General features: G+C 40.4%; 4 protein-coding genes across 5 annotated transcripts; 1 reads left to right on the top strand and 3 right to left on the bottom strand.

Moving 5' to 3' along the window:
- The first annotated feature begins 420 nt into the window (after positions 1 to 420).
- On the top strand, positions 421 to 4,264 carry rnf214 (ring finger protein 214). 2 transcript variants are annotated; one of them, XM_063489733.1, is made up of 7 exons: positions 453 to 514; positions 603 to 742; positions 1,223 to 1,452; positions 1,554 to 1,687; positions 2,166 to 2,394; positions 2,500 to 2,709; positions 3,064 to 4,264. In XM_063489733.1, exons 2-7 carry the CDS (start codon positions 613 to 615, stop codon positions 3,868 to 3,870), a joined length of 1,740 nt encoding a protein of 579 aa, XP_063345803.1. In that variant the 5' UTR covers positions 453 to 514; positions 603 to 612; the 3' UTR covers positions 3,871 to 4,264. The 2 variants fall into 2 exon arrangements, with proteins under 2 accessions (XP_063345802.1, XP_063345803.1); XM_063489732.1 differs by having other exon boundaries at positions 421 to 742.
- Positions 4,265 to 19,108: 14,844 nt separating this feature from the next.
- sncaip (synuclein, alpha interacting protein) lies at positions 19,109 to 38,321 on the bottom strand. Its single transcript, XM_063490153.1, has 12 exons — positions 38,097 to 38,321; positions 31,568 to 31,655; positions 29,923 to 29,995; positions 29,291 to 29,844; positions 25,316 to 25,484; positions 24,934 to 25,205; positions 24,653 to 24,832; positions 23,339 to 23,452; positions 22,639 to 22,764; positions 21,755 to 21,924; positions 21,038 to 21,127; positions 19,109 to 20,305 (listed from the first exon to the last, which is right to left on the bottom strand). The coding sequence occupies exons 2-12, from the start codon at positions 31,622 to 31,624 to the stop codon at positions 19,315 to 19,317; spliced, it is 2,796 nt and encodes a 931-aa protein (XP_063346223.1). The 5' UTR covers positions 31,625 to 31,655; positions 38,097 to 38,321; the 3' UTR covers positions 19,109 to 19,314.
- A 6,155-nt stretch (positions 38,322 to 44,476) lies between these two features.
- LOC134639069 (protein-lysine 6-oxidase-like) lies at positions 44,477 to 48,331 on the bottom strand. The gene is made up of 6 exons (XM_063490103.1): positions 47,830 to 48,331; positions 47,088 to 47,196; positions 45,986 to 46,117; positions 45,685 to 45,841; positions 44,775 to 44,870; positions 44,477 to 44,596 (listed from the first exon to the last, which is right to left on the bottom strand). The coding sequence occupies exons 1-6, from the start codon at positions 48,329 to 48,331 to the stop codon at positions 44,477 to 44,479; spliced, it is 1,116 nt and encodes a 371-aa protein (XP_063346173.1).
- Positions 48,332 to 59,610: 11,279 nt separating this feature from the next.
- On the bottom strand, positions 59,611 to 105,083 carry ddr2l (discoidin domain receptor family, member 2, like). Its single transcript, XM_063489335.1, has 19 exons — positions 104,804 to 105,083; positions 80,218 to 80,316; positions 79,937 to 80,039; positions 79,640 to 79,706; positions 78,318 to 78,470; positions 75,962 to 76,109; positions 75,490 to 75,595; positions 75,230 to 75,410; positions 74,233 to 74,473; positions 74,071 to 74,148; positions 73,680 to 73,822; positions 73,206 to 73,317; positions 72,915 to 73,031; positions 71,621 to 71,865; positions 71,409 to 71,536; positions 70,699 to 70,896; positions 70,338 to 70,572; positions 64,079 to 64,228; positions 59,611 to 63,810 (listed from the first exon to the last, which is right to left on the bottom strand). Exons 2-19 carry the CDS (start codon positions 80,276 to 80,278, stop codon positions 63,676 to 63,678), a joined length of 2,601 nt encoding a protein of 866 aa, XP_063345405.1. The 5' UTR covers positions 80,279 to 80,316; positions 104,804 to 105,083; the 3' UTR covers positions 59,611 to 63,675.
- Between the last annotated feature and the right edge of the window lie 898 nt (positions 105,084 to 105,981).

The following is a 105,981-nucleotide window of genomic DNA, read 5'->3' as shown; positions in this document are numbered from 1 at the left end:
ACAGATAAATACTTAATTACATCAACTAGTCAGGGGAAAAATAAAGAAATAATTTGCGACTTTATTCTTTAAAAATACATCCAAATTGAGCATCTAGTGATTTATTCCTTTTTTAAAAGTATTTTTGTTACTTAAACAATATTATATTTTCTTATATTTTAAAAATAACAATGTAGCAAATAACAGTTCTAATTATTATGAATTTATTCCTTACAAAGTCACCAGCTTTTACATTTCAATTCTGCCACTCCTGTCGCATCTATGTAGTTGTAGTTTTATATCTATATGTCCCTGTGCAAATAAATAAATAGATAAATAAATATTTCTACCTAATTATCTACCTACATAGAAGATCTTTGTTTTGGAGCCCCTGGACAGATGAAGCGTTTCAGCCGGATTACATTTAGGGGTGCACACATTCGTAGCTGGCGGCAGGTGTAAACAGGATCCTAACGGCAGCTGATATCGCTGAAGTTTTATTTTAAAGAGCCTTTTTGGAGCTCACTACGTTGTTGTAAGTTCGCTCGGTGTTTACAGAACACGTAACGTTTGTGTCAAGTTAGAAAAGCGAATCCAAAAGACTTTAAGTTTCGTTTTTGTAGTTCTTTTAGCATGGATGCTAGCGCGGAAACGGCTATTGAGGGTTCAGACGATAAAGCGGAAGACCATCATGTAATACAGGATGGAGACCCGGACTTGGACCTGGACCTTGAACTGGATTTCGCCAAAATGGGAGTGACAGGTAAAGCGCCGGAATTTTACAATGACAGCTGAACAGTGAAGAATACCCGGTGGAGCTTAACAACATCTGGTGTCGTGTTTTCTAGATGAAAGGGGAATTTGAGAAGTCTGCACATAGTGGTCTTTGATAGACTCAAATAATGTGGTCCAGATAAGAGGAAATGCAGTGAACTCGCCGTTAAAGAGTTTTTGTAGCTAGAAATGGTTATTTATGAATGTGAAATTGAGTTTGAAGCTCTATAAAGCTGTAAATTCACTGTGTTTTTACTTGTAGACAAAACATTTTATTAAATAGAAACTGTATTTCACAGGCTGTTTAGTTGCTGTACCAGGTTTGTTAAGTGTGGTGTGGCAGTTTGGCAATTTACAAAAATGCAATAGATTTTAGAAACCATAAACTACTTTTTAAACTCCTTAAAGTCTCACTGTTACCATAACTACTTCTGTACCTAATAAGTTGTTTCCTTGTTGTCTTTTGTAGATCTGAAACACAGGGCCCAGGCTGTGCAGACAGACAGCATGACAGCAGAGTCCAGTGTCAGCACAGAGCCCGACTGGGAGAGTCACGTGGAGGCCGTGTTTCAGTACAGCTCCACCCTGATGGAGCAGTACGACAAACTATTGAAAAAACAGGATCAAGAAGAGGTGGAACATGAGAAGTACAAACAACAGCTGCAGAAAAGAAAGGAGGAGGCCACTCGGCAACACCAGGTGAGACACCACACACACACACAGCTATGCAATGCATGCATGTGTTTATGGTTCTGAATCTTTTGTGGGATTGACCACTGTGTGTGTGTGTGTGTGTTCAGGGTCTACTGGACAAACTGGAGTCTCTGCGAGTGAAACTGCAGCTGAACAACTCCAAGGCCACCAGGAAGAACTTCTTAGCCAAGAAAGCAGAGATGACCACTGAGAAAAACAGAGCAGAGGAGGAGAAGAACAGGCAAGACTTAAACCATATTCCCACCATATTCCCAACAAAACAAACTCTGTTCACTTTGTATCGCTGCATTGTGATCATAGACTGTACATTAACGATGCCTGTAGTTAAGATGATGTTAGACCTGAACACCTAAGTTTGCCTCGAGAACAAGGTAACATACAAGCTTAAAATTGATACCATAGGTGCATCTATTTAAAATGTTGGACCAGTTGGAGTGACCTCGACCTCAAGGTTGAGAGGGCAACATATGATTACAGTGATATATCTGTGATATGGCAATATGGGTAGGCTGAAATGAGGTTCTAAAATCGCTGTTAAAGTCACACTTTTATAAAACATAAGATAATGCCTTAATTCTTTTTGACAGAAAATTAAAGAAACTACAATATATTTAAATTTTAAAAAGAGGAATTTGTTACAAAATAATTTTCTGCTTGCTAACTCTGCTCTTCTCTGTTCATCTTCCTCTGGCAATCAGGCTGGCCAAAGAGCTGGAGGAGGGTGAAAAAAAGATGACAGCGCTTACAGAAGAGCAAAGTGAGGAACAACGGAGGTGGCAGGAGGAGCTGGAGGAGCTGAGGCAGGAGATGGAGCGAGTGAGGAAGGAAGCACAGGAAGCTCAGCTTCAGGCCTTGCAGGACGAGATCGCAGCTGTGGAGAAGCAGAGAGACGTAGCCATGGCTCGCATTGAGGCCTGGCTGAAAGAGGTTTAGACCCCAGAATGTTTCTGAAGTTCTAGATAAACAAATCATAATCTGTCAGGCACCTTATTTATATAAGTAATGATAATCATGAGACTGATTATGTCCTAGGTGGGGCAATACCTGAACGCACTCAGGGTGGAGTTTCCACAGCAGTATTCTCATGAGAGACAGAAGTGGGAGAAGAAAGAAGTGTTGGTCAGGAGGAACCAGGCTGAGCTCCAAAGTCGCTTCCAGGAGGTTCTGCAGCAGCTTCACCAGGGGCGAGAGTTAGAGTCCCTCCCTAGGATCAATGTGCCTTCTTTACCGCAGGTTCCCATGGTGAGAGACTCAAGCGAATTCAATGAAATAAATATACTACTAAATGTACCACATTGTATCAACTTGAGGCTTTAATTTCCCTCTTTATTTACTTTACATTGTATTAGTTCCCATATTTGTTCACCTTTTTAAATCTTTATTTCTGTTTCGTCATGATAGAAAGGGTTTAGAGACTTATTTTCACCTTGTGTTTTCATGTCCATCCCACTCTCCCATCTATGTTATCAGATTTCTCTATTTCTATTTCTCTATCTCTATTCCTTTGTGAAAGATACTGATAAATACTACATATGCTCCTCCATAGACGACTGCTTGTCATCAGCTCTGTTAGTAATTACGCGTTTTCTCGACCAGGCTGAGCTGCGATTCGATCAGGTGATGCAGTCACTGGTTCAGCCACACATCATGGCCCCGCCTCTTTCAAACCCAGCTCATCGACCCCTCCAACAGCAGAGGCACCCACAGTATTACCAACAGCAGCAGCAGCACCATCACCCTCACCCGCACCATCCCCAGTACCGTGCCCCTTACCACCACCACCCACCCCAGCAATACTTCCAACCCTCCCCATCATTGCAGGACCAGCCTCCCCCTCAGCTTCTGCCTCACATCAGAGGCCCAGTGAGGGTGACTCCCCCTCCTAGTCTGTCCCCCTCTCCCCCCTTTCAGGCCACCCACCCTGTAGCTCCTTCCCCACCACCCCACGCTGTAGCTACTACTGCAGCTTCCTCTGCACCGGCAGGCAAACTGGACAAAGTCCTGGAGAAGCTCGGTGCGAGGTTCCCACAATGCAACAGGGCTCAGCTGACGTCTCTGCTCCAGCAGGTGAAAAGCTCTCGTGGTACCTTGGCCGGCATGTCCATGGAGGAAGTCATCGAGCAGGTTGGCTTCAGGCTGGCCCAAAACGAGAGGTCAGCCCTGGGGCCCATTAGCCGGCCCACTCCCCCAGGCCCCATCCAGAGGCCAACGAATCCCATTCAGAGAGCAGCACCAAGTGGACACGCTGCCGGGCCCCGTAAACTCTGCCTGATGTGCCAGAACCATGTGGACCCAGAAAGCCGCCACCCACTGAGCTGCTCTCACACCATCCACAAAGACTGTATCCAGGTGTGGCTGCAGTCCAGCAAGAATAACTCCTGCCCCTTCTGTCCAGCAAAGTGACAGAGATGACAGTCAGCTGTGACTCTCATCAGCGTCGTTCCAAATATTAGTTATATGTTATTATAGTGTTATGATATATTCAGTGTTTAATTAGTCGTCTGGATTTTTTGAACTGTCTGTTCACAGCAAACTGAAATGTCAAGGTACTTTTAGAGCATGTGTTAGCTACATGCTAAACATTGCTGAGTAATCTGTAGTGTTTTGAATGCTAATACACTGGATTTAACTGGGTGAATTTTTAAATACTGAAGTTTGGGTTACAGAAACGAGTTTGACTACAAAGCCTTAAAAATCAAGTTAGTCTTCTCAATGTCTGTAATGTTATTCTGCCACAGGATGAAAAATACAAATGCCTACAACTCCGAATCACACTGATCTGTAGGTCTTAATAAAAAAAAAGGAAGGAAGAAGTAATTTGAGATCTTTTTGCTTTTCATCACACCATCATCAACATTGGGTCAGCACAAGGTTAATGTAACAAAAATCTCTGTGGATTGGGCAGCTGTCAATAATTTGCCCCACTTATAATTTTAGAATATTTTAACTCCGTTACTTTTTTTGAAGAAGTAACTATAACTAATTACTTTTTCAAAGTAACTTGTCCAACACTGATCACAAACATAAATAAACAAACAGTAATAAATTAAGAAATTATTATTATCACTAGTATCACTATTTTAAATGGTCTCTTTGTGGGTCTGCAGTTCATAGTCATAACTCCAGAGGCTCCTATTAAAGATGGTCTGTATCAGTTTAAAGCTACTTTTATCTCCTCTGCAGGCTGGTTTTAGTGTGTGCGTGCGTTTCATTTCGGTGTTATAGATCGCGCGAGTGTCTCCACGGTACAGAGGTATTAGTGATGGTCTGCTGTGTCTCCAGTGAATCATGTGACAACTCTAATTTTGGTGTGATTTACAGACCGCTGGACAAACAAGCATCATTACCGCAGCCTGTAAACTCGGACCCGACCGACTGCTCCCAAACTTTGGTCTGGGGACTTTTGAGGGTCCTTAAGAGGCTCCCGGAGGACCCCTCAGCAAAATGAGAGAGTTTTATTTGACTATTATTTCATTACGGAGGAGATAACGGAATGAGTGAGAATGAGCGATCAGAGGTTTGGGTCTGAGTACGTGACAGACTGAATCCTCTCGGATTGAAGTTTTTACAGTGTGAGAGTCCACACTGTGATCCACGGCGAGTATTTAAAGGAAAACTGAGCCATAAAACACACTACTAAAATCCAGCTGCTGGAGGTTTTTTTTATTGGATCCATTTTACAAAAAAAATCATTTATATCAAGTCAAGCTTTTCTATAATTGAGCCCTTAGAGTGTTATTTTCTTAAAAGAGGTGAACTTGTTTTGAGGAAAGCTTATTGTTGTTGACTCCAGTGTAGCTAACCAACATTATTTTATGTTACTTTTTGAAACAACTGATTTAAGTCTTGATAGAACGACTTCATGAGGGGATTTTTGTTGCAGCGTTGGGATGATGAAAGGTTTAGTCCCATGATTCGAATCACATGAATGAACAGCAGGCTCTTGAAGTTCATGTTTTACTCTCACAACATGCCACATAAAGTAAAATAGATAAATGATACAGACATTCGTTTTCATATCTTAGTGAGGACACCTCATTGATAATGCTTTCCCTAGCCGCTTACCCTAACCATCAAACATGAATGCCTAATCCTAACCCTCAGCCTAAACCTAACCATAACCTAATTGTAACTCTGACACTAAAACCATATTTTGAACCTCAAAAATGCCTTCAAACTCGTGGGGACGGACATTTTTTAAGTGGCTGTTGGTCCCCACAAGTATAGTAGCATCCCAATTTTCTTTCCTTGCAAAGACGTCTAAACATGTACACACACACCCTGCTACTACTATTATGACTGGATCAGTTGTGGGTCAATGACACCCATGAATGTCCAAGGAGACAAACCCCCACTCGGGGTTAAACATCTGGAACTCTCCACATTCTGTTTTTAGAACCAAAGAAGCATCTCAGATGAGAGCAATGACTGTCTGAGAGGTGAAACGTCATCAAGAACCTAAAGAAGTCCAGTTGACTCTTTTCTGTCAAGATCTCAAGAAAACAAAAGGAACTATCAGTTCCAGCCAGCTGACCCAACATTAATAAAGCATTATACAAGCGCTTACCTCCTAGGAGTAACAGAAAACAAATGGCAGCTCGCCTCCACTTACTCTTTCTAGACCCAGATCAAAGCAAAGTTTACAACAACCAGTGGTGTGGCTGGTTGGATAAAGAGCTACAAATAAACCTCTATAGATAGGACCCTTCTTGTCTCCTTGAAGCCAGTCATTTATATGCTGTAGTCCTGAAATGCCAGGCCAGCCTGGCTCCTGCACAGTCCAGTTAGTATGCCTTTGCCCCATGCACTACAGACGTCATCATGGTAGGAAACAGCAGTTATGTAAAATGAAACAATAGGACAGCCATAACTCTTCTGTTTATGTTAATTATACGCTCTACTAGGATTCATGCAGTCAAATGCTGAAAAATTGAATGAATGGAGGTTCACAGTGCCATTAGATAATGAGGCAAATCATACTATAAAAGCAAGCCAAGATATTCCCAAGGAAAATAAATGGCAAAAGATTTCACAGTAGAGCTTAAGTTTCAGTGACTGAAGACAAAACTGAAAGCACACCTCAAATCAACCAGCTGCTGAAGGTCCTGCAGTAAAGGTAGTAAAAAATAAATAAATAAATATTTTTAAAAAAAAAAACAAAACAGGGCCATGTCCAAATACTTAGAGACTCAACTGCATCTGTTACTGTAAAAAGGATAACGACGTGACTGTTGTAAATGCTTGGATCATGTAAATTAATTATCCTAATCTTAATAATGAAAAATTAGTATTAAGGTTCATATTTGGAGTTTCCATCGCGTTTTATTCTAGAAACATCAGGGAAAGGTGTATTTTTAGTTGTGCACATACAATTTTAAAGCTCTGAGATTTTTATCACACAGTTCTCGTGTGTGTCTGTGCGCGCGCACGCGATGCTGATGTGACATTTGAGATTCTGTCTTCAGAGAAAAGAAATACTCGGATGCTCTCTCGTGTTGAAACAGATAAATGTTAACGAGATGTTCCCTCTGTGGCTATTTCACGGGAAAAGCAGCTGTTTATTAAAGAACCAGCTGAAAGCCTCCCGCTTCCACAACATTTTAGAAACTGGGGGGGGAATCAATCATCTCTTTGGGTGTAACACTCGCGTGTTTCTGACATTTTACAGAACATCATCAACGATCGCCTCGTCGTCTCCGGGGTCACAAACTGTTTGTGCACAGGGAAGGAAACTGAGCCCACTGTCAATTATAGAGTCAAAAAAAGATTAAAATAAGACACCGGTTTACTGCAGGTTATTCGGGATACGTGCTCCCAGCGAGCCGGTTCTCCGGGGACAAACAGTCTGCAGGCCGAACAAACACTTTAACAAGGTGCCGCTGCTGTTTTCATGCTCAGAATCAACAAAATCGACTGCGTGAGAGAGGAGGTAAATGCCAAACGGCTGCTGAAGAGCGAAACTGCTGCTGGGGGTCAGTTTGCTTCTGCAGCGGCTTAAACACTGCAATGCTGCCCCCAGCTGGCCCTGCAGGGGGACTGCAGGTCAGCTGACCCGAGCCTCGGTTCACTCGTTTTCCAGATAAAATATAAGATTAAAAAACGATGAGTAATATACAGAAGAAGAAAAAAAAAAAAAAAAAAAAAAAAAAAAAAATATATATATATATATATATATATATATATATATATATATATATATATATAAATGAAATATAATCAAAGATGTGTTGGAGTTAAAAATTGAAATTGAAATTAAAATTTAAATAATAACTTGCCCACTATTTTTTCTTCCTGGTAGTTTCTTTTGTTTGCTGTAATTCGCGTCCATCTTTGAGCCAGGGTAATCATAATCACTGGAAAAATATCTGAACTGGTTCACAGGCTTTCAGCACTTCATCACATTCATCCTTAAACATTAGCCACTGACACCAGTAAACATTATTTATGTGTTGATATCAGTCAAAAAGGCTGATATCCGTGAACATCAGCAGTGATAACTACAATTAGAATTTCAAGGCTGAAAAAAAAAGTTTTCCTTCTAAAATCATTTTTAAGAGAGCTCAAGACTTAAATAAAGGAACAGAAAAAGGTCTACACCACCTGTTTTGGTTTCCTTAACCTTTTAAACTCAGATTGTTTAATTTTTATATTAAATTGCATTAAAACAATGTAATAGATCCCATGATTAATAAAAAGCACATAAAAATGCAAACAATGAGGCAAAAAAACAACAACAAAAAACTGATAGACCTGCAAGAATCATTTTCTCCTGTCCTTTTGTGATGAAGACTGCTGTCTTTTCTTTCTTTGAGCTCTTGTAGCTTCCTCAGTTTAAAGCCTTGTTGTAATTTAACTATAACATATGGCAGCTCTCAGCTGGGAGTCCCGTTATCTCTCTGAGTGATGATGTTTTCTTTGCATCTGCCAATATCAAAGCTGAATCATAAATGCTGTGCTCACAATATAAACCCTGAACTTCACTAACAGGCTGAACTATCACACTGTAGATCACATGTCCAAAAACATAAAGGTGACAGTAAAATGATTTGAGGAACATAAATAAGTGAAACGCAATAAAGCTTGACCAAATACTAAAACTAAGCAGGTCACTATTTACATTTTTTAAAAGTGAATTTAATCTTTTTTATTTTTACTTTAGGTACACAGATTTGTTTCTGGTTGTGTGTCTGCAGCTTGTACCAAGCTGACTAATCCACCACACACCCGACCTTGTGTATGTCATCAATATTATCATATTCTAATAACACTACTCAGATGAAACAACGTGTTATTAAAAGGCAAAATCTAAGTAAAAGCTCTGTCTGTGTCCATGCAGACCTAGAACAATGAAAGTTTGACCTGAACTAAATGCACCTGTTGTTGAACCACTTCCTGTCACACCAAGCTTCAGTCTCATCTCTGGTTTGGGTCCTGTCATTCATCTGTCTGTGCATTTCATGTGTTTCAGTGTGATGCATTAAGACTGAAACATGTTTTTCTGCCCTACATGCAAAGATTCATTTGGTTGCTCGTTCCACTTTTAGATAAAAGCCTGAAGCAACTCTAATGGGCGTCATAACAGTGTAAGATCACACTTAATACAAAATACATGGACGGAAAGCACAGAGTGCATATACAAGATAGACTAGCATTGTGAGCCATTGGTTTGGCATTTTGGATGCTTCCATGTTGGATTTTGTGCAACCATATGTGGATGAGAGTTAATCAGCTAATGCTAACAAGCTTACTTAGCAAACTGCTACCATAAACAAGTGCATTAGCCACATTTCTAGTAATCAGTGAAGAAAAATAAATAAAATAGTAGCATTTACCTCACTAAAAGTAAATCATAAGCTTTTTGAAATCTTTTTACTGCCTGAAAAGGCATATTTTATGTCAGCATAATGTGATTAAAATGCTTGAAAAGGCAGCAAGAGCACAAATTCTGTCTGTGTTAGATTGTTGTACCAGGAGCTAAGCACGCTTTGTAATGCTGTGCTAATGCTGTGAAGATTAACTCCCTTTTGAGGCTATTATTGGAACTCTAGTGTTTGGCACGTCCATGCTGGCTTAATCTTTCAACTCCTAAAGTTGCCAGTTGATGAAAAGGCATTTGAGTTGTTTGAGGTTGGATGGTGAATGGAAGGCTATAGTCCTGACAGGGGTGAAGTGTCAACCAGCCTCTAAAAAGCCTTATAAGGACACGCAGATAAAGACAAGGGGAAAAAAGGACCTGAGAACACCGGGGAACACTTGAGCTCCATATATTGATGGAAAACCTTTGAAGAAAAGGCAACAAACATGAGCTAAATATACACATATGAATAACTTTGTTGTGGTCATGAGAAAAGACCACCTGCAAACAGAAAAGTAGCTCAGAATTCCTGGGAGTGTGAAAAACTAACTCAAAATAAATACCACACAATGAAGGCAGAGGGGAAAAAAACTCAAAAATGGGAAAATATGACAAATCCAAGCAAAAAGAACCAGCAACATAAAAACACTGCATTAAAAAAAGAATTGAGTGCATGCACAGTGACTAAATATGCACGAGGAGGTAGGAACAGGTGAACTAAATCAGGTATAACAGAGGGTGGGAAAAGAACAAAGGGGGGAAATCAAATCAAACCACAGAAAGGCACAAAAGGGTCTAGCCTTCAAAGTAAAACAGGAAGTAAACTGAAAGAGGGCCCAAGCCTAGAGAGACAGACAACACAGTGAAAAAAGGAAAACACAAGAAGAACCCAAGAATCAATAAATCTTCTCTCTGCCTTTTATCCACACATGTAAAATCAGCTGTCAGAAACCCTGGCGGTGATTTTGGATCCTAATCTCATCTCACCCAGCTGTGCTTCTACCATCTCAGGAATATTGTAAGAATCCTTTCAAAATTAAGTTTTAATGACACTCAGGCCATCATTCATGCTTTCATGTCCTCTCATTTAGATTACTCTAATGGCTATCTAAAGAAATATAAATCAGAAAACATTAAATTGACTTTAGAGTGTACAAAATGCTGCAGCAAGGCTTATTACAAGAGCCAAGACACTAGTTTTAATGCCTTTACACTGGCAGGTCATAATCGATTTTAAGATTTCACTTATGACTCTTAAAGCCTTTTAATAGTCACGTCTCAGGACATATACTAGAACTGCTTCTCCTGTACCGACCAATTCACAGCCTCAGATCCTCAGGCAGAAACCTGTTAACTGGTCTCACATCACACTTAAGGACAAAAGATGATCGAGTGTTTAGGACCTGCCAAAAAAAGAAGCTCACGTCATTATTGTCTGATTTACAATTTCCTCTTTTAGTCATTGTTTCTGTGAAGCACTTTGTAATGCAGGTTCTGAAATGTGGTATACAGATGGACCTTATTATTATATTATATAACACGAAGCAACGGAAAAACTAAGGCTAACAGCAACATTAATCATAGCTATAATGCAATATAAAAAACATGACATCAGATCTCCTGCCCAGCACCTTTTGGGTTAACTGGGTCATGTCTAGGCCACTTTCAGGCTTATGCAGAACTCTTTGTCACTTGTAATCTAACATGAGAAACATCAAATCTGCACTTTTTGATACCAACAGTTTCACATTTGTTAAGGATTGAAGGACACTGAAAATCTGAAGACAGCTTAAGGCCAAGTTTGGCTGTTGGTAAGGTTACAAAGCGACACGATGCTCTGTTGTGTTCTCATTTAAGCTAAAATGCAAATGCTGAGTTTGATCTGCATGTAAATGATGCCTCGTGTCCGTCTGAAGGCCTCTGTGGAAGACGAATGGTGTTTATCAGCCAGTCTGGAATCAGCGCTTGGCACTTTGCACAGGACGCCATCTAATTACCTTTTTTCTTAAAGGTTGTATTTATTAGAATCCATCATCGCTGTCGTTACATCAATTAATGCTGTTGATGGGCTGAGGAATTGTCACCCTCTGCCCTCGTCTTCCTCACCCTCACCCCCTCACATTCCCTCCATCCTTCACAGGCAGAAGAACCTCCTCTCTTCTCTTTGGCATTAAAGGCCTGTCATCCCAGCATGCCGCGGGGCCCCCGACCATAGCCCAGCGGTGTCAATTAAATTTGATTGACTGAGTAAAAGAAGCACACAAATAAGCCAAAACAACAGACACAAAAATCTATACATGACTCCTGCAGCCCCCCACCCTCTCCGGCCCTCCGCCCCGGCTGTCAAATCAAGCGCTTGTCTCGTCTGTTTTCGTGGCGTGTGCCGTGGACGTCCACCGCAAGACAACTGCTACTTTGTGTGTGTGTGTGTGTGTGAAGGCGTCAGTGTTGGCCAAATGCACCGCCTGTCCCGCCCGCCCCCTTAAACCCCAAACACCCCCAGCCCCTCCCCTTCCATCCACACAGAGTGATCCAATTAGTGGTTTTGGAGCCTCGTCCACACTGCACAGTGGAGGCCCCTGGGTATTGACTCAAACTGTTGTCCAATAAATGAGGTCTAATTTATCAGTTTAACTTCATCCCCCCACCCCACTCCAACCCCTCGAAGAAAAGGAGTGAAGAGAAAGAGTAGAGGGTGGGGGAAAAAAAGGAAAACAAATAGCTTTCATTTTTTGTTGCATGAGCAGGCGAGGAGTGTTTGGGAAAAAAAATCCCAATAAATCCTGCATTCCTCACATATCACGCCCTCACATCTCTCCTTGTTGTTTTGCTAATTGTCAGCCGGTGAGCTCATGTTTCATATTCACTGCGATGATTGAGGGACGCTATTAGAGCAAACCCCATTAGGCTCCGTGGGGAAGCGGCTGACCCTGCGTGGGAACCATCAAAGACCAATTTGCTACCCAAACACCATAAATCCTGCCCTGTTAAGTGACTGTTTTTGATGCTGCTGAAGCGCGCAGAAATAAATATACGCTTTGTTATGTATTGTCCATTAAATTACCAGTGAGCACAATTCACACATGACATCCATCTTGGTCAGCCGTGGTCAAAAGTGGGGTCCTGGGACCTGCAGAGGACCTCTGACGGTGCTGGAGGACGGCTCAGTGACTGCTTCATTTATTGTTCAAGAAGACGAAGAGGGCTGCAAAACTTTGGACGTTTTATTTGTTAGATTAACAGAGACCATCAAATTCTCAGGCTGAACAAAGTTTATTCTCCAGAACCTTAAAGTCAGGACTTCTCAGCAAAGCTCTGAAGTACAATCATGTTAATCGTGTCACAGAGTGTCCTCCTCTGCAGGACATGCATAAAGCATCTCAGGGTTCTACCCTGAGCCCCTTTCAAATAACCAAACTCTTCAGCCTATTTCTAAGGTTTGAGTCCAGGTTCCCCTAAATAGAATCCCAGTTCCAAAAAAGTTGGGATATAAAATGTAAAAACAGAATGCAATAGTTTGCAAATCTCAAACAGGTATATTGTATATTGTACATGGTAAACATATCAAATGCTTAAATTGAGAAAAAAAACCAAGTTTGAATTGATGGAAATACGATATCACAAAATTGGGCCAGGGTTATGTTTACCACTGCTTTCTGACCTCAACGCTTTTAACAACAGTCAGTAAATGTCTGGAGCAAATATTCCTCTAAAACCTTTGTATACCTTTCAGCATTGCCTTTCAGATGTGCAAACAGCTAACTCTATAGGCACTAATGTACCTCCATACCATCAGAGATACAGGCTTTTGAACTGAGAGTGTTGAGAACAAGCCAGATGGTCTTTCTCCTTTTTGTCTTGAGGACACGGCAACCGTGTTTTCCAAAAACAATTTCAGATTTCGATCCACCTGACCACAGAACAGTTTGCTGGTTTTTCTCACTCCATTTTAAATGAGCTTTGGCCCAGAGTAGAAGCAGCATTTTCACATTTACACTGAAGGGCACAGCAAACTGTGTCCACAGACAATCATTTCTAGAAGCTTTCCTGAGCCCATGGAACGATTTTATGACAGAACCACGCTCATTTTTAATGCAGCGCCTCCAATATAGAGTTTTGGTCCTGTCTCTTTCACACGGTGAATTCCAGATTGGTGAAACTCTTCCTGTTGAAGACGCTCTTTTTATTCCCAATCACCTTACTAACCTGTTGCCAATTAACCTAAGTAGAAATAAAACGTTCCTTCAGCTGTTTTGTTTTAGCACCACTTACTTTTCCAGGCATTTGTTGCCCTATTTCAACTTTTTAAAGATGTGCTGCTGCCATCAAATCCAAAATGAGCTAATATTTTTCATGAAACAGTAAAATGTCTCAGTTTGAACATCTGATATGTTTTCTGTGTTCTATTGTGAATAAAGTTTAGTTTACAAGATTTGCACATCTATTACGCAGCACCCCAGCTATGTGGAACTGGGGTTCTACACTTATTAGAAAACAGAATCAGTGATATGAAAGACAGGAAGTGATTTTAGTTTTAAGTAGATCTACAGTGTAAGAGAAGCGACTAAAGGAATTGAAAAAGGTTTCTGGCATAAACGTATCCCTTTTCTTTAGTCATTTGATAAAACATGAAAAAAACAAAACACTTGTACAGCCAGTTAATGACTGTTAAATGAAGCAGTAAGCTAATATCTACATAAGAGTTCAGGTGTCACTATGATACAGGGAAGGTAATATTTATGAAATATTGCTCTGATAACGGGGATCAAAAAAGAGGAACATTATTCATCCCACCATTGTGAACAATTAGACCCGACACCACCTGGAAGTCCAGAAATAAAGTTTATTTCAGTTTGTCTTCAGCCTTCACAACAATTTAAATAGCAGGACAGAAGACGTCCGTCTCTGTACACATTGGTTAGTAAAAAAAAAAAAATCTAAACTCAGGTCAGACACTTCAACATTCACTGATACTGCGTCTCATTTTATTGTTTTTCTTTCTTTGCATTGAGAGGAAGCATCCAAGTCGATGCAGCAACAGTAACCGTGCTTTTAAAGAGTTCATTAGAAGCACAAAAGTTCAGTTTGTCTCCCTTCTCTTGTCCTGAGGGAGTGCCTACAAAGAAAATGCTCCAGATAAAAAGAACTTCATTTCAAAGACAATCTTTTTAACACAGCCGGCTCCGCCAAGAGAACACTGATTGTTTGGCAACGAGCAATATTTTGAGGCAATGGAAGCTGAAACATTTCCCTGCAACCTGCTCCAGGTATAACCGTCCTAAAGGCCTGCAGCGTGTTCATATTTTCCCAGGAAATTTTTGTTAAAGGAAATTGATTTTTGTTTGTAATTTTAAAAGTCTGAAATTCAAAATGACCTTAAAAAAAATTCATATTCTGAGTATTTAATCTGGTAATTCCACATAAAAAAAAAAGTTCTCATCGGATCATGCCAGAATCAGCTTAGTTTATATACAATAACTTTGGCATTTCACAATGAAGACATGATTCATTCACTGCGCCTTCATACTATGATTTTTTTCTCCCAAGTCACAGACCTTCTAAGTAGACATTACAGATGACTCTCAGGTTCAGCAGCTGGCTGCACAAAATTTCAGATGAAAAATTAATTAAAATTAAAACAATTCATATCCTCACAGAAAAAAAACTGTGACACTTCAAGTTGGTTTAAAACCGATTTTAAATTTGGTTGCAGTTTTTAACAAATTTCAAGATTGTGTTTTCAGTCCTGAAAATTTCATGTGTCCATCTGCTGTACTCCTGAAGTGATGAAGGAAAAATAAGGCAATTTAAAAAGCACCAACCCTATATGCGTTAGAGGCCTGTAATTCAGAGTTTTCACAGTATTATGGCAAAATTTTGCATGACCTCAGTTATGCTAAAGTTACTGTATAAAAACAAAAGATTAAAAAATTATTTTCTTATAATTAGTATCAAATTACTAATTATAATTTGGCAGAAAAGCATGAACGTTATGTTGAATCTTTGAGAATGATTACAGACCTTTAAATACAACAGGCCATATTTTCCCCAGCTGCTTTAGCTCCTTTGAGGCAACTTTCTGAAAACCTGAAGGTATGATCAACAGGTTGGTGTGGCTGTTGAAATGACTGAATTAGGGATCTGCTGTGTCTGACGTCCCAACAATAGGAAAAAAATCCCTGTAGGACAATGGGGTGTTTAGGGGAGTCTAAAGCCTGGGCTTCAGGGATTACTTGTACATACACTGACCTCATTACTTGAAACTAGGTTTTATGTGAGCATCGACCACTGTAACAGTATGTATACGACAGAAAAGAAGTAAATGCATAACAGGTCCCATTTAAAGCCAAATCTGACTGTTTTTTTTAAGCCAAATGACACCTTGTGTTTTCCAGTGTGCTCACTGGAAGGGGTGTGAAGCAACCATGGGAACCTTTATGGCCTGAGTAACGGTAAAGTTTTAACCTTGTCATACCACCTTTACACTTAACTGTCTAAATTTAGCAATTAAACAGTGAAGAGTGAGATATTTGGGAAATATCAGTTCAGATAAATATTAAATGGGGAAAAAAATAAAAACATGAAGTGAAGAGACTCTGTACACATAGTCCCCAGACTTAATCATCCAATCAGAGGCAAAGTGCACAGAGATGACAAACTAAAATGTTGGACTGTTCCTTTAACAGATCAGGACTAGATGCAGGTAAATCCTCCTGAGCCCCACTGCCTCAGATATCCACCAACTACCGCAGCCCACCACACACAGCGAGTGTGCAAAGCCAGAGGAATAGAAAACTGCAAAAAGGTGACTGTAAACCATCTGAAACTGCAGTGCAGAATGATACTGACTCAAACTGCAAAAAATATACAGGAATGTGAATTAAAAACTAGAGAATAAAGTCCAACCACGGTGAAACATCAGTAACAGTAATTGAATGAACATAAACATGCATTTAAAACCTAACAGACGTGATCCAGTTTTTCCCACAGCTTTTAAAAAACTGGGGCTGTAATCTGTTCCGCTTTTCATCCAATCGGAGAGACAGTAAAACAAAAGCCTTTAGAGGGCGCTAGTGAGGCTCTAGAGGCTGTGTCAAACATTAAAGGTTTAGAAAATTACAAATCATTTTTGGATTACAAGAAAGCGTCACAAAACGTTCCACCACTTAGGAATGCCTCATTTACTGAGTTCATTTAGTCCTGCTTCATATTGTTACCTCTGATATATGCTGCGACTTAGAGCTGGGCAGCATAGTTGGAGCCATTTATGCTGATGATAATTCTTCTATGCAATAAAATCATTTGATCTATAAAACACCAAACAGAAAAAAAACAAAAAACCCCAGCAACATCTTGCATTTGCATTTATACCAATATAAAGCAACATTTTTAATGCTGTAATGTTCCTGGGAGCTAAACACCTTGTCAGTTATTCTACAAAATGTAGTTTCAGGGAGACCATTTAAAACTTAAAAACAAAGCTGAGGTTTCTGCAGAACACAAATGGACGTTTCTCAACTAAAGAGCACAATCTGTAATTGCATAAGGGATTAGAGAGTTAGAGTACATGGTCAGTGGTTCCAGCCAGCTACATCTAACCACTGAGAATCGTCTACAGTGTTTTCTGCAGGCGCGTGTATGGCGAGGTGGAAGCAGAAGTGGGCAGGGCTTAATCTTTTAAGGTGGGGTTACAGTCCTGAGCGTTGTTGGTTGTTCGACTATACGCTCACTTTTTAATCTATATATTGTTATGTTTTAGATTTTTTAAAATATTAACCCGACAATGTGGGTCTGCTAATAGTAAGTCAATGATTTTATAAATGACTGGCTTGTATTTGCCAAGTATTTCCAGAGTGTGGTGGAAACTTGAACAGTTTAGACATATAAGCAAGAGTTCTGATAAATTTAGGTGGAAATGTGACTCGTGATAAATAAAGTCTCCCATTTTAAACACTGAACCAGAAAATGTTGCAGTATTGAAATAAAAAAAAAAAATGGATAGGAGTATCAGATTACAGCCCCAGTCTTCGCGTTTCAAGCTTTGAGAAAGTTTGTAAAACTTCAATCTCACAAAAGATGTAAAAAGAAAAAAAAAAGAATAAAAAAAAGGAAGGAAAAAGCCTAAACGTTTTCTTTTCCCACTTCATCGTTCATATGCTCAGCCAGTTCATCAGCTGCTGTAGAAGGTGCATCTTTAAACCTCCCAGTCTCAAAAACACATCAAACTACTAATTTCTACTTCATGCCAAAAATACTGCATAGACGATAAAATCAAAAATTAAAAAGTTGAATATAATGTAAAAAAAACAAAACAAAACCACATAATTAAATACTAATATATACAGTGGTTTTTAAAAATTTGTTGTTGTGCTCCTGCACATTACAAATGTGCATGATTATAACCACATAAAAAAATTTAATCATATATAACTGTGTGTAAACATAAATACTAATATTCATAAGTTCATCTTTAGTGTTGATCAGAGCACAGTAACAGCGGCAGAGAAACAGGAACTACAAATCTCCATTTAGAAAATGTTGACACTTTTTGTGCAACAAAATAAAACAAACAAAAAAAGTAAAAATGCATGAAAAGCTGAAATATGGAGACGTGAGGTTTCCGTAGGACATCAGCTACCACAGCATCATCATCATCATCATCATCATAATCAGCCCATCAAATAAAACAAATCCTTCAGAATTTAAGACATGAAACAGTTTGTTTTAGTCAAATCACAAGCCAAACATCTGAGACAATGAACATGAGAAACTTCAGTTACATTCTAGCTAGTTGTTGTTTTTATAAGTTGTTTATATCTTTATACAGTGTCTGTTCAAAACAACAGTCATCTAAAGGCGCTTTTTATTGTAAGTTACATACTACATTATTAGAGAGAGAACTGCAACAATCACACAATCACCTATAAGGAGTACTTGGTGACAACGGGGAGAATGAACTCCTTTTTAACAGGAAGAGACCTCCAGCTGAACCAGTGTTAGGGTTGGGCTGCATTTAGTGTGACTGGGTGGAGGGTGGAGCAAAAGGGAAGAGAAAAAAGATGGACACAGACTACAAACAACAAGAGAGCAACAGTTGCACATATAAGAATTAAAAAGAAGTGAAGTAGAAGAGCTCAGTGCATCATGGGAAGTGCAGCCTGAACCTATAGCAGCATAAAAGGATGTTTCAGGTTCACCTCATCCAACCATAAGTAAAAGCTTTATTACAAAGGAAATTTTAGAAGTGGACAGTTCAGTTCAGGGTGTCTGTGTTCTGAATCCAAACTGGGAGCTAATTCTTTAGCCCGATAGCTGAATTCTCCAGCTTTCATTCTACTTTTTGAAACTTTTACTATGAGGTCTTTAAGGTATGATGGCACCTGACCATTCTGGACTTTCTGTGTAAGGATGAAGATTTAAAAAATACATTCTGGATTTAACAGGGAGCCCATGAAGTTGAGCCAATTTGGGAGAAATAGGCTCTCTCTTTTTAGTCCCCTTAATCCTCTTACTGTTGCGTGGTGGTCACTTGGGATCATCTGAAGGCTTTTCAGGGACCTCTTAAGACACAGGTGTCGAACTCCAGGCCTCGAGGGCCAGTGTCCTGCAGGTTTTAGATGTGTCCTTGATCCAACACAGCTGATTTAAATGTCTAAATCAGCTGTGTTGAAGTTCTCCAGAGGCCTGGTAATGAACTACTCATTTGATTCAGGTGTGTTGACCCAGGGTGAGATCTAAAACCTGCAGGACACCGGCCCTCAAGGCCTGGAGTTCGACACCCCTGTCTTAAGACATTACCACTGGAACATGTAAGGTCTGCCTATCAAGAAGCATTTTTATGTCCCCTGTCACTATTTGTGGTCAGTTTTCTGTAATGTCTCACACAAATTATGTGAATTAATTTAAGTTTCTCATGTTCTGTCTCGCACTGTTTGCTCTTGATTGCTTTCTGTTCATTATGCGCTTTCTGCCCTTCAGTAGGCACTAGCTGGTTAAACGTTACTGGTTTTGCTCTTGCCCTTGGCTCCGCCTCCTGGGCTGCTTTTACTTTCCGACTTCCTGCCAGATGAGTTCTGCATGGTGGACACTTTAACCGCAGAACCCGACTGACCACCACTGTTGTTGTTATTATGGTTTGAGTTTCCGCTCAGTGTCTCCATGATGGAGCGGAACGTCCCGAAAGGCCGCTTGCTTTCAGAACTTCCTGTTGGAGTCCTCTCCTTCCCTTGATGCACTTTTGTTGGCTCTGCCTCCTGACTGGAGCTCTTGTGCACCTGCTCATCGAATGTAACCCTCAGTTTGAGGTTCTGGGATGTCTTCCTGCGAGATGAGGGAGACTTCAGGGCACTCTTGGGGCTGGTTGCGACTTTCTGGCCGTTGGTGGCATCCTGGTCCCCTGGAATGTCTGGGGTTTTGCCATCTGTAGCTTCAGGGTCACTGGAGGTGGGGGACGGGTTGTAGCCAATGCTATCTACTGACTTTGATCCACTGAGAGAAAATGCCAGCTTCCTCTCAACTGTGGAAGATGATGATGAAGGGAGGTGCTTTTTCATCATTAGTTGGAGGTGGTTTGACACCGGCTCCTCCTCTGTGATTGGCAAGTGGGATGGCCTATCAGGTCGGAGTGTGTTTGAGGGTGGAGCTCCCTGATTCTTGCCCTCTTCTGGTGGATAACCATCTGAATCGGATTCGCTTAAGGAACGCTGCATGATCTGTTTGAGTCTTGCTAGTTTGAGCTCTCTCCTCTCCACCAGCCCAATTCTGCGGCCCCCAGGAGCCCCAGGGCCTTCTCTGCTCAGACCACCTGCAGGAGGCAGTCTCTCTCTAGGACAGAGTGTCTCCGACATGTCCTTCCCCAGGAGCTGCCGCAGCACCGAGTCTGGACCCACCCCTCCCTGACGAACCAACCAGTGACCGTCACCAGGAGTCCCCTCAGCAGTCAACATCATCTCTTGCCACGCCTCCACAGAGGGTTGATGGGAGCTGCAGTGCAGACAGGGAGACAGAGACCATGCTCCATGTTCATTTTTTTTTCCCCCCATGCGGACTTACTATTTCTACTACCACCATTTCCTTTAATAAACATTAATCAATACATGTTTTGCTACCAAAGTAACAGATAAACTTTAACACTGTCTGTACAAATACTGATGTGTATTTAAGACCCATTTGAAACTGTAAAACACATTTTTGAAAAGCTGAAACACTGCATTGCATTTTTTTATACAATACATACATAATGTCAGAATAGTTTGCCAAGTGCGGCCAAACGTGCACATGAAAAATAATATTTCAACGGTTTAGTATTTCTACCTTTGGTTAGCGATGAAAGCAGTGTTAAACTGCCTAGTCAACTACTTATTCACATCCCTAGTACATACACACCATTCAACAGTAATACACAGCCTTTTATTTAAGCAGTGTGTTGCTCAGCTGTTACCTGCTAGATCTGATGGAATCATTAGCAACGATTTCTGCTGCGGTTTGTTTGGCATGACCTAAGGCTCGCATCTTTGTTTTTCAAGTTATCGTGGTCCCTCATCAAGCTCTACTGAGAAAACAGCTGCTTTGTCACTTTACCAGCGCTGACTCATTAAGCAGATCTTAGCTTCCACATCTTGACTTCTTTTATTAGATGATTAACTTTCATCTGTATGGCTTTTACACACCTAGCGCGCGTGCGTGCGTGTGTGTGTGTTAGGATATGCCTGTTACCTGGGTGATCTGGACGGTGTCCCCTCTGCCTTGTTGGGCTCCATCAGTCTCTGCAGCTGTTTCTGTAAGGCCATTCTCTCTGACGCCTGTCTACATGACAGACATGCAACACATATAACAGATCTAACACTGAGACACCTCCTGTGTTTTTCCAAGAACACTGAAGTCTGAATGCTGTCTGTTTCAAAACAAATACACAAACAGATTTCACGATGCAAATAATTCATAAAAGATATTCCACAGAGACACAAATAGCTCTTTTCTACTAGTACCCACTCATCTTGGCTCGGCTTAACTTCGCTCGGTTTTTTGGGTTTTCCATTAGATAGCAGTACCTGGTATCAGGTACTTTTTTAGTACTTGGTCAGCTGGGGTTCAATGTGAGCTGAGTCTATGTGAAAATGTGACGTCAACAGACAGTATGCCACCGATTAACCAGTCAATGATGAGTCATGAGAGAAAAATCCAAACCGCCATTTTTAAAAATGGCCCTGGATAGTTTCAAGGCCTCCAGCAACCCTGAAGTGAATAAGAAGTTTAAAAAAATGGACGGCTGGATCTTTTCCAAAGAATTATTATTAATGACCACCAGTGGTGATGATGTTCTCATCTCATAATGTGATAAGCTGAACATTTTGGGGTTATGACACATTTGAGACTCAGATAACAGGATGATAATACTACAATTCTTAACTATGCAAAAACACATCAACTTACTCATTGAGCTGCTTGGTGAGCTTAACAACCTGCGAGGCCAGCGACATGCAGGTTTCCACTACAACCAGGTAGCGGGCGCAAGTGGTGTGTCCCTGCCGCTCGGCACTCTGGGAAGGCCGCTCCCCCTGCTGGTTCTGGAATGTCACATTGGAGCCGTACTCCACCAGAGTCTGGATAAACAAACACAAACCTTTCACAGTTCTGAGCTCTAGCCCTCAAATTTCAGACGTTTCAGAGAAGCAGCTATCTCATTTAAACCATATCATTAGTTATCAGTATTTTGATTGTCAGCCTGGGCTAGCCAGCAGGAAGCAGACAAGACTAATAATATCCGCCCTTCCTTCAGCAGGGTGTGCCACCTACAGAGAAAATACCCCTCAGCCTCTATTGTAGGAAAATTAGCGAAAAGTGTAAAACCTAACACTTGTAATAAATCAGTGTTGTGTCAGGTTAAGTAAGAGAAAAAGGAACTAACCAGAATGTTGCAGCGAGCATTTAACCTTTTACTCTACAGAAGCGTGATGGACGGTGATAAAGTGATAAATCTCCGAGCAAAGAAACAACATTTAGGAACAGGAAAAAAAGGTTCAAGATAGATGAACTTTTTGAAAACCCCATGAAGGACACATCACCAGAGAAACAGATGAATAAAGACAAAGCTGCTGTCTGCACGGGTCTATCCAGACTATTAGGTGCTCTGAGACAATAAACAATATGACCAACTCTCCACCTGCCGCAGGTCGAGGTTAGAGCTCAAGTCATTCAGTCCACACAGATTCTGACAGCAGGCGGACTAACAGCAGAACCTGCTGTATATTTATGGGAGCAAAACATCCAGTGATGTAAATCTTGAAGCTATATCACAGACTTAAACATCAGGTTACCTGTATACAGCTGAGGTGGCCATACTGAGCTGCTATGTGGACTGCAGTGTTTCCATTCTGGTCGACTTCATCCAGAGAGATAGCCTGTTCTTGCATGAACTGAAGCAACCACAGCAACACCTTCTCCTGAAGGGAGAGATGGCATATCCATTAAAACAATATAACTGAATGTTCATCGTCTTATTGGATCGGTGAAATGAGTTAGAGTAACCATGATAATGTGTCATTATTTGGTAATGATAGTTAAAAGCAGCAATAAATTCTCCTAATAAAGTTTAACAGTTCATGCGATTCAAGCATTTCATTTTAGCTTTTACACTAAAATATCAACACCAAAAACATGCCAGCTTAAGTTCTTAAGATGCTCGTCCCTTGCACAGCGGCTTTACGCTACTCCTATTTCATAGGATGGGTTAAATAAAGTGAATGAATATTCCTACTGGTAATAATAAAAGATAACTTAAAAATAACACATAAATTAAACTTACACTAAGTAAACAGACAAACAATCTGATTTGCTTATTGACTGCTGTGCCACACAGTTGGAAATCACAGATGTCACAAGCAAATTATAAATTATCGATACATCCACCTACTAACTTGTAGGGAATGAAAACACTCAATGCGTCATGTGGAAAAAATAAAATCGACTGCTCTCATCACCTGCATGTGTGTGTTTATGTGCACGTGTGTGTATTACCTGTCCATATCGGGCCGCGTAGTGGATCAAACTGGGATGTTCTCTGGTGCAGCTCAGCTCGGCAATGGCCTCTGTCTCACTTACCATCCACCTCACGCACTCCAGATGACCGTTCTACAACAAACACACATTCAGGTTTCAATCACTTCAAGCCATATCAACCGGTGCATGTCCAAACTGTAATGTGACCAGATCAGTATTTAGCCAGCCAGCTTCTTTGAAAAAAAGCTAACGAATGTTTTCCATGCAGGTAACAACTTCACCTAAAATGAGCTGAGCTTTTCTAGGAGTAAGAATGGGGCTGGCACAATTTATTTCTTATACTGTGTTACAGTGAGAAAAGACAGCTTCCTAAAATGTCACAACAGGATTCTTGTGATATTTTCCAGAGAGGACCCATTACTATGAACTTATTTGGGTCTTTAGATCCAAACTGTTATGTACTACTGATATGTGGCCTAAAAAGTAGCCAAGTTCCCACAATGAGTCAGTGAAAAGATTTATGCCCCTGCAACGTGAGTAATACGACTACATTCATTTAACATACTTCAGCATGGACCAGGTGGCTGGAAATCTGTCATCCTGTTAATCTAACTGTATAAACAACGGTCTTGTTAATAACAACCAATCAGGAATCAGCAAACAGCTGCAGAGCTTGTCTCCAGATAACACACTTCCCTTCTGGCAGCCAATCAAGAGCCTAGTTTCCACTACAGGGCTGCCAAAGCAGGACCTGCTCATATTTGCGGCATTTAACTTCTTTCTTTCTAACATCCTGCGGCTGCCAATAGAGCTGGAGTAAACGTTTACCTAATTTTATCAAAACCCTCCATCTTATTATTACAGTATGACCTCACTGACCAGCTGTCAGTTACCAATCAAATGTCTGCATACCCTTGTTAGCTTACAGATGTTTTTTTCTGCTTTCAGGAGGACTAATATTTTGACCTGCAGGTACGAACAGTGGGAATTTGAAGACTTAAAGGGTATAGGGGCACATTACATTCACATCAAGCAGAGTAGATACATAGCTAAAATAAGGCTGAAGCTGCATAAACACATTTTTTACACTTTTGTTGGCCTTTACCTGACAAACAAGATACTGCAGTTAATGTGTGTAACATGCATGATGACACCGCTGAATGCCAACACTGCTGGGTGACCCTGAACACACCACACAGTGGGGTGCCAGTACTCTGGCTTGATGTAATTCAAAGTTGTCTTCTCAATGCCATTAAAGCAGAATCTCTGCCAGCACTTGAATACAAACATGTTACTTTGGAGACATACACCCAGTCTAACACTGAAGTTCACCTTGACCCCCAGACCAGCGGGGGTGAGCTGCTGGTTGTTGCGCTCATTGAGACAATCCTCCCCCATCAAAGATGTGAGATGCTGCAGACAGTCGGCGTGGCCCTGAGAGGCCGAGATGTGGAGCAGGTTGTTTCCATCCTCGTCTCTGATTAGCTCCAGATTATCAGCTGCCAGGTGAGGCTGCACAAGGAGGACAAAGAGGAGAAAACACAGAGGTTGTGAAGTGTAAAGGACGACGGGGTGATGAGGAGAAGGATGACAAAATATGATGAAATACGCACCAGCAATGAGATCTGTCCTTCTCTAACGATGTTAATGATGTTCTGGTTCTTCTTGGTTTCCTCGTCTACTTCCCCTCCTGCTCCGCCACTCCCTCCAAACCCCCTTGACCCACCTCCCACTCCTCCTGATGCAGGAGCCCAGGATTTGGAGCTGTCCTGCCTGCTCACGCTGCACCCTGGCAGAGGGAACATTAGTCCCGGGCCCCCTGGAGGGTCCACACTTGGTCTCTGGCTCTGAGAGTCTGGATAGACCCGTGCAGACAGCAGTTTGTCTGAAAATCATGTCATGTCTTTATATGTATGTATATATATGTATATATATATATATATATATATGTTAGCACAGAAGAACAGAACAGAGGACAGTACATTTATTTAATACCTGCATCAGAGAAAGAAGACAGAGAGGAGGAGCAGCTAAGGAGGCCAGAAGACATCTCTGGCTGGTAACCTCCTCCTCCACCTGGGGATCGGTGGAGGTGGTGGAGGTCTGGATCCATTGATTTGGACTTCCTCAGGTCAGACCACTTCACTGGTGACAGAACGCAATACTGCAGGAAACACCAAGTGAGCTTTTAGCTTAAGTGAGAAAATTACAGTCACAGTTATATTGGAGTCTGCAGAGGGTCCCAGTGCTGTGGAAGACATCATGCCTCGTCCCTGTACCAAAGACGCCACCTCCCAGTGGCCCCCAGGATTACAGGCCTGTGGCACTGACCTCCCATATCATGAAGACCCTGGAAAAACTCATCCTGGACCAGCTCCAACCCATAGTCAGACCACATCAGGATCCCCTTCAATTGGCTTACCAGCCCCGACTCGGAACTGAGGATGCCACCATCTACCTGCTCAATCGTGTCTACACCCACCTGGACCAGCAGGAGAGCACTGTGAGGGTCTTGTTTTTTGACTTTTCCAGTGCATTCAACACCACCAGGCTGACTCTCCTGGGTGATAAGCTAACAGTGATGCAGGTGGATGCTTCTCTGTGTCCTGGATTGTTGATTACCTGACAGGAAGACCACAATATGTGCGTCTTCCACATTGTGACAAGGTAATTAGCAACACAGGGGCACCATAAGGGACCGTCCTCTCCCCCTTCCTCTTCACCATCTACACCACAGACTTCAGACACTGCACAGAGACCTGCCATCTTCAGAAGTTTTCTGATGACTCTGCGGTGGTTGGATCAGCAGAGGTGATGAGTCAGAGTACCGGGCTGTGGTTGACTCCTTTGTCACGTGGTGCAAGCAGAATCATCTGCACCTCAACGTGGCAAAGACCAAGGAATTGATTGTGGATTACAGGAAGACCAGGAAATCCATGGGGTCAATGTTGACATTGTGGAGGACTATAAATACCTTGGAGTACACATAGACAATAAACTGGACTGGGTTAAAAACACTACTGCACTTTACAGGAAGGGCCAGTGTCGTATCTATTTTCTGAGGTGGCTGAGGTCCTTCAACATCTGTCGGGCAATGCTCAGGATTTACTATAAGTCTGTTGTGGCCAGTGCTATCCTCTATGCCAGCGGTCCCCAACCTTTTTTGCACCACGGACTGGTTTATGCCCGACAATATTTTCACGGACCGGCCTTTAAGGTGTCGCGGACAAATACAACAAAATAAAACTAGTACCGTTACCGAAAAAAAGAAGATTTATTCATAACACACGTGAAAAAACCCAGGAAACGATAAAAACGATAACAAAATAACGCTGAAAACCGATAAAAACCCTGAAAACCATACATTTCACACCTGAGCCTCAACTCTCGCGGCCCGGTACCAAACGACTCACAGACCGGTACCGGTCCAAGGCCCGGGGGTTGGGGACCGCTGCTCTATGCTGTTGCATGCTGGGGCAGCAGGTTGAGGGTTTCTGATGCCAACAGACTCAATAAACTGATCCGCAAGGCCAGGAATGTTGTGGGTATGGAGTTGGACTCTCTTAAAGTGGTGTTGGGAGGTGAATGTTGTCCAAGATAAAGACAATGTTGGATAATACCTCCCACCCGCTCCATGACATGCCGGGTAGCCACAGGAGCACGTTCAGTGAGAGACTGAGATTACCAAAAAGCACCACTGAACGACACAGGAAATCATTCCTGCCTGTGGCCATCTCCCTGTACAACTCCTCCATCTAATACACTATGAACACTGCAATAGTTACATCTTTTTGCACACACTCTTTTCTTACTCAGTACTGTTGCTGTCAATTTTCTTGATATTTATTTATAATCACATCTGTCAACCCTGGATATTTATTATTTGGTGATTTGTATATATTGTGCTATTACTTATATCTTAGCATACTGTATTGTTGAATAGTCTAGTCTATTTCTGTTAATGTTAATGTACAGGAGCAACTGTAACCCACATAATTTCCCTAGGGATTAATAACATATGCTGATTCTGATTATACTTGTATACATTTCTCTGCTACTGATAAACATCAGTGGTTCAAATATTGTGCCCACTGTGTACTTCAAATATTAAATAAGATGGTTATTGAAGATGAAAACAGGCACAAAAACATTGTGTTTTACATTAAAAGATAACTTTAGCTTCATCCACATTAGCTTCACTTTTCAAAAGTGGTAGCTATATTTATTTGTTTATGTACAGTCAGGTCCATAAATATTGGGACATCGACACAATTCTAACATTTTTGGCTCCATACAACACCACAATGGATTCCAAATGAAACGAACAAGACATGCTTTAACTGCAGACTGTCAGCTTTTATTTGAGGGTATTTACATCCAAATCAGGTGAACGGTGTAGGAATTACAACAGTTTGCAAATGTGCCTCCCACTTCTTGAGGGACCAAAAGTAATGGGACAGAATAAGAACCATAAATCAAACATTCATTTTTTTAATACTTGGTTGCAAATCCTTTACAGTCAATCACAGCCTGAAGTCTGGAACACATAGACATCACCAGACGCCGGGTTTCATCCCTGGTGATGCTCTGCCAGGCCTCTACTGCAACAGTCTTCAGTTCCTGCTTGTTCTTGGGGCATTTTCCCTTCAGTTTTGTCTTCAGCAAGTGAAATACATGCTCAATCGGATTCAGGTCAGGTGATTGACTTGGCCATTGCAAAACAGTCCACTTCTTTCCCTTCAAAAACTCTTTGGTTGCTTTTGCAGTATGCTTTGGGTTGTTGTCCACCTGCACTGTGAAGCGCCGTCCAATGAGTTTTGAAGCATTTGTCTGAATATGAGCAGATAATATTGCACGAAACACTTCAGAATTCATTGTGCTGCTTTTGTCAGCAGTCACATCATCAATAAATACAAGAGAACCAGTTCCACTGGCAGCCATACATGCCCACGCCATGACACTTCCACCACAATGCTTCACTGATGAGGTGGTATGCTTAGGATCATGAGCAGTTCCTTTCCTTCTCCATACTCTTCTCTTCCCATCACTCTGGTACAAGTTGATGTTGGTCTCATCTGTCCATAGGATGTTGTTCCAGAACTGCGACGGCTTTTTCAGATGTCGTTTGGCAAACTCTAATCTGGCCTGCCTGTTTTTGGGGCTCACCAAAGGTTTACATCTTGTGGTGAACCCTCTGTATTCACACTGGTGGAGTCTTCTCTTGATTGTTGACTCTGACGCACATACACCTGCCTCCTAGAGAGTGTTCTTGATCTGGCCAACTGTTGTGAAGGTTGTTTTCTTCACCAGGGAAAGGATTCTTTGGTCATCCACCACAGTTGTGTTCCGTGGTCTTCCTAGTCTTTTGGTGTTGCTGAGCTCACCAGTGCGTTCCTTCTTTTTGGGAATGTTCTAAACAGTTGTTTTGGCCACGCCTGATGTTTTTGCAATCTCTCTGATGGGTTTGTTTTGTTTTTTCAGCCTAATGATGGCTTGCTTCACTGGTAGTGACAGCTCTTTGGATCTCATCCTGGCAGTTGACAGCAACAGGTTCAAAAAGCAAACAGCACACTTGAAATGAACTCTGGACCTTTTATTTGTTCATTGTAATTGGGGTAATGAGGAAATAACACACACCTGGCCATGGAACAGCTGAGAAGCCAATTGTCCCATTACTTTTGGTCCCTTAAGAAGTGGGAAGCACATATACAAACTGTCATAATTCCTATACTGTTCACCTGATTTGGATGTAAATACCCTCAAATAAAAGCTGGCAGTCTGCAGTTAAAGCACATCTTGTTCGTTTCATTTGGAATCCATTGTGGTTGTGTATAGAGCCAAAAATGTTAGAATTGTGTCGATGTCCCAATATTTATGGACCTGACTGTATATGTTTAAGTCTGGACAGAGGCACTCTGATCTGTAAATACATACAGAAATATGAAGCATAAAAGATGCTGGCTGACTCACCTGAGTTTGTGAGTTACTACTGCTGCCCAGGCTCAGAGGCTCATTGTGGGTTAAAGTGGAGTTCTTCAGCCCTCCTCCCCGATTCCTCTCCAGTGTGCCTCCACCTATGTTGCTCCCCGTCACTGACCGCTTGTCGTGGGGAACACGGGGCAGCGTGGACATCTGCTGAGTGGACTTGATATAAGGCACATCCAGGATCTCATCCATGTCCAGGTCATAGTGCTCCAGTTCCCCAAACAAAGCCTGGGGGTTGTTGCTCCCTCCAACAACACCAACACTGTTGCCCAGGCTCTTAGCCTTTCCTCCCTGCCCGTCAGAGGAGGCATTAGTCTGTTTGTCAGGGTCATCCTTACTACTCTCAGCTGGCTCCCCCAGAACCAGCCCCTGACCTTGGACTTTACCATCGGTCTCTGCATCAGTGGTTTCTGGTTGGTGCTTAAGAGGTGAGACCCTCTTCACCGGCCGGAACTTACTGTGAACCTCAGCAATCCCTGTGGGTTTGATTCCCCCGCCGCTGTGGGAGGACACACTGCGGCTCCAATTGATGGCTGGAGCTGCAGGAGGACAGGATGATCAGAGATCTGATCTAAACTGTTTCGAGCCAAACTGTAATTATATTATTGCTAAGTTACCTGGCCTCTCCTCTGCCTGACCATCGCTTCTCCTGGACAGCTCAGGGATGCTCTTCAGAGACGTGACAGAATACTGTAGGAGGATGAGGAAAGATTAAAAAAAACAAGACAGAGAAAATTGTACACAACAGTCCAGCAGCTGTGCAAGGAAGTTATATTTAGATATTAGCCAATTACTTTAAGTACTGACAGATTGTAACTTGAAGCAGTTACAGCTGTGTAATTTCAAACTCCTTCCTACACAGACCTAAAGCCAAGAAAATCTGTCCAAATCTTTCCGTCATGAAAGTTAACGGAATAAAAAAATGCACTGACTAAATGCGACCAAGAACTGAGAGTAACCTCACTAAAACGTCTGCACGATGCTACAGTCAAGGCCACCTGTATCATCCCAGCAATCCAAAACTGATACAATGCTATGGGCTGGCTAATTTATTTTATTTTATTTCCCTATTTATCAGATAGATAAAACAGGTCCTGCCCCTTACCCTTAGGGTTAGGGTGTATGGCTAATTTATACTGTAACTTAGAGGAAAGTGCATCCCTGATCCATGCCTTTGCCACTACCCTAAAAGCCTACATCCTGTGGAACCTGTGCAATGATCACTAACAGCTGTCTGCAGCTGCCTTTGTCTCAGCATCTCTGACTTTAACCTGATCTGTTTTCTGTGGTGTGTCAGTTGGTTATCAGCTTCAGCTCTACATCACTTTTTATCTGAGGTTGCTGCCTGAGTCTGCTGCTGGCACCATCTGCACAGACATGGTCTGGTTATATGTGGACAATCCAGGCCCAAGTGAACCTCTAATGTATTTACTAGCACATCATATGTCAATTAACACTCTCACTGGTAGTCTCTTGAGTTGCTCACCTGAAAATCTATTGTGTTCTTGCCCATTTCATGTTGTCATTAGTCATTTCACCCGCAGCTGTTTGAAGTTGCCAAATATCATTCACTTTTTACAGTCTCTCAATGCCATGTCCCTGCAAATTGCTTCCAGTGTGCATGTAACTTAACTCTCTACTGAAGAACTCCAGCACTGCCAACAATTTTTTTAATCTATTTGCCTTTCATTTAAAGTGTTGTTTTTTTAAGTTCCAGCAAAAGTACACATTTTTTATGAAGTTCACCGAATGCAGATAATTTTAAGTAAATCAACAGTCATGCTAATCATTGATCAAAATAATAATCTTTTTTTAAAGCACTGAGCAACCATAAATATGCTTATTGCAAAGTTAGCATTATTTACATAGCTGTGTGTAAACTGAAGGGTGGTAGTGAATATCATCTTTTTGAGCTCCAGAGATTTTATGTAAATAAGAACAGCCATTATACGCTTTGACTGGTAGGGCATGTGTGTGTGCATGGGGTTTACACAATGTTTTGTCATTAGGTGCTTTTCTGGGGGGAAAAGTAATTAAAGGGACATGCAAAGTTCTAAATCTAGTAAGACAGATGTCAGCTCAAGCAGAGATTATGGATAGTTCCACAAATACTCAAATTCAAAAACTGAAAATAAAATCCTTACGCAAAGACTGAACTGCTTTATATTCTGTTAGCTGCGTACAACCCCATCAAACTTTACTGGTGATGAAGATGCAGCTGGTAGTTGTGCCCCTGTGGGCAGCTTGTCATATCATACTGACCACTGAATCATCAGAGAAGTCGATCTCATCCAGGTCAAGGTATTCAGGAGCCTCCATCTTCACACCACATCATCAGCCTCACAACCAGCTGCAGACAAAAAGGCAAGATGTCAATGTGTGACTGTAAAAGCACTAACAAAGCAACAGGATATCACTAATGGTTTCCCTCTGCTCATCAGCATCAACATTCAAAGTCAATAGACAGTTTTGTGTTTCTGTGTTTGATGAATTAGATGTTTGACCTGTTGTTTTTGGTTTAGCTGAGCCAATTAAAAAAGCCCAGTTTTCAAATTTATGGGAACAATTTGTAAAGAAAAAAAAAAAAAAAAAAGTAGACTTGGGTTTGACTGGTAATTATTCTTCCCACCACGTTTTTCTTGAGAGGGGGGGGGGTGCATTTCATACAAATCAGGACAAGAAAAGCCACAACCTTCTTTGCCTAGCTGTTTTATTTAGCAGCATTTAAATCATAAAAATGAAAGAAAAAAAAAACTCTGGGAATTACTGCTGCAGTGATATGATCAGCAGGGATAAAACACAGGAAGTAGCTGCAGGAAACAGTTTGGCTGAAAATGTGCATTAAAGTGCTTTTTGATGATCTTTTTCTAACTGATATGACAAATTTCTGCACCGTGAACAAAGTCACAGAACAAATAACAAAGTCACTTCTATTTTAAGGAGAATTTTCTCTTTCACCCACCAAGAAAGGGCTAAAAGGGATTATTTGAAGCAAATCAAATCCTCTTCTACTGGGTAATGCCGCACATTTAAAACTGTCTAAAGCCCTAACTGTCAACTGCACAATCTGACTGAGCGGTTGTGATCAAAGGCAACAAACAGCAGGATAATCAGGACTAATCACAGAGCAGCGTGACTTGTACCATGAGCACGCAACCTCAACAAACACAAGAGCAAGAAGCTCCCTGGCAACAAAAGCCAAACTCTGAAACAAGAAACAGAAAAAAAAATCTGTCAAATCTGAAAGTTTTCACTATTTTTTTGTACAATAACTTTAGGATATCTATAATGAAGCTATGCAAAATTTTACTCACGCATTAGGAAACTTTTCCGCTTTACATGGCCTCTGAGTACATAGGAATTCATTTTTTAAATGCCTAAAATTTCCAACATTTTTGTGTCCTCTTAACATCATAGGTAGAGGATAACCACAAGAAAATTTCAGGGATGATAAACACATGTAAGCTGCATGCCTTCATTCATTGCTTTGTAAAGTGTGAGACGAACTGCAAATGAGACCATTCGCCTTCTAAACAAAAGTTGGACTTGGCTGCAGACGTAGGGCACAACTTTTACTCTGAAGCCGAACCTTCCAAGTTCCCAGGCTGCACTGCACTTTTTCCAAGTTTTACTACCATCTGGAAAGTAAATGGGGAGTGTTTCCAGACCAGTTGGCATCTTTCACGCAAACTAGAGGCAACCACAGCAATCTGTTAGTGACCAAACCTTACCAAACCTTGACCTCACAAGGAGGCTTTTGGTGTGGCGCCCTCTTTCCAACCAATATCACCTGATGACTACATGAAACCTCCAGTAACCACTCACAACCTGTGGTTACCAGGGGATCACTGACTAATCATTGGGCCTAAATGAATGTGGCTGATTGGGGCAAGTAACTGATTTCACAGCAACTTTTAGCAACCACTCTGGAACTGGTCATAGGGTTGTCAACTGGTCTCTAGGCTGGTGTGACTGAGGCCTAAGATGGCTTATGAGGTTTCCAACTATTACTTTTGTTCTTTAATCAATTTACACACTAATTCTATAAAAGTCTCCAGAGCCCACAGGGATGTTTCCAAACTACTTATTTTGTCAGAGGGAGAGAGAATGTGAAAACACATATTGAACAGATTCCATTTACATGACAGCACAGAAAAACTCAACAATCACATCAGCACTGTTTCTAGTTAAGATCCTGCAAGGAAAGAGAAGACACGTCATCAGCTCCTGTCATTCATCAGTGCCATTCTCTTTCTTTGAAAATCCGGCCAAATAGAGAACAAGCTCTGACCATGAAGCTGGTATGGTTTGTAAAAAAAATATTGCTCACCAATGCTGTAACCGCCAGTGTTTTCTGTGTCATTTCCTGTTGTATTCCAGCTGGTAGGACTAAGTAACCAGGGAGTAACATGGTTATGGCTAAAATCAGATCGTGTTTACATTTCTTTTTTGAGTTCAGAGCTCATAACAACGATCAGATCAAAGATGAAACTGGCTTTGAAAGCTCTTCATAGAAACCAAACTCACACAGACTAGTTTCCGGTATTTAGTAAATTACTTTAAAGCTCTATTAGCATATTTTTATAATAACACTTGAGGCCATTTTAATTCTATGTTTCCCACTTACAAAATAACTACCAAAAACTGCCAAAAAGTGAAAAATATACTTCTTAGAATTGAAAATAAGATGTGCTAAAGAAAAGATGAGACATCAAAAGATAGACACATCATACAGAGAAGGAGATTTCACTAAACACCCAGTGGCCCACTCCTTCACACAAATACCCAAACAGCAATAGCAAGTCAATGTTGCCATGTTGTGTGGCACATGTATACTGTTGAGGTTCAGTTTCAGCTGCATGGGAGTGGGTGTATCTCTCTCTCTTTATTGTAAAGATGGAGGTAAATACACTTCTTGAAATGTTCCTTGGCTTATTATTGAGTTCCTGCGCCTTTATATCCCATGGTTCATGTTCACCTGAACCTTATATAGATTTTCTTAAAAAGTAAAGTTTTAAGAATAATTTTAAAATAAAAAAAAAGACTGTTTTATTTAGCTGATAATATTTAGCAATATTGCATAGAGGAAAGATGACAGTCCTATATACAATTTCAATATGCAAGTTAAAGAACATATGCTGGTCAAAAATGACTCACATTACAACAGGAGGATACAATAATGCCACCCAGAGTATCAGGTTAGACACAGGATTTCTGAATTTTTTAGGGCCAAATAGAGTGACCTCAGTTTTGTTCACACTGCCCTTTATGTCTCCAAGACATGCCTGTAGCTTCAGTAATTGATTTTTTTTCCCTGACTTAATAGTTAAAGAAAATCAGGTATTATCTGTATAGTAATAGAAATGTATCCATGTATAACTGCATTGCTCTCTGCACTACATGAAACCCTATAGAACTCATGACTCCATCTTTTGTATGAGAGGAAAAAACCCTCCAAGTTTACATAAAGAAACTGGAACTGGACAAATATGATTTAAAGCAGCACAGCAGATTTCTAGCTTCATCCTTCTCATCTGAAGCAGCGTGCCATTTGTTCAGTGCTTTATTACTTGCAAGTGGGACGGGTAGCTATTTTTCTTTACCTCATTCTCAAACAAAGTCAACATTTTTTGTGTTTGTTTATTTGACATCTTATTTGGCTATAGGTGGAATTTTATACACACAAGACAGATGAAACGTATGCACATTTAGAAAGAGGCTTCAAAACAACAGCTACAATAACTCCCAAATTGTTACAAAGGTGGCTGTCAAAAAAAGTGGCAAGATTTCTTTGTAGACTAAATTTGTGCTGATGTTAAAAAATATCTATACACACAAATTAGAAATAAAAAATGAAAATGAAAAAAACTGATTGCTCGTTATACCCATTATTTGCAAGAAATCTGCAGCTTAATCAGTGATGGAAGTATTAGTCATGAGAGGATCACAAGAACCTAAAATAACACCATGGCTACAGTGGAGTCAGACTGTGAGACCTCTCACGTCATCAGGTGGTGTACCTACAATAAGATCCAGATGTTCTGAGGGAACATTTCATTTCTTTGGCCCTTTCTTTCGGGATCATGGTGCCTGTTGATGTGAGATCACTTACAGCTATCTACATTTAGAACCAAACTGAAAAATCGTCAATTTTCTCACATATATAATAAGTTACTGTGTGCCGCTGTGCCATACCTCACCTTAAAGAAGCTTTAACCCCTACTCTACCACCTAACTTTCTCATCTTTGATTACTAACATTTTTTTCCCTTGTACATTGCTTTCAGAGAAAAATAAGGCAAGAAGTAATTTAAAATTCATATGGTCATTTTCAAGGCAATAATAGAAATGTGTCTGTTTTTTTGGCCACACATTAATACTACGCTTAGAGATTTCTTTATGTTTTGAGAAGAACAAACGTCCAGTCATGGAAGTCGAAGATGTTCAGAAAGCAACAAACTGGTGCGTCCGTGTAAGACTGGAGCTGTTTTCAGACTGCGTGGGAGTCAACGGGTCAAAATAAAAAAACCTCTGATTGCAGCTTTGAGAAAGAGTCGAGCCTGCATATCCTTGATAACAACAGTTTAGGCTTCGAAACCCAACATCAAAAATAACATAGAACTTTTAAAGAAAAGAAAAGGAAGGAGGACAACGTCTGCTCACTCTGTTTATGTGAACAGCTGACGAGTCCAAATCCTTCCAGGCAGCAAGACACAAAATTAATCAGAGATGAAGCGTTGTTTTGGAGGAAAGACAAGAAACAAGGATGGGAGATTATTCTTTCCTCAAAGTGTAATTAGAAATTTACTGCATGCTACTTCGCATTTCTCATGGAAATCAGTGAAACTAAAATCCACCTTCCATCATCTCAAAGTCTCCCTTATTTACATGTTCTGACTTGTTTGTTGAACTGGTGTAAAAATAGAAATGGAAGCAGTGATCTAACGACCACTGGGAGTGGGGGATGCACACAGCACCTCTAAAACCCTGAACTCATCGTGAGGTTGTTGGGTTCAAGCGCCACTGTCAGCTGAGCCCTGTCAAACACAGGTTGCAAGATAAAGCTGTAAATCAGACAGAATCGAGACCCGGAGTTTCTTCAGAGCTCACCAAAGTTACATTTAAATGACCGCATACAGAACAACATTCAAAACCTGGATTACAATCATAATATCCAAAGTATGTCCATGCAGTAGAAAACCCACACTGACAAAAGAAACTGCAATGATAGCCACAGCATACAACAATAACTCCCATGACACAGCTGACTAAATTGGATGCTACCCGGGGAGACAATGAGCAGTAGAAAATAGATGACAGATTACCCAATTAAAGAGGAACAGCTAATATCAGCACCCTATTTTTATTCTTGGACTTGGCATCATTCACAGTTCATTATTTATCCTTATCAGGGCATCCAGTTCATCTTCTCTCACTCAAACAAGCTGCTTAAAATCCTCCACTTTTAAGCTAACTTTCTTCTGATTGTCTGCCTGTCACCAACAGAAACAGTCGGTCACTGGCCATATGTGCCAGAGATAATCGCATTAGGGAAATTGGCTCCTATTAATATCATATGGCTGCAAGAGTACAAAAAAAGCAATTTAGAGTCTGAACTAGAGTCTGTGGAAGGAGCCAGTTGAAATGGTTTGGACATGTGACCAGGATGCCTCCGGAAAACCTCCTACAGTAGAGGGAGTGATCTCTCCGTACCAGCTCACCCTCAAAACACTTTGGTGTTTAACCAGTGCTCCGCTGGGACTGCTGTGGGACTTTCTGGTTACAGGAGCCATTCAGCTCCTCAACCAGTGTTTGCACCAGAGAAATAAAAGCTACTTTCAAGTAGCCTCGCATGTTTGATTTGACAGGTGGTTACTTTACCTATTCTGGCCTTAATATTAGTTGGAAGCAGTCTGATAGATAACAGTTATTTTTTTCCAGTAAAAACTGAGTAAATCTATTGAAGATTTGCAGATTTCAACACCTCAGAAAAGAAGATAGTACCAAGACTTCTGCTCAACAACCGTATTACACGTTGTACAGAAACGGCAATAAATAAGTAATCAGATCAATGAAATCAGCAGGTTGCATTCCAACACAAAAGCTTTAAAATATGCCAATATCGAGAAAGATTCATTTGAAATACAGATTAACTCAAGATGTGCATGTAATTAGCGAAACATCACTACCGTGAGGTTTTTGTTTTGATGAATATCTTTATAGAATTTATGTTGCAAAGGCAAAAAATGAGACAAAACTCAAATTAACATCTGAGATCAGTGTTTATGTGATTCCTGCTTCATTTTCCTCTACACCCAAAAGGAATACTTCGCACTAGACAAGAATTAAACCAATCAGAAAGCACTACTTGCGTACTTTAAATGACTAAAAGTACATGTAGTATGGCAATGCTTTAAAAGCAGATAAAAGTAAAATACGAGAAATATTTGACTTTATTTAAAAGGACAGTTAGTATGAAGCAGACTTAAAGAGGCCAACAGAGCCCTATGCTTTCTGCTTTATAAATGACAACAAAGGATGGGAGGCGAGTGTGCTTCTATGATTCTTGCTGACAGCTTGTTTAATCCTCTGATACCTGCTCAAGCAGCAGGAGGCTAATCAGCTAAGCTAGCTAGCTAATCAGCATCTAAAGAAGCTAATGTGGAAGCTAACAGGCTAGCCAGGCTGGCAGTTGGAAAATTAGGTCAAAGAGAAAGCTCAGGTAAAAGATAAGGCGGTTGGAATAAGGAGCCGTTAGCTCTCGGTTAACGGACAGTTTTCAGACACGGTACCTTTCGGAAGTCAGGCAGCCGAGGGGGGTTAGCAGGTTTGAGGAGCTGGTTGCTGCTAGTGGTAACGCTAGCTGGATGGTCGTTGGATCCAGCTGTTTTTTTCCCTTCTGTCGCCTCTCTGTCTTGAAAAGCACAAAGACTTTGACATATGGGCAGCACAAAGCACCGGAAACAGGGTAAGCGCTCACTCTGACGAAATTTCCCAGGACCACGTAGTGTGGAGAAAAGAACAACTTCACTTTCTTTTTGATTTTTTTAGGCTAAATAAAGCAAAATAAATAAATAAATAAATAATAAAAAATTAAATAAATAAATAATTTGTGTTTGTGTTTTCTTTTACTCGTATTGTTGTGCAGCGGGGTAGCTTATTCACTAAGGTGCAAGGCAAGAATAATACACATTTTCAAAAGAATTTGAAATAATACCTAAGAGATTTCATAGCACTGAAAATAATGTCAAACATTTTTTTATTTATAAACAAGAGTTTACAAAAAGTGTTTTCTAGTAAACGTAGAGTAGGTAGTAAAGTAGGTAAACGTATTAAGATCCCAAGTCCCCCCAAAAACACAAGAACAAAAGACAAAACCCACATAAACAACATCAATAAACAAAATAATAGGTGAAATAAGTGGGGGACAATCCTAGGATGACTATGCTAGGTCAGGGTTTGAACAGAGAAGTTTGCCTTTGAGTTCTAGGCAAAAGGGACTGAGTGACAGAAACTGCTAAAAGCTGGAGACAAAATATAGAGTTAAAAGACTGATATATAATATATTATAGGGTTGATCGTCAGAGGCTTTAATTCAGTGTTTCACATGTAGAAACATAGAAATTGAAATTGAAGAAGGGGGGATGTGTTGTTGCTGTTTTTCTTTTCCTTTGCACCATTTTGAGGTCCAACAAGTGCAATTTGAACAACCAAAGCTATGTATCTATGTAACTGAGAAAGAGTGGAGCTGGACAAGCCTATATCGAGTTACATTAACCGCGCTGAGAGGCTTTGATAACTGTTTAAAAGTCCTTTATAGAAAAAAAAAAGCGAAGATAAAATTGTAGATAATACATCAAACAAATATTATTAATTGTTCTGATAATGGTAATAATGAATCTTCAACTTTGTTACAAGAATTGAATTAATAAAAGTGGAGACGAATAATGTGCAGAAATGTGACCTTTATTAGATTTTTTGACCAGATGTGTCCACTTCTTTTCCTTTAATTTTTCAAAGATCAAGTATTATATAGAAATTCATTTTACAACAAGAAAAATAAGAAAGAAAGAAAAGGACAATGATGAGTTAAAGTTAGCATTTACAGAAATGCAGAAACATCAAGTTCACACAACACACAGATTGTTCCCAATGCTCTTAAAATAACCATATTTTTCTTACATTTGAAACCTGCCTATGTAAACACCGCTTTTAATTTTTTAAATTTCTGACTATTAATATCTAGTATCATAATAATGAACTTATTTTAATAACCGGAGCTATTATTAAAAAAGTGGAGCGCCGAGTCTCTCTTATGCTCAGTCTCTCGGTGTCTTTTTCCTTCTGGTAACTGAGGCGTTGTTTCAATAGACGATCTTCGATGAGGGCAGCAGCGCAGACGAAGGAAATGAAGTCCGTTATATGGATCCGTTATCCTTAGAATAAAGACCACACTGAAATCCTGAATGGGGTTTTCATTATAATCGTAATTATATGATTATATAGAATCATAAGGGCAGTTCTTATTGTTATGTTTCATTTCATGTTAAACTAATATTCTTAAATCTATATCTTTATTTTTTAACGCCTCCCTTTTCATGAATCTTAACGTTTGGCTGAAACAATGAAGATTAAAAAAATTGCCTAAATATTTCAATTTTGCACAAACATTTTAAAGTGTTCTTCACCCTCTCCCAGTCTAAATAAGAGCCTTTTTCTGTTATCATTTTGAGCACAAATATTAATACAACTTCACCTTTTTACGCTAAACAGTGAGCGAAAGATAATTTATTTACCCGACCGCAATGATTTAAAACAAACTTCCAAATTCAGTGGTTTCTTTGTCAGCATCCTGGATCTGTCTTCTAAAATGAGCCATTTGACATCATATACACAGTTACATAACTTTTAGTCGCAGAAGCTACTCCACAGATGGGATATAAATGTTAGGTTGTGTTTCCGTGTTTCCATAATAACAGCCTGTAAACCTCTGCTTTACTATATGAGGCATCAGCAGCTCATTTTAACCTCAACACTGACATCTAGTGTCGCAGGAAAGAAAGAAGGAAAGAAAGGAAGAAAAAAAAAACTAGAAAATGCACTTTCTGAAGAAACTGCATGTTTGAACGCTGATAGCTGAATGTTTTGAGCTGAAATGAAATAATTGCTGAATGTTAAGTTAAAAATGTTGAATGAGCTGAAAAAGGCGGAATCACCTGAAGGCTAAAGTGCAGAACTGTTAAAAATCTGAAGTGCACATAGAATTTTCCAAGGTTGGAAAGTATCTGAACATCCTTAAAATCTAAAAAAAAAAGCTGAGTAATGACAAATAAATAAATAAATAAATAAATAAATAAATAAATAAGTCAGCATTCACACTAAATAGTACCATAATATATATAAAAATAATGAGTGATTATATTGTTTATTATTTGCTAAAATGTCTAATAAAGAAATAATCAATAGATTCTTTGTTTTTGTTTTCATTTAACAATAAAAAAAACCATTAATCATTAAAAATGAAGACCATCTACCCAGATAAATAAATAAATATTTGAAACAAGCTAAATACTGGACAGGTTGTGTGGGGTGTCAATGACATAATTTTAAGCACAAAAGGTTTTCCTCAGGTAAAGGCTTGGTGTGACAAGAATACCAAGTAGAAGATAATACTCAGATTACACTTTTATTACCCTTTATACCCGTTTCTTTCCAGTACGGGGCAGTAATACTGTGCCACATAGTTTGTATTTCATCCTCGTCTCTTTAAACTTCTTTTTTCTCATTTCTGTCCCTTCATCTGTTAAATGGTGAGATCTTCCTTCCCACCATCACCAACGGCTTCCTCACAGAGGACCATCTGAATGTTAAGCTTATTCTCAATATTGTAGGTCTTTTTATTGTAATATAAATAATAATAATAATAATAATAATAATAATATGACTGTTCTTGTAAATTGTTGCTATATATGTCACCCAATGGTTAGCAAGTTGCATCAATGTACTGTATAGATGCATCACACTTACACAAATATGTGCTTAATGGAACCAAGCTGCAATCATGGGGCTGAAAAGTGAAGGCAACAGAGAACTGTTAAAAGCTGCAGTCCCTGTAATGGCTACTATAATGAACGTACAAAAGTAAATCAATCATCAGAAACTATTTTTGTTAAAATGCCCAGTTTTACAGGGTGTGTACACGTGTCCTATCACTGGCAGCTGTAGCAATGTTCGGATTTTTAAAGTAACTGACTAACATTAATCGCTTTTTATTTAAGGAGTTGTGCTTCAGTTTTGGTGCATGAAATTTTTGTATTTTATTCCTCTTTTGCTTAGCACCAGTTAGTGGGTATCTGTGTGTTTGTAGATCACCCGTGCAGTTTTTGGGTGCACATTCCTAAGCAAGCTTGCTAGTTGCTAACGTTGCATTCCACTGTTTTGTTCAAATATAGCTGCTTTTGACTAAAAAAAAAACAAACAAAACCAAAGAAAAACATTGTGGCGGTAAAAATAGTCATGCTAAAGCTTCAAAATGTGGATAATGTGGCACAGTAGCTCTTACCATCTTTAATATGCAGCCTAATATCAATACTTGGCAACCTAAGGAATACTGGTATTTTACACTCGTAGCTGGAGCATGTACTTTGATTGTACCTTAGTGCTTATGGAAGAAACTATCCATGACCAAAAGAGACTGATAACATTATTTTTTATCCTGTAATGCTGGCCTGGGGATTTATTAGCAGTGACTCACTTTTGGAGTCAGCCTCAAATGGACATTTGCTTTGTTTTCCAGCCCCAGAGGCTACAGCTTGAATGGTAAATGACTGGTATGTAGCACCTTTCTACCTAATTTTGCGTTTTGCACTACAAGTCTATTTCACACAGGGCTTTTATCTATACTTAAGGCCGTTTATCTAACATTGACATACACACACTGTGATGGATGTATCAGGGGCAACCTGCCCAAGGAAGATCCATCGACCTTCTGATTGGTTGACAGCCTGCTCTACCATCTAAGCCACAGTTGCTGGTGGACACGGTGAAAACTCACATTAAAACAGACAAATGTTAACATGAATGACTTCACATTCAAGCAAACTTTATTAGTGTGATATGAAGCAAAAATGCAGGATGATAACATGAGACATGAGCTTGGCCTATACACAGCTCTGCAGGTATGTGTGGTTACAGGTAATCAGGCACACACACTGTGTACTGTGTTTACACAGTTAACACACACAAACACACACACACACACTTACTCACTTGTAAAGGATTTACAGGCAGGATTTTTTTTGTTCGTTTTTTAAATTCGTAAACACAAAGTGCAAACTTTATATATTTTAGCACCAAAACTCAAAAATCTAGTCTATAGCACCAAAAAAGCATATTAAATCATACAGGATACTTTAAAAATGAAACGTCCATTATATTTAAAAATGCAAAGAAACTGTCATAAGAAATGTGTTTAAAGTTTCAAACATTAAATTAATACTAATGGTAAAAATCTTATTGAGAAGCAGTCTATAGAAGCGCAGAGAGAGCATGCATGTCTGTATGCAGTAACAAAATAAATTCTTTTGCCCCACTCACATGAAATAATTTTTTGCAGTTTAAAATAGAAAAAGCTCACAAGGTCATAAGAAAACTAAATTAAAAGAAAAAACATGATATAAAGGCACATAAATTCCTACTCAATCCTGCCCTGAAATTATTTAGGCTAAAAAAGTGTATCTAATGGCCTTTGGGTAAAAATTAGCTTCCTTAAACAAACTTTTATGTTGGATATAAAAACTAAATGTGCAAAGTAAGAAAAAAATAAGAAACCAGTAACTCCAACTGTCAGATACATGTAGTAGTATGGAAGCAAAAAGTACAATGTCTCTCTCAATATAGAAATACAGTACACATGTAATGAATCAGAACTGCTCTGAAAGCCACAAACTGAGTTATTTTCCATCTCTGGTTTGGATCCATGATAAATCGATCATCTACCCCAGTAACTCAAAAATACTAAAATATTAATCAGCATATCATCCCTATTTCAGGTATTTCTATGTCCTGAGTATTTTTATTGTGTATATTTGAATCATCTGACTCACATGTGAACAAACTGTAAGTTTAACTCCTGTGCAGCTCTGTATGCGTCTTCTATTCATCTTCAGGCTCATATCCGGGGATTCACCTCAATAGCTGCAAAAAGCAAAGCAAAAGTACTGATGATTGATAGATAGTTGGTTCCAGTCATTCTGAATTCATAAATTAGATAAAAGCTAAAGAAACATCCCGTATTTTCACTCAGAGAAGTAAAATTCAGTTTACTTTTCTGTCAGCGAAATGCAGAATTCTGGCTTCGGTGAAATATTAAACTGAGCTGTGGGTATCTTGTAGAGACAGTAGGAAGTGGTTGTGTTCCCCAGAACAAAGTCAGGAAATAAGGTGGAACTCCACAGGTTGAAACAACATAAAGAATCACAAGAAATGTTGATCTTTTTTACTACTTAGACAAATCAGCTGATTAATAAATCTGCAATTGCACCTTTTACATGTGATCATCAATCACAGAACACAGTTACACCTTTATACCTGAAATGAAGTCTTCATTTTCTAGTTTTAGAAAATCTATAATAAAAAATCAGTAATGGATGAGATGGAAAAATCTCCATCTCATCCTCTTCCTAGCATCCCCCTCTGCCACACTGCTCTACTACGTATCCTCCTTCACTACAATTATGAATCTTCTTAGTGGTCTTCCACTTTTCCTCCTCCCTGACAGCTCTATATTTAGCTCCTTTCTCCAGTATATCAGCTATCCCTCTTCTGCACATGTCCACATCATCTTAGCCTTGCCTCTCTAACGTTGTCTCCAAATTGCTCAACCTGCTCTATCCCTCTGATATACTCATTCCTAATCCCGTCCATCCTGATGTCTCCCAGTGAAGCATCTTCAGTTCTGCCACCTCCACCTCGGCCTCCTGTCTTTTTGTTAGTGCCACCATCTCCAGACAGAATATCACAGCAGGTCTCACTACCACCTAATGACGTCCTTATGTTAAAATGCATCAGCTGATTTCTTGTGATGGTAATCACATGGTTCTGTGGCTGTTCTTCTATTTCACAGCTTCACCAAATCAGCCTGAATTAACAGTAAAGGAAACGTAGAGGTTTCTCACGCTGTCATGGTGCATCCAGAGACATGTGCAGAGGTGCCGGTGTACTGAACATCGCATCGAGCGACGTTGTTGTTGAAGTTGGACTCTGGAACTTGCTGTCTGGGGTTTACTGTCACCTGACAGGAAAAGACAGTGTATTACAACACTCATCAGTGCAGGAGGTGAAAATTATATGACCAAATCAATAACGTTTGGCAAAACTTTACTATTTTCAATCTTTAACAACTCAATAATATATTGTTTTGTATTTGAAAAAGGCACAGAAAGGTCAAAACCACGACATGTGAATCAGACCTTCAGGATGTACTTTCCAGGAGAGACGTCAGTGATGTCAATCCACTGACAGTCGATGTCAGCATTGTAGGTGTCATAGCAACCTGGACTCAAACCCTATTAGAAAAACAAAGGGAAACAAAACCCACAGTAACACAGTCCTGTGAACTTAATATAAACATTCACAACACAATTTTAAGACATTTTTGTTGAGGCTTATGAGTAACTTCAATAAGGGATAGCTGTATTCATTCATCTGGCTGCATTTGTGGGTGTTTGGACTGCTAATCTATTCTTTACGACACTTCTGCTTTTAAACGCTGTCAAACTTAATTCTTTCATCATCCCCAGTTATTATCCTGCCTCCCCATGTGAGCCAATCAGCCTTTGGTGTGCTATAAATTTCAGTCTTCTTCCATCATTCTGCCTTTCAAACTCCACCTGCTTCAGCCACCACCAGGGGGTCCTGCCCTATGTCCCACTGTTGCTGGAGTCTGTTTTGCAATGTAGCTTAATTGCATTCAGAAATCATCTAGTTTCAGGCCCTAAACTAGGCTACATACTGTTAAGCAAGAGTACTTTTTCTTTGTTCCTTTTAATATTAAGATTTTTAAAATATTGATTTCTTCTTTTTTTTATTTTTTTTTGTAAAAAAAGCGCATTAGTGAGTTTTCAGCTTTCAGGAACCAGGAAAAAAGTTGGTTTAGCTGAAACTAACAACTGCTTCCTAACACAGTATCCCACCAAAAGTACACATTATACAGTACTCTGTCATATTTATAAAAGATATGACGTCTACAAGTTAGGTTACTGTGTTTTTCTCTTTAGTAATAGTATAGACGTAATCCAATATATAAATTAATTTATTTCAGTATTGTACCCAAAAATGACTTAAACACTCATTAACAATTCAACAAGTGTGATTTTGTACCTGAGTGTGTGAGGTGCAGGCGAAGCGGCGATAGTATCCTGGATCACAGGAGGTGTCCTCCAGACAGAAGCTGGCCTTGTGACCCTCAGCCACTTGACTATAAGTTCGGAAATCCAGCAGCTCGTACAGGCTGAACTCGTCCATGCTGTGGAAGTGACTGAATAACACCACAATAAAGTCACAGTGTGGCAGTAAACTACCAAATAACTGGGAAAGTAAGTCCAGGAACAATACTGGGATAATAAATGTATACCAACGTGAATCTCTAAACCACGTTAAACCCTTTCATCCGGCAACCTACTTATGACAGCTGTGCCACTCCCAGGCATATCGAGGTTTGCTGGGCAGGAAGTCGGCCGTTCCCTGGTTCTTCACCCTCTGAGGAAACCTCAGTAAAACTCTGGTGTCATAATCCTGAGAATAACGAGAAGACCTAGAGGAGGAGAGATGGTGACGAGAGACGAGCTCAAAGTCAAGTCTTCAGTGTGAATGAATAAAAGAGTCCTCCAGTGAATTCTGCACAAACACTGGGTCTTGTGTCCATCACTGAAATGGAAATGATTTGGAATTTCAGTAGATGAGGTATGTTCCATGTAAAGTATGTTATTAAATGTATCTTATAAATTATATAATATTCTTTTGGGACACAGGTAGATGGTTACCCAAATACAGCACTTCATCAGAATCAGAATCAGAATCATGTTTATTGGCCATGTATATGTGCAGATACATACGAGGAATTTGGTTCCGGTAGATGGTGACTCTCAAGCACAGCATCAGTTGATATCTATCTATCTATCTATCTATCTATCTATCTATCTATCTATCTATCTATCTATCTATCTATCTATCCATCCATCCATCCATCCATCCATCCATCCATCCATCCATCCATCCATCCACACACAGCAATTTCCTAATGTTGTAAATCTGCTCAACATTTAGCAAGAAATTCTGATTCTGATACTATGTAAAAAACACTTTTAAGTGTATATGCTGACTTCTGTACACCAGGGGGCGCTGCTGAAGGAACCTGCAGTAAGTTGTCAGCTTCCTTCACTGAGCTCCTGAATTTTGGTCAGTCCTAGCTTCACATTTTTATGTCATACAGAGAAATTATCTCAATGGGAGTAAAAAAAGGACACCAGCATTTGTCTGACTGTGCAGCTAGTTATTAGTGAAGACATCTGTGCCTCTCCTTTTATACTGTTTCACATCTGAAACTAAAAAAGCCATTTTGTCCATACACACATTTTTTTTTCGTTCAATCAGTCACTCATACTCACATCAAAGTGAAGTTACAGCTGATTGGTGAATTTTAAAACACACACAGTGTGAAAATAAAATGTATCTGATAGCAGGCAGCAGAACCGAGGCCTGCAGTCAGCTGTGTGATATCTTACGTGGCAAGGCAGTTCTCCTCTGCAGCACAGCGCAGGTTGTACATGGGCACTCTCTGGACGTAGGTAGCGAGCTGGATGTAGTATGGATCAGGAACCAGATCAGGGAGTCCTGCAAACAAGACACAGCAGATTTATACTGGCAATCCTGGTTCATCATGTTTTCATCCCTTTTCACTTTCACTCACACGACATTATGACATCAGAAAGTAAAACCTTTAAACTTTAAAAGTGACACCTTGGTCCAGTATACTACTGCGATACCGTGTAGTTTAACATGTAGGTCTAAGCTGAAAGCCAGCAACATTTAGCTTTAAGATCAGCCCCTTAAGGCATATTATAAATGTGCTTAGGAAAAACGTATAAACTGGTCGTGCCAAATAGTCAAAGCTGAAATAGGCTGTTACAGGATCTTTACACTGAAACACCTGCAGGCATCGTGAACATGGAGGAAGGCTGTAGAAACTGCAAATCTACCTTATTTCAAGTCAACATTTAAAGGGTTATTGGTTGAGCATAAACATTGAGCCTATAAAAAGCTACATGTAGACAAAATAACATGAGGTTATGAGCCAACACTTAACACAAGAGATACGAGGTGTTTAAATATATGGTAAGCTCACAGTCTTATGAAAAAAAAAACCTTCCGAGCTTTTGTGTAATTTTACTGATTTTAATTATGCCAGCTTGTTTTGTGGTGGTTTGTCAGTGACGTCCTAATGAATAAACAAGCTAGTTTTCTTACCATTCTGGTGGTAGCTGGTGCCATAACCGGGTCGGGGTTGAACCCGAGGTCTAGGTCTGTAGTACGAGTTGTAGTAGTTATAGTAAGGGTCATAGTTGGAAGGCTTGTAGGGGTCGTAGGGATCATCTCCCACCATCACGTCCTCCCGTCCGACCGCGCCGGAGTCAGGTCGCTGCCGCCGCTGGTGCGTCATGGCGCGTAATTGCGCCGAGCTGCTGGCCGCAGGGACCCTCGGGGAGCCCCGGGCTGTATCGTTAGCACTGCTGAGGACAACCACGGGGTTCCCCTGGCCGGGTGATCCGCTTTGCCTCCTTGCGGAGGGCCTGTACTGAGAGCCACGGCTCAGGATGCTGAAAACCTGCCCGTTATGTTGCCATGTCAACCCCCGACGAAGTGCATCAGCAGCAGGACCTTCCTGGGCGCGAGCTCCATCCAGAAAAGCACAGAGAAAACAAATGTGTGCAAAAGAAATCAGCAAAACGATGGGGGAGAGCTCCTTCATTATTAATAGTAAATCTCTTGAGATTTTAATGAGAGTTGCTCTTCTTCCAGCCACACAGCTGCTGATTCAAGGACTTCCTCTCAAATGTTTGAGTGCAACTTCTCCTGAGAGAGAGAGAGAGAGAGAGTGAGAGAGAGAGAGAGAGAGAGAGAGAGAGAGAGAGAGGTGGTTTAAGTTTAAGTATCAGATGTGGCTTCAGACTCTCATTTGGTGTAATTGTAACTTCTTTATTCTCTCTTCAACTCAAAAAATAAAAAAGCATACAGTTGAAACTGAGTTTTGTAGATGTCCAATAAGTTTCCCAGCAGTCTCCAGCTGTGTGCTATCAAATGGGAATTATTTTTACCAAGTTCACAAGTGCACTGTAGAAATTAGAGTTAAAGTCAGTCCCTTCCACTGCAAGTACAATCTCACAAAAGTACCCTGGGAGCCAGTTACTGGACCTCACCGTAACTACATGTACCTTTTTGCAAGTTTATGTTTTAAAGTACCCAAAGTTGCATATTGACCATGTCTGATAGAGTTTAAGGTGTGATAACAGGAGGCAATTTCAACTTAGCTAAGTATAAAAACAAATCAGGTGAAATATGCATTTTTCTCTAAAATATTAAGCTTTTACTGTATTTTCTTGTAAGTTGACTGAATGTATTTCATGCATTCTGTCAGGTTTATGTTATGTTTATCTTTCTTTCCTAATTGCAGTATGAGGAAGAATTTAGCACTGACATTTCACAGCAAGAAGGTTTTGGGTTTGACAGTATGAGGTTTCCGTTCTCCCTGTTGTAGCAACTGTTTAGTCTCTCAGTCTAAACACATGAATATTACATTAATTGGTGCTTCTAAAACTGGTCATAAGTGCAGAAATAATAAAGCTTTGAGTGTTTATTAAGGTTAGAAGAGTACCATACAATAAATTATAAATAGTTCTTAAGTTTCATGACTTTTTAAAATGTCCAGTTTGGTGCTATTACATCAAGATGAAAAAATGTTAGTAGAGGTTCAGGAACAGTCTATGTAAGGCACAAACTACAAGGGTACAGAGGCAGTACCTTAGAGGTTATGATACCAATGACAAGCCTTTGTGCTGCTGAAAGTACAGTACTGTATTTTCTGAGGGTGAGAGACTTTACAAAAAAAATACAGATGCTCTCTCTCTTTCACACACACACAATGTGAAGTTTATTGTCTTGGTTTACATGTTTGAAAGAGGCTCCTGATTTTTACACTAAACATGTGGAAGGCTCGACCAGCAGTTTCACACATTGTCCTATTTGTTTTCATTCAGGCTTTTTCTCCAGGCCTCACAATTATAGTTCATATCCCAGCCAAACCCAAACTGCAGATGCAGCTCAGGAGCACCAGATATCATGAAACTGCAGCTTTACCCAAATGTAGCAAATGGAAAATATCATCAGGGGAGATTTGTGATTTAAAATGGATCATGACAGCAATGCATGGAAACCTTCAAATTCCAGATATCAATGCTGTGGATGGATTTCTCCATGAAGCATGGCAAAGTAATTTTGACCGTGATTCAGAAAGTTCGATGTTTATGCACAAGAAAAAAAGAAAGCAAATAGCTGCATGTCAGAAGGAGTTGGTTTGAGACATTTCGACACTAAAATCTTATCAAGCTTTACTAGAAAAGACGGCATCAAAAACAGCTCCTTCTTTTTCACTTTTAAATTCCAGGCTATTGTCTCCTCTTCACAGGATGAGGCGTAATTAGGGTGATGCTTTGACTTCATAGCAGTCCTGTCTCAGTCTAATTATGTCTGTGGCCAGAGCTGCTCGACTTTACTCAGAGATCTAAAGATACTGATTTCTGACTCACTATTGCTTTAGCGTGTCCACCCTTCATTTAAAAAGAAGAAAAAAGACCTCTCAGGGTAAAAAAGGAGTCCAGTATGCTCCAGTTTTCCAATTATTTGTGGCCCAAAACTAGAGGCTTATATTTTGTGGGTATTTATGGTATTAAAAATACATATATCATTTTTTTAAATATATTTTTAATCATAATAAGGTGTGCTCCAGTGACTCGACACCTACAGGTTTTGTCTGGCTTTATTGGAAAATAATAAGCTCCTCTCATGCTGAGCACTCAGGATGCTTTTAAAAAAAAAGCTGAAATTGAAGCACTTACCAACTGAGAAGTTTCCTCCTCTGAGTGCACAGTAAAACACAACCTGCCACCCACAGAGCCACAGGTCCTTCCCTTTAAACCAATCCAGATAAATCACTTCAAATGCTTTAGGTTACACTATACATTTTCTGTTTAACATGTCAGTGAGTTATGAATCCAGCCGGAGCTAGCGGTCTTTCACGGTAACACTTTAAGGAGAACCTAACCTGTATCCTTACCTTGGTCCTTGTATATTTCCTCTAATGAGATGGTAAAAAAACTGCTTGCTCTTGTTTGAGACCTTGAAAATGTTGTTTACAGTTTGTTGTCCTTGTTTTCATGTTGCTTAATGTGCAAAGTACTTATTTTGGTATCCACAGTTTGATAATGAACCTGTTCATTGTTCCCTGGAGGAACAGTGGAGCATCTGCAAATTATCAGCTGCTTCATCTACTGTGATGACAGGAGTCTCACCAGCTCTGCAGTCATTGTTTGGAAGAAGCTCAGAGAAGTAAAATAGATTTTAATTATGTTGGTACCCAGAAACTGTCTGAAGACTAATCAGTGCTCAAAATGTTAAATATGTTTCTCTCTCAGTTCCTAATTTATTCCTTTTAACTGATTAATTCCTGTTAATACTGATACCTGAAACTGGCACTGAAATTGTCCAATCAACATGTTTGTTTGTCTGTGAAGAAAAGCCTGTTCAGCAATGTTAATTCAGGGGTTCAGATGGTAAAGCCTGGGGATTTGCCATATGCATTTAAATGAATAAGCAATGAAATGATGATCTATTTATAAAGAAATAAATGGGGGAAAGACACAAAGACCGTTGAACTGGAGCTGACAAAAATAAAAACATTGAGAGCAATCCTTATGTAATGTGTGACACACTCATGGTAGAAGAAGTGGGGTAAAGTAAAGAGAAAAAAAAATCTAAACAAGCTCATTATCAAGTACTATGAATTTCACATTGTTGATGGGGTTGATGGGGTCATCTACTTTCTACAAAGGTTTGCTCCAAGCCCTGCCCATATTACAAGGCAGGTACTTTTTGCTCATTACCTCAGGACATGTATAAAGTTGCAGGCAGTACAAATGCAGAACTCCAAGCTTGTGCAACTAAAATCAACCCATTCAGCTCTTGTGGTTGCCACTTTTTTTCTTTCTGGCTTCAAATATCTGACACAGTAGACTAGAAGGTGAAAACATAACTTTATAACTATCTGCTGCCTGTAGGCTTCCATATTGATTTTACAGTTCTTTTACTTCTCAATTAAATGCTTCATGGCCTTGCAGCAGCCTACTTGTCTGACTTGCTTCCTCCAGGACTTGGAGCGGTCGTAGACTTTGTTTATCTGTGGTTTGTAACAGAAATATGATGCAATGTAAATACTGCCATTATATTGTTGTAATTATGCATTTTTGACTACATGTGAAATGTGTTCTTGTCTTGTCTGCTGCAGAGTTTATCTGCACAGGAAAAAAAAAACTTAGAATATTTCTCTAAGAAATCATCAATCTACACCAGATATGCATGAAAATCATACTGATTCCTTTTGTCTTAAATTCAAAGAACCACACCAGGTTGCCTTGGGGTTTTGTGTTGGAGCAGAAATGCTTTTGCATGGTGTTTTGGTGAGTAGCTGCAGGTAGCTGCTTCAGCCGCAAACACGTGTACAAATTTTAACTGATTCCTTCACTGCTAAAGGAAAAAGTGAACTGCCTGAACAAGAGTCGCTTTTTTACAACATTTGTGTGAAGATCAAAGGTAGGCGGATTTTATCACAGCGCACTGCACTTCCCTTTCAGCAATACAAGGCTGTTCCCAATGAGAAGCAGGTGTCGGCCTGATCTGACACTTTAAACAGCCTCATAATGAGGGCTGGCTACCTGGAGGGTGCCTACTGCACACGGGACACATAACAACCCATGGAAACCAGGCACAATAGCAGTGCCTTTATCATTACAAACATCATCATAACCTTTGGTATGTGTAGAAAACAGTGGATGAAACGAGAGATCCATAACAAAGCCACGAAATTTAAAAAAAAAACCCCCAAAACATATGAATGATTGTGTTGTCAGCTCCCCGTCTTAAACCATGTTTAAGGTTTGATGTTAGTCAGTGGCACACCTGCATTCAACAACTTAGACACGTGAGGCACGTGACAGCACTTCATTCTAACCATGTGTTAAACTACAGTAGGGGGTCTCAAATGTCTTTTGGCACCCACTTCAGAAGTAAGGTCACGCCTAGCACCCCATGGTAGATTTCTTTAAAGAATCAATTTAAGATGAAGTACAAAAGCATTAGCAATCCCTCGTTTGTGTATTTTTTCTAATAGAAACCATATTCATGAGACTTTGGGTGGCAGTAAACTGCAGTGTGCATGGCTGAATGGGTTAAAAGCATTCTTATATACCTGGTCAGTACAAAGCTGCAGTTACATCCCCCCATCAATTTAGTGTGAAAACACTGATTATATCACACCAGATACATTCATAAGCTTGTGTATCACAATTTAACATGTGATATTTAAACAACCAAAAAAGACACTGTTTTCTGAAAAATCACTCTTAAACATCAGAATAAAATTTTTAAAAAATATTATAATGAATCATTAAAAGAAAAAGCGTTTTTTTTTTTTCACCCTGAAAGGAAGGCTTCAGCTGCTGGTTGAGTCAGTGGCTTTTGGTGCCGTTCCAAAAGTGTCATCAAATAATTGGTGACAAATTAAACTTGGACGAATTTTTTTTTTTTAAATGTGGTTGTCTAATTGCAGCTTTGTGGGTTTTATTTCCAGCCCCAGCACATGCCATCCATCCATAGGTCAAGTAACCAAACAGCAGGTTTCTCCTGGTGTGTGTGTGTGTGTGTCTACTTATTATGGTTAAAAGGCAACAAGTCAACAAGTGAAGCTGTAAATCAGTCAGGCCTTCAGACACTCTTTCACTGTGATCTTTATTGTATTTGTCTGTAGTTATTTCCATCTTTGTCCTCTAAATTTTATTTAATTTAAACTAATCCATACGAATTGTTGATGGTAAATAATGGAAATTTGAAAAAGCTAACATGCTACCAAAACCAAAAAATGTTATATAAAAGGTGAAAAATTTGGAATCAAAATATAGGCAGTAAACTTAGTCTTCCCATCCATCCATCCATCCATCCATCCATCCATCCATCCATCCATCCATCCATCCATCCAACCAGAGCATTGCTTTCACTTCATTGCTGCTGATCTGCTTGTAAAGTTGCTGAGAAACTCATGGAAAACACATCAACCAGCTGGCCCCTTCCTCTAACCCTGAGGTCAAACAGCTGGGGGACAGATAGCACCCATAAACAGCAGAGCGTGGGGGTTGTCATTTCTGTGCAGTTACTTTGACGAGAGAACCTGTCAATCAACCTGTATGGGCAGGGCTGCACGTTGTTGGCACTGGTACTTTCATCTGGTGGTCTCTGCTCTCCATGTACAGTTCAGTATCTGCCACCTGCTCGCTTGTAGTAATCTGATTGTGACACTCAGACAGTGACCTCTAGAAAAGCTCCATTTTACAGTTGACTGATGTAAAACATCAACAACAACAACAAATAAAACAAAACAAAGCAAAGCAAAAGGCTTTTGTAAAATTCCTCAGAGCACTAACTGTGTCAAAACCCCTGAGAGCTGTTCTAGAGGTGGAAAATATCAATTAACACTCCCAAAGTAAAAAACATTTAAAATATAAATCATTCAAAAATGTAATTTACTTTCACAAAGGGAAAGGAAATAAAACGTTTTGTTCATGGTCATCCATACATTTCAGCACCTAAGCTAATCAATTTTAAATAATATAATTTCATTCTTTGAAGTGATGTTAGAGAAAAATAACACCAAGACCTTAATCTTGTGCGTGATTTGGCCCATTTAGGACCAATTTGCTGGTTCCTTCTTTCCATCCTTTTTATTCTGTGGTCTTTCCTATTATAACTCCTGCAGGGACCCTGTTTCCTGACATGGACCATTAAATCTTTAATCGACACAAACTAATGAGGCTTTATTCAGCCAGATGTTTGAACTCGAAAACAATTATTATTTTCCGGATTCTTAGGGTCTCAAGATATATTTATTTTTGGCAAAATAAGAATTAAAACCGTTTCTTAAAACGGCACATGGGCACTTACCTGCATCAAAATACAACAGTGGCATTATTTAATGAATGACCCAAATCCTTTATATGTGCACATAAGGCTTAACATTCTTCTGTTTATCATATTTTATTCAGTTACAGATTAAAGATTGTGCTGTTGCTTCGATTCATTCATGACTGGATCATAGCATCCTGCTGTTTGCCCCGTAGGAGCTGTGAGAGTTTATACAGACATCCAGATTCTTCCACGAGTGAACATAATGCAAAAACCAGTAGAAGAGTTCTGGTTTTATGACTATTTATGTTTAACTGATGTAGATTACATCAATTTACCTGGTTTTTGGATGGGACTGATGGCTGGCAGAAATATGAAAGGATCTATTTATTTAGAAGCAAATCAAAATTTGGGAGCCAGAAAAATGGAGAACTGAGAAACAGAAGGGAGATTAAATGACAACCTAACAAAGGCCGAGGGTTCAGTGGAAAAGCTAAAAAAAATTACTCCCTACAACATTTTCCTTGTTACCTTTTCTTCACCACAGCAGAAAACTTTATGAGGTGAAGAAAGGTGGGAAGAAGAATCAGTAAGGAGAAGCAAGAGACTCCATAGTGTAGTGGTTTACACATTCACCTTAAAACTGTAAGGTTTGGTTTGGTCTGATTATAGATGGAGACCCAAATCCCATTTGGGGTTTTATCAGGAAGTATATCTGGTGTAAATCTGTGCCGAGGTGCTTGCTGTGTGAGCTCTTGGGAATAAGGGAACAGCTGAAAGTAGCAGAGTCATGGAAATGCACAGGTTACGTAAGGTCCCAGTCATACCATCTGGTAACCGCAGATCGCTATGGAAAAATGTGGATTTCTCTGATAGTCTGCAAAATGTTGGTGGCAATCTCAAGGTGAAATAGGTATACAAAATAGGTACACAATGCTGCACCTTTCAAGGTGTGTACTTTGGCAGGATATGGACCCAAATGCAGGACTCATACATGGAATGAAACTTAAAGCAGGAGCTTTTATTGCTGGGAGGGCTTTTCATAAAAATAAACTTGACAAAAAACAAATCAAAACCTTGAACATGAAAACTAGACACTAAACTGGACACTAGAAAACAAGAAAAACAAACAAAATAGGAAAACAAAGCAAGGACTGAGAACACAGGGCTTAAATACACCAGGGAGTGATGAGGGAATGGAAAACAGGAGGGAAGCACAGCTGCGGCTAATCTGACATAATGAGACAAGGAAACAAAGCAGAATACACTGATAGTAGGACACAGACTGTCAAAGTAAAACAGGAAGCACAAAGCATTCATAGAGACAGAGACGTGGAAACATGACAGACTCTGGAACAGAAGGAACATGAATCAACAAGACGTGGGACACATGGAACCCATAGAGACAGAAAAGTGTCTGAATGAACATCCAACATACGGAGAACAGAATTAAACCTTCACCAAGAACACAGATGAAGCACAGAAACCTAGAAACCAGGAACTATAAATATAATACAAATAGAAAACCACAATTTAAAGAGTATAACTTAACCAAAAACACAAACACTGGGACACTGAGTGTTCGGTATTCGGTGCCGTGTCAGCATCGAAAATTGTTTTGCTTGTTCTGGTCACTGGCAGATTGCTGCGGTTGCCCATAGTTTGTATTAAATACTAACATCGTTTGCCTTTTACACTTAGACAGGTGGAACATATGGAAATGGAACACATAAGAAAGAAGGATGACAACTATAAATCATGAATAAATACAACTACTTCAAATGCTGTTGCGTTTAAATATTTCTTTAAATTCAACCAGGTTAATAATTTACTGTGCAGAGTCTTGTTGACACGTTTTGTGTTTTTTATTTCTATGGTTACGAGAAGACACAACACATGTTCACACAGTGCTTTACTCTATTTTACTCCATTTTCTATTCTACTTAATCTATTCACTTTAAATGTTTTATCTACAACTCATATTCATTAACCCATATTTTCTTCACAACTGAAAACGTGAATCAAATTTGGGTTCAAGTGAGAAAATGTAGCATTTTAAATTTTGAGGCAGCAAAACATCTCAAAAAGTTGGATGTAGATCAACAAAATGCTGGAAAACGGAACGATACTTAGTAAGTTTTTCTTTTCAGCAGAATCTAGAATTTAGAACTAAGTTAATAAAAAAAACTTTGTGGAGAGCCACTAAATTATCTTTATAGCTTAGATAAAGATTATTAATGTTACACAATTAGGCTTTACGTCTTGATTGGGCAAAAACAGACATTGTTCATGGATTTGGTCAGTTGATTGTTTTTTGTTAATGAAGACAAATTCTTAAGCAGCCTTTAAACTCAAGTCATTGACTGTAAACTACGTCAAAACACGGCCATAGTCATTCAGCAGTAACGACTGTGGTTATAATTTTGCTCTAACTTCCTTTGTAAACCTTTTCTGAACTTCCAAATGTTCGTGTACTCCATTTGCTGATTGTCATTCTGTCACTGACGGCCTTTAAAGTGAAAGGAAAGTAAATGTTCAAAAATGAAATGGCTGAAGCTATTCTCAGTCCTTCATGAAGCTTTTGGTGTACGTGACAGCTCTCACACTAAAGAGACAAAAATAGTCCCTACTGTGACCAGACCTACTCGCACATTTGGAAGGACAGCAGGGAGCAGAGGACCAACAATTACAGCCAGGTTGGGTTTGGCTGGATCTACTCTAGCATCATACCACTTTTATAAAAGCTGTTGTCACCTTGCCCAGTGTTGTGCAAACCTTCACACGTGTGGAACGTTTTTAGTGCTTTCTCAAACTCACAGCACATTTTTAGACTGTCAATTTATCAACCAAGAGACATTTACACTTCATACCTACAGAGAGACTTGGCAACTTTAAACAAACTTCTATCAAAGTAAAACCTGCACCTTGCTTTCTGGCTGTGAGCCACCGTTATGAAATCTGCCGGCACTGAGCCCACACATGCAGGCAAACCTCTGCCTTTGGCTTCTTTGCCAAATTTAGGACAGTTACAAAATCTGTGATTGTCAGGATTCCTGCAGAGTTCATGAGCAACCTGCAAAGGTTTTATAACACTTCTCTTTCATTATTCAATTCGTGCAGTTACTACAGAAACTGATTGATTATGATGCATGATGAATCCTAGATACAAAAGAAACATCTCAACTAAAAGAGACCAAAACCCAATTCCAGAAAAGTTGCAATGTTGAGTAAAATGGAAATAAAAACACAATGAGATGACTTGCAAATCTCATAAACTCATATTTTATTCACAATTGCACATGGAAAACATATCAAATGTTTCAAATAAGAAAACTAAAACAAGTCATTTTAGATTTGATGGCAGCAATCCCTATTTAAATAAAAGTCGAATGGGGCGTCAGAAGGCTAGAAAAGGAAGAAAAAGATCATCTTTAAGGAGGTATCATTTCTCAGAAGTAAAGATAAGCAGAGGTTCACTAATCTGTAAAAAAAAACAGCATCTACTTAGTCTGTGCTACAATTTCAGAATATTGTTCCCAAGTGTAAAACTGGTTTTGAATATCTAATATCTACAGTAATATCATCAAGAGATTAAGAGAATCTGGAGAAATCTCTGTGCACTAGAGACAAGGCCAAAAATGAGTATTGGATGTTTGTAATCTTTAGAACTGCAGGGGGCACTGCATTGAAAACAGGGATGCATCTGTCATGGAAATCACTGCATGCTCAGGAAAACTTCCACAAATCATTGTCTGTGAACACAATTCCCTGTTCCAGTCCTGAAATCCAGGTTTAAGTGCTACCATGCAAAGAAGAAGCAATATCTGAAAACAGAAACGGTGGTGTCTTCTCCGGACTAAAGCTCATTAAAATGAACTGAGGCAAAGTGGAAAATCTGTTCTGTAGTCAGAGAAATCCAAATGGGAAAGCTGTTTGTTTTCTGGTGGTATGGGGGTGCATTAGTGCCTATACTGGTGGTTTGCACACATTTAAAGGCATCATCAATGCTGAAAGGTATATACAAGATTTAGAGCAACATATGTTACCATCCAGATGACGTCTTATTCCAGGGAGGTCCTTGCATATTTAAACCTGACAATACTAAACCACACACAGCATCTATAGTAGAAGAAGTAGTAGAAGAGTCCAGGTACTGAACTGGCCTGCCTGCAGTCCAAACCTTTTGCCAACTGAAAACCTTTAACACATTACGAGAGAGGGTGTTTGTCTCCCGAATCCAAACTGAGAGTTAGTGCCACAAATGAGAGGCATGAAAGCTCCCATTCTACTTTTAAATATCCCAGTAATGCAGTACTTAAGGTCTTTAAGACAAGATGAGGCCTGATTATTCAAGACCTTGTTTATGAAGAGAATTATTTTAATTCAATTCTACATTGAACAGGGAGCGAGTGATGCAACAATCTTGGCTTAATAATGTAACCCACATACAAGGCAGTAGGAGCAGCTTTACAGTTTTTCCAGGTGCAACAGCCAGCTGTTTGGTAAACCCACGGTTACTCTAGACATATTTTCCCGAGGAGGCTGAGACCAAAGTAGAGCTTAAAGAGACTGAAATTTGTAATTTTTAATCATTGGCTGTTACGTTTTATTACCAGTGTTTAATTCACAAAAAAGTTCCTGCCCACCACGGACCCTCTTGTTGTATTGGATCCCTGCTAACCTTTTTTTTTCTTGGAAAAAAACAAAAAGGCTTAAACCCTCACAGAACATTCAAACTTGAAATGAAAGTGCATAAAAATGTGCAGAAATCAGGCCTTCAGTGTTCCTTCAGAACAACAAAGCTTCTCTAGGACTCATTTCCACATATAGGCTGTCCTGTATGTGTGTGTGTGTGTGTGTTTTAAATCTCTCTGCTGCCCCCTGCTGTACAGAACATCGATGTGGTCTAGACTGAAAACTGTAGCGTCAACCGTTGAAAAGCTTAGATTTCAATTTGCGATGTTTTCTCTACTCATGAAAAAAACCCACACAAACAAATAAACAAAGACAAAAGAAAAAAACCCATCTTTGACACATTTACTGTTTATTATAGGAAAACAAACCAAAGTGAGATAGAGTACAGAGTGAAAACCACTTGGGACCAGAGAACACCAAGCTTCATCCTCCCAATATATTAATATAAACAGCTACTAGCCTATGTACAATATGTGTCTGAAACATACTGAAGATTGGAGCAAAGATTAAACAGTGTGGATGAGAAATTACTGTGAACACAACAGGGAAACAAAACAGAACATCTTGTTCAGAAAAATGTCCATAAATGCTGAATTCCTGTGTAAAAAAAAAGGGGGAAAACAAACAGAAATAGCTATAAATTCAGATAAACAATGAATTATTAATAAAAATTACCACACCTAATCTGCATTCACACACTGAGATATTATAGACCAATTATACTGTACACTATCAAACTAAAAGATTTCTCAAATGGAACCAAAACAAAATACACAGGCTCACTGTAGCAAAGGACTCTGGGAGATTGAGTTTAGTGGTTTCCTTCTGTCCATCTTTTCCTCTTGCCTTGAAAACAACAATAACAACTCCCTCTTTTGCTTAGTTAACATAATTTGGCACAACCGAGCAAATCCAGTTAACCACTTTAACCTCAACTAGCTCCCAGTGCTCAAGGGAATGTTGAAAGACTCACTCAGTATCTCACTTTCTCTTAAACACCCGCACAAACACGCTGAAAGAAATGTAAGATACAGTACAGATAACAAAACACTACTGTAACAACAACAAAACACAGACAAATGTACTCAAAAATCTACGTTTGGTCTTTCTCTGTTTGCGCCATTTTTCATTTTATACGATTTGTTCTCAGGGAGGATTTAAAATACTGCAAATGTGTACTGCATACAAATAATACACACTGACATTAACTGAGTGACCTAAACAGTAAAAAAAACAGACATTAAATTATGCTTTACCACCTTTATACATTAGACAAGAACTCTGAAAACAGACACATCAGAAGTTTATTGAGTCATGTTAAAATGGATGGTGCAGGAAGCATGGGGACAAAGCGGCTCTTGCTACTACTAACATGATAGCCACTATCAGCGTCACTGGAGTTAGTTAGTCAAAAGGCTGCACCGTCCGCTACCATCCACAGACTGTAGAAAAGACAGAAAGAGTCTCTGTGTCTGAAAAATGAGGCACAGAACACAGAAGTACCTCAAACCTCCCATTTCTCTAATCGCCAGCCAGAGGAAACTCCACTGGTGGCAAAAAGAGTCTGATTGTACAGAAGTCTATGAGAATCTCTCTTCAGCTAACCTCATTTGTGAAGTAAAGACTTTCCCAGGTAGTTTATAGTCTTATTCAATAGTTTCTAGTCTGACCTAATTAAGCACAAATTTTATTTTGTAAACTACGGTTCATTTAGAGTTAACTGGACTTAAAGCAGGGTATGCTTTGCTTATGCAAATGGGTCTTCCTTATGACCATCCCTCAGTTTCATAGTCAGATCCATCCCTCCCTTGTCAGGTTGTGCAAAATACTCACTTTAGGGTGGCTATGGTCACCTATCTATATGAATCTGTATGGCCTTATATCTGTAACTGCTCGCTTAAATCGTTGCAATGTCAACATGAACTTCCTTATCAGTTATAAATTTTTAATCTTGCAAGAAGGAAGGTGAGGACTGATACTTGGATTAAAGTTAACGCCAACACTTTGAAGATGAGACAGAATCATGAAAATTCAATTCTCGTATTGTTTGTCAGTTTTGGCTGAAGCTGAAATCATCATGAAACATTTGGACATGAAACATTTATTGTTTTGTTTTGGGGTTTTTTTGTTAAAAGTGTATTACTCCTAAGACATCCTGACAGAAGAACAATAAATCCAGTCTACAGTCTGCATCGATCCAGCATCAGTTCTGTAAACGAGACTCTTCTGAATGCCATGCAAAACAAAGTCAGAATGAATGAATTGCTTTTTAAACATAAAAATCTTTATGGTTGTTTCAGTAAAGGTGCTGCAGTGATTGGATGCAGTGACTTCTCTGATGCATTAACCTGTTAAGTGGCCCCCATGTAAAACATACACTGATCTCCTGACCAGCGCTCTTTTGAATATGAACCATGTAATCAGATCCTCTGAGCTGAAACATTAGTCTTTACACCTACATTTGATTAAATATAACTTCAGGAACAGGCTCCGCTACGGACAAACTCAACTAAAATGATACAATCTGCCACAGGGTTATTCCACTACACAGGGTCAGAAAATGAACTATTATTGCAGGACACTCTTTGGTTAAATACCTGCTCAGTGTTGGAAGCACTTAAGACACTTTTTAGCTAAAACCAGTGGTGACAGACAAATGGCTTTTTCCCACTTTCCTGCTTTGCCTAGTTGGAAATCCAGCCTTGGTGTAAGGCCTCCATTTGCCCACAGTCTATCAGCTTTCACTGATCAGTGAACCTTATTTTAACGCAGTAGTTTGGGAACTCACAGCCCCAAATGTAGATGGTACATTAAGTCAAGACAAAATGCCTTGTCTTGACTTACTCAACTCCTGTCTTGATATGGACTGATAGGCTACTGTACCGGAGTTCAAATCCTAGCAAATTCAGACTACAGAAGACTAGACATATCATATGGTGAGACATCTACGTGTGCAGCAATGCAGTAAGTATTACTGTAGTTTATTTCTGTGAATAAAACTGACTAAATGAAGGCAGAGCAGAGCTTAACACCTTCAGCTTTGTGAGTTCAAATAAGGAGATACGCAAGGTGCATTCATAAAGTTCCACAATGCCCATCAAAAATCAAAAAGGATACCTGTTTTAAATCTCCCCACAGATGGCCTGCCAAAGCAGGGCTCCCAACTTTCAGATTTGCATTTGTGTGTCACTGACGTGTGTGAGCAATGAGCCTGAATTTCATTTTGAGAGGACAAACCAAGTGCTGAGTGAAAATCCTGCTTTTTTAATGTTTTGCATGCTGGTGTGCACTAAACTCTGACCACGCTCCTGGTGGTGCCCACGTTTAAATCAGGTATGCTTTTAGATTTTTTATCCACAAAATGTATATTTTGCAGGTCCCCAAAGACAAACACCGACAGGTTAAGCGACACCTTGGTATTCGATACTTGGTTAATCTCCCTGTGACCAGCATCTGAGGTTCAGGCATCCATGACCTTTCCCTCTGGTACCGATTTTGCTACATACGCAAGGCACTTTGAATAAAAGGATTATAAATTTTGACCGTCATGCCCATCTTCACAAAGACATTTACAATTCTGTTTTTATTTTAAAATTGCATTTCAACACTTTTTTTGTCTCTTTGGGAACAAAAGTGGCATGATTCAGTTTTTTCTCATGTGGCTTTAAGTTCTTTTTTTTTTTCAAAATTTCCCACAGATACCCACCGACTGATTTTCAGTCTGTGAGCCACACAGGTTTCTTCAGCTTCTTGGCACCGCAATGTGAACCTCAGCTGACCAACATTCATATCCACAAAAAAAAGACCAACGATTGTGAAACTCCACAAAACAACAAAATTATAAAATATAATAAAAATCTAAAAAATAAAATCCTACACTAAAATCTGACCCTATAGCCCTAGCTCCAGTGTGGATTAATATATGAACACGAATAACTGAGAGACACAGACACAGTGCTTTACAATAATAATAATAATAATAATAAAAACCCACAGGGAAAGGAGAAACTACAAGGACTATCCAGTTTTTTGTAATCTCTAAAAGTCAAAGAGAAGGAAACAAATGGTTTAAGGCAACTTTTGGCACAAACAAGTCAAAAGGCTTGGGGTAAAGCGGCTGTAAAAAAACAGAAGAAGCTATGAAACTGCCAATGGTTTGTTCACTATGGACCAAAAGGTCTGAAGCTTGCGATATTTTCTCCTCTGAGCTGACTAGTCACGTCTCCCTCCATCATCACCTGGTCTTTCAGAAAAGGGAGTTGCTAGTGCCGTGAAGCAAACCAACAATCCCTCTGCACTGTCATTCCAGTCCTCTGTGCTCTTGTGTCAGTCTGTCTTCTTATAAGAGTCCCACCGCCACTGAAATCCCAACTGGCAGATCCCAGCAGCCTTGACTCACTGGTTGACGTGGGGCTTCAGGGCTTGGTAAAGTCCCTCGAAGGTGGGTCGGTCAGGGATATCGCGACTCCAGCAACGCATCATCAGCTCAAAGAGAGAAGGTGGGCAGAGTGGAGGGGCATAGAGGAAGATCTAGTGAGGGACACGGGAGAATTAGAGTGATGACAGATTCCAGTGATTTGTTAAAAAAGACAAATGTTGAGTTAGGTTTAGTAGCCCCTCAAATTTATCCTGCAGGCACTTACGAGCGTCCTGCTTTCCAGGTTTGTAAAGACTGCTATGAGCTGTCTTGGATCCAGTTGCAGTTAAATTAAATGTTTGCAGTTTTACTCTCAGGTGGGCAAAATGATTTGACCCAGTGACAGAAGGTTATTAATCTCTGTCCTGTGTTTCGTCTCACCTGTCTGCCCTGGTTCCTGAAGAACTCGCCAGTGTTCTCTATGACCTGTTCATCAGACAGCAGGCTGTAGGGCTGCTCCTTACACAGAGTGAAGATCTCCCACAGGGTGACTCCAAAGGCCCACACGTCACTGGCTGTGGTGAACTTACCCTGAGGAGAATAATTACATCTGAAAGTTTAACACTCCAACTTTAAAATACTTTTTCTTATTTTCAGTAACTCTCTGAAGACAGCTGCTGATGAAATGTTGATTGCGATGCTTTGTGAGACTTACAAAAAAATACGATACGATAAAAACGTCTGATAAAAAGCTTCTGCTTTAGACCTGGTTTGGGTCAGCTTGGATCCATTGTTTTTTCGCTTAACTTTACAGCTGCAAAAGACATTAAACTTATGCAACCACATTCATAATGCAGAACAGGAAAGTTATTCAAAGAAAACACTGCAGCAAAAAAGATGTTTCATTGTTTTAGTGTGCAAACCGCTACTGGTGCTTCCCCTGAAGGGCAGGAAGCTTTTGAAGAACTTTGTTCCATTAGCTAAACTTCCTTTAGTGAAACATTGAGCATTTGCACTTTGTTATGCATCTAGCAATTTTAAAGACAGGCAACTGTAAAGAGTTTGTTATTTGTTTTGTGGAAAACTGTTTTACTGCTTTCAGCTGTTGATTTTTAAAAAAGAAGACGTGAGGGGAACCTACATGGTTTTTATAAGTCGCTGAACTGATCTAGTCAAATATCCCCAGGGTTTGAATACAATTTCAAGCCTATATAAACTTCTGGACATTAACTCTCTGAACTTTTAGCTCTTCTTCTTTTGAATATTAAAGACTCTAACATTTATTGACTACCAGTCATTTGAAAAAGACTATTTATAGTATTGCATAGAGTCTGGCTTGGCTGGTAGTATGTGTGAAGTATTGGGGGTTAAATAGGCTAAGTAGCATAATCAGCAATTTTTTACTATTATTATTATTCTTATTTATTAGAAAACAAATACAATATCCTGTACGAACATGTGAAAAGTATACAATAATATCTGACCTATTTACCAGCAGATGTTTTCCCAGTTTGGAAAAAAAAAGAACTAAGAACTATAACAGTGGGCTAAAATTCCTCCACAATTATATTAGACTAATAAAGTCATACAGCAAAAAATTACTGATAGTTATTTCTGCTAAAGCTGGTTTTTCGAGCTACTGAATCATGATTAGTTCTTAGTTTTTCACAGACAGAATCCTGTGAAAACGTATCAACTTATCTCATATGACAGCAGCTCTCAGCTCTCTAATACAGAGGAAAGTATAATATTGAAAATAACCCCCCTCTTAATTCATCCTGACCAAACTGGTTTCATAAAAGGTAGGCACTCATCAACAAATACACGTAGATTACTTAATTTGATAGACTACTCATACAGTAAAAACCTTGAAACTACAATATTTTCTCTAGATGCAGAAAAAGCGTTTGACAGAGTTAACTGGAAATTTCTATTTGCAACTTTACACAAATTTGGTTTTGGATCTTCTTTCATCAACTGGTTAAAAATATTATATAATTCCCCAACAGCTTGTGTCAGAACAAATGACCAGACATCCTCCAGCTTCTGTCTCCTGAGGGGCACCAGGCAGGGATGCCCACTCTCCCCTTCACTGTTTGCAATTTTTATCGAACCACTAGCAGCAGCAATTAGACAGAATTCAGTAATTAAGGGCATAAAATGCAAGAACGTGGAACATAAAATCAGCCTTTATGCGGATGATGTGTTACTCTTTCTCCAAAATTCACAAACCAATATCTCTGGGGTGATTGAACTGATAAACTCTTTTGCAAGAATATCAGATTACTCAATTAACTGGTCAAAATCTACAGTCCTTCCGATTAATTGCTCCTTCCATAATTCCTCTTCTACTCCACTGCAATCGGGAAATATAAAATATTTAGGTATTAATGTTTCTCCCAAGCTTGCAGATCTAACTAAATTAAACCATATCCCACTTTTAAAGAAAGTAGAAGGTGATCTGGCTAGGTGGAAATGTCTACCCATATCACTCATGGGAAGGGTTGCCGCTATAAAAATGATGGTATTACCAAAAATAAATTATTTATTCTCAATGATCCCAACTAAACCGCCGCAAGAGTGGTTCAGATCTCTAGATTCATATATGTCCAAATTCCTTTGGAAAAATAAGCCCCCACGTATAAGCTTAAAAACACTACAAAAGACCAAGGATAAAGGAGGATTAGAACTACCTAACTTTCAGCACTACTTCTTGGCCAACAGGCTTCAGTTTATCTCAGGATGGCAAAAACATACCCTCTTAGATGAACCTTGGCTAGATGTAGAACAAGCACTTTGCAATAATCTAGAGATTTCAGATCTACCGTTTATCAGCTCAAACATCCAACGACATGAATGCTTCAAAAGCGTCAACATCAGCTCCTCTCTGACAGCGTGGTGGGAGTTTCTGAAGTTGACAGAGTCTCCATTAATCCCATGCAAACGTACACCTATCTGGAACAACCCTGACATATTACAAAACAATAATATGATAAACTTTTCAGATTGGAGTAGTAAAGGAATCAAATATTTAGAACATATACTAGAAGGAACAGAATTTATTTCATTTGACAGACTAGTTACACAATATGGGATCAACAAGAAAAGATTTTTAGAATATCAACAAATTAAATCCATAGTAAAAAAGAGATTTAAACCGGGTCAAGTTGAACTACAAACACCACCAAGTGTGGTTCAATTTCTTACTCTTAAAACCCCCAAATTACTATCCAAAATATACAGAATGCTTTCTAAAATAGATGAATCAATATCACTTCCTATTGCAAAATGGGAAGCGGATTTATCAGTTAACTTAGACCAAAACTTCTGGTCTCAGATTTGCTTAAAAACCTTTCATTTAATTAGAAATCCCAGTCTTCAATTAATTCAATACAAAATACTACATAGAGTGCACTATACAGGTCATCGGATGTTCAAGATGGGCTTTACGTCTACCAACAACTGCTCACACTGCCAAACCAATTCACCGGACAATTATATCCACGCTCTTTGGTTCTGTCCACCAGTTCAGAAGTTTTGGCGTGAGATATGTGAAGACTTATCAAAGTGTCTGAAATGTAACATTCCAACTTCTCCTTTAGTATGTTTGTTGGGCAGCTTAGATAATGTCACTACGGAAAAGAATATAGCCCATATGGTTTTCACTGCCCTATGCATAGCCAAGAAAACAGTCCTCATGAACTGGAAAAATAAAAATAATCTTAATTCTAACCAATATAGAAATTATCTATTAGATTACATTAGTCTTGATACAGCCTCTGCCACCACATCAGATCAATTGCTCTGGGCTCCTTTGATCAGCTCCATCACCTAGTGGGGGTGGGGGGCCATAGTTTGGTCCCACCTTCACTGTTGTGATTGGTGTGGGGGTAGGGACAGGCTTAGGGCGTCGGGGGGTTCCCCAGGAGCATCTTCCTTGGGGGGCTCAACCCGGGGTAGCGGTCATGGCCAATTAGGGGCTCTGTTGGCTCTTAGGTGACGGTTTCCTCGTGGCTGCGTGCAGCGGGGCTAGGGGAGGGTCTGTGCTGACGGACGTGGGTTACTGACCTGGTAGCCTGGCTGCCCCTGGGTGGGTCCGGGATGGGCGTGAGGTTCTGGGGGCGCTCCGTCTCTGGGCTGGGGCCCTGGCCGGGCCTCAGGGGCTTGGGTCCTGGTTGGTGTGTTGCCGAGGTTGTGGGCGGGTGGGTGTATGGGGGCCCGGCCCTGGCGCGGGGTGCCGCCGGTGCATCGAGCCACCTGGGGGGCTCTTCAACTGGTGGGGGAGGTTGTCACATCTTGCAGGAGCTTTCCTCTCTTCAGGAACTCTCTCTGCAGGAGGGGGAGATACAGGAGTGGTGGAGGAAGATCTCAGCCTGGGCGTCTATTGTCTTGTGTAGTCTGGAAGATGAGTGGATGATGGGGTGGGTGCAGTTTTCTCTGTGGTGGGGTCAGGTGAATTGTCCCGGGCTCTGTGGGGCCGGGGGGCGCTGCTGCACTGGGCCCCGGTCCGGATGGGCCTGGGCCCCCTTTCCCTGGCGGGTTGCACAGCATGGGGGTGCCTACTGGGGTCAGCGGGGGAGCTGGCCCAAGGGAGGGGTCACTTGCCCCTCCCTTCCTTCCCTCCCCATCTCCAGCGGCCTCCCTCTTCCTGCTCCACCACAATCACCCACACATGCAGGGCCTTGGGGTAGGGGTGTGTCACCAGGGTGCAGAGGAGACATCCCCCCCCTCTGTCCCCTTCTGGCTGCCTCTGCCTCAATTTTATCCCACAACTTAGACATTCACATTACTCACACTCTCATTACACATACATATAGGATCTTGGAGGTGGGCACGCTACACGGATTCCAAACTACCATCAGGGTGTACACCTCACCCCTGGCGTCGTTGCCCACCTCTCAATTTTAAATACATGTAGACATTGAGGGCTAGCAGGAGGGGCTATATGCTTACCTGCTGCTCTGGCAGGTGGCTCCATGCCCTCCTGGGTTTTAAATGCACCTTAGAACACACATACATCAACAGTACATATGAGCGGGTGGAGGGAGGTTTGGAGTCTTCCTACACCCCCGTTCTCTGCGGCCTGCTGGAGCAGGGGGGCTAGGAGGAGGAGTTGGCCGTCCGACTGGGGTCTGGTGTATGGGGCCTCCCTGCTGCTGCGGAGTCGGGGCGGTCTGCTTCTCCCCACCGCAGGGAAAAGGGTTACACCACCTGAGTCTGGGTGCAGTTTCCCCCTCCAGGGGCAAGGGTACCTAGACTCGGGGCTTAGAGTACGCTTGGGGAGTGTGATTGTGTGTACAGCGTCTCTCTATGTCTGTCTCCACGTTGGGTGAGTGTTGAGCAATTGTATATGAGAGCATGAGGGTGGGAATAGATGTTTGTATCTGTGTGTGCCTGTTTGTCTGTGTCTATATGTCAGGTTGGGTATCAGACGCCACCTCTCTGAGGACATCTCAGGCCCTCCAAGGTTTGGAGGCCCATCTCCCCCCACCACTTCCCCTGCCGGTGGCGGACGCCCTCAGACATCGGTGCGTTGGTGGTTCTCTGTCTCCGGGGGTGGGCGCCCAGGTACCCACCGGCTCACTCCTTGGCGGCTGCTTATTGGGGCCTGGAGCCTGGGGCTCGCTCGGGCCACCTTGGGGATGGGGTGCCCTCGGCCTCACGGCCCGGGGCTCGGCCACTCAGGCACAGCTGGCTGCCGGCGGAGCTCACGGGCACGTCACTGCAACCCCCCCTGGCTTCTGCTCCGCGGCTGCTGAGTGACCCCTCATCTGGGACTCTCCTCAGCTCTTTCTGGGATAGTGGCGCGGCTGCCCCTCTGTTGGTCTTCCTTGGTCTCTTGTGTTCTGGGGGCCTCTGGATGTCTGGAGTCTTGATCTCCTCCATACCTGCTTCATGCCCTGGAGGTCGGGGCAGTGGCCCCCCACACCCTCTAGCAGATCATTACATGAAGGAACCTTTTAAAAACAAGCGCGTTCATGCTCACAGGTGTACACACGGGTGATCACACACACAAATTACACCCTTTTTGGCTCCTACCTCAAAGCACACTGTGCGCTGTCGATCTCACGTGCTGCACAATAATGTTTAATATTTAGTATTTACTGTCATATTCTCATATATCATTGTGATCTTGTTTATTACTCTCGTTTTCTTCTGCTTGCTTTCTTTTTTCTTTCTCAACAGGTGATCCAGGTGATCGATATATGTATTTTTTGTCTGCTTATTCTGTTGGTTTTTGTTTTTTGCCCTTTTTCCCCGTCCCTCTTCTCAGGTTTTTTTCTTTCCCTCTTTCTTTCTCCACATTCTCTCCTCCAGTCAAGTCTGTCCCGTATTCAGCAAGTGAAAATAAAATAAACAATAAAAAGTTGAATCAAATGGACCATTACGGCAAGGCTGGGATGGTCCATTTGGTAAAGTAAATCCGTTGGGCATCTTTCTTCGCCTTTAGACAATAATTCTGATGGCAAAAGAACCAAACGGGACAGGTTTAAAAAAAAAAAAAAAAAAAAAAAAAAAAAAAAAGGAAAGTATAATATTCATCAGGCTAACATTCATTCAAGTATCTGAAGATTTTTAATGCAGCAGGAGAATAACCGCAGAACTTCCACCAAAAAGTAACACATGACAGAGGTGTAAAGTTTAAAAGGAGCAAAATAAAGATCGTATCTTAAATCAACTCCCTCCCTCCAAACCTTACCAGCAAGATGCTCTCCCAGGCCATCCATCGTATAGGCAGCACCGCCCGGCCCTGGATACGGTAGTAGTCGCTGCTGTACAGGTTTCGGCTCATACCGAAGTCGGCAATCTTGATGGTGAGGCGGCGGTCCAGCAGGCAGTTTCTTGTGGCCAGGTCACGGTGCACAAAGTTCAGAGATGCCAAGTACTTCATCCCCGACGAAATCTGCACCGCCATATGGAGGAGGTCAGAGAGGCTGAAGTGGAGAAGCAGAAAGCGATTAAAAGTGGTGAGAATCAAAAGCGCACTAACAAGATAGTTTAGAAACCTGACAGTCGATTGTTTTCATGTATGACCTGTGCGAACTGTGTGCATAGTTAACCTGACTGAAGGGATGTTGTTGGCATGTGTTAGAGTGCTCTCGATCTCCCGCTGCGACAGGAACATGTTGAGGTCTCCGTTCTCCATGTACTCAGTAACCATGCACAGGGGGTCGGACGACACACACACACACAGCAGTCGGATGATGTTGGGGTCATTCAGACGAGACATAATCTTTATTTCCTTCAGGAAGTCGTTCCTGATCGACGGGCAGATAAAGGAGAGGGAGCATTTTCAGATCTGTTCTTCAACTCAAAGGAACCACCTACAAGCATCTCTTCCTCAGTGTTACAGTGATGCACAGATCTTATTTGTTCCTGCACATCTCTTGAAGCTCTTACACCAGTTTATCCTAATATATTCTCATCTACAGAGTCAAGTACTGCTCTCACTTCAAATAACAGTCTTTTAAAGACAAACATGGTCTGCATTTGTAGGTAGGAGGGATTTCTGTGCAAAAATTAGTCAACCAGGAAATACAGTTTGGAGCTTTCTGTCCTGCACGTTATTCATTTGACTAGTTATGGACTACATTTTTGTTTTTTAGTATATAAATAGTAAAAAAATCTCATCATATGAACACATTAAAGCAATGAATACACTGATTTTAACCAATATATGCTCTCCAGGTGATGAACCTTTAACCACCTCAGCTCCAGATTGATATAGTTTGACATAATCCCGTTTCACATACACACTCATAAAGAGTACCTGGCTTGGCTGGTAGCGTCGGCCCTCAGCTGTTTAACAGCCACAAGAACCGAGTGACCATCTCGGTCAGGGAGGGGCGAGCCTTCCCCAAGAAATTCTGGGAGTCCCTCCGCCTCACACAGGTGGACCTGCCAGGGAAGAAGATGAAATAGGGATGAAATAAGATTTTTCCAGGATAACTTTGCAGCCCACGAAACCTCTCACAAGCTCACCTCGCCAAACTGCCCCTCCCCCAGCTTCTCCCTGAAGATCAGCTGTTGCCGAGGAAACTCGGCAGCGGAGATGTCCTTCCTGGTGAGAGAGTCCACGGTGAGGGCGGGGACGGCGTACATGTTGCTGCCAGTGACGCCCTGCAGCCGCACGATGTCCGTCTCAGCGTAGTGTGGCGCATTGCTATGGAAACACTGGTGCGGCGTGCACTGGGTGATGTCTGGCTCAGCGTAGCCACCTCCACATGCTGTTGGAAAGACAAGTGCTTGTTTAATTAATGTCTAATAAAAAAAAAAACTGAAGTGAAGCTTACTGAAAAGTACCAACAGCACAAGATTATAGTAAAAACGTTACTGGCAATTTCTAGTTTTCTATTCAAAGTAAAAGCAGTACTTCTTTATCATTTTACTAGTACCATTATTCTACTTGCTGACTGAAGTTTTACTAGTTTGAATTTGTTTTTTACAGAAGTTTTTTTCAATCCAGGATATCCCAACCTCTCAGGGTTAGGTCCCCTCCAGTAGGTCATGAGAGGTCATAAGATGATTCATAGAAGGAAAAGAATTGAAAAATAAAAATAAAATAAAATTCCAAACTTCACTTGATTTCACTTAAGTATATGTGATCTGATTAACTGCATGAAGTCACACCTTTCAACTCTTACCACGAAGCCATCCTGATGTCATATGACAGGAAGTCAGCAGGAGGAGGTCATAGAGAGGATTACCAAGGAGGAGAGCTGGAAGAAGAGGAAACTTGGAAAAGAGGCGCAGAGAGCCGAGAGGAAAAGGAGAGAAGCACTGCAGAATAAGTATGAATGAGCATGCATGTTCAACTTCATCTGGGAAACTTAAACAGAGAGAAAAAGGAGAAAAAAGAGCTTATTTAACACGTTCTGAAGTAAATTAACTGGAGAGAAACAGGTTGAGGAGCTGTTAATGAGTGACAGAAGATCAGAACTTTGATGGATGCTTGAAGTTCGTAGAGTTTGTTTGAAATTACTGATATCGCCACCAGGAGGCAGCAGTCTCTCTTATTGAAAGGCTTTCGACCTTTTTTCCTCTACAGCTGTGATTAATCATGTCATAATGGATAGATCTGGAACATCTCTGAGGCATCAATGATTCTTAACACAAATTCCTACTACAAACCTAAACACACGGTTATGAAGTGGTCACTCAAAGACAAACATCATGACGCAGCGTTCAAAGGACTTTCTGCTATTTGTCAACTTGTGTCTTTTTCACTAATTCTTAAATGAACGCCTGCATCGACTTCATCGTTGAAGGTGTTTACCAGATGCCTCTGCGCTCTGTGACAGCTCTGGAAGTTTGTTTCTCAGCACCGCTGGGTTCTGGTACTGAGGGTCCAACAGGAAAATTCTCTCGTAGTGAGGGTCAGCGTTCACGGGACCTGTGGAAAAACAGCAGGAATCAGTCAAGGATAAATGTACATAGAGAGATTTTCTTTAGAATATCTCTCCTACAAACACGAAATTTAACACCTTAACTTTCACCAATTCTTTCTGCATGAATAATAATGGCAATCAAAGGCATGTTTTAAATGATACAAGGAAAAGAAGAGTACCAGTCGGGGCGCGTCCAGAGCGCGGGGGCACAGGTGGAGTCTGTAAAATGATGGTGTCACTGCAGGAAGACAGCCGGACCGTCACCTCCTCATCAAGAATCCGACGTGGACCCTAGATTAGGATGGAAGAAAGAAAAAAAATGGGGTCACAGATACCTGTAAAGAGTCAGTCAATTCATTCTCATTCGTTCTTTAATCTGATTTAATGCTTAATAGTCCTGATTCAGCCACAAACATAAGCGATAATCTTATTTCCTAAAAAGAAAAATAAATACCTCCTATCTCCCTCTTGAGTTTGGGATCTAAACTGCAGCTTTTAACCTCTTTTTGAGGTTTTGATTTTTTATTTTTTAAAACCTAAAGCGATTAAGTGATTACAGCATCTTTAACACCAACGGACATGACAGGAAGTTAACAAAATAAAGGTATTTCCACTCAGAAAAACAAAGGTAATTCATTTATTTGTATCCTCACCTTCTCTAATACCTTGCAGACGTACTGACACCATAGGATAAGAAAGATGATGATGACCAACAAAAGGATGATGGTTACCAGGCAGCCGATAAGGATGGGTGTTTTCCCATCTTCTGGTGTGACACTAGCTGATGGAGCAGCGGCTGAGAAGAAAGGTTAGAATACCATATACCAAAGATTTTATCATTTGTTTCTGCAAATTCATTTGTTAGTGGGCTCCACTAAGTATGACAGAAATGCTAAAAAAGATATATGTCCTCAAAAATTAAGAAAAAGGCAAAAAAAATGACCTGAGCACAAACTGACAAAACAGCGCCCTCTATCTGTCGCAGTTTTGAAGTGGCGACTTTAAAACTGTCTGTCTTTAAAGTGAAACAATTAATTGTCAAACCTATCTCCTGTGCAGGTGTTGTGATGGTGTCCTTAGTGGGTAGAGGAGATGTCATTTGGGTCAGGAATATGGTGTCCACTGAAAAACAAAAACCAGGAAGTTACTTATTTTTCCTTCTTTTACTGTTCTGCACTTTTGTTTGCATGTGCGTGTGTTTGTTACCTGACTGAAAGGAAATCTCGCTGAACATCATCCAGATGTCAGCAAAGTAAAAGCGGCAGCGGAGGGATTTGGCAGTGCGGTGGTTCAGATCCACGGTGACGTAGCGAGCACTCGGATTCCGGTCATCCAGCACTGTCTTGAACTCCACAGGCTCCGCCTCCCATACAAAGTGGGGCTTAAACCAACAGGAGACCGAGGAGAAGATCTTCACATTGCGGGAGAACATGTTGTTACTATGGACCTGGATGGAGAATGAAATAAGAGTAAGTAGCAGATCTGCTATTGTTTGTAAAGCGTGAGGGAGTTCCACAGGGATCTAAAGCTCATTTATAATGGACTCAGACAAAGTGGCAACGATGGCACAGTAGGAGGAGATGCTAGCAGCTGCTGATGCGTGACTTAAAAGTAAACACATGACTCCACTGAGCATTGCTGGAGCACTTGCTGGCTGCGCTCCATATTACAGGAAGAGCAAACGCTGGATGGAAAGTACTTTTGCAGTTACATCAGTTACACAGTGATGAAGGAGAGCTGTAAGCAACTGGTTAAAAAGCTTGACCAGATATAAAGGTAGGCAGAAAACACTTTTCAATCTCTTTTATTATGTGACAATCCTGTGCCTGCTAAATCCTGCTATGCTAAAAGAGCATGCTAAAACCACATTTTGAATCTCCAAAATGCCTTCAAACTCGTGGGGACGGGCATTTTGTCCCTATAAGTGACTTCTGGCCCCCGCAAGTATAGTATCATGCAATTTTCTGTCCTCACAAAGATGTTTAAACAGGTCCACTGCCATCAGCCTAGGCTGACGCTGACATGGTGCCGAGCAAACTAGAGAAACCTGATACTGGATCTGAACCAGAGGCAATTTTTAGGCTCTGAGTAAGTCTGGTAATTGCAAAAACAAATGTAAAAGTGCTGTCAACCACTACTGCTATGACAAAGTTTGTGGTGAGTTCATAGTACTGATGAGGTAGAGGAAGCAAAAATGAAAAACCTTCATCGAGGTGAAGTTTCTCTGCCTGTCGAACACAAACTCCATCTCCACGTGTTCCAGCGAGTCGTTCTTCCAGCCCAGGTAGTCGTAGCCAGGCCACACGCTGTACTCGTGGGTCCGTGTGAAGTCATCTTGGCCGATCACGCCGTCCGTCAGCTGACCCAGGCCGCCGAAAAGCTTCCTATCGGATGACAAAGCAGTCAGTAAACAGGAAACGCTGACATGTGATGTGTGTACGAGTGCAGCAAAGAGAGACCCACCCCCTTTCGTGTACTCCATCATATGTGGAGTCATTGAGGTTGGCGATGGGATAACCCGGCGGTTGCATCCGCTGACCCTCTGGAGCGCTGTAGGATATCAGCCCATCTGAAACCAGGAGGAGTGGAAAGTTAAAGGTGCAGTTCATCCCATTTTACTGTTATCTCACCACAATAAGATCCCACAGCTGCACTCAGAACAGCAAACTTTCAACCTTCATGACAACAGTGTGAGGATCACACTCATATCATTCAAATTCCAGTTTTTGCTTGATATAAGGATCTGATAAACAGCAGTGTTTGTTAAATAAAAGTGTTGCTTGTGGATGAAAAACGGTTGTTTATGGACATTAAAAGCTTTTATGTTGACATGAAGAGGTTTACTTGTCTCTGAGGAAGTGTAAACAGTCTCTAATGGCAGTTGAGCTGACGAAAACGCACATTAACAAAGAAACTGTGTGTTTATGTGTCCTACCGTCCCATGAACAGCCGTACAGCTCCACTCTCATGCAGACGGTGGTGGACAGTCTGGTCACGGGGAGCAGCCGGACGTAGCGGGTGACGATCGGAGGGCGGAGGTCCTTTATGACAGAGGTGTAGGCATCTTTGTTTCCCTCAATAATCTATACACAGATATCAGGGATACAAAGAAGACCATCACACCAGGAGTACAGAAAGATTAAACCCCTGGAACATCTGTTCAATCAGTAGGTTAATAGTGTTGTTACAAGTTGTCATGTGACATGTTTTGACTTTATAGCCATCTTTATACAGTCCATTGATTTTCAGAGAACTGCTTGACAAACAGTGTCCGGGCCAGGTGAGGCCTGTGCCCTCATTATTCTGTGATAAATGAACCAGGCAAGAGATCTGGAGTTGATTCCAAGTGTTGAACGTGTATTTGGAAGGTGTGCATTGGAACTCCCAAAGAGACATTGGTGCAAGTGAAGGAGGGAATTTTTAGGCTGAAAAACAAACAAACAATAAAGCTATTAAAGCAACACGTTCCCACTCCCAAAGCGTAACATTTTATGCTAGGTGACAAATAGTCGGTATATTACGATTTCAGCCACCCAACGCTATATTACGAGTTCGGAAAATGAGAACCGTTGGAACGAATCCACACATGTACGTTTATTTTACTTAAATTGCTTTGGAAAACACTATCTAACACAATTAAGGTGTTGGTTACGATTAGGGATAAGGTTAGGGTTAGGGCTGGAATACACGGCTGGAACATGTCTTACCGTGGGAGCGTCATTCTATTCGATTTCATCCACAATCCAGCGCGTAGCATACAAACGCAGAAGGTCACCTTTTGCATTCCCATGGAACACCTCAGGACTTGACAAATCGTCTGTATATTACGCGTTGGGAGTGAGAATGGGCTGATTAAAGAGATAGAAATGTTGCTATCTAGCCAGTTTTATAGGTTTTGTGTTACTTTTGTTAAATCCCTTGATTTAGACCTGAAGGTGTGCATTTCAGTCACATTTTGATTGCTTGATTAAAATCCACTGTGATGGTGTCTAGAGGAAAATGTGTGCCTGACAATAGGGAGTTAAATATGCTGCAATATTAGAGAGAGAGAGCCCCAGTGAGCAAACAACCTGCTATGAGCAGCGCTTGGCAATAGAGACCACCGACAAAATCAAGATCAGGGAGGGGCAGCAACCAACGATTGGTGCATCTGATATCCCTGTGTTGGTGTTTTTTCTGCATCATCATAACAATGTGTGTCCAGGATCAACATTGAAAGTGACCAGTCACATTGTTGTGATGTCACAGCTTTGTATTATGGGGTAAAAAAGAAAAAAAAAAGGCTATGTTTATATGAAACGCTCTGTGTTTTCTTTATTAATCTATACAATCTAATAAAAATATTATCAAGTCAGCTTCTGTTAGCCAAATTTAGTTTGCTCATGTAAGTTTGCTAGTGATACTTTTAAAATAATTAACTAACTTCTTGGCCAGTGCAAACTGAAAGCTGATTGGTCAGTTGCAACGTAGATCCTGGACCAACATTATTATAATGATGCAGGAAAATTTCTTTAAAAAGACAAGAAAAGCTATGCTAAACAAATACAAAGTGACAGCAAACCCCCTAAATGACCAGAATTATTGAATAAAGTGACAAAAACACGAAAACAATCACAAATAGATGCAAAAGGACGGTGAGGATGATGCCAAATTTATGTTCACAAGAAAATAATATATATATTTTTTAATATTCACTGCCTCTCACACAGTGCCCCTGCACAACTGCACGTGTAGAAATAAGCAGCCGAACATTCAAAGCAAAGAAGACAAGCTTGAGAGTTTCTGCTGACGGCATGAATCAGTTACTCCTCAGCGGATGTTTCCGGGCTTCATTTCCTAAAGTGAAAAAAAGCACCCTGAGAAATTTGGAATGTGAATCTTTGTGCTGCTGGGCACAAAATAACCAGAAATCTGCACAGACTCTGGGAAGTTCCCCATGTGAATGTGAGGGAGGAGCCTCAGATCAAAAACATGATTCTGGTGTTTTAAATTGTTCTAACAGTGTTGCGTAGCCGCGGGGACCTCGAATGCCAACAGGAAGCTGGTGTGTAAATGTAATTTCCTCTGATATGAATATGAATGACCAGAAGCAGCTTAGAGTGAAAAACGAGTGGAAAAAAATCCTGTTCGTTTCTTTTTTTTCTTCCTCTTTCTCCAGTCTTCCCTCCATCAGTCCTCACGTATTTTCTCCTATTCTTCCTTCGGCTCAGACCCTTCTCATGTCCCATTTTTCAGTCTGTTTCCTCTCTCCTCTCATCAAGTCATTTTTGTAATATATTTGGGTCACTCACCTCGTTCCCCTGCCGATTCCTCCAGGACTTCCACAGCTTGCCGTCCCTGCTGTAGTTTACGCGATACTCTCGGGCAAACTCATTCCCAGAGTTCCTGATATATCGTCCCTGAGTACCAATAACCGTCAGAAAGGTGAGTCTGCCAAGATCCACCTAAAAAGAAAATTCCAGCAAAAGGCTTTCGGTCAAATCATGTAACATGCGAGTAACCTAAAAACCAAAGGCTGCATTTAAAGATAATATTGTATCATTAACGTGGGAAAATGGTTCACCCCAAAAGTATAGCGGCAAGCCGTCCACACATCTGGTTGTTAATCCTGCAATTTTAATGTCAAGAGGCATGCAGCTTCCAAATACGAGATGCATTCAAGTCAGAGATCTATAACAGGCTTCAAAGTTGGTTTTTATCGTGAGCTGAGTGTTTGCAGCGTCTCAGGATTTTTGTTGCATTTCTACAGAAATCGGCCCATAAAGAAAACTGTAAAAACTAAAGATGCTCTGTGTGCCTTTACTCAACAGTGTGCACACAAAAACCTCTGCAACATCACAAAATTATTTTCAGGTTTTAGATTGTTTAATTATTTTCCTCATTTTAACATATTAAATGTATGTCAATATACAGATATTAAAGCGACTTAAACAGATGTGAAGTGTAAGAATGTCTGAATCACATAAATATGCAGCTCATGTGCCACTGAGGATTTTCCATACAGTCTCTGATGTCCACAGATGACTGTGACTCAGATTCTCTCCTTTGATATTTAAATACCTACAGCTTCACACTGCAGCATTCACACATGTGGCGCAGCATCGATACCACCAACTTTATTAAAAGATCGCTCAGTTCTGAAGGTACGTATTTCTTTGTGTTCCACTCGTCCCACAAGTCAGCTGTTATACACAGATTTAGGTTTATATGCCAGTTTGTAATAAAACAGCCTTCTCTGGGTAACACATGAGCTTCTAGATTTATTCAAAGAATAACTTTGTAGACCATACACAGACTTCACCTTTAAATCAGAATGTACTGAATTTAGCTGCTTCGCAAAGCACTTAAATATTGTGTTGCACTCTGAAACCTCAGATTCTGATCCATTGGGATCTTTTCACACGTTCTCATGTTACACTGACTGCGCAGCGCCACTTTCTCCTGCATGCACGACACCTTCTTACTTATGGAGTAGAACTTAGCCACATAACACTGGACTTGATGTAGATTTTGAGGATATCTATCATCTAACTGAAAATACCCAGAGATCACTTTGCAACATACAAACAAATGCAGGTAAATGGACATGGCTGAGCACGCTTCAGACACAAACCTCGAGGTACTGACTGACTGGCAGCGCTGCAGGACACCAGGCGCCGTCTCCCTCCTCACGATTCAACCTGCACACACACACACACACACACACAAACAGATAAAACACACTTGCACAAGTTTAACCAAAAGATGGAGTTCTAAAATCTACAAATTTTTATTTGTCTTCATTCTAAAGCATATTTAATCGATTTTGTATCCCACAATTCCATTTCAGGTTTTTCTTTTTTTCTTTATTCAAGAGTTAAAAACAATAAAAGACACTTTTTTAAAACCAGTCGACTTAAGCCACACTGACCTGGCGTACTGTGGTCCTGTTGTTTCGTGCCATTGGCTGGATGCTTTGAGCGCATCGTCTTTGATCCGTCCATCCTCCATGCCCAAGGGGTAGCGACAGTGTGCTGGAAAAACACATTCACAATTTTATTTTTATGTGTTTTGCAAGGACGGATTTTAGATCTTTACAAATGAAACATTTTATTGAGTTGTAACTGTTTAAATTGGCTCGTTGCAGAGGACGGATTTAGATTTAAAATCAAGATGGGGTAAAATGGGGTTTGTGTGTGTGTGCCTGTGTACCGGGATCAATCTGTCCGATGGCTGCTGTAGCTTGAAGGATCAGCAGCAAGAAGAGGTGCATGATGGTCCGCCGATCACACCAACACACACACTACATCTCTGCGAGACACAGAAAAAACAACATGAACATCTGCAGCTGACAGTGAATGACGGCTCAGACAACAAGGGAATAAAGTGTTACAGTAACCATTTCTTTCTGGAAACCCATCCCTCTATTTTCTTCATTTTATCCAATTCAGGGTTGTAGTCAGGCTGGAGCTTATTCCCTGGACAGGCCGCCAATCACAGACAGACAACCATTTACACCTTTTGCCAATTAAGAATACCCAGCTAACCTAACGATGTCTTTTGACAGTGGGAGGAAGCCAAGAGTCCGTGGAAAGAACTCATTCCAAAACAGGAAAAGCGCTAACCACCGCAGCACCACGTTGACTTCTTTTGGGAAATATCCTTGCAATTTTTTGCACATTTTTAGGAAAATTCTGAGGAAAGTTTCAATAAACCGACCCATAAAATACAGCATTATTTTGTCTTTAAGTTGACATGCCAGTTTGCACATATGCAAAGACCATTATTGCCATCGTAAAATAAAAAAGGTCCTATAAACACATAACTAGAATAGATGTTTAAGTCCTTGATTTTGCCCGCCATCGTCACCCACAGTTGACAATCATAGAGGAAAATATTAAATTGGTTTTACAAGTGAAGTTTTAGCTCTTATTAATATTTTAGCTGCATTCCATATGTTACAACGTCTCCTGTGTGATGATGATTTTTTTTAAGGAATTCTACTTTTGGTTTTTTTTGCTGCTCCTATCCTTATTCCCTCCTTAAAATAATTTATTCCCTTTCATCCCATTTTATCCGGCAACATATTTTCATCTGGTTCTAATTTATCTACGTTTAAAGAATCATTCTACGGTTTACTATAAAATCTAGAGAGTCTTTCAGCTATCATATCCCTCATTTGAGGCTTGAATAGACGTGAATCCCTCATTCAAGCAGAACTCTGGAGATTTAGGTCTTCCATTGTGCACATTAAGAGTAATTTAACTGATTATCTGACATTAAAACATTGAAAACTGCAATTTCCTCCAAACAAAACAAACAAAATCTTTGTTTTCGCTGTAGGAAGTCGACTGTCTCCAGCGGTCACTGTTTTACACAACTGCAGCAGGATGGATGGATGAGGAAGAGGCTGAATGACTCCTACCGTCATTTACGAGAGGACTGTGTGTGTGTGTGTGTGTGTGTGTGTGTGCTTGATTTCACAATGTTATTGCTGTTGGAGCGGAGTAGTTTATAAATACTGGACGCAAACAGCATCCCACTCACAGAGGTTACGCAACACTGAAGAACACACACATACATAAACACGCACACGAACACACCCCTATTGTTGCACACAAAGCATTTTAAGCATAAATACATAGACACATATAGAAAAACTACAACCGCTGTCTACTCATATTGTCTTGTTCTCTACATTCACTCTCTGTAAAGTTTGCAAACACCAGCTCTCGGGGTCAGAACAGCTGGGCAGGCGAGAAAGACGGGGTGATAGAGAGACAGGAGGACAGAAAAAGAAAATAGACAGGAAGAAAGACAAAGAGAGGAAGAAAGAACGCAGACAGAGGGGTGAGGCCGAGGGCCGATAAGAAAAGGAGAAAAGGAGAGAAACACAAAGAGAGGAGGAGGAGGAGGGAGTTAAAGGAGAGAGAGAGCAAGGTGGGGAGGACAACAATGGGTGGAAGGGAGAAGCAAAGAGAGAGAGGACAGCGTTAAAGTCAAACACGAACTTCCAGGTTTTTTAAACTCTTTTGGGATCAGAGCGGAATTTGACCCTAATGCTAACCCGGTAAAGGTGACGCAGCCCGAGTAGAAATGAGCCTATCAACAGCTCAACAAATCATTTCACACACTAACTTTTCATTTTAATAATATGTCTTTCTTGCAGATTTGAAGCTAAAATAACTAAAATTTATATTTTTTAAATTTTACCTCCTAGGACCTGGCATCCACATATGTGGAAATCACATTTTGGGTTGTCTAGACCAGCGGTCCCCAACCTTTTTTGCGCCACGGACCGGTTTATGTCCGACACTATTTTCACACACCGGCCTTTAAGGTGTCGCGGATAAATACAACAAAATAAAACCAGTACCGGTACCAATAAAGAAGATTTATTCATAACACACAGGAAAAGACCCAGGGAAACAGAATTAACGATAAAAACAATTAAAAAAATAACACTAAAAACCGATAAAAACCCTGAAAACCATAAATTTTACACCTGTGCCTGAACTCTCGCGGGCCCAGTACCAAACGACTCACGGACTGGTACTGGTCCGTGGCCCGGGGTTTGGGGACCGCTGGTCTACACCAAAATACTAAAGGGCCTGATATCCACTTCCGAGGACACTATACTGCCACTGTTCTATCGAAATTTAAAGCGAATGTCCTCATATGTCGATCTAATTTTTCTCAGAAACAAAAATCAGGTAAAAAGAAAAAAAAAAATCAGGTAATTCTTTGTTTTTACATTCATCAGGTCCCAATCAACCCAAATAGCAAAGAGAAACTGAAAATGCATGCCATGAAAGAGTTCAGGTCTTAGGAGGTTAAAAGTAAAAAAGAAACTAAACTCCATCTGCAGAACAATCACAGTGGCTTTGTCTGATTTGAGACCAGGGGGAGACACAAACCTCTCTTGATGGGGTTGCAGCACAGTTTTGGTACCAGAGCTCACTTATAAAATATAGAAAAAGTTACTGTAGTTAAGTTTAGTTTCTCCTTTTTTGTCAAAACCACAGGAAGCTTCAGATTCAAGACCCTCTGCTCTACAGTGAAATGAAAAACACAATTAAAGAAGAATCACGTCTGATGCGTCCAGTTTGTGTCGTGATGACTTCAACAGGCAAAATCTGAAACTGACCATAAATCAAAACCTTTGCTGTGTGTCCTTGTGGCAAACATCCAGCTCAGCGCTAACAGGAGGTAAAGACGGGAAGCCTTGCCATCTTGACATGGATGTGAATGTTTCGGTCTGTAGACACAACAGGCTGCAGCAGCTGATTGCAGCCAGCTTCAGACAGACTTGCATGTTTTTCTTCACATACTGACTGTTCTTAAATACCAGAGAATCCAGTCTGTTCCTGAAACAATCCTTCTCCCCCTCTCTCTCTCTCTCTCTTTTTCCCTAATGAAAAACTCCCTGCTCTGCCTTCAGGAAGTGAGTTCATTCACTTTAGCCGAGCCGAAGAAGAAGTGGTTCACGTTTGTTTTCTAGCAACGACTGGGGGAGAAGGAGGGAGCTTTATGTAATGCGTTGGCTGAACCTCAGATTCCTGCCCTGTTGCTCATCTCTACAGCAAAATCACATGACTAGAGATAGAGAGGGGGAGAGAGAGAAAATAACACGGAGAGAAAAAGACAGTAAAAGCGATTAAGAGAAGTCAGAGAGAAACAAAAAAGTAACCCTTGGAAGAATCTAATGAAGACCGATATTGAACTGTTTTTGTAACAAATAAGTGATGAAAAAAATTCAGCTTCATTATAAGCAAATTAGAAATAACTTCCTGGAGTATTTCTTGACCTCTCGAGCCACCATGACAAACAGACCATTTAGTTTTTTCAGGCTTGCTATAAATAAACCAGATTTCTGGAAATGAAATCGCTGTAAAACAACTTTGGGGCATCGAGCCTTGCAATTACATGCCTTACCAATGTGTGCACATTATGTAACCAGGTCCTGCTCTCTAAACAACACAGGAGATTGTTTGTCAGTGTCTATGCATCATCCACTTCTTTGTTTAGATCTGAACTACTTTAAAGGTCTCTGTTCGCTTTAGACCACTGTTCTAGATGAGTGTGCAACATGAGAGCGATACAGTAAATGGGTCAATTGTGGACTTGGCAAAGCGCCTTTTGTGCTTTTTTCAAACTTCTCTGCTGCTGAGAGCAGCATAAATCAAGTTTAGGGTTAGCTCAAGCAGGCTACAAAGTCCAGAAAATCGCAGCAGATCAGCTGGGATCAGCCTACATCACCCAATTGCTTTACTGATACTGCTCTATGGATCTAAATCTCATCTAAATCGCTCTAGCATGTCCACAGTTGATGCAGATCTGCAACCTGCTTTCAATGTCATGATCTGTTCAATTCATACCAAACCACTTTCACTAGCAGCAACAGGGAGACGCAAAAGAACCACAGCAATTAAAAGGTGACTTAAAATCATAGTCAATATCTCATAATGGGACGAAGGCTAGGGAGTAAAGGTGCATTTCTAAATGAGATTTAAGTCTGCCTGGTGCAAAAGCAACTGTCACATCTGAGTTTTCTCTTCAGAATGAGTAAAAGTATCTGGTCTGCTGACCTGAGTGAACGAAGACATGTGGGTCCAGCAATTTACACAGATAAGAGACTTAAAAAAAATAAATTCAGTTTGATTCAGTTCAATTTCAAATAATATTTGAGTGGAGAGCCGACAACAATCATCTATGTGGATGAACTTCCTTTTAAAGAGGAAGAAACCTCTGGCAGAACGAGGCTCGGGGAGGGGCAGCCATCTGTCTCGACCCACTGGGGTTTGAGGGGAAAGAGACGGGAAAAAAACAGGAGCATAGAGAGATCACACACAACAAACAAAATGAAAAAAGAAAAACACTGCAGGAAAGAGCAGACAAAAGTTAGTAACATGCAATAGCTGTACAATAAATGCAATGCCAGTGAAAAGAGGTGAGAGGAGAAGAAATGTACAGTGCATCCTGGGAAAGTCCCCCAGCAGTCTGAGCCGACAGCAGCACAACTAAGTGATGGTTCAAGGTAACCCGATCAAGTCCTAACTATAAGCTTTATCCAAAAAGAACATTTAAACCACTCTTAACAGTAGAGAGGGTGTCCGTCTCTGAGTGCACACTGGGAGCTGGATCCACAGGAGAGGGGCTGGATTCTGCTTCCCATTCTTCTTTTGGAAACTCTAGGAGCCACAAGTTATTGATGCCTGATCTGTTCTGTAGAGGGGTCTTGCTGCTGCTTTTCCAGAGCAGAGCCTTACTGCCAAATATAAATTATTGCAGATGGAAATAACAACCTTCTTTCGACCAAAAACCTCCGAACTGTAAATTTGCAGCACTGACAGAAAGCACAAATGGGTTTAGCAGGTCTGTGTACCCACCTGAATGTAATAGAAAACAGTGTCAGAGATCAAAACTGACACCATCACAAAGCTTAAAAAGAACATGATCGAAACTAGTGAAAGGAAATTTACTCATTTAAAAAACTGGATTCATTAAATAGTTTGATATTTTTTAAAGCATTTCCGTTCTGCATCAATATAGAGATTAATGTGTAATAAATTAATGCACAATATAGCTGAAGATAGTTTGCATGAAAAAAGTATGTTATCATAAAGGAAAGTACAGACAGACGAGTTTTGTTCAGCGCAGTCTGGTCTGTGGGGCATTTATTCAATAACTTTGGGGTGGCTGTGGCTCAGGTGGTAGAGCAGATCAGCTGCTGATCGGAAGGTTGGTGGTTCGATCCTTGGCTTCCCCAGTCTGCATGCCAAATATCCTTGGGCAAGATACTAACCCCAAGTTGCCCTCCGATGCGTTCATCGGAGTATGAATGTGTGTGCATGTAGTTTAGTTTGCACTAGTGTTTAGAAGTGCTTGTATGATTGGGTGCGAATGGGTGAACGAGGCATGTTGTATACAGCGCTTTGAGTACTCCGGGAGAGTAGAAAAGCGCTATATAAGAATCAGTCCATTTACCATTTACCACTTTAAATCTTATTAAAATCAGAGTCCCACTGAATGGAAGCATGCAAAACTGTCTTTGTTTCAATTATGCAGAACTTGCACTTTCAGATTCTTTGCCTAGCCCGGCTATGTGTGCTTTAAACGATTAGATCACTGCTTAGTCACAGTCACTCTGACAAACCATTGTTTGAACATGGGTGTTTCCAGTGTAGAAAACATTGTGCAGGATGCTCAGGCTCATGTCCAGCTTATGTACACTTATGCATTACATGAAAAATGACAATGTTATTTTGTAACAAATAAACTATAGATATATAGAAGAATAGCTATGTACTCAGACCCTTTGCTGTTAGTACAAAAGTTCAGCATAAAAATATATTTAAAGTACCGCATTTTTCGCACTATAAGGTGCCCTTAAAATCCTTTAATTTTCTCAAAAATCGACAGTGCGCCTTACAATCCGGTGTGCCTTATGTATGAATTCTGGTTGTGCTTACTGACCTTGAACCGATTTTATGTGGTACACAGCGCTCAAAAATCTGTCAAAAATGTTTTAGTACGACTTTGGTAAGCTATGAAGCCGCACCGCTTGATGGATTGTCGGAGCATTACGGCTACCGTAGTCAGGAGCCTCACAAAGTAATCTGGGTCCAAAACTCCGTCTGCTTCAGGTCCTAAAGTCAAACGAACATTGCGGCATCACTGAGAGTTAAAAACTGTCTAAATTCTTTCATCTGTAATAAAATGTTCAGCATTGCTGCTTTAGCAGGTGTAACAATTAAGTTTAACATCCAGGCATCCATGAAAACAGAATTTATTAAAGTTAACGGAGTTAGAAGTTAGCAGGAAGTTAGCTCTCTAGTTTCCACCTAAACATGATATAGCATGTTCTGACTGAGAGATTTCGGAAAAAATTAAAACGTACAGCTTTGCTATCACTTCCAACATAAATAAAGACAGAAAACTAAACAGCAGAGACGTTTGTAGGGTTACTGAAGTTGAGCTAGCTGTTATATAATGATGCTACATGATCGCTAGCGACACAGCTATGTTAGTATAACATAAACACAGTGAAGCTGGAGGATGAATGCTAACTTTTTTCCACTCGATAAAAGTTAACGTGAGGGTAGGGCAGGGCAATATGGCCAAAAATATTTATCACGATATACATTTGAAAATTTGTGATAATGATATAACTGACGCTATAACTGATGCGAGACAAAACACTTTACAACTCTGCAACTTTATTAGCGCAAAACCCCCCCCCCAAAAAACATCAATGTATTTTCACTTAAACAAGCAGCTGTTTTTTTATGCAAATTCCTAGCTGACAGTTCAACCAAAAGGGCTGACATATCCTGAGCATCACCATGTATAATAGCCACAAAACTTAAAAAGAGGTTATACACACATAATACGGCAATATTATGTTGAAGCACAGTACGTATCACTCCGCGAGGCTCCTGACTATGGTAGCCATAATGCTCCGACAATCCATCAAGCGGTGCAGCTTGTAGCTTATCAAAGTCGTACTAAAACATTTTTTGATAGATTTTCGAGCGCCGTGTACCACATAAAATCGGTTTGAGGTCAGTAAGCACAATCAGAATTCATACATAAGGCGCACTGAATTATAAGGGGCACAGTCGATTTTTCCAAAAATCAAAGGATTTTAAGAGCGACTTATTTTCCGAAAAACACGGTAATAACGACGGCCCGCTTGCATGCTCTACCAAAAATTGTCCTTCGTGTATATCTGACAGACGAAAGCCAAACCAGTTCCACACCACTGAAGCTGCACTATTTTTACAAACCAATTCTGGTTCATCCATTTCATTCAACGATCCGCTTTCGCCCTTCTCCGTCACCGCCATGTTTTTCTGCCATGTGCGTATGAAAACAAAGGCACTGCGCATGCGCGTTTTACCCATATTCTATCGCGATATTTCATTTTCTTATCATTGCCTAACATTATAGCGGTATTACCGTGAACGGTATGATATGACCCAGCCCTACATGAGGGTTCCCGATATTTAGGGACAAATGCAATCGCATGGCAGGATGCTGTAAACGGACCAAACTTCAGTCAGGAGAAGAACTGAGATAATCCATCCATAATACGAGGTTAGTCATTAATATACTGCAACAACATGGGAATAGAGCAGCTGCAAGAGAATTCAACATTAATGAATCAATGGTACAGAAGTGGAGGAAGCAAGAAGAATGAGTTGAGTAAAGTTTGACTTATCTGACTGTTTTGTTTCGCTTAATGCGCCTTATAATGCGGCGCGCCTTATGTATGAAAACAGACCCGTTCATCGACAGTGCGCCTTATGGTCCGAAAAATATGGTAACTAAAGTAAAAATATTATTCTCAATTCCAGTGGTTTTGGGCATTGGCATTTACAGTTCACACACTACACCATGATTGCTAAAGCCACAGTTCAGAAAAGTAGTAAACATTTTTAATGCAAATGTGACCAACAGGTGTTTAAGAAGGTTAGAATGTCAGCCACGTGGGAATGGGATTTTATAAAGTGACTGGAACCACCCAAAGGAAAAAGAAACGATCATCAGTTTAAACCACTATGAAAAAGTTGACTGCCGCCCAAAATAGTCACAAAATATTAACAAACTACAATTATGTTCATAAATGGGCATGGCCATTAGAACGCATTCATACCTTTAGTTTTACTTCAAGTACATTTTCCTTATTATACAAAGTGAACCGTCATTGTCCTTCTCTAATTCCCTTTACTTACCTCCTCTCTAGCTATTTTTCTTTTCCTCTCCCTCTGTCCCTCATTTCTCTCTCCTCCCTCCTCCCGTCAGAACAAACTGAAGCCAAAAGCCTCAACATTCCAAACATTCAACGCAACCCAGATCTTTCTCTCTCGCTCTCTTTCTGTCTTTCTCTCCTTCTGTGTCTCTCGCTCATACAAACACACAGGAATCCACATGCCTTTCTCCAAGGCTCTCTCTCTCGCTTACAGCTACACACAGGAATCTACATCTCTCTCTCTCTCTGGTTGATGGGGTGAATGAGACAGAGTTCACTGAGAGCAAAACTGAACAGACCCGCCGAGAACACAATAGAAGCCATCAGAACCAAACACTGACCTAAAATTATCTGTCCTTAAGCCTGACTTCACTTTAGGGAAAAGGGATCTTTGAGCAAGACTTTATTATAAACCAATCACAAACACACACACATATTCCAGGTGATATCACAATCCCACTCTTTTGTCAAGGACTATGGACACGATGTTTTAATTGTTTTTATGATGAGTTTCTGTAGTTTAAAGCCTTTAAATGCATACATGTGTTAATTAAAAATGATTTCTTCAATTGTGTTTGTTTCTGTGAATCCCAGAGCCATGTTAGCTGGTCAGGGCTCGCAAAATCGCTAGCCCGACGTCCCGGGGCTAGCGATTTTTCCAGTCGGGCTACCAGAATCTATCCCTGCCCTGCCCGTCGGGCTATCATAGGAAGGAAAAATATATGTCAATGCTGTTGCATTCTTTCGGAAATGTAGCTGGGTAAATATGTCATTGGCATCGGTGAACCACTGCCAATATGTGACTAGGGCTGCTCAATTAATCGAATTTTAATCTAAATTACGATCTGGGCTTTCAACGATCATTAAAAATGACTGAGCCGATTATTAGCACCTCCCTCGTACTTTACTCTCGCGCTGCTCCGTGTGGCAAATCGAGCGCACCTCTCTGGGTTTCGAATACGCGGCACAACAATTAAGAAGAGCTAACAGACGGAAGCTCGGAAAGCTAAGCAGAAGTTATTTGGAGAGGAGAGTGACTGCCGTTGGCTGAAAAGAGAGGTAAAAAAACCCTTCAGTGGTGTGGAAACATTATGGGTTCGCGGAGTCAGACGTGGATCAAGTAGACATAGTGTGTAAACTTTGGTGTCGTAGCTGCACCACAGAGCGACATGGCAAAGTTCACTAAACATAGATGTTTACATTTTATTTTTATTGCAAACATTTGCACTGTTATCAGTATTTGCACACTATTTTATACTATTTTTGACAATCTTTAAAGCCATTATTCAATACATTGTTATTGTTAAATAAATATCATCAAATAATCGAGATCTCAATTTCAGTGAAAATAATCGTGATTATCATTTTTGCCATAATCGAGCAGCCCTATATGTGACATATTGAAATCGCATTTGAATTTGCGCTTGTTTTTTGCTTTCACTTTGCAATCGCGCGAACTGTGTATAGAGAGCGACAGTACTGATTGGTGAGTGACGATAATTTGCGCACCAATTCCTCTGACATCGTCTTATCAATCGTTAGTTTACTATCAAACATGACAAGTGAAATCTCCCGCAGGAAGCTTAAACATGTGAGAGGTTGATCGCGCAGAGAATCGCTGAGCGTTATATGAGTGCGTGTGTAAAGGCAGCAGGATATATATTTTAGTTCTGCTGAGCCAAATAAGACCGGTCAGTGTGAAGAAGTGACAGCCAAAGAAAAGCCTACCACAAAACGCAAAAGTTATGACAAATCAGACTATAAGGCAAAAAGAAAGTGCAGCTTTATGGTTTCATGGACAAAAGAATTTCTGTGGCTGGAATATGACAAGCTAAATAACCAGGGGTGCACATAAGTGGTCCGCAGGTGCGCATTCGCTGTCAAAATAAAATACGCGCACAAGATAAGAAGTTGTAACGCGTGTTTGCGTCCATAAGATTTTTTTGGAGGAGGACAGACATTTGTTTAGAACTCTTAAAGATGTCGAAGAAGCTCCTTTAAGCAATTACTTTGGTGTTTCTCCACCTCGAAAGAAATGTCAGATGGAGTCCGAATCACAAAAGAAGCGCGTATTCTAGGAAAAGTGGTTGCAGGAGGTGAGCTGGCTTTAAACAAATGATGAATGCACAGAGATTTGGTGCAGAATGTGCCATGAAAATCCCACTCTAGCGGACAAAAACAGTGCCTTTTATATGGACGCAAACGCGCGTTGCAACTTCTTATCTGGTGCGCGTCTTTTATTGTGACAGCGAATGCGCACATGCGGACCACTTATGTGCACCCGTGTAAATAACATAATGTTCTGCCGGGTGTGTTGTTGGTTTCCCTCGATTTCTGAGTCGACAAGTGCCTTTGTTACTGGGACCAGTAATTTTAAGAAAGGCCCCCATTAGAACCCATGAGAAATGCAAGAAATGGATTATTGCTCAGTCTGCAAATAACATACTAAAAATCAACCTGAAAAATCTGTTTAGAACAGCGTACTATGTTGCAAAGAGTGAACTACCACTGGCAAAATTTAGCAGTCTTTGCAAACTTCAAAAAGCAAATGTCCTAGATCTTGGTTCCACTTGCCTCTTACCTGTGATTTCAGTGGAAATTTCAAATTCAGGATCTGACACAGACTGATTCCTGTTGTACAGTTCTTACAAGTTCATAGAAATTTCTGTTCAATTACAACCAAGTATTTGAGTTGATGATTGTAATTTTTATACAATATTGTAATTTGTGTTTCAACAATTTTTTGATTAATGTTTTGTTTCCGTTACAATATTATACTTTAAAGTATAATATTGTAACGGAAACAAAACAGGAAACAAAACATAAAAAAAATTGCTCCCTTTTTTTATTCGGGCTACTTAAATTTATTTTGGGCTACCAAAATCTGAAGAGTCCCTGCCCGAAGGGCTACCAGGGATTTTGAAATTTTGCGAGCCCTGCTGGTCTGTATCGCTCTACATCGAATCACCATTCTAATGGACAAAAACATCTTTCTGTGTACTCTCACTAGCACTATATTATGTACCCACGTTCAACTGCTTGCTTATGCACATTTCTAATTTGCCAATTACATGGAACCATGTCAATGCATTTAGGTGTGTAGGCAAGATCTTCTGAAGCTCAAACCAAGTATCAGACCGAGGTAAAAAACGTTTGGCGAGACTCTGAACGCAGCATGGTTGTTGGTTGGTGCTGCATATTTCAAAAACTTCTGATCTACTGGGATTTTCCCACACAACCATCTCTAAGGTATGCAGGAAAGTATCTCTGAATATGCAACACATTGAACCTTAAAGCAGATGGGCTACATTCGCAGAAGACCACACGGTGTGCCACTTGGCGCACACACACGGGTTCACAAAAATTGAACAATGGAAGTAGAGACTGATGTATATACTGATATAGGATTTTTAAGACCAATACTCATACCAATACTTGGTGATTCAAAAATCTGACATGTCATTCAAAACACAAGTTGCCAGCAGGAAAGTTACCTGTGGAACATTAACACTCATTACATGTTTGAAGGGCATTTCTCCTTTAGCTTTTTATTCTCATTTATTGGCCATTAAAATGCCAATACCATGTTGATATAGCAGTCAGGGTCTAAACAGGTTTGGAAAAAATGTTGCCTGGTCTGATGTTTCTCAATTTTTGCTGCGACATTCTGACAGGGTCAAAATTTGGTGTAAACAACAGGAAAGCATGAATTCATCTTGTCCTGCATCAACAGTATAATGGTTTGAGTGATACTTTCAATTTTTTAGCATCCTTTGGGCCCCTTAGTACCACTTTAGCATGGTATGAACACCACAGCCTATCTGAGTATTCTTCTGATGGCTGCTTCAGCCAGGATAATGGGCCATGTCACAAAGCTTAAATCATCTCAAACTGGTTTCTTGAAATAAGCCAGTGAATTGTAGTAGCTGGTAATCAAATGGCCTCCACAGTCACCAGATCTCCAGCAGAGCACCTTTGGGATGTATTGGAATGGGAGCTTTGCATCATGTATGTGCAACTGACAAATCTGTAGCAGCTGTGCGATGCTATCAAGTCAATATGAATCAAAATCTGCTGTAAAGCCTTTCTGTCACTGCAGCAATGCCTGCCTGATTATGCAACACAATAAATGAGGCTGCGCTCACACAATCATAGAGGCCTGTTGGGTCCAGATTGTAATGGAACACACTATCAAGTTGTTAGATGGTAAAGACTCCCAGCTGCTTATCAACAGAAACAACAGAGCAACAGCACGAGAACTAAAACTTCCATAATTAGACTCATGAAGAGATTCTCTTATCAAAACCGTACCACACGACCGAGAGCAGCCAAATTCAGATGTGTGCTCACCGTCAAAACATTTTGCGCCATCCTTCTTCCCAGTGTTTTCCTTCAAATAGCGCTATAGACCTATCGAAAGCCAAAAGAGGGGTTTTTCATCTGTTTGTGGGTTGTGATAAACATAGACTCATGGCCATCCATAAAACCCTCGCTTTAGGCTACCGCTTTTATTTTCTATCCACAGCAGTGTGAGTTAAGTTTGGTGATACTCAGGTCACAAGATGTCTAGACTTCAAGTTCAAACTGGGCTAAAACACACACACACACACACACACACACACACAAAAGAAGCTATACACAGCTTTCACAGTGCTAACCATGCTGTGTAAATCAACTGTAAAATCTGTGGAGTCCTTTCTTAAGTTCATTTCATACGCAAGCACAGCTATGAGCAGAAACAGTGTCTCTTCAGTCTGTGCAAAACTTTGTGGTCATTTATTGTTGTCTGCTATAGACTGCTGTCTCTGTTCAGCGCTTTGAGGTCCATGGTTTTGTTCTTTTATTAACTTTTCTCACGGAGTAAAACTGCTCTTGGGAGTCAGAAGAACGTTTAAGATGCAAATGTAACCCTGGAGCAGGTGATGGTTGCGAGGTCTGAACTCGAGCCGAGAAGCAGCTGGTTTAGAAAAACCTGCTGGCATTTAAAGAATGTGAGGAGCGCTTGATTTAACATGTAAAGCTTTGAACTGACAGCAAAGACCAAAGCCAAGTTAAACACAATTAAATACGCCGAAAAGTATGAATGGGGGACATGCTAAGCCTAAAACTGGGAAATTCCTGCTAACTCCAAATTTCAAAGACACATTTTACCTGATCTTAACTGATTTGCTAACATCACCTCTGGAAATGTTTGCATTCAAGAGTCACATAGTTTTAATTAGAGCTAAAAGGTGTGTGAAATGTGCAGCTGATGCCAGGAAATGAAAGCAAAGACCAAAATTGGGTCTTTTTTCTTAACTTTACTCAACTGGTGACATCTGACATTTGCCTTCTAACTCCTGGGTTGAGAACCAAAGAGGTAACAAGTCCCAAAAAGAAAGGCCCATGCATGCAGGCCTCGAGATCTCTTTGCAAGACAAAATCCTTGCAACCTGCAATAACAGATAAACGACTACAATTTCTTTTTCATTCGCAAGGTGGCTGATTTTTGGAATACATATTTTTCCATAATGACTGTGGTTGCCTGGGGTTTGCCAACCAGTCTTTGAGCCTCTTTTTAACCTTACTGTTGCATGGGCTTTTTGCTGAAGAACTTTACAATTTTGATCTGGAAAACTTGGAAACAGGCCTGTTTTGTTGAAAAGATTTTACCACTAATAGAAAACACTGTAAAGTTACTTTTACTGGTATTGGGAATAAGCCCAACTGTATTTTAAACATATGTAGTATCTCCAAAAAGTTGATTCATCTGGACGTAGCGTTTTGTGGGAGAAACGTTTCGTCACGTTTCGTCACGTTTCGTCATGTTTCGTCACGTTTCGTCACTCATCCAAGTGACTTCTTCAGTCTCAGCTGACTGCAGGTTTCCCCAATCTCATAAACAGCACATTTGCATAATGACTGAAACCAACCTACTGAAGTATCCCATATGTAGTATCCACCAAGAAATTGACGATAGATGCAGCCCTGTGATTGGCAAATACTCAAACCTTCTGCAAGACGTGTTCATTTTATTGACAATATTTGTAGTACATCTTCCTTTTTAACCGTTTCGTCCAGCATTGCTGAGTAAATGCTAAAACTTTCAGTGTGTCTGTGAAGGTTCTCAGTCATCCAGGTCATCGTAGTCAAAGGAGTTTGCAAAGAAAAGCGTCTGGACTTCTTTAAGTTGCTTGAAGACGTTTCACCTCTCATCCGAGAAGCTTCTTCAGTTCTAAGGTCAAATGGCCGAGAGTCCCAGATTTAAACCCAGTGGGAGTATCCCCCCCAAAAGAGGGACAAAGGACCCCCTGGTGATCCTCTAATCACATGAGCCAAGGTGTGAAAGTGGGTGTGGGACCTAATCAGCCAGGGTTTCGGGTGAGCTCATTGTGAAACCTGGCCCCACCTTGTCATGTGAATTCCTGAGGTCAGATGGCCCAGGATGTGAGTGGGCATTAAGGCGTCTGGGGAGGGAACTCAAAACTGGATTATAGATGGCAGACAGTTGGTGTCGTAAACCACCGCCTCTGTTCAAAAGAGCGACCATCTTTGAACAGAGGCGGTGCAAACTCCTTTGAAAACTTTCAGTGAGTAAACCATCACAGTTTTCAAACAATTACTCAGAACTGGCCTTGAAGCAGTCCTGAGTGAAAGATTACATAAAAGTCTTCAATGTTTTGTTTTGCAAGTGTTGCTTCATTCACATCTTATTTTTAATTGATTCAGTGCTGCTCTTCTGGAAATCAGATGGAGAATTTGTAACTGCTCTGATATCAAAATGTCACTCAAGACTCTGTTGCTTAAGTCTGAATACAAACCCTGGAGACACGACCATTATACACAAAACACATGCAAGCAAGCACACACCTGGAGCCATTTAAAACACACTCAGGACCATACATCCTTAAAGCACTCCAGGTTTATACACATGCATGCACCTACATGCAAGCAGTACACACACAGATATACACACACAGGTATGCAGGGTATCATAATTCTGTCAGGAGTGGTTGGAGGTGGAGGGTGCAGACGACTCATCTCTCTCAGGAGGCTCAGTGAAGTTATCACTGAGCAGACACAAGCTGACGCTGAAGAACTGTAAACTAAAATCTGTTTCTGACATCAAACAGCATTATTCACGACTCCTGTCACTTTAAAAACGGCCACTGTTTGGTTTTTGATACCCAACAGTTTACTGTTTGCACAAATTTCTACAGCACAGAGTACATTAACTTTAATGTGACGGTCCAGGCAGATGGCAAAACTAGGTCTCGTTTAGCACACGTGGACTACAGACATCCCAGGATGCACTTGGTGAGATGCAGAGTAAATCCAGTCTGTCACCAGATGATTACACAGACCACAGAGTTGCATGAGCTAAAGATCAACTGGCATATTCAAGGGCTGAAGTAAATCTGGCATTCATTTGCTTTATTTCATCCATTACTGGTGATAAAAACTCACCAGGGGCCTGTGCTAACAAGCAAATTCAACATACCCGGCCAGTACAGCCCTTCCTCGGTTGCTTTTACTGACCCTAACACTAGAAACCAGGTTTAGCAGTCACATGAAAGTGGTTAGTAACTCAGATAAATGCAGATAAACCATTCAAACCCTTCAAAAGAAAGAGGCCGTGTTGTCAGCACATAACCAGTCACAAACTTGTACAGATCCACGTGTAGCAGCACGACATTTAAAGCCACGAAAGTAAGGTGTCACAAGAAAGAAAAACACAGCCTATCTAAGATCTGACTTCAGTTTAACTGACACATTGCTTGTATTAAGGTAGCTATTCTCATGGTGTGCAAGACAATGTTCCCTTGTGTTCTTCAAGCTCCAGTTCCTGAGGTTTTAAACCAGCTGTGAGCAAGTACAAAAAAAAACAATTTGAAAAAGTCTGTAGGTTGACTTACTCATTTTAACTGTTCAGTCAACAGGGGAAAACTGCAATGAGTCAAGTTGTTCCTGAGAATCTATACTCCTTATGGATGATTATCACGGAACGTAAGAGACTTCAGACATTCTTTAAAAACTACGTAATCTCTCACTACACAGGACGGGGATTTTTCAGGAATGGTTGATGCTGTTTTCTGGAGAAGTGATGGGTCAGCAGGTGGTGGTTATTATGGGGATAAACCCTAGTAAGACTTGAATAAAAACTCAGGAGAACTCAGGAGAACTGAAAAAGAGTGACTTAACTGTTGAATATACCTATCTGCATATTTACCAGCTTGACTTGCATGCATGGGCAGGAGAGAAATTTCTTAATGAGCCAAAAAGCTATAAACCAACAGCTAACATCCCAAAGTGCATTCAGGGCATCTTTGGATTCAAACCAAACCTTTCTGCAAATCAACTAGTCAAATCCACTCAGCAGACTCATAAATGTGCAGTTCAACTCATCTTATAGACTTTTAGCAAAAGTACAGCAGCACTGATTTAGTACATGGTGAAAAATGCACAAAAACAAGTTATTTTTTTTACACATAAGTATAGGTATTGATTCTTTAATTTGATTACCAGAAGATGTAATACACCAAAATGGAGTGTACTAACAAACTACTAATTTACCTGTCTGATACTAAGGAGCAATACAGGATCCTATGGCATGGTAATCAATTGGACTAATAGATTAGATCAACCAATTACCAACCCACTTGTCACGAATCGGCTGCAAGAATCCAAACCAAAATCCAAAAAGATGTCTCAGGGTGGGTCGTCAACAATTGGTCTAATTGATTAGTGCTGGTCAAATAAAGGAGATTCAATGTTACACCATTTTTTAAAACTTTTATGTTACTTCTTTTAAAGATGTGCTGTGTCTTCAGTTCGGCAAAGTCACTATACTACTGTAGCTTCGGACTGACTAAAAATGATGCGATCCCTGCAAAACATGCAACATCAACAGGGGTAGAAATGCCAGTTGTGTTTCATATCGACTTTAGAAAGAATTCTCATCAAGTTTGTGGCAACAATCAGATCGATGCAACTACAAAAAACAAGATGCTACAAATAATTAAAATCAGTGTGCTCGACAAAAAACAAAATGCAAGGGACACTTACCTCATATTATCTGGATTTAGTTAACAAAGCTACACAGGAAGGTTTAAAAGATCACTGAAGAGGGGAAGTCAGGAAAGGTCTGTCCTGATCGTAATCAGTCTCATAGTCACCATAAGGAGGGTGTGATACATCATTGAGGATTGTTCACCCTTTCCTCACCCCGCAGGACTAACAAAGGTGTCAATGATCTTACTGGAAGTAAATGGGTGGGAATATGACCGCTACATTAACCACAGCTGAAGCAAAACACATTCAGTAACTAGTGACTTCACATGATTCTCCAGCAAACTTTTCAGCGGCAAGTTGTTCATTTGGAAATTGAAGTTTGTAACATAACAATGTTTTTATGTGGGTACTTTGCAGCAACAGCTGAACCAGCCATTAAGGACTGTTAAGAGAGAGTTGCTTGGAAATGATTGAGCAAGAAATGGATCCCACACTGCAAGAAATATGAACAAAAGCTGTGAATGGGAGTGTCAGTCGTTGAAAAGTCCTTCTATAAGACTTCTTTTAATGCAGAGTAGCTACACAGAGTATTTGACAGTGCAGTGACAAGTTGTTTTTCTTATTTTAAAACCAGATAAGACTCAGTCTCAGAGCAGACAGTACACAAACCATCAGAGCGTCCCTTTGGTAATTTACAGAAATGTAATTTTAATAAAGTTCTGCCTGATAGGCACGGACGATTTCAGTCTGTATCATCTTCTCTCAGTAGCTGCCATGTTCGGCGTTCTTCTTTTGCTCCTCGTGTGCCACGCACAGATCCACTCTAACAGATCCTCCTTGTGGTTTCTTAAGGGTTTAATGAGCTGCTGGCTGCAGCCTGGCTGGTGGAAACTCAATACACTTAAGCATGGGCTCCTTTAAACTTATCTGTAATCTGTTCCTTCGGCTCCAACCACAGCTACTATCTGCACACGTTTCTCCAAAAACCATTGTGGAAGTTTCCTGTAAGTGTTTGTGTTTTTCAGTGCGTCTGCGGTGGGATTTCTATAAAAAGGCTTTACGTGAATGTCGTAATAATACCTGACGAGAAGGTCGAAGAATTTATGTGGTAACTTAATGACCTGAAGCTAAATTACTTTGGATAACTTTTTCTAAACTTGTGAAAGATTTAGTTGGGCGAAGGATGATATATCATGTTATATATTATAGCAATATATAATATATAACATGCGAGATACAATCTGATAAAAAGTTCCATTTTTTCCTAGATTCCCACAGATAGATGGCTTTATTGGCTCCAGATTGAGCTGGATAGATTTTAGAAGAGATGCGACTCCAATGCCGTGCATATTGGAAGTCTGATGATCCTTTATGGGAAAGCCAGAGCGTTCATCGAGATTCTTGAAGATGGTTTGACGTCATCTTGTTAATATTCAGCCCTCAAAGCCAGGCTCAGAGTGCAGAGAGGCCAAAGCATTAAAACAAAGACTATTTGGCTGTAAAGTGACTATCTCCTGCTTTCTCTCAACACATCGACAGTGTAGGTTACCGCGCCAAGGTTTACAGACATCAGTGCATATGCAGATAAAAGAAAGTCTGAGCAGCATCTCTCTGCTTTCTCTTTAGCACTTTCTGCCAGTGGCTTGTTGCCACTCAGAGTCCAACTACACACTTCACATTTGGGGACTCCCAGACAGTATCAATTCTTTCTCTGTAGCAAAACTGTAAAAGCAAACATGCTACATCTTTTAGCATGAATGTGAATCGCTTTGCCTCAGCACCAATGTCTTCTTAAAAAAAAAAAGGGAAATAAAAATTGAAAAGAGAGGGAAATGGTCATTACCAACAGATAGACCAAAATAGATACCCAGACTTGCTATTTAAATGTTTTTAACACCTTAACACCTTCTCACGTTTGACCATCTACTACTACACCATCTGAAAACACAAGATTTCATCACTCAGACAATGCAAACCGATTTAAGATCCTTACTTTGTAGCAAGGCTCTGTACATAGGAAATACCTGCATTTTCGTACTTTTTTCCTCATTTTTTGGTGCCCTTTGTTGACTCACAATGCAGCAAAGAATAATAAAGGTTAGTTTACTATTGCGGTCATAAGATGAGCTTGTCTTTGGTGTTTTTTGACACCCAAGAAACAGTTTTTCCTGGAAACAATTAGATTTGACTTTTGTCACAGTTTTACACAGAGCTAAGGTACAGACTTCTGCATCAATGCTCCCTCGGTGTTTTCCCACACTTCACTATATTAACAGCCACCCAAGTATACTTGGCAACTAATTTAAGCAGTTTCTTTGTATCCAAAGGGAGAACAAATAAGTTTGAAAGTTCAACTGCTGGTAAACAACTAGCCACGGTCTCACTGCACAGACATGCCTCTATGCCAAGCTCACCAAGATTGCAGAGCAAAACCGAGACTGTCGCCAGCTGTAGTACAAGACGGAGGAGTTGGAGAGACTTACTGGAGAGGCACCAGGTTACATTGCTATCTGTTACTTCATTGTCACAAAGAACGTGGCCAGTGTAACATTTGCAGAGTCCTTTCTGCTAGAAAAGAAATCTAAATCGGTGGAGAACGCCGCAACCTCAATATTTCTTGAGAAATTTGGCTCTCGCCAAATATTTTTCCAGTTAACAGAGTTAATAAAGTTTTACATCTGGAGACTACAAAACCTTTGCAGGTCTTTGTCTCAGTTGACTTTTTTTCCACCTCCCCAAGAATGCGAATCACCTCAGTATCATGTGATTTAAGGTGAAGGTTTAGGCATCATGAGCTTATGATGACAGCAGTAGCAGCGCAAGAGTCGTGGATCTGGAAACAGTGGATCCTGCTTGTTATATTCTCGGCTGCCGCTACACTCAAACATGACCTACACTTCTTTAATAACAGTAACATTATGCACAGTTGGTATAAGAATCATCAAGTTGAGCAGAGTGAAGCGTCTTTCATTGCTTTTCTTTGTGAGTGAGCTGAGGTGTCAGCTCTCACAGTCTGAGCCAAACACTGAGCTCCTGCTGTTGTGCAATCACTCTCTCTCTGTAGCTCCAGGCTGCTCTCAGTCTCTTCAAGAAACAACAAATCAACTTTTTACCGTCTCACGTCATAAACATGAAGCCATTTAAATACCTGCAGGGGTCGGATAGTCACTGACTCAACTCCAGGCTGATAGAAATAGCCTTGTTCTTTGTTTGGGGGTGGGGTACTTCTCACTGTTAATTACTTTTTAGAGAAATCGCTTTATCTACAAAATGTCAGAAAACAGTGTCTCCATTCGTGTCTAAATGTCCTAAAATATCAGTTCACTTTAATCTAAACAGCACGTTCTCTCATTAGAGAAGCTGGAAGCAGAGACTGCGTCACATTGTTGGCCGATAAGTATTTCCCAAATAAACTACTTGTATTATTTACTGTTAGGCACAGATATTCACAAACCAGCAGTATTTAAATCCCTTTCTCACAGTGGGTTCAACTTAAGTCTGTATAATTTATAACATTTGCTGTAAGTCAGGCTGATGAAGTGAGTTTTGCTTTAAGTACCATAACTATCAACACTTGTGTTAATACTAACCAAACTGTGCTCAAGATGAGTATTAAACGTTAGTGTCAAACGTTTGTGGCCACCTTCTTTGCAGTTTGCTGGTTATTTGTTGGTTTGCTGATCATTACACTGATTTGGGGACTTTTAAAGGGAGTCCGATTTTATGACTTTGCTCCCTTTCAAGAGCTTTTCAGCAGAATATTTCAGAGAAATGTCCGTAGGGGACACGAGTTTAGTTAATATCAGTAAATGAAGGCATCGATAAATAGTCTGTATTTTAGGCATTTAACATGCCTAAAAAATGCAAAAAAAAAAGTTGCTTCATTAATATTTTGACACTAATTTTGGAAACTTGTGCAATGTGTCTGTGAGCTGAACAGCTATATTTTTCCACTACAAAGTAGGTTGGTGCTATAGGTTTTTACTTGCCTGTTTGTTAGAAGGATTACTCAAAAAGTTATGGATGGATTTCTTTCTTCTTCTTCAGAGGTGGGGTTTGGCCCAGCTTAGGGCAGATTAACTTTTGGACTTGTTCCAGATCCACAAATTTTTGGAAGGTTTCTTTACTATTGAGAGATAAAGCAAATTTAATAACGGGTCAAATCAAACTGAAAAAAAAGAAAAACTGGGACACATCATCTTGATGAGCTCAAGAAAATCTCAAACTACCTCCAGATCCTTCTGGACTCGGTTCATGCATGGTGTGGAGGGGATTTTCAGCCTTGCACCGCTCTCCTCTTTCTTGTATTCTGTACTCTCTTATTATTCCAAACATCGGCTGTTGGGGAAATGCATCTAAAGCTCATGCTTATCGAATTTCTAAATCTACATCAAACTAAACTGTCAACAGATGTTCTTCTGCTAAACCCTCAAATGTCTCTTTCTTAAGTTTAGATACTTACACATCCCCGGCAATAACACAGCTTAGATATTATGAAAGCTTGGAATTATTTACTAGCAGGGAACATATAAAATATGTGTCAGATGACTAAAAGAGAGCTGTTAACACCTTAAAAATTTGAAAGTAAAAAAGTTACAGCCATAACTGATGTGAAAACCATGTTTTTTCCATTACAACTGTGTCAATATTGTTCAAGAAGACTTTTGACCACTGTGCTGCCCCTGGCACCACTGGCTCAGTGTTTAAGACTGTCGCCTGACAGCAAGAGGGTCCTGGGTTCAAACCAACCTGGGCAGGGCCCTTGAGTGGGCAGTATGCATGTTCTTCCTGTGGTTTTCTCTGGAAGCGCCAGTTTCTCCTGCCCTACTGCCATTGAAAAACATGTTAGGTTAATGCTGCCTGTGTGAGCCAGTAACACACCCACAAAACATGATTCTTAATATTAAGACCTCTTCCTGGTTAAAGGAATAAGATAACAATGCAGTAAATAAGAACACCATGACCTTGATTTATTAATTTTCAACATTAAGTGGCAAAAATACTTGGTAAATGTAGTATCATCATCATTTTGTCCACAACCTGCGTGTTTTTGGTCATATTTGTCCATTTATGTTTGCATTCTGCTTTTGCATATATTTCGGTCACACAGACCGAAATAAGGTTTGATGATGGTCATAGCGATATAGAAAAGAAACGTACTGGGGTTTGCACTTCAAGGTCTAAACTGCTGCTGTGAGCCATAAGTTCATCCTTGTAACATGAGCTGACTCAGTGCTGAACATGAAAATAAACCAAACATGATCCCACTGCAGGTGAAGAGGTCAGCAGCAGCACACACACATGGACCTGCACGCAAACACACTGTACACGCAAAGCTTATAATAACACCGCAGACTACAAACTTTTACACCAAAGTTCTGTAGACGCACCTCAGCACGCAGGACTCTCACAATGCAACCGGAAGTCCTGCTCTCTGATTGGCATTAAATCCTATGTGTGCTCACTTGAAGCAGTTAACAAGCTGCTCTAAATTAAACAGCAACAGTACCTGCTTCAGTCTGCTGTCTGACTGGTGACATTAACTTACTGTAAACTGCAAACACATGCAATGTCTTTGCACACAAACATGATAATGAGCTCTCTCTTTACACGATAACAACATAACCACAGCAGTTCACAGTAAAATATACAGAAGACCTCATTTACTCCTGTATTTAAGCACTGTGATTTATGCTCACTTTGGTGTAAATGCCTGGCTTTGATTAACTTTTCACTTTGGTGCTAAACCTGTTACACATTGTTCCTTTAAAAGGCTTCACAGCTTCTGCCATTAAAGGACTTTTCTAGCTCAGTAATGCATCTGCATATATATTATCAACAGAAATACAAACACAAAGTAATGCACAGCGAGCTGTTCTGCACTTGTCTGCATCCTGCAATACTTTATTTCAGTCAACACAAATTGTGCATCCCCATCAACAGCCTTTAGAACTTTACCATTTACTTCACTGAAGGGTAAGGAGTCGTTAACTGGTGCTGCAGGGAGGCTGGTGCCAGAAGGTTTTTGGTATTTTTTTCGCTATCATCAAGTCGTTTGCACCATTGGTTGGTATTTCGCATTAGACCAGTAACATATTTTAGCCCTGGGGTCCCCTCACCCCTATAGAGTGTGCTAGTACAATTTATAAACATCTAGAACCAGATGAGGTCCAAACACGAATCTACAAGTGAGCCATGAAGTAGGTCAGTTTGTTTAAAAAAAGCTATCACTAAAGAAGTCATCAGTCATCATCCAGGTTAAAACTCCTTCAGTCTGTGTGAAGCAACCTATTGTCAAATCATTGTGAATATTTGAAAACACAACAACATAAAAAGATGTAATGAATAAGTACCTAACCAAATCAGAAGACAACAATCGAGCACCCCTACAGCGCATGGTGTTAAACATAATCTGGAAGAGGGATGATTGTGAAACGGGAACAGGTTATGGACATGGATTACAGAAAACAGTTTGCAGAATGTGAACCCAATAACGTTCCACATGTGACAGAACTATACTTCTATCGCCTTCTCTTTTAGGGAAAAGAACCATTTCTATACCTTGAAACTTGGAACACACCATGACCAACTGAACTAAAACATCTAACCTTGTGGGCTTTTTCAATATCGTACTTTTCATCTTCAAGTTTTACGTTAAACAGTTTAGTTTTGCCTTTATGTCCTAAAAGATTAATAGTAACTCACTGACTATTTTATTTCCTACACATTTTTCTACAGTATTCCCAGAATATTCAAACAGTGGCTCCTCTCTGTAAACCTTATCACACCTTTCTTTTCTGACATGTCTCTTGTAGGATTAGTAGGTAAATTAGTAAATATCTATTTGCAGCTGGTTGCATCATGTCTTGATTATTTTTCCTGCATCTTTCTCAATACAACAAAGAAGATGTCCCATCTCCTCTAGGCCTCAATGTAAAGCATATGATTTCTGCCCTGTTACCATCATGCACTTTCATCATCAAGAGTTTTCCCGCAGCGTGGATCCTCCGCTCTCAGTCCTTTCAAACCCACAGAAAGTGTCAGCTGTTTTACCTGTCCGCAGTTTCCCTCCGGGTCCACACCAGCAGCGAGCCTTTCTCCGCTTCGATTCGTTTTTCTCGGAGTGCAGTCCGGCTCCTCTTGAGTTTGTTGTCGGAGACAGACGTAGGAGCTCACAGGATCATGGTGGACAAAACTAACGGTGGCTTTACCTCCCGGATGCTTCACCTACGCGACTTTTTACTTTACTTCTTTTGCTCTTATTCTACTTTTAACGCAGCAGTTTGTTGAAAGAAGAAGACACACACCAAAGAGAGAGGGACAGAAAAAAAAGTTTCTGTGTATTTACATCACATCCCGTTTCCGAAGAGGCGGAGGAGGAGGAGGAGGAAGGCAATGAGCCCCCTGAGTGTCTGACATCTGAGCCTGGAGGACATGCGCACAAGAGCCCTATGAAGGGGACTTACGGAGGGAAGCTAGGGCTTTTACATCAACGTGATGTAAAGTGCAACGTGTTATTATCATAGTACTTACACAGAGCTGCACTTTCAGCTAGTTGCTGTTGAACAGCGCCATATTTTGCGGCACAATGGCTACTGAATGCCGCTAAATATCCGAATTACGCTTAGTTCACTGTTCAGTCGCACATTAAAAGCCTTACAGATCCATTCATTTGATTTACTGATTTTTAAACGCTTGAAAACAAATGAAGTTCAGGAACCAGTTAAAAACTGCCTTAAATTACCACATGACATGCATTAGATTATAAGGACTTCATGGTTTTCTCCCCTAGTTACATTTATTTGACCATTGCTGGACTTACTGTTTGGGGAAAACATTTTAGTTTACACTAAATAAAGGATAATTAATAATTTAACAATTTTCACCTTAAAAATCTTTACTTTTCTGTTCATTTGGATTTAATATTCAGACTGGTAGTTGCAAGACTTTTGCTGATAAACACCCCAATTTTAAACTTTCAAAAGTCTCAAATATGCTCTAATATTCTTGGAAGTCGTTCTTAATCAGCCGCATTTTACTAATGCAGCTGGATTTTTGAAGTTAATATAAGCTATTAGCCCGATATTGAACGGTTTATTGACATACCATTGTTTACTTATTGTATTCAGTTGTTTTATAATTTTATTTATAATTGCACAACCGTGGAATGTGTGCTTTTTTTCAGCCTGACTGTTTTGGCTTTTATGGTCATGTACTGCCTTCATGAGGGT

This window comes from Pelmatolapia mariae, linkage group LG12, assembly GCF_036321145.2.
Source record: "Pelmatolapia mariae isolate MD_Pm_ZW linkage group LG12, Pm_UMD_F_2, whole genome shotgun sequence".
NCBI lineage: Eukaryota > Metazoa > Chordata > Actinopteri > Cichliformes > Cichlidae > Pelmatolapia > Pelmatolapia mariae.
This window is presented reverse-complemented; position numbering and strand designations above follow the sequence as displayed.

Bases quoted from the DNA above. Each gene is read 5' to 3' on its own strand.
- rnf214 (XM_063489732.1), top strand. From the start codon at position 613: ATGGATGCTAGCGCGGAAACGGCTATTGAGGGTTCAGACGATAAAGCG. The intron at 1,453-1,553 runs GTGAGACACCAC...GTGTGTGTTCAG, and splicing joins AGGCCACTCGGCAACACCAG to GGTCTACTGGACAAACTGGA. The intron at 2,710-3,063 runs GTGAGAGACTCA...TTTCTCGACCAG, and splicing joins CTTTACCGCAGGTTCCCATG to GCTGAGCTGCGATTCGATCA.
- sncaip (XM_063490153.1), bottom strand. From the start codon at position 31,624: ATGGAGGCTCCTGAATACCTTGACCTGGATGAGATCGACTTCTCTGAT. The intron at 29,996-31,567 runs GTCAGTATGATA...ATCCTCCTACAG, and splicing joins ACTTCTCTGATGATTCAGTG to TATTCTGTCACGTCTCTGAA. The intron at 22,765-23,338 runs GTAATACACACA...CTCTCCCTTCAG, and splicing joins ACGCGGCCCGATATGGACAG to GAGAAGGTGTTGCTGTGGTT.
- LOC134639069 (XM_063490103.1), bottom strand. From the start codon at position 48,331: ATGAAGGAGCTCTCCCCCATCGTTTTGCTGATTTCTTTTGCACACATT. The intron at 46,118-47,087 runs GTAAGATATCAC...CTCCTCCTCTAG, and splicing joins GAGGAGAACTGCCTTGCCAC to GTCTTCTCGTTATTCTCAGG. The intron at 44,597-44,774 runs GTCTGATTCACA...TTTTCCTGTCAG, and splicing joins CTGGAAAGTACATCCTGAAG to GTGACAGTAAACCCCAGACA.
- ddr2l (XM_063489335.1), bottom strand. From the start codon at position 80,278: ATGCACCTCTTCTTGCTGCTGATCCTTCAAGCTACAGCAGCCATCGGA. The intron at 79,707-79,936 runs GTCAGTGTGGCT...GTGTGTGTGCAG, and splicing joins ACAGGACCACAGTACGCCAG to GTTGAATCGTGAGGAGGGAG. The intron at 78,471-79,639 runs GTTTGTGTCTGA...TTTTCTTTTTAG, and splicing joins CAGTCAGTCAGTACCTCGAG to GTGGATCTTGGCAGACTCAC.